General features: G+C 37.5%; 3 protein-coding genes across 3 annotated transcripts; 1 reads left to right on the top strand and 2 right to left on the bottom strand.

Annotated features, from left to right (window-relative positions):
• Positions 1–20,687: 20,687 nt before the first annotated feature.
• LOC140164968 (putative coiled-coil-helix-coiled-coil-helix domain-containing protein CHCHD2P9, mitochondrial) lies at positions 20,688–31,182 on the bottom strand. Its single transcript, XM_072188376.1, has 4 exons — positions 31,023–31,182; positions 24,871–25,039; positions 23,862–24,096; positions 20,688–22,878 (listed from the first exon to the last, which is right to left on the bottom strand). The coding sequence occupies exons 1-4, from the start codon at positions 31,067–31,069 to the stop codon at positions 22,868–22,870; spliced, it is 462 nt and encodes a 153-aa protein (XP_072044477.1). The 5' UTR covers positions 31,070–31,182; the 3' UTR covers positions 20,688–22,867.
• Positions 31,183–43,867: 12,685 nt separating this feature from the next.
• LOC140163747 (uncharacterized) lies at positions 43,868–45,007 on the bottom strand. The gene has a single exon (XM_072187063.1). The coding sequence runs from the start codon at positions 45,005–45,007 to the stop codon at positions 43,868–43,870; it is 1,140 nt and encodes a 379-aa protein (XP_072043164.1).
• A 10,069-nt stretch (positions 45,008–55,076) lies between these two features.
• LOC140163748 (uncharacterized) lies at positions 55,077–79,824 on the top strand. The gene is made up of 13 exons (XM_072187065.1): positions 55,077–55,120; positions 55,316–55,575; positions 55,970–56,130; positions 57,155–57,317; positions 65,002–65,115; positions 70,224–70,337; positions 70,847–71,170; positions 71,763–71,882; positions 72,888–73,202; positions 75,092–75,211; positions 78,355–78,468; positions 79,169–79,273; positions 79,402–79,824. Exons 1-13 carry the CDS (start codon positions 55,077–55,079, stop codon positions 79,413–79,415), a joined length of 1,968 nt encoding a protein of 655 aa, XP_072043166.1. The 3' UTR covers positions 79,416–79,824.
• The last annotated feature ends 64,355 nt before the right edge of the window (positions 79,825–144,179 follow it).

Here is a 144,179-nt window from a genome sequence, read left to right on the forward strand (position 1 = left end):
TGACAACGACAGATGATGATGATGATGATGATGAAAAAGATGGTGTCAACGATGGCGGTGGTGGTGGTCGTGTTTGTGGATGATAATGGTGATCATCATGACGACAATGATGATGATGACGACGACGCCGAGGATAAAGATGACGACGACGGAAAATGATGATGGTGATGATGATGATGATGATGATGATGATGATGATGATAATAATAATAATGCCGATGATAATGAAAATGATAATGGCATCAACGATGGTGATGATGGTGAGGGTGATAATGACGATGATGATGATGATGATGATAACGACGACAGACAATGATGATGATGATGACGATGATGATGATGAAAATGACGATGATGATGGTGAGGATGATAATGGTGATGATAACGATGATGGTGGCGACGACGACAACGATGATGATGATGATGATGATCGATGATGATGATGATGATGATGAGAGATGATAATGTTGGCAAATGATGTTAATGCTGATGGTGAAAATGATAATAATGACGACCACGATGATAACGACGATGACGACAATGATGGTGATGAAGATTTATAATGGTGATGTCAGTGCTGACAATGATAATGATGATGACGATGATGATGATGATGATGATGATGATGATGATGATGATGATGATGATGATGATGATGATGATGATGATGATGATGTTATAATTGATAATGACGGACAGGAGTAAAGAATGTACAGTAGATTTGACCCATTGCATTATATTTCACAATACAGTATATCCAGTATGCGGTAAGGACGAATTTCAATGTCAAAATGGTCAGTGTATCGCCAACAATAAAAGGTGTGATCTCAAAGCAGATTGCTTGGATGCTTCGGATGAGAACTATTGCAGTAAGTAATAGCCCTATGCGAGGTTTCTTGAAATTTGCTCATACTAAAATTTAAAAATACTAAGAATTTGATGCCAATTAAAACAGTGACAAACGAACATGAATATTATACTTACTATCAATTTGGTCAAGGAAATCCATGCTAACACACGTACGTACAGGTATACAGATATTTTTTGTTTTTATCTTGTTTAGGTGAGTCGTCAGTTGGATTTCAATGTTACGATGGTACCTGGCTTCCCTCACATATGTACTGTGATGGTCAAAGAGATTGCACCGGGAAGAATTGGGAGGATGAACCTATTTCTTGTTGTAAGGACCATAAAGCAGGCGTAGACTCCTGAGGCGAGCGAGAGCAATCACTCTCCTGAAAACACTCTCTTATATTAATACTCAGGAGAATGAAAGAATAGTTTATCCAAATCAAGAGAGTTTCACTAATCCAATTTTTTTTAACCAAATGATGTTCAGTTTCAATCACTTCCTTAACGGCTCTCCTAAATATTCTCAGGAGAGCTGCTTATTACAAAAATCAAAGCCTGATTAATACACATCAGGGGATTACATTTCCATAAATCGTACATCTTTCAAGACAGATGTCTGGTGGTAGATTTACAAGTTGGTATAGGGCCAATCCTAAGGAGTGTAAAGGGTAATTTGTTTTATACGTTTTATTTCTATTCTTCTTAGCATATGGAAAGTGCACTGACAATAATGGGCTAATAGAATGTAAAAATCTCGCTTGTGTGGATGAGCGATATCGCTGTTTATATGAAGTCGACCAGTATGGTGTGTTACAAGGCTGTCGGGATGCAACCCATCTACAAAATTGTGGTAATAACATCATTATATTCCTCTCTCATTCCCAAAGTCTGAGAGTACAAAAAAAACATAATTTAACCCATTGCAAATCATTTGCCTTTGGTATGAAAATATTACACAAATGTTTCACGCCCTTTGAACACGTTTCCTACAAGCAGGTCCCTGTGTTTTAATCTATTACCTCCAATCCTAGTCCTGCTTCCTCTCTCCGTCTGTTGCTTCTTCCTCCTCAAAATTAATGTACCAGCACATCTTCACACACCCCACCTATCCCCACCCACAGACACACCCCTCGTCCCACTGCATAAACACCCCACATTTTTTACAGTTAACCCTACACTTACTTCATACTTGTTGAAAACTGTAAGAAATGTGTTTAATATTCGTACAGAAAATGTGGAATGTAACAATGGAACAATAAAATGTCCAGGAACTTATTGTATCCAACTTCAGCATCGATGCAATGGTCAAATGGAATGTCCTAATGGGGAAGATGAGGACGGATGTGGTAAATATATTGGTTCCTTGTTTTCCTCTTAGTAAACCAAATTGGTTCGGCATATCGTTAAAGTAGTAATTTCTAAAAAGTATATTATGATGTACACCTTTTGTACTTTGTAGGAAAAAAAGGATTTTCAGAAAAGTATCAGAATAAACCAGTGCATTGCCCAATATGTAATGGAAATGTATGATGTGATAATTATAACGCGTTATAATGTTCTCATTAAAGATGTTGCATTGAAAGAGTAGATAAACTAGTATATTTTGCCATAAAAGCTAGCGACTGACTCAATTACAGTTCTGTGCTAAGAATATAAACTCAACCCAGAAAGTATCGAAACGATTATTTTTTGGTGGTGGCGCTATTCTCATGGCTGCACGCATAAAATAATGGCTCCGATATTTCTCTCGATTTTCATCAATTTTATGAACTTGTTTTTACATTTTGTATATATCACTGTGATTGTGAGTACTTTCTGACTTTGCTGATATTTGTTGAATTACAATTCATCGCTCGAGTAACCTGTATTTTAACTTTTTCGGTTTTGGATTTCGTATGACTGTTTGCTATACGCATTGTACTGTATAACATTCGCTGTATAACTTGTGTGTATTTCACTATGTGTCGCATTACGTACTCGCGGGACAATTTGATTCGGATTGGAAAAGGTGTGACAAACACTATTCATCGCCCTTTCACGCCTGATAAATGGCAAGAGCTCAAGGACATTTGTATTGCTAAAGAAACAAAGCGAGGATACCGTGGAGGGAGATTACGTAATAAACTCTCTATTCCAGTACACTTAACTCGGCCTTCATCTCAATACAAATCTATGACTAGAGGTGTATCTCAATTAAACCTCACTACAATACCCATTGAACATAACCAGCAACCTAGTGTAATCAAAGTTGAGGTTTCACGCCCAAATAGTCATGTATCAAAACATAAGCAGCCAGTAATAGCGCCCAAACTTCAAATCGGTGTTTGGAATGCACGCTCTATGAACGAGAAAATGACATCCATATGCGATCTGATCATGGACAAAGATCTGGACATCCTTGTCATCACCGAATCTTGGTTATGGGGAAATGGTTATGATGATACTATCATTGCCGATTTAAATTCGACATTACCGGACTATCAACACTGCCATGTACCTCGCCCATCACGCGGAGGAGGTGTTTGTGTGATTTACCGAAGTGCTTTGAAGGTGACATTGAATGATGCGATACAGTTCAACAGTTTTGAGCATATGGACCTTTCGGTGACCTACAATTCATCTGTGTTGAGGCTGTTTGCCATATACAGGCCTCCGCCTTCCACCGAGAATAAACTAACATCTGGAATGTTCTTACGCGACTTCTCGTCTTTATTGGAGGAAACAATGACAATATGTAGTCATTTCATTATGACTGGGGACTTCAATGTCCATGTTGATGACCATACCGATAGGGAAGCGATATCTTTTTTAGACATTCTGGATTCTGCTAATCTCCATCAGCATATCCAAGGACCTACTCATAAGGGCGGTCACACCTTAGATCTCCTAATCACTCGCAAGGTTGACCCTGTGTGTGCTACTAAGCTGCTCCCAGGTCAACCCTCGGATCATGTTGCATTATTTGCAGTGCTTGACTTTCCTCGTCCTTCAACCTCAAGAAAGAGCGTGACTTATCGCAAACTACGCGACATTAACATTGATCAGTTTAAAGACGACATTCGATCATCTCCGCTTGCTTTGGCTACTGCTTCTAATACATCTGCATTGGCTGAGCAGTTTAACCTGGTGCTCCGTGAACTTCTCGATAATCATGCTCCTGAAAAGACCAAAAACGTTACACTGAGACCAAACGCACCATGGTACTCGGAAGAAGTTCGTGAAGCAAAACGGGTTAAGCGACGTCTGGAACGCAAAATGATCAAGTCCAATCTCGAAATTGACAAGCAACGTTATGAGGAACAATGCAACACATATAAAGATCTCATTGAACAATCCAAATGTCGGCATTACCAGACTGAAATTTCGGAGAGTGATGACAAAGATCTCTTCCGTAGTGTAAATAAGCTCTGTTCTCCCAACTCTGCACAAACTTTGCCTGAGCACACCTGTGCCAAAACCCTGGCTAACAACTTTGGTGTCTTTTTCCATGACAAGGTGAAGTCAATAAGTGACACCCTCAATGCAACCGTTCCACCTAAGACCAGTGTGGACATTCCAGAGAGCTGCAGCAGCCATTTTACAGAGTTTTCTCAGGTATCGGAAGAGACTGTCCTGAAGATAATAAACGAATCTGCGTCAACAACATGTGACTTGGATCCGGTACCGACATTTCTACTGAAAGACTGCATTGACGTATTACTGCCATACATTACGCAGATCATAAATGGTTCTTTGAAATCGGGCGTTGTGCCATCAATTTACAAAACGGCACACGTAAAACCGCGCATCAAGAAACAGAACCTTCCCATAAATGATCTCAACAACTACAGACCAGTGGCAAATTTAATGTTCACCTTTAAAGTTCTAGAGAAAGTGGTTGCATCCCAGCTGAAAATCTACCTGCAAGAAAATGAACTTTTCTCGACAGCACAATCGGCGTACCGTCAATATCACTCCACAGAAACCGCGCTGCTTCGCGTGATGAATGATATGCTACTAGCTGTTGATGCTGGCAACGAAGCGGTGTTAGTGTTGCTAGACTACTCAGCGGCATTTGATACCATCAACCATTCTATATTCTTCGAACGTTTGCAGAGCAGATACGGATTAGAAGGAACAGTGCTGAACTGGTTCATGTCATACTTACAAGACCGCGTTCAAGCTGTTGTAGTGGACAAAGTTCTCTCTGACACATTTCCCCTTCCTTGTGGTACTCCTCAAGGATCGGTTAAGGGTCCTCTGGATTTCATCTTGTATACTGGACCATTAAGTGATGTTATAAGTGCGCATAGTGGTATCCAACATGTTATCTACGCCGATGATACACAGGTGTATATGGTCCTCAAATCATCTGAACATCCTGAGGCTGTCAATAAACTTGAAATGTGTGTCGCCGATGTAAGAGCTTGGGCTATCACCAACAAGCTTATGTTGAACGATGCGAAGACTGAAATTGTGCATTTTCATTCTCAACACAGAAAAGCTTCTTCTCTTCCTCCAGTATGTATTGGTGATGCCAAAATCAAAGCATCTGATTCTGCCAAATATCTTGGAGTTGTGTTAGACAGTACATTACTTCTGAAGCAACACGTCCGTAACATCTGCCGTGCTGCTTCCTTCGGTATTCACAAAATTGGAAAGATACGTAAATATATTGATCGACCTGCCACTGAGCGTTTAATCCATGCATTCGTTACGTCAAGACTGGACTGTAACAATAGTTTGTTGCATGGTCTTCCAGCTGCTCAGATTGCATCATTACAACGTGTGCAGAACGCGGCAGCAAGACTTGTGACTTTGACTAGACGTCGAGAGCACATAACACCAATACTTCGCCAGCTTCATTGGCTTCCGATCCAGGATCGCATTTGCTTCAAGATCCTACTCACCGCGTACAAAGTTCGCCATGGTATTGCACCCAAGTACATTTGTGATCTATTATCGGACTATACTCCGGCAGTAAATCTTCGTAGTTCGTCGCAGCTCCTTTTCAGGCCCGGGCCTCGCACCAAGACCAAGTACGGTGATCGGGCCTTCGCCGTCGCAGCACCCCGATTGTGGAACAACATCCCAAAGACAATCCGGGGTGCTTCATCGGTTGGCAGTTTTAAATCTAAATTGAAAACATTTTTGTTCAAATAATTTGTCGCCATAACATTATTTGCCATGTGTCTGAAATATGTTCTGTTTAAGGTTACATTACTGTTATAATTGTGTGCATAAACTGTTGTTTTTAAAGAATATATATTTTGTTCAATTAATTTTCGCCATAACATGTCGTGCGTCTGAAATATTATGTTTTGCGTAAGATTACATTACCAATGATCACTAGTAATATATTTGTGTGCATAAATTGATGTTTTAAAGGGTATTTTTAAATAAAATTTCTGTGCTGGTCATAGTGTTTTATAAATTGTTTTTAATATGTATTCATATATCTTGATATTTGTAAAATTTATTTTGTTATTTTAATGTACAGCGCTTTGAAACTGCGTTTATAGCGCTTTACAAATGTATTTTATTATTAATATTATTATTATAGATGGTCAGATATATCGGGAACTGAAATATATAGCAAAAACTTATTCAATGTACACTAGGCACAAAAAGAAAGTCGTCAGTTATATTCATCCTTGCTGTTCAATAACTTGATAAATTTTGTTAATTGGACATTTGACACCCTGTTCGTGAAAAACGAACAAGAAATGACCAAGATATGCGCCTCCAAAGCCTCAAACCCCAAAATCAAAAGTTGCATTTTCAATGATTTTCAATGGGAACGCATCGTTGTATTGCACACAAGCACCACGGGCCAATCAATAAAGCACACAGTGTAACAGGCATAATTGAATCTTTGAAACTTTTCATTTTGGGATTTGAGAGTTTGGAGGCGCATATCTTGGTCAATTCTTGCTCAATGTTCACGAACAGGGTGTCATTAACAAAATGTATATTTCAGAATAATCCAAAATTATCAAGTTATTGAACAGCAAGGATGAATATAACTTACGAATTTCTTTTTGTGCCTGGTGTATATAAAAGCGCAGCTTTCTCCTGCGCATTTTGATACCTCTTTTGTTGCTCTACGATATCATTTGGTCGAGTTATGGGCGCTTGAGTGGCTTCAAGTCGGATTTTCAAAGTTGCACTTAGCTTCTATTCATGTAAGCATCCCTATACAAGTTTAAAGATCAGTGATTTCTTAATGGTGGGCACACCCACCAAGTATTGAGATGTCAGCAGAAAGAGTTCATGAGATAAGTAAACATTTAGTGGATAACTGTTCCTAAGAAAGGACTGATTGTGTTTTTAAATGTGTTTTTTTTAACTGTCAGTAAAATGTCAGTGACATCGGCTTTTGGTCTTTGGGGGTCGGTCATTTTTAATTGACTTAATTGGTCACTAACTGGATAAAAAAGTACCTTGGTCATTTAAAATGTTAATTAATGTTTATGCTTTGTTTCATATTTACCATATCTATGACAGACACGTACAATTGTCCCGGACGATACCGTTGTCATGGTTTCCAATTCTGTTTAAATCAAAATCAAGTTTGCGATGGTATCAAGCAATGTCCACATGGAGATGACGAACAATTCTGTGGTATGTAGTCTCCTATCATCTCATTATCTGTAGCACACTTGACCCGCCATTTTCAGTGTAGGCAATAGGTATACAAACGATAATGTGCTGATGGAAAGCGTCGTTTTCTTTCTAAAAATTAATTTCTGACTTAAACCTTGGGTCTTGGACCTTCAATTGATTTTGATGAAAATAATAAGAATTTTGCGCTATGTTTCTACCACCATAATTATGATGAACAAAATATAATAGCAAACTCTTAATATGACGAAAACGCGGTTAAAACACAAACTATAAACCTTAAGAATAAGATAAATGTGACAAACGTGTACATACAAAAGTTGTGCTTGTGCCATGAGCTTACGTGTGGATAGAGCAGCAACATTTTACCCTGAATTTTGTTATATTTTCGACCAAGCATTACCTTATTTCAATACAGATTTATATTGCCCAGAAGGTTGTTCTTGCACTGGATTGTCATACATGTGTGACTCTGTCGTTTGGGCACCGGAAACTACCTCTCTTATTCCATTACCTATAAGAGAACTGTAAGTATCGGTCAACCATTTGCAAAGCAAAATGGATTCTAATCCTATTAGATCAAGTATGCCCGATGCCGTAAGGAACTAACAGTGTTATCAATATACTTACCTATGATAACCCAGGACCTGAAAAACTACATTGTTATAAAACTTGCAAATTATGATAAGCCACGGTTTGAAAAACTTACGCTGCTACCAACTTTATTTGATTATGATAAAGTAGTGCGTGGAACACTTACACTACTATCGAAATATCTTAATTATGATAACGGCGGGCGTGGAAATCTTGCATTCCTATCAAAATTGTTTGATTATGATATTCCAGGGCGTGGAAAACTTACGCTGCTACCAACTTTGTTTAATTATGATGAAGTAGTGCGTGAAACACTTACACTACTATCAAAATATCTCAAAATATCTTAATTATGATAGGAATTATGAGGAAAATCTTGCATTCCTATCAAAATTGCTTAATTATGATATTCCAGGGCGTGGAAAACTTACGCTACTACCAACTTTGTTTTATTATAATGAAGTAGTGCGTGGAACACTTACACTACTAACGAAATGTCTCAAAATATCCTAATTATGATAACGACGGGTTATTGCTTAATTATGATATTCCAGGGCGTGGAAAACGTACGCTGCTACCAACTTTGTTTCATTATGATAATCCAGGGCGTGGAAAACTTATCAAAATTGTTTAATAATTATGATAATCCAGGGCGTGGAAAACTTAAATTGCTATCAAACTTGCTTAATTATGATAAAGCAGGACGTGGAAATAACCATACGCTGCTACCAAAATTATCGGGAGAGCCTTTGTTCTTTAAACTGTCGAAAATATACGTTCATGGACGTATACATTTATTTTTATTTCTTTGTGTTTCAATAACAGCTCTGTAACCAATTCTAAATCAATGATGTCAACTACCGACCAATATACCGCGATAAACACACTCTTCATCGATTTGGATATGTTTACGTTACTATTCTTTTTGTAAGTAAATGTGCCATGTAAAAATCATTTCTAATCTGAAACTGTATTCCCCAAAATAGCTTTGCAAAAAACGGCATATTTTTCGGGATTACATCCATACCATATGGACCATATGTTTTACTAAATATCTGTAAATATTCGAGTGTTTCAGGGAATATGGCTATACTTTTCCTCAAATTAGTTCAAACAAATTGTCTCTTATGTCTCACATTTCTTCACAGAAATTTATCAGGAAATGTCTTAACTGACATCAGTGGATTGTTTCGTCAAAATGTGAACCTTCAAACATTGTAAGTTACGCCCGTGAAAAACAGCTCTAGTCTTTTGTAAAATTTATGTCTCTTAAAAAAATACTCGATTGCCATGAAATAAATATGCATCGTGTCAATAACTGGTTCAACCAATGGACTGAAGTTTTTATACATCTATTGTGTCCGATTTGAGCGCTGACATATTGGAAAATATTGCCAATCAATATTCATGAAGTCGTGTGATCGAGACCAAGAGTTTTACAATTAGGCGACTTTATTATTCGATGTTTGTATTCACTTATATTGGGCGTATCGAGCTGTATCCTCAGGTCATAGCGTGTTTATTCATTTTATTAAAATTAGCCGCACAAACCACTTTGGGCTCTGCCTTGGAATTACAAAGAAGATTTGTGTGTGTGCGACAAACACACCCCCACTGGTTTTTCCCTTCAATCGGGGATACACACATTTTACACAGGTTGCGTAACCATGAAAATGGGGACACCCAGTTGGCACATAATAGAGCCCGATCTTCCCCAGTTGACTAGGAAATTGTCAAACATTCCTGACTTTTTACAGGGCAAATGGAGACATCGCCCCCTATTGCCCTGTAGAGTGTCTTAACACGCTCTATATCCCCTGTTACCCTGTATAGAGTCCTTTAAAAATCGGGGATATCCCCGGTTGGCGGTATATCCCCAATTACATGTAAAAAAATTGGAATATATCCCCGATTGAATGCAAAAACCAACGCACCCTTGGGCTGTGTAGTAACAATGGAACCACTTTCTCAAGTGATGTGCTTACACATTACTTTGTTGTGTTCAGTTATTGAAACTCGCCTGCAGTGGAAATTATCTCGGTCCCAGCCGCGCCGGTTTGTGTTCCTACGTCACTAAACAAACCGTCTGGCGACAACCGTGAAATGGTGACCGCTGATTGGTTAATGATTTTCCAAATAAAACTGTTTTCAATTGGCTATAGGGCGTGACTTGTGTAAGTGACACTAAACATCATAGGCCTCCCACTATTTGAAGATACTCGTACGCTAGCTTACAGTTACTGAGGCGCCACTCGTCTGGTATCGCCTTTTATGTCAGCGACTCGCAGCGCGTACTCACGTACGTTGTGTGGATTTATGTAACCGCATAGCTGTCCATCAAACGCTGCATGCGCTGAAGCCCAGCGCTGATCGACAGCCAATTCTCATTCAGAACATTTTCTTATGACGATGATTGGCCAATGAGAAAAGACGTACTATGAGGTTGTCGCCAGACGGTTTGTTTAGTGACGAAGGAGCACAAATCGCTGGGACCGAGACTACAGTGGAAATCGTTTATATGCTGTTGTGATGAGTCAATACCAATTGACTGGCGGAATCCTTTTGTTCGAAACAATGGTATCACTTCTAGCCTGTCGCCCGGGCGTGAACTTTTTTTCCGTAGTTAACATTTAAATAGGGGGCAATTTTGCGGGCCGCGAATGCGATACATCTTCTCCATGTTTGTAAAACCTCTTTGGATGCAATGAACTAGGTGAAGTCAAAGGAGTGTGCCTGGTATTGCTATTGCCAGTTCTAAAAGATTTGCATTAATCGCGACCACATTAAATATTGAGCACTAATTTAACTCGTGTACTAACTATTCCTTTGAATTTAATTACTATTTGCAGATGTCTTTCAAATAACTATATTCAAAACGTTCAGAATGGTACCTTTGACAGCCTACGTTTACTGCAAAGTTTGTAAGTTATTGAATGTTTACTTAATTAGATATGTGTAAAATTTGATGAATATGAAAAGCCAAGTCTTTTTCTCGTGAGGATAAGGACACGTATTTAATGCATGTACCAATAATGCGATTTGATGCTTCTTACAACTCTAAAAAAACCCTTTAAAATGCGTGTATTCATTCTCAACATCATTAAAGACAATGTAAATGGTTTTCGTTTTTACAGAGATCTGTCTCAGAATCCAATTCACCAAATAGATGCTGGAATATTTTCTTATCTAATTTCTCTGACGTTTTTGTAAGTTGTATTGATTTGATTTTTTTTAAACGCAGTGATTTATAGCGCTTACGAACAGGCACAACGCCTACATGTTGGTCCACAAGTTTCAGCAAACTTTACGTATTGTTGCTGACCACTACGACCCCATGTCATTCCATAAACCATTTAACAACAATATTAGGAATTGCCGCTAATAAGCGCACACCCTAGACATTCCACAAATTGGCCTTCGCAGCCAGGATCAGCTCCCCGAGTTTCCCTTCTGAAAATGTATACTTTTATATACTTCTCATTAGAGATACAATAAAAAAAACAAATATCTAAGTTACTGACTCGAGGAAGGTATACAGACAATAGTATCATAATTCGTTACTTTTACAAAAAGTGCCAAAAGAATACTAAAAACAAATTGGTCCTGTGTATACATGGTATATAGGGAGCCATATATACTTTTAAGTATTTTCAATACTTTTATGATTTAAAAAATATTTGCATCTGCAAATTCTCCATTAGCTAGATACCACCAGTTAGGCTTAAAGAATATCATTGTTAAATTCAATAAAACCTTAGAGTAATATCTACTGCCTGTTAATTACTCCGTAAGACAATCCGCACGGCATTTGTTTGTATCCATTTTTGTCTTATTTGTAGGGACATTCACGATACAGAAATCGTTGGTGCACAAGGAAAAGTATTACGGGATCTAGTTCAACTACAAACATTGTAAGTGACATCGACAATATACCAAAAAGGTTGAATTTGTTTAACCCGAATTTCATTGTTTGTAAAGTAGATAGCTCCCCCTCCCCCACCCCACCCCCATTGTGGGGGAGAAAAAAAAACATCGCCTTCAGCAGATGGTATATGTAGCTAAAATCCGTAACTGCTGTAACCTATAGTTAAATATATCAAGAACCTCTATCGATTCGCCTGTTGATGTTAAGCCGTGGGCACATTACCCTGCGTGTCCAAAATGAACAGTTTACCAGTTTGTCATACAATAGGGCAATGTATGACATATGAGATACTGAATACTAAATTATACGGCCTAGCGCACACACGAATTACTGTTTTGGGCGCACTAAAGTTTAACTATGGCAAATTTAACTTGACACGTTTCTTTTTCGAAATTCCTAATAATCAATATTTCATCTTATCTAGATTTTAAGTTACAGGCAATTTAAGGGTGTCCACACTTTCTAATTATGCAAGCAGCAAATCTTTTGACAATTCTAAACCGTCGTCTTTCAATGAAATTATAATACTATGTCGGTATGCCTCATTTTCACAGACAATGGTTTCCGCTTTGAGATAATGCCACAAAACTTGTTGATGTAAATAAAAAAGTACATGCATTACAGTAAAACAGTAAAGTTTGAGGTGTCAATTACATAAGAATGTTTGAAATATTATACTTATGAATATGAATAGGAAAGCTCGTCCATTGATTGATTTCAAACCTATCTCCATTGCATCTATAGGACAGAGTTGGGCGTAAGACCATCCTCTTTATAGCAGCTCACGCTCGGTTAGTTCCGACCTTGGGCGCAAAGGCTGCATAGTCAGCAACATTGTGCTGAGTGTGGCTGAGTGTGAATGACCATTAACTACTTTCTCTAAACCACTGAACTGGAAAACTGTGCATTGTGTCCCATAGAATAAGTTCTTATGTCAAGTGTTGACAGTTGGTAATTTATAAACAGGTCAGGTGTCATGTTGGAAGCATTATTGCCATATTATATCATTTAATGAGTTATTGGCCCTGGAAGCATTATTGCCATATTATATAATTGAATGAGTTATTGCCCCTTTGTTATCAGCTACAACATTATTGGTAAAATAATATTGATTTCTTTAACCTTATGTCTGTGGCGTTATAAGACATTATGGAAGGAAGGAAGGAAGGTTTTATTTCAAACTCTAATGGTGACCCGCAGGTCAAATTGCTAGAATTGTACATTATACACACCTAAACAGACACAATGCAATTTGCAGGCAGCAGCTTAATCAGCGCCAATATTGCAACATTGAAACAACCAACTATACAAACATCCAATCCAACCAAACCCCACCCCCCAGTAGGCAATAAGGATAAAGTGCCTTGCCCAAGGACACAACACGTTGGCCCGAGCGGGGTTCGAACTCGCAACCTATGGATTATGAGTCGGGCGCCTTATCCAGTCACACGTTATGATAATATTCCCAAGTTTCCGATTTCTATTTTGGTTTCAGACACTCCGACAAGTACGTTTTCTGTTGCCTGGTAAATGACTTGGAGACCGTTTCCCAGTGCCTCCCTGAACCAGATCAATTTTCGTCATGCCAAGACCTCATGCGTAGCCAAATCCTCCGCGTTTTCATGTGGATATTGGGTTTAAGCGCCTTTATCGGAAATGCTTTTGTAATTTTGTGGAGAATTGTGCCTGTCCATCGTGATTCGAGAGACCGTCGAAATTCTGTACAAGATCTTTTGGTGTTTAACCTAGCAATAGCGGATGGACTGATGGGTGTTTACATGTTGATAATTGCATCTGTAGATATGTATTATAGAAATGTTTACATTGCGTACGCGGAGGACTGGATGAGCAGTGTCCTCTGTCAGTTAGCCGGGTGTTTGGCGGTCATATCATCGGAGGCGTCCGTCTGCTTCCTAACCGTTATAAGTTTGGATAGGTTTCTGTGCATTGCATTTCCTTTCAGTGATAAGAAGCTACGACACAAGTCGACAATGTATATTGCCGTTTCGATTTGGATCTTTGTTGGCCTTGTCAGTTTTATGCCACTGTTTGTTAAGAGCTACTTCGGTAATCATTTCTATGGTCGATCTAGCGTCTGTCTTGCTCTGCCACTTACAAATGCTCGTCCTCCTGGTTGGTTTTACTCAATATTTTGGTTTCTTGGGTTTAATTTAATCTGTTTTCTTGGTATTTTAATTTGTTACATTGGTATCTTCACGGCGGTGAAATTAAGTGCAGACGGGACAGGGAGAAGGCAAACAGAACAAATCAAGATGGCGATGAAAATGTTGTTCTTAGTTGGCACTGATTTTATATGTTGGATGCCCGTTATAATTCTGGGTATTTTGTCCACTTGTAATATCATCGTCATTTCCCCAATCATTTACGTGTTGACAGCGGTGTTCATTCTCCCCATCAACTCGTCCTTAAACCCGTACCTGTACACCATATTAACCAGGGAAGTTAAGCGGAGAAGTATCCGAAGTGCTAGCAAGAGCAGGTTGAGCATGTTGAGCAAGACCAACTCTTCCAACTATGAGTCGGCGACAAACCACTTAACGATGAATGGTAAGTGCGTGTGTCGTTGGAGAAGTGAGATAATAAGTCTCTTTCAGCTTTCTTGTAAATTAAATCGGTTTGATTTCAAATTGAACTGCTAACATACATGGCATATGAAATAAGGCATGGCCCCAGATAAGCAACGTCATAGGACATCGTGTATATGCGTAAGGGGTTGTGCAATAATTATGAGCCCTCCCAATTTTACCCCCCGGGCTTATAATTATTGCACAGCCCTTAATCAATGACCAAGCGCTCCATAGAGAAACGGTGATTGGAGCTGGAGTCTGGAGACGCATGCACCCGTATTTGTCGCGAGTTTCAGTATAAGGGGTGAAGTTGACGCACTATGTGTAGGTCGTGCGCAGAGAGCAGTAAAGTCGTACGTGGTCTCCGCTGCTGTTTGGACAAGACATTAGGAAAACTGTAACTGCCTTTCCAGATTAGTATTGGGGTATGATTTGGTTGGTTTAGATTAGGATTAGGGCCAGGCTAATTAAGTTGAGGCGGTGAACACTATCTCCTGCAATTTGATAATGCTCCTCACTATTTCAGTTAACCGAATCAAAAGTACAATTTAAAGATAAAATGGATAAATACATTTTAGCCTCCCATTATTGTTTACAGAAACCAATTCCTTGATGAAGCTTGCAACCAGTCAAATCTCGAAAGTTCGTATCATTCCTGCAATTGATGAGGGTCTTTGTCAGCCATTCTTGATGTCGACACTTCTCACAGAAGGCAAGTCTCGGGTTATTTCAGCACAGATGAGACACATACAAACGGACATCAAGGCGGCTTTGGACTACCTGCATACATTGGGGTTGTCTCATGGAAAGGTCAATGCGGAACACATACTTATTGATGAGGTAAGCAAGAGTTTGTTCAGGGGCGTAGCAAGAGTTTGTTCTTGTTCAATCGCCGCGTGACTAAAAAATGAACCGGTTAGGTTTAGAACACACTGCTCAGCAGCTGATATTCAAGAAATATGGGAGTTCACCTGATCAACTTAATTGCTGTAGTTATATCACTCTAACTCAATGCGATTGTTGACAAACGTACTTAATTGGCAACAGCAACCACAACAGCTTTCCCACCATATTCATTAGGCTTCAGTGCCTGAAGGTCTCATTAATTTGGCATTTCAAGATATATGAGCACAAATATAGATAGGTGTGGCGCTTTTAACACATGCATGAACACCCCTGCGATTTACAACACTGTTGCAACATTTGGTAATAGAACTTTGTAGCCGATTTGAATTCCCAGTAATTTTAATACAAGATTCAATACAGATAGTGTTAGTGCGCTCTTAAAGGAGTATTTCGTGATCCTAGCATCCTCTTTTTATGACATTTTTCAGTACATATCCACGAGAAAAGCATATTCCCAAAATTTCAGTTGATTCCGATTTTGCGTTTGCGAGTTATGCATGATTCTGTGTATTACACTGCTCCATAGACAATACGTTGTAATTTCGTTCTGGTGCACCAGAACGAAATTCAAATTTCGCGATATCTTTGCTAAACGAATTAATCTGCAAGAAATATTTTGTACATAAACATTATGTAGCCAGAGTATTCCAGTGATATAAAAATCTCAACTTTTTTTGAGAAAAGTGGGGGATGAGGCTGTGGATCACGAAATGCCCTTTTAAGATTTATATTTTGGAACCAAAATCTCAATTTCACCAAAAAACAAAAACAAAAAAGCCGTCGATATATACTACAGCTCTTTACATTTTCTCAGCCTGTAAACTCTCCATTTAATTTTGTAGAGCGAAAATCACCTACGAGGATTCTTAATGCTAGACAGACACACACATGAGGACCAAGTAGATTTTTTGGAGAATGGACATGAAACTACTTCGCACATTGAGCTCATATCCAACGGACAGCAAGGAAACACAGAGAATGAACTGCCTAGACACAATAAGGTTGAATTAGATTTTGAAGACTTGGAGAATTTAGTTGATAGTACACAGTTATAAATGAATGGAATAAGTGTGACTTTTGATGGCATTATCGTTATATGTGTCTGTGAGCTAGCTGTGATAATAGTTTATATTAGAAGTGAAAAATCTTAAGCTACATGTGTCATGGTTAGTTCATGGTGCATCAAATTATGCTAAATTCAAATGAGGGCTAACCATTGAACTGCAAAGTGCATATTCACCAGGCACAAAAAGAAACTCGTCAGTTATAGTCATCTTTGCTGTTCAACAACCTGATAATTTTGGATTATTCTGAAATATACATTTTGTTAATTGGACTTTGCTTTATGATTTGACACCCTGTTCGTTAAAATCGAGCAAGAACTGACCACGATAAGCACCTCCAAACCCAAAAATCAAAAGTTGCAATTTAATTGTGCCTGTTACATTGCGTGCTTTATTGATGCCCATGGGTGCTTGTGTGCAATGCAACGATGCGTTCCTATTGAAAATAGTTGAAATAGCAACTTTTGATTTTGGGGTTTGACGGTTTGGAGGCGCATATCGTGGTCAATTCTTGTTTGATTTTAACGAACAGGGTGTCAAATGAGAAAGCAAAGTCCAGTTAAGGGATCTAAAATGAGCGTTTATTGCGTTTCGACAGTATTTTTTGTGGGACATGAGAGCACCTCAGACCTATCGAATTGCATTCTGAATACGAAGCATGTCTTTCTGATATCAAATAATTTTAATTTTTGAAAATCACAATATAATACAAATTTTATGACAAATTATAAATAACAGTCCTCGAAGTAAATTATATAAATCTAATGATATATTCTTAAAGTGTATGTAGCAGGAGTAAAAGCCGACGGTCAATTGAAAATTTTGACCTTTCATATTGAAGATATGGATTTTTTTCCCCAAAAGACCTTTTTTTTTTTATGGTGTTTTGGGGAAAAAATCCATATCTTCAATACGAAAGGTCAAAATTTTCAATTGATCGTCGGCTTTTCATCCCACCTACATACACTTTAAGTATAAATCATCAGATTTATAAAGTTTACTTCAAGTACTGTTAAATATCAAAAATATCAATTTTAATGATTTGCCATAAAATGTGTATTAAATTGCGAATTTCAAAAATCAAAATTATTTGATATCAGAATGACATTCTTCGTATTCAGAATGCAATTCGATATGTCTGATGTGCTCTAATGTCCCAAAATAAATACTGTCCAAACGTTCATACCCCTTCCCTTAAGAAAATGTAAATTTCAGAATAATCCAAAATTATCAGGTTGTTAAACAGCAAGGATGACTATAACTGACGAGTTTCTTTTTGTGCCTGGTGTATATTGTTGGTCCTAGGTATGTATGCACAAAACAAGTTAGACCTGGTCTAACTATGGAGATTAGACGTAGGGAGGTATTCCTTTAATCTTCTTCTTTTCCTCCTTTACATCTAATATTATACTGTATATATTTGCTCTTTAGAGGATGTACCACAAATTTCCTTCTCCATAGGACTTAATTCCATAGTTAGACCAGGTCTAACTTTAGACCCAGTCTAACTTGTGTTGTGCATATCATGATATGGCCTTCAATTGAATACCTGAGTGGAAGAAGGGCCCAACTCCATCAAAACAGTTTTTGAGAGATTAAGAGAAAACTTAAAATTTGGAAGTTTTATAGACAGAATGTTTTCATCTTCAGGGACCTTTAATACATGAACATACAATATTACATACATTTGAAATTACATTTGATGTTTCCATGGCAACGGTACAGGTCGTAATACGAGCTGGAGTTGGGCCCTTCTTCCACTAATATACTTCAAGTGCCAGTTCTGTAAGCAGTGGTGTTATAAAAAGGTACAGAAATTTGATAATTATCCATTAATTTCACAAGTAGAAGCATGTAATATGTTAGCAAGAAAGTTTATTGTAGTGAAAAGCAGATTTCATGGATGAATAAAATTCCGCTATTTGTGGAAGAAGGGCCCAACTCCGTAGAGTTGGGCCTTTCTTCCAATGATTAAACAATGATTAAGTGTATGTGGAAGATTATTTTGAGAGTGGACTTTGGCTCATCTTTCACGCACAAGGAAGAACAGTCTGCTGGCAATAAAATGCTGGGTCTAACTCATTTTTGTAAAAAATTGGGAGTTGGGCCCTTCTTCCACTCAGGTATTCAATTATCAATATGGTTTCAATTATCAGGAGGCAAATTCACAGACAGTTCATAGACAGTTTACTTATTGTGTGAAGAAAATATATTCAGAAACTACTCACTTCATCACAAGACTATAGAAAACAAAATGTTTGATTCAAGGGTTGAAGAATCTGTATTTAACCTACAGATTACTAGTATCTGGTTATAAAGGAGTTGTTGGAAACATTATCTGAACACCAGGACACATAAAATTACCTGACAAGTAATACAAAAGCAAGTGACTTTCATGTATATAATATATCTCATTTAATTTCCATACATACATAAACACGAGCATAAACACTCCTTGTGTGTATAATACTGATCAGATATTGTTCTACTGCATGTAGTGAATAAAAACAGGTGCAAATACTGCATAAAGGAATGGCTTCAAACCCCAACTGCTGGTAGACCACTAGCACCCTGGCATAACTGGTTTAACCATATTCTATTGTTCTAAACAATAGAAATCAGGCCCAATGGCTTGTTCTATCAGAGTGGAGGCGGTCGACCGTAGTTGGGTTTTGAAGCTATCCCTAACCACCATCATAAAAATTTCTGCAGATAATCAGCAGATTTAGAATGTGGGGGAAAGATGCAGAAGTTGAACCCAGATTGTTCTATATAAACTGCTCAAATAAAGAAAGTCCGCAGTCATGTAACCTGTCCAACACCAAAACCTGATCTTGTTATGACAATTTGATTGATACGGTCGTGTGCAGAATCTTGTTAGCTCCGATTTGATACTGAATTTGCTACCAAACACTCTAAATTCAGAGAGATTGATACCATATATGAAATTTTGTGCATTTTCAAAAGTTGCAAATTAAAACGGACTACGCGGACCTGTAGAGCTGGATAGCAGAACGCGACCATTGACATAGCCCGAAATAACCGCTTGGTCATATCGATCGCATCGTGCCCTAGTATTCATCAGTAAAGCACTGTAGCAATCCATGCATTTTAAATTAGCAATTGAATAAAGCGCGCACTTGGGATAGTCGACAGGGGCCCATCATGGGCAAGCAAGCTTGACCACATTGCCACGCTTAGCAATTTCAACCGCGTGCATATAGTTTTGATTTGCAACTTTTGAAAATGCACTAAATGTCATAAACTGGTATCAATCCTTGTCACCTTTGAGTTTTTGGTAGCAAATTTGGTATCAAATTTGAGCTAACAAGATTCTGCACACGACCGTATCAATCAAATTGTCATAACAAGATCAGGTTTTGGTGTAGGACAGGTTACATGACTGCGGACTTTCTTTATTTGAGCAGTTTACATGTAGGTACTGCAAAAACAACCCTGTGCCTTAGCCTTCTTTGTTTTAAAAATCACTTTGTACAGTTTTACCACATCCTCATCCGACAGCAAAAACCTTTGATGTTATCAATTAAAGGTGATGTGATAGCAATCCTAGGTTGGGAAATAAAGTCAAGATTACAAATTATAGTGTTATGGGCCCATATCTAATTATCGTGGTTAGGCCTAATCATGGTGCAACTTAAACCAGCTTGGCTCATGGTGAACCTGGCTCATGTGAATAAGAAGAATGTTGAGGTATCTATTCCCATGATGTCTATGATTGAAACCTAACATTCCTCTTACTCAAGTGAAACTGGTGGGTGTTGAGGTATCAACTTGTGAGACTTGTGTTGAGCCATCAACACACAATATCTATGAGGTGAAACCTAACATCCCTTTCAATCAAGTAAAATTGGTGGGTGTTGAGGTATCAACACACAGTCCATATGTGATTAAACCTAACATCCCTCTCACAGCTCAAAGTTCTCATCACAAAAATGTGACTTGAATAATTTGTATCAAATTTTCAGCACTTTACAATGAAGTCACATGACTTGCTCCTGTAAAGTCTGCACAAGAAGTAACGCAGCTGTTATAAATACGCCTATAGCTTCAGAACTAGTAATTATTTTCACAATATTTTAACATAAAAAATGGATAATTTATTTACGTGCATTTCGATACCCAATCTGTCCAGTTTTGTTCAATATTAACAATACAGCAGTGTTTTGAAACAAAAATGCGCGTAAATAAATTATCCTTCTCTATATGTTGAAATATTGTGAAAACAATTAGTTCTGAAGCTATGGCTATAGGCGTATTTATAACAGCTGCGTTACTTTTTGTGCAGACTTTAGACTGGGAATATACAGTTGTGTTCCTTGTCGTGCTTGAATACAACATTCTTTGGTATCATGAAAAGTTTCACAAAAATGGAAATATTTTGTGATTAACCCCAAAAGTTAGCTTTAGATTGCATTGAATTAGTACCTTCTGCACTGCACCTTCCATCAACCTTTTGTATGGATATGCCATCTTGCAACCAAAACAAGTTCTCTCCATACAAACACAAGCCCAACTCTGCATTTTTCTTGTGCTGATCGCTTGAGCATATTGAGGTTGTGTGAACCGGGAGCTGTTATATGAATTCTGACATCATGCACAGCGAGATATTGAGACTTTACCATGAACCATCGGTATAGTCAAACCCAAAGACGCTACCCGGTAACCTGAGGGCACACAGAGCCTGAGAACCTCCTTATTTTTTCCCCTGCTTATCTCGCATACACTTAACATTGCATGTAGTATACTTTTAAGAAGCATAATGTATTATGCAATGTGTATGAAAGTTGTAACAACATGCACACTGCAAGTAGAACATTTGAGATGACAATGCAAAGCGGCTACACATTTGCCAAGAGCTTGCAATGGGCTAGTCCAGTTGAAATCCATACACCCCCTACAATGTATGGAAGACATGACTTTTATCAATTTACAATTCAATTCAATTTTATTCATCTTCCACACAGGGAGTGTGAATTTCAAATGGGGCTACCTGAATGGGAGACTCCATTTGAAATCTACACCCCTGTGCGAGAGATTTTAAATGTCATGTCTTCAGGGGGGTGTATGGATTTTAACTAGACTAACCCAATTAAAAGACGTTGTGATCCTGTATACTATTTTTACTCTTGGTGAGTCAGGGACATCAACAGGTTGAGACAGCTGTTTCACATGTGTATATATAAAGCATTTTTAAACGTGCGTGTGTATGCCAGGGCCTTCAGCGCGCGCTTACGATTAGAAGCTGTGGTCAATGAAATGCACACTGACTTCACCTGACTCGTCAAGACTAAAAATACTAAAGAAACTGAGTCATTGAATTAAACAGTTAGTTCCAGTTTCAATGTAACCAACAACTATAGTGTAGTCAAGACCAGCTTACAACGTAGGCATGCAATTGAATAATATTTGACATGTGGGGGGAAAGTAAAGAGATCCTCTCCATATTTTAGACAATACAGAAACTGTATCGATATTATGCACACTGTTATTTGGATTGTTATATTTTGCCGTTCCAAGACTTATAAAGGTATAGAATGACAAAAAAAGTAAGTGAATACACTCTAAATACATTATTGCAATATTACTTAGTTTAGTTGAAATCTTTTCAAAATTAGAATCTTGTAATTCAGTGATGTTATAATTTGCTAAGGTACGAAATCAGAACTCGACCGGCCGTCAACTGCCGGTTCCGAACGGTTCCGTCCAGTTGTTATTGTTCTAAACAATGGAAACCGGACGGAACCGCCCGGAACCGGCAGTTGACCGCCGGTCAAGTTTTGATTTCATCCCTAATGTAATTTACGGTATGTAAAAATAATGTTAATTAAAGATGGCTTTAAAACCCAACTACCGGCGCCAAGGCAGCACCAACTCTGTTCTCTTTATTGCGAACAATATACACCAGGTCTAATTCTGCCAAGGCCCTGTCGGTTGGGTATTGAAGTCATTCCTTATATGAAATACAAAGTCAGGGTTTATTTCATTCAAATATCATTATTGAATTCTGACAACCACAAGAAAGTTTTTGCTTATGTACATATTTTCATTTGCAATAGTTAATTAAAAAATAATATCTTCATGAAACTATCACTCATAGGTGTAGCTTACTGTTGCACTGATCACTGCGACATAAAATAGCCATCACAATTTAAGGTATTGTTGTGATATATGAATAGGGTTATTATTGTAGATGTCCACACAAATTGTTCACGGCAATGATAGCACAGCAGTTTGGTGTGGTGATCTGGAAGCTACGGGTCTTGGATAAAACACACATGAAGAATGTAGACTGACGATAGGTCAATATCCCACTGTTATTGCATACCTGTCAAAATCACCGAAAAACAATTATTATTATCAATGGTCTTGTAAATTAAATTATTACTCTGTATATATTCACGCTATGTGTTTGTGTATCCTTTTATGTCTTTGTGAAATCTAAGAAAATATAAGTTCACAAAGTAATTAAAGCTGAAAACCTTTAGCAAGTAATGCTTGTATTACTCTGTTCACCAATAGCAGGATTATGGCTAGTATAGTACGGGGTGTATCAAAATGATTGGTACCCATCAATATTCATTGAGCATGGCCAAGACTGTCACATCAAAATGCAGATAACATCCACCTCATTTGTATATTGATGATATAAAAGGTCATACAACTATATGTTGTAGTCACTTCAAGAGGATCCACTGTTGAATGTGGCAGAAGCAGGCGTTTCATTAGACAACAAAGCTGATGGGTACCAATCATTTTGATACACCCTGTATATATTGTATTGTTTCAGTAATAAAACACACTTTCTGTCTCACCTTCCTTTTGTCTTAAGAACAATTTCAATAACTTATACAAACTTGACTGTACATAACTCTGCTCACCTTTAATGAGGAATCACCCATTTTAAAAGCTGCCAAATAGTGCATCCAGTATTTTAAGCTTAGTTATGCATTAAACACATGTTGGGTTCAAATTCTCTGTAGGTACATGTATGATATGCCTGATGCCATGTGTCAAGACCCATTTCAATCGCATATTTTTTTAAAACATTTTTTAAGTGTTTATTTTTAAGCTTTCACAAGAATCACTTCACTGATAGTGCCTTCAATAAAAAGATACAATTGCGTTCAAAGAAGCAGTGGCGTAGCGGCATAAGGGCATGTGCCCCCCCCCATTGATTTCAAAAGGAAAATTGCCAAAAAATGGCTGTGCCCCCCCCCCATCAGACCCGGTGCTCCCCCAATCATGGTCGGTGCCTTCAATATGATGACCCACACTACCCCACTACAAAGAAGCAAGCTCTATACATACCGTATGCTTGTTTGCACTGTTTGAGGGCCTCGTTGAAGTCTTGGCAGAAGGTTATATCGGACGAATCCTGAGCACACCTCATAAATTGTTGGAGTTCATATGCACATGCACCACCTTGCTGGGGTTGCTGCTGTGCGTATTGTGATTGCATGGGCTGTTGTTCCTGGTAAGCTGCTGGCTGGGCTTGTTCACTGCCTCCCCCACCACCGGTCATTGCGTGTCCTATCGTGTGACCCTGTGTACATTTGGGGAAAATTAAGGTGTATGTAAGTATAAGGGCAGGCACAAAAAAGGATACTAGATACTTCAATGTTACAATTCAAATTAACAGTTCTTCTTCTTCCTTATAAGTGCCTCCCTCATTAACCAGTCACTCTTTAATAAAGAAGTTTAGGGTTTCGATTTTAAATTAGGATTGAGGATTCAAGTTAAGTATACCGGGCTGCATACGGTTAAATTTGTATAATATAATTTGAATGTACATTTAATACCCTGGTATATAATCCTTTAGAATTGTTAAAACATCTGAAATGGGCTATTCCAGTTGAAATCCATACACCCCTATCATGGCCTTAATCGCCCACACAGGCATACTTGTGTGAATTGCAATGGGTAACAATTACATTATTTATAAGTGGGTGACTTGACTTCATTTGAAATCTGCACCCCCCTGTGGGGGATTCAGTACATGTCATACTGACAGATTTCAACTTCTGCATTTTTGCATTTTATGGTAAATGTACACTGATGAAAGGGTTGTGTAAAAACAGTCTATGGTTATGTTTTTTAACTAATTATTTAATGAAAATTTAATAAATTGCTTCTAAGATTTGTAAATATATAGCTTAACAAAATGTGCATTTATGTACCTAAAATTAAAGGTAACTCCATTTCGCTCAAAAATGTTATTTATGACATTCTTGCACTGGCCCGACAAATACAGCAAATGTAATAATATTAAATGTTGAAGATGATGTACATAATTTACTTTATAAATTGATCAACTCACCACAGCAGAGCCAATGGCAACCCCTCCTGCTGTAGCTGCCATCTGACCCAACAATCCTGGCCCTTGTCTTGGTGCACCCATGGCGGTTGGCTGCTGTTGGACGGGAACTGGTGCCCTCTGAACTGGGGCTGGAGCGGGTGCACGAGCAACCGTCCTTGGGGGTGCCGATCTGTATGATAAAACAGAAAATTATCAAATTTAATTATAAATATGTATACTGTATAGGCTGTGTACGGTACTGTAGAACTGTAACTTAATGCTTTCCAACAAAAACGTTCGAAGTTAAGGGAACATTATTTAGAGGCCTAATTAATAGGGTCAATCTAGACTGTGGAAATCAGTCAATGAAAGTATCTGTTGGCTTTTCTTTTAACTTATCGTCACTGGGCGGGAAAACCTTATGTACTTTTTGCCCTTGAACATGGATGAAGCAAACCGTTTAAAACCTACATTGTACAAGGCTTTAGCCATGTTCAAGGGCCAATTTCTACAGGCTGGGAAATAAGAAGTGCCGGGCCAGGGGCTACTTTGTAAATAAATAGCCCCTGGTTCACAGTGTTTTACAGGGAACCAAGGGCTATTTTAAATGAACCAGGGGTATTCAATGGATGGGAAAATTTGTTATGTACATTTTGATACCTCACTCAATCAGGCTGGGAAATAAGAAGCGCCGGACCAGGGGTTACTTTAAAAATTTGTAAAAAAAGATAGCCCCTGGTTCTCTGAGTTTTACAGGGAACCAGGGGCTATTTTCAATGAACCAGGGGCAAAATGGCCCCTGGCCCCAACTTATTTCCCAGCCGGAGTACATGTGAGATTTTTCCTGCCCAGTGACGTTATGGAAATTATCCCTGGATACAAAATGGTTGTGGTAAATTCATGTTGGTGGGTCGTGCTAAAAAGGTTGGGGTAAGCTATGTATGGACAATCAGTCACGTTAGCGAAAATATTTCTGGTATTTTTCAAGGTTGTAAAAAATTTAACTCGAGTACATGTAATAATTCAGGTCTGAAAGTGCTACTGCCTAGCCTCCTTCAAAATAAAAATAGAATTTTGCGGTTCTCAGATTGCACGGTTCTCGACTGAAAGTGATGGCCTCAATGCCTCCACCTTGACACACATCATTTTAAACAGAAAAATGTTTGTCATATACATCTTTACACTAAAGAGAGAAGAAAATGCATCTAATCGACTAGTATGAATAATTAGAGAGTAACATTACCGGTAGGGGGCCTACCGTACCTATAACAGATATCAAAAAATGCTCCTTTTTTGTCAATTTTGACCATATACACAAATTCTACTTTCCTGCATGTGCAATCTTATTGGTTCTCATCTGTGTGCACACGATATAACACAGTGCATCGATGCGATACACATAAATCAATATTTCAACCCCCCCCCCCAATAGTCTGGCTGCCAGTGCCAGATGATGTCCCTAGTTTTGTTTTTGATGGATATTAAGGCTGTGACCTATCGGGTAATGATAGGTATTCGGGTACCCAAGGTAAATTTTTTTTTTTTTTTAAGTTATTTATTTTTTCGGCTTTGTAGTGTCCCTGGACCTAGAGCTATATTTGCAGCAAACCTTTGACGAGCGCTACATGTACTGCCGTAATGTTGCGAATTCGGAGCTAACAACGTGCTCGTCAAAGGTTTACTGCATTTGGTTATAAATGCTAGGATCATTCATGGTTGACTTATTCAAAAAAAAAATTGTAGGTCTATGAATTTTTAGACCAAATATCTAGGTTATAATTTTTTAACACTCAAAGTAGGGGGGTTACATAATTATTAAGGGCTGATGACTCAAAATGTAATTTAACAATCAAAATGTTTGCACAATCTTACGTTTATATAATGCAAAATTTTTGCACTCCGCGCGCCTCCTTTGCACACACGATCAAATTTGAACGCACTCCGCGGCGTCTGCGCACTTTCTTCGACTTCGTTGAGTCGTTCTTCGACTTTGTTCCGGCAATGAATAATTTGTCTGGAGTAGGGGAAGGGGGGGTCATAAAAATTTTGGACCCATACAAATTTTCGACCAAAGATAGGGGGGGTCGTAAAAAAATTAACTCCGCCTCTCCGGTAGGCATGATCACATTCTCACATGTGAGGGCAGGCTCAGGCATGAGACTGCACTTTCCTAAAAAAAACTAAAAAAACTGAAAATGCGCGTGAAATTGGGCAAAAAGTACCAAAAACAGGCTGAAATTAAATAAAGTTGCGGAAATTTTGACTATAAAAAAAACTGAATTCAGTTTTTAAACTGAAAATTCTCATGCCTGCAGGCTTCATTAAGCATCTTGTGATCCAAGATCCTGCTTTAACTGTGTAATCCAATAGGGAAATGAAGAAAATTTGGATTTTGACCCTCAAAATTCCAACCTGCATAAATTTTAGTAAAAATGCATTTGTGGAATACTATTCACTATCAAGTAGTGAAAGCCACATTTCATGAAACATTAGCGCATTTTTGTAAAATGGCCCTTCATGCTCAAAAATTTAGCCATAAAATATATACACGCTCATGCATGTTAAAACATAGGAAGCCACTGATAGTGATAAGGCCACTAACAGTCAATTTTGAGTTTCCCGTCACATAATTTCTGAAAACAAGTGAGGTAACTTTTTCATAAATTCATTATTTTTCTGCCTTTCATTAGGCCCTTCGCACTTGATTATTAGTTTCCTGTTTAAGATTTTGAAAAAGGAACAAGGTGACTTTTAATTATTATTAATTATCTTTTATTTTCTTTATTTAGTGTGAACCATTACAAGCAACTATTGACTCGTTTTGACTAGAGCAGGCATTTAATTATTTCACAACAATATTTTATTTTATAAATAAGTGAAGGTGGAGTTGTACTCTTTGTTCATTCATCATTATTGTTGATATTATTAAAGTCAGAAAATGGAAAGTAGAAGCAGTTGAAAGTTATTTTAAAGGAGAAAATTAGAAATAAAAATAAAATAATTAATTATTTTGAGATTTTCAATTTTGGACGCGGGCGGTAAACAGGAAACTAATAATCAAGTGCGAAGGGCCTTATATGACCAACACGCATGTAAAATGAGTTATTTGCCGCTCACTCACTTGACGATGGATGTTTAGCCCAAATGAGATTCAAAAGTATATTAAAAAGAGTCTGCAAGGTTGACAGCAAACTGTATGTTTTGATTTTGATTTTTCCACAAAAAATAAATGGATATTCATCATTTTTTTTGCAAATATAACCAGTTTTTATTGGTATTTTTTGGAAAATCACAATAATGAATTCAAGTGAGCGGCAGAAAATGAAGTGAGGGCGGGTGACGGAACAATTTTTTTTTTGTATTTTCTTTTTTCAAATTGCAAATTATTTTAGTCACTGTTATTGGTTTTCCCTAGATAGCTGTGTACTCACTGCGTAGTCCCTAGCATCCTAGTGAGTAGATTTTCTTGCAATATTTGGCCTATTTACCTTCAAATTTGATCCTTACATGTACATGTACTTTGATTCCAGAACAATATCCAGCGTAGTAAAAAATAAATTTTTGGCGTTTCTGATCGTCACGATGAAGCAATTTTCATGACAAAAATGGTTGCTCAGTTACTTTGTCTCATTTGTTTTTGTCGTAGGCAGGTGGTACATGTAGGTTAGTCTCGGCCCACACTGTATGTGTCTATAGGAACGACGAGCGTTAGGACCGACGCAAATTGGCTGTGCAAAAGACTATCGTTGATGCTGACCAATGACGTATTTTCACGCCATCTTAATCAACCAGTCCTTCAACTGCTTACACACGGTCATCGGGTTGTGCTTGTTCCGCCTATTTTTTTTCTTTCGAGATCGGGGCCTTGGGATTTAGGCTATTTTCACGCGTGTCCTTGGAACCAAAACAACAGCGGGAATCGTATGTTAAATCGACATAGAAAAGATTTAGGTGGGGACAGCGAAAGTGAAGGTCAAACCTTTGTGCGCACGCGCAGTGAAATTTGTCATTTTTCATTTGTGATCATTTTTGTTGGACGTGGGGAGAGAGACGGCTTCTTAAATCATCTTAATTCGCCGAAATTCCAAATGATATTGCGTTTCAAGAATTTGGTATTTCTGATTCTTATATGTGACCCGTTACAGCGAAAGGTAGGCCTACCTTATGTCGGCTGCTACATGTGTCTGTTTTTCCATATTGTTGGCAGCAAATATCAAACAATAATGACAATCTGAAGTGGCGGTCATTTCAAATCATCTCCAAGTCAACGAGGTTCAAGAATGTCCTCCCATTGTTAGTGGGTGGCTAATACATACCTATACAAATGTAATACAATGCTTTTGTAACCCACCACTCGACTCATGCCATTTGAATAGGGATTAGCCATATAGCAAATAAAGACTGGACCTGTATAACAAACAGTTCTATAGACAGGTACAAGCTTATTATCCTCTACAACAATAGGATTAATGATTGGTTTAGAATGCATTTGGCACTAGCAAAATAAGACATTTGTAGCTCCCGACTTAAGGTACCTTTTGCTGTAACAGGTCACATATGAGTACAGTTAACAGTTTCATGCATCATCCACATTTCAAAGAAATTTGTTAAAATGCCAGAGCGGCGCAAAGTCTTAAGCGTGTAAATCACATTCACACACAAAATGGGAAAAACAAGTCTCAGTGGACATCAGGGGTAGCACTAGGTTTTAAATCCAGGGTTCTCAGAACCCTGAACCCCTGAAAGTGTTAAAATATGCGCTCAAATCCTAAAATGAGGGGTTCTCTAGTCAAGTATTGAATGCCCGTTTCAATATATCAGTATCAGATTTTGTGATTTTGGTTATGTGTAAATAGTTTATGGCCTGGCAAAACGCGATCTCCCTTTCACGCTTGTGATTCTCGCTATTAAGGCAATGTCATGTAAGGGACCGATCGTTATTTACGGCAGGGGGTAATGGGCGCTTTGGAAAAAATATCGACAAAAAATTTCGCGTTCCCCCCTCCTGGTTCAACGAAAAATTTTGTGTTCCCCCTCAGGCTCAAGACCCAAAAAAATTCGGATTCCCCCTCAAAAGCGCCCATTACCCCCTGTCGTAAATAACGATCACTCCCTAACCAACTATCTGGCTTTTAAAGAAAGTTCCCACGCAGTGTACTTGCTATAAAAGTGTTGCTTTATGCCATAAAAGTTGGCGAATTCCATAAAATGCAGTTCAACTTTGGCAAAGTGCAGAATTCAACAGCATTGCAAGTCACATGTGACGAGTGAAAAAGCCATGATTTACTCAAAAAAAAATGACATTTCATTGCTAATGAGTTCAAGTTTAGGCCAAATATCATGATATTTATTGAATTACTGGAGTATTTTGACTATAAAACATAATTCAAGGGCAAATTTTTGTCACCTTTTCCTTCTACGACCTCGTATTTCACCGCTGGCATATCTCTACACACCACCCTTGAAGCATTCCTTACCGATCCTAGAATTAGAAATTACCAACTCACGTACGTGTCGTCATTCAGTACTGCAATAGAACTCATCAGTGATTCTATACAATATCACAATCTGTGTTAAATTACGCTGGAGGTGTGTATTTTATTTTTATTTTTAAATTATGTTACAATGCTACGGCGACTTCACATCAACATTTATGTTATTGCATTTTATGTTACATAATTTCTGGACAGGTCGTAAATATTGGAGATCGAAGCTTTTATTTTTCTTTCACATGTTTTCATTTTTCTGCGCGCATGAAAACCCCCGAACTGGTATGCAAAAATGAATAGATGCGCTCAAACTTAAAAAAATGCGCGTGGCGCGCAAGAACGCAACTTAGCGCGACCCCTGGTGGACATAGGAACGGCGTCCTAGACCTAGAATGAGACTTCAGGCGATCGAGTCTAAATTATTTACAGATTCTGGTTATTTTTTGGGTCATTTCCAAAAACAAAACAAAAAACCAGGCCGACCAACGGACCCTACTTCCGCCCGTAGAACAGGATTTCTTTTTTTCGTCGCCTCCCCGACATGACCCCCCCCCCCCTCCCCCCGCCGAGGAAAATGACATCCCCTCCTAGTAAATCATGACGCATCACTTCAATCTTCATGACTTGTTGAATTGGATTGCGGTTTGCATCCATTATATCACCGACTTTCAGCATCTGCCTTACCTCACAGGAGACATAGACCTCCCTCTACTCCTTCCACCTCTTGGCATGTTGTTTTATAAATAAGATCACTTGAAAAATTGATTCAAACTAAAGCACTAATCCACGTTGTTACTCAATGCGATTGCGATTTCTCGAACGATCACCTGGGTCATCATGGTCAAAGTTCATCGCGCACGCGTGCAAAGCAAAAAATTGTGTAAAAGAAAGCCACAGGGCAGATTTACCCTAATAATGTGTGTACCAGTCGTTTTAAAAATGTTCCGGGGTGTCGCGATGGTCAAGGGTTACCATTCTCAACATTCTAGAAAAAATGGAGTACTATTTTTTGGTATAAGGCCGAATAAAAAAATAAACATGTATCACGTCCCCTCCCGCTTCCTTAGTTTTGAGGTTTCTTCAATTTTATTTTTATTTTTTGAAATTCAGTTTATCAAAAAATATGTTTAGGAAGTAGATTATGCTTTAACAAGAAACACTCTTCATAAGAAGCTATAAGAGCTCATAAGAGCTTGTGATAGTCCCGGTGATAGTTAGAGCGGAGGGGGCCTATCTTCCTCCTTTTTTTCAAAAACCCGGACGTGAAACATGTTTTTTATTTTACTTGGCCTAATATTAACATTGAGGAATTTTTGATAAACAAATCCAATGTTTTCTGCTAAATTTAGATTGATTAATGTTGATTTGTGATTGATTGATTAATGAAAGTCCCATTCAGTGATCCCAGCGAAACTTTGTGTAAAAAAAATTGTTTCTAAATTGCTTAAAAGTGAAGGATACCGTCAAATGGGGTAACTTTGGGCACTTTTCAGAGTTTTTAAATCACTGCTTCCAAACAAAACCAAATATATTTCTAATTATCTCTAAGTTATGACATTAGGGTTCCCTTCTAGACCTAGAAATTGAAAAAGATTTTTTAATAATTTTGCAAGGGTGCCCTAGGGGTTAAAAATAGCCTGACCAAAGCTACCCCGCATTTGGGGAAACTTTGGTCAGAGTATTACATTCCATGAAGAAAAAAAAATCAAAAAAATTGATCAAGTTGTTGTTTTTTTATGACATTTGACCCCTTGCAAAATTAATCAAGCACACATCCTTGCTCACAAATATCGATTTTTATTTATGCTCATTTTTGGTCAAAAAATTGTAAATTTCGAGGAAATTGGACATGAGCGACTATTTTTCTTCCAAATATATTAATTTTCTTAACAAATTGACACCAAATATGACTAAAAACAATATTGCTGTACGAAAATATGACCATTTAAAAAATATATTTGACCGACCAAAGTTACCCGCTGACCGAAGTGGCCATACCATGCATACGGCTGACTCGGGCTGAGACGAATATTCGTCTCAGTTTTACGGTAAGTCATTCAAATTGTCATTTGATATTTTTGAAATAAAAAATTTGGCAACAAACGAAGTTGCCCCCACCCCGGGATTGATGCCCATGGGCGAGTGCACTATGATGCAACTTTCAAGCTAGTGTGGTCTCAGGTATTGGAGACATAATAAAAAATGCGCTGGTAGTAATTCCAATTTTCTTTGCTTTGCCGTAGTTGTTCGGCTCAAAAATAAAAGGGATATATCTTACAGTAAAACTAATATTTTATGGCAAAAAATGCTAATCTATTTTGTATGAAAATGTTATAATAAGGCTAAATGCTCCTCGGTCAATATCACGATGTAAACAGTGCAGCGAAAAGTGCAAGTGACTCCTGAACCGGGCTATCTTTCGTTCGCATTCAGTCTCCAACTCCCGAAATTTCTTGAGGCAATCACTGCCGTAATCGTTATCGAGACGTCTGTGTATATTTAACCGTCGTGGTAACTCCATGAATGAAAGAAAAGTTTAACCAATTTCTCACGACTTACTTGTTTAGCTGTGGTGGCATGCGGCCGACATCCATCGACACTCGTTGCAATTGACACTCGTTGCAATTTTTTATGCGTATTTCTCCTGAAAAAAGAAAAATTGTGTTGGTCATGATGCAGTCATGTCTACAGTAGAATTCACGACGACCTTTGCAGGACTTAAACCTCATTAAAAGCTATTAAGGCATGGGAACATTAAAGTAGCGTTCTCCGAAAAGTTTTTCGATAAATTCATTAATTTCTCAAAAAGTAAAAATCTCAGTTTAATAAATAACGGTTAAAATGAAAGCCATTATGGGGGCCTAATTATCGTATCATTATAATAGGTCTGGCACCAATGCAAGCATTTGTTTCGGTGTCCCAAATTCATAGTAAAATATGCTGACGCTATTTTTTACAAATCGCCTAGAATTGCATATTTAGGTTTCAGCGATTGCTGAAAAAAGACGGGTATATTTCTGAAAAGCGTTTTCGCTTGGAATGTAGATGCCTATTGTGGAGCTTAATGTCCGTGATTTTAATTTATAAGCTCTTTCATTGACAATTTGCAACGTCTTTTGCACACCATGCGGGTCGCCTGCTTGAATCCCGATATTTTAAAAATTATGGTTTTTTTTAACCAAACAACCAGCAAAAAGAGTTCTCTAAACTGTCCTTTAACCGCAGATAACATTAGATCGACTGTGCTGTCGGTAGAATTTTAACGAGAACCAAAAGTGTTCGCCAAAGTCCGGTAAATATGGACTATCGCGGAATATGGCGTTTTAGTAAAAGTTGCATTTTTGCCAGTGCTTTTTCTGTTCTTGCTATGAAGAACATTATGAACTTACCTCAAACGTAGAACATAGTTGGCAAATATATTCCGGTTCGACTATGACTTATTCCAGATCATCGATCTTTGCTATTGGCAAACTTATGAACATATTTGTATTTTGTAAAATGGCGAAAAAATTGCAAAATTGGGTAACTCCACCAGCCATACTTTAACATCTAGTTAAAACGTGTCATAGGTTAGGTTGTCCTTTCCGATTTTGACAGAATGCCGTAACAAGCGTATTCAGATTCTTTCCTATATTGATTGATTTTAAACAATTGATTCGAACCAACGTCCTTGATCCTACTGTAAAGTGTTCAGAAGTTTTTGGATTTTGATCAATTGTACAACAGCTGTGCTCAGTCTGGCGTATAATAAGCGTCTCTTTGTTATTTACATTAGATAAATGAATGGGAAATAAAGAGAGTTTATTATCGTGAGTTCTATATATGTTTGTTGGTTTAGTTTATCACTATGCACAGCTCCAAGATATAGTATACAGTGGGTTTTATTTTTTAATTCATCCCATTATTTTGGCTTCAAATGGACATAAACCATTTTTTACAGTTATTACTGATATAATTTCTTCGCTTTTGGTAAACCGAAATAATAAACTATAAAACCATTAACTTATGGAATATATTTCCTATAAGGCGCGTGAAAGTCGATACCGAGTTTATCGTTCCCCGCCCGCGTAACTTTTTGGAGCGTCAAATTTTCAAAAATGCCAAAATAATTCATTATTTCCAAAGTATCAGTGTTTTCAAAAATTTTAGCAATAATATTGGAAACATATATTTTTGTTTGTAAAACATATATTCATAACTTGGAAACAAAACCAGGCTCTTTTCTAACTTTCCTAGTCCTTACCCATATAAAAACATGTTTATAAATCACATGTATGAGTTTGGCTTTAAATCAACACGCATTTTAGGTCAATAATGAAATCTGATGAAATAGTGAAAATGAAAAGTCACCTCACCAACCGGGAAAAAAGGGACGATAAACTCGGAATTGACTTTCATGGGCCTAATCTATACTGTCATGTTGGTGCAAAGTAAAGCATTTGAGATTGTTCATCAGGTGGTAAAAGTTGTTCCTGAGAGAATCTTAAGTCCCGTTGCCTTCAAATTTCAAGCCGTAACAGTATCAGAAATGTTGAATGATACCAGGCAGCTGTTAATTGCCTAACCCACCCCCCCCCCATAAACCCCGGGCCATAAACACAACGCATGCCCCTCACATCCACACACCTCACTCTGCTTTCACTTTGCAATGAACTCCCCATTAAGAACTCAGGAAATCATTTTGTATTCTTACATGTCAAAACTAAGCATAAGCATGCCATATCTTGCTATTCGGGGGGAGCACTTCAATTATATGAGATCTACTAATGAGGCCTACTAATTTCAAAAGACTATTCGGCAACATCATCAGGGATAAATATAATAAAGGTTGTAAATGAAACAATAAAAGCGTCTGAATCAGGATGACGATAAATCCAATGGGAAAAAAAAGTGTGTGTGTGGGAGGGGGAGGGTGGTGGATGACAAACCATGTGTTCTGGGTGATAGCGAAAGGGGGGGTCTTAATTTAAGGGTTATTCAGTGATCCCAGCGAAAGTATAAAATGGTAAAACAGATTTAAATTGTATATATAAAATACCTAAAAGTGAAGGATAAATCATTAAAATTGTCATTAGATATTTTAAAACGTTTTGGCGAGAACCGATGAAAAGCAGCAGTATTGATACAGTTGAAGCCCCGCCCCGTTCAAATGCATGTAGCTAATTTCTCTACTAAATAGAGAAATTACAGATTCATGTAAAAAATAACTTATTTTATCTTTAATACAGGGCTTAAGGTCCTTCAAATTAAAATCTTAGTTTACTGTTCAATATTTTCAAAAAGGCACGAGGTAACTTTCAATTATTAATTATTAATTACTTATTATTTTCTTTATTTTGAAATGAGTGGTTACAGCCCAATATGAACAGCACATTTTGGCACTGCGGATTTAACTATTTTGCAATTATGGTTGATATTATGCATTGATGATAATGTATAGTTAGGATGATCAAAGTTTAAAGAAACTAGCAAATAAATGTTATTAAAATGTCATTTAACAGAGAAAATGTCAAATAAAAAGAAAATAATTAAATATTTTGAATTTCTCAATTTTGGATGCGGGAGGGAAACAGTAAACTCAAAATCAATTTTGAAGGGCCTAATGTTTGCACATCGAAACTAACAAAGGTGCTGGGCAAGGTGCTAAAATCTAAATTTTGCTGATTCATGGATTTCTACATTCTCCGGATGAAATCACTGAACAGGTTTTTACAGCCCTACATATAGGCCTACTACGCATCAGTCACCTTCATCATATAGATCCTAGAAAATAACGCCACTGAGCTCCCCCCGGACAAGACAAATTTCAGTACCATTTAAATTGAGAGGTACTTGCCCACTGAAGCATGATTAATAGCTGCTAGTATTGCATAATATTATAAAGCGTTTTCTATCGAATAAAAATAGTCTGATCAGTACTAAAAGCGCAGAGTGATTTAAAAATATTACTATAGTCTGGTCAGTACTAAAAGCGCAGAGTGATTTTATTTATTGCATTTTTAATTAAAAGAACCACTTTTTAGGTAAGTTACACAGCTGAAGTTGTGATAGTATTGAGATACAACAATATCATGGTATAAACAAGAATATGATCCTTTGGTAAAAATTTCTATTGTCTCTACCCTTAAACCAAGATAACACTCATTGAAAACAGCTCAACTGATTAAATCAGATCTTCTCTGGTTAAATCCACACTACACATGTTTCTGTTTTACCTGTGCGGTATTGAAATGAGCTGGTATTATAGTTTCAGTTGGGTAACCGATTATAAAGCAAACGCAAAAATTTAGGACATGTTACAAAACTATATTTTCTAGAATTTCAGAGAACACTTTAAATATTGACCTGTTATTTTTCACACAGTGACGTTAACTAGGCAATATCCTATATTTCTAACATACACTATTTGTAGAGGTCACGCGTCAATGGTGAGAGCACTGTGTATTGTGTAAAGGAAAACGGACAGTAACTGCAGTATGTAAAGTTCGGGCTCGTACATGTTCTCCCCCCGTTCGAAGCGAAATTAATTTTCAAGGCATGCAGCGGGCTGATGACGTAAGTAAAGGAAGCGGACACTATACGCCGTAGAAGTGACGTCATAATCGGATTAACTACCATAGCAATAGATGAATACAATTTTTGAATAAACCGCCCTGCACTACAAGCAGATTGCACTAATCACCTGTGTATTTCAGCAAACATAGATTGAATACAATACCGCTCTTTTCAAAGATACTTATCTTACAGGTGCGAGTGATACGCCTTTCTTTGACATCTATGGTTCAATGCATCGGTACCGGGTGAACGTTGTAGTGCAGGGCGGTATAGTCAAAATTGTATTCATCTATTGCTATGGTAGTTAATCCGATTAACTACGTCACTTCTATGGCGTAGGGATGACCATCATAATTTCATGTTGCCCCTGTTGCTACAAAAGATTGTTTTCTGGAAAGAACTCATCAACAGAAGTATTTTGGTGGTTAAATGGTCAAAATCGGTCAAAAACTTTTCCAATTATGAATTTTCAAAGTTTCCCATTCTGACCGGTCATTGGAACGAAATAAATTGACAAAGTCTAAAAATAGCAATGTGAGCAAAATTGGTATAAGCATTATTTACCTTTTTATATTTCTTTATTTTAATATATATGCAAACATGAAACAAGCATATGTGAAAGTATCAAAGGGATTTCTTATGAAATGGCACTTTACTAGTCAATAGCATTAAGTATTTCTTCAAACCGAGGCACTGAAATCATGCTTTTAGAAAACATTTGCCAAAAATCATCCATAATGGCCTAAGTGGCACAAAATCAAAAGTCCAGGTGAACTTTTTTTCCACAACAATATACACTACACATAAGAAAAATACTAATGTACTACAAGGGATTTTCAACATAGGAATCCAAACAATCAAGTATCAACATGCACAGCTTTGTCCTGATATCACTTCTGGGGTTTTAACAAAATGTTTAACCTCTATTGTGATTGGCAGCAGCATATTATGTATCTCTTTGATAGCTGATAATGCCCAGCCATTCAGCAAGTGGCTAATAACTGACCTTGATAGGCTTGAATGAATACTGTCATCTGCTACAAAACCATCACACTCTAGGACCTGGTCACTCCATATGCTACAGGGAGCACAGTACTTTAACAATGGAGTGAAATACTCATTATTGATTAGGCGCGTATTTTAAAAGTACAGCTCCTGTGCGTGTATAGCAGCAGCAAGTCACTGTAGATGGTATAAATATTAGAAAATGTTTAGGGTTGAGATCAGGTGAAAAATACAACAAATGAGCACGAAACATCACATTTATGTTCAGAAAGGTGTCTATTTAACATGATTCGAAAGGTGTATGGAAATTCCAAAGGGAAGCTGGTGATTTAATTTTTAACTCGAGATCTACTTGTCCATTTTATAACCTTTTTACAGAGGGTATGATAGAGGTAATAACGACAACTCTGCCAAATTACAGCTCAGTAGGTCAATGTTTTCACCTGATCTTATTCATCTGAATATTTTGTGCCATTCTGAGCAGTGCTGCACTTGGCCACTGGCAATTAAGCGCACTGTGGCGATGGACCAATTTTGACTCACACTTACAGAAAAACCTAATAAGTTATGTTGCTGTAATTTGCAGGATAGTTACAAAACATAATTTGCATTATTTTGTAACATCTCCAATTGTTACAGAAAAATTATGAGAAATAAAAGAATGAGCTCAATTTAGAAATGTCTGTGCAAGCAGTGCACAGTTGAGCTCCCTGCATGTCTATGGGAGTGTTACAATCAAGTTGATGGTTCATTGGTAATCCCTACTATAGGGGAGAGTTCCCCTATCATGCATATGTTCACAATAACACAATGAGCCTAGAGCTCTTTTCATGTTCATTCATGCATAGATCATCTAGATCAAAGAGCTTTTAAATAGAAATAGAGTCGCAATAGATTATATAATCTTTTGTTCGTTTGATGCCGATTAGAAGTTGCGACAGGCTATTCATAAAAGTGGTACCATTGTTTCGGCATCATATTAACGCTCTACACAACAGGCGAGTATCAATAAGTGACCACACTACAGTCATGTGTAAGGGCAGTCATGTGTAAAGTGGTACCATTGTACTCACGTATCCCAAATGTGTGCTTGTGTGGGTCTGAAGTATAGAGGAATCCAAATTCACGCATTCCTACACCTGACTAGCAGCCTTTAGTCGGGTAGCCGTCAGCTACAATGCACTCAAAATGTGAAATGATTCGGCCTTGGCGGAAATTTTAAACTGCATTCCATCACCCGTTTTACACCTTCCGCGAAAACACAGGCAGACTAAAGAATAACACAATACAGTTCCCTTCGACAAAACACACAGCATGGTCTATTCGCTGTTGAAGTGACATAATAATCGGATCTATAGACGAATCCAACGAGCCAAGTCATGGTCAGGATTTGGTCGGACATATTTGGGTAGCCGCTAGCACCAACCTGGTGTTTTGAGCGTCCAATTGTGCAAATAAAAGCCGCCTAACACCTAGAGAAGATGCAAGGACGAGGAGGGTTAATAGAATAATATATAATAGAGATAATTCCGCAGGTAATGTAAAACGGGTGATGGAATGCAGTTTAAAATTTCCGCCAAGGCCGAATCACTTCACATTTTGAGTGCATTGTAGCCGACGGCTACCCAACTAAAGGCTGCTAGTCAGGTTACGGTTCGCTATCTCTAAGGTTCGCTATCTCTAAGGTTCGCTATCTCTAAGGTTCGTTATCACTAATTACGAAAGAGGTCCGCTATACCTAAGGTTCGATATCACTAATTTTGAAAAAGGTTCGGTATTTCTAAGGTTCGATATCACTAATTTTAAATAAGGTTCGCTATCTCTAATTTTAAATAAGGTCCGCTATCACTAATTTATTGAAGGTTCGCTATCTCTAAGGTTCGCTATCACTAATTTAAAATAAGGTCCGCTATCTCTAATTTTAACAATCCCGGTATCCCTAAGGTTCGCTATCTCTAATTTTAAATAAGGTCCGCTATCTCTAAGGTTCGCTATCTCTAAGGTTCGCTATCTCTAAGGTTCGCTATCACTAATTTCAAATAAGGTTCGTTATCTCTAATTTTAAATAAGGTTCGCTATCTCTAATTTCAAATAAGGTTCGCTATAGCGGTCCTTATTTAAAATTAGAGATAGCGGACCTTATTTGAAATTAGAGATAGCGGACTTTATTTAAAATTAGAGATAGTGGACCTTATTTAAGATTAGTGATAACGAACCTTAGGTATAGCGAACCTTAATCGAAATTAGTGATAGCGAACCTTAGAGATAGCGAACCTTAATTAATTAGGGATAGCGAACCTTAAACAAAATTAGTGATAGCGAACCTTAGGTATAGCGGACCTTTATTGGAATTAGTGATAACGAACCTTAGAGATAGCGAACCGTCAATAAATTAGTGATAGCGGACCTTATTCAAAATTAGTGATAGCGAACCTTATTTTAAATTAGTGATAGCGAACCTTATTTTAAATTAGTGATAGCGAACCTTATTTTAAATTAGTGATATCGAACCTTAGAACTAGCGAACCTTATTCTAAATTAGTGATATCGAACCTTAGAAGTAGCGGACCTTTTTTTAGGTATAGCGAACCTTTTTCTCTATTAGAGATAGCGGGATTCTGATCTCCATAGACTTTAAACGTTAGTGATAGCGAACCTTAGAGATAGCGAACCTTAGAGATAGCGGACCTTAGAGATAGCGGGATGTCACCGCTAGTCAGGTGTAGGAATGCGTGAATTTAGATTCGTCTATATAAGGAGGCTTTAGCTGTCGATGCAATCATCTTTACCACCCACCTGACGTTAGGCGTTTCATTTAAATAAATAGAATGCTCTCGCTGATCGATTACACATTAGAATGTATGAAGGCTGCCATGTCCAGTCCATATATCTATATTACACTATAATGGTGATCGCTATAGACGAATCCAAGGAGCCAAGTCATGGTCAGGATTTGGTCGGACATCTTTGGGTAGCCGCTAGCACCAACCTGGTGTTTTGAGCGTCCAATTGTGCAAATAAAAGCCGCCTAACACCTAGAGAAGATGCAAGGACGAGGAGGGTTAATAGAATAATATATATAATAGAGATAATTCCGCAGGTAATCCCATCGCATCTATTCATACATAGTACTTTTGTTCGCAAGTACATCAATGCATAGATACCGCGTGTAGTTAATCCGATTATTATGTATTAAGGTGTAAAACGGGTGATGGAATGCAGTTTAAAATATCCGCCAAGGCCGAATCATTTCACATTTTGAGTGCATTGTAGCCGACGGCTACCCAACTAAAGGCTGCTAGTCAGGTGTAGGAATGCGTGAATTTAGATTCGTCTATATAAGGAGGCTTTAGCTGTCGATGCAATCATCTTTACCACCCACCTGACGTTAGGCGTTTCATTTAAATAAATTGAATGTTCTCGCTGATCGATTACACATTAGAATGCATGAAGGCTGCCATGTCCAGTCCATATATCTATATTACACTATAATGGTGATCGCTATAGACGAATCCAAGGAGCCAAGTCATGGTCAGGATTTGGTCGGACATCTTTGGGTAGCCGCTAGCACCAACCTGGTGTTTTGAGCGTCCAATTGTGCAAATAAAAGCCGCCTAACACCTAGAGAAGATGCAAAGACGGGGAGGGTTAATAGAATAATATATATAATAGAGATAATTCCGCAGGTAATCCCATCGCATCTATTCATACATAGTACTTTTGTTCGCAAGTACATCAATGCATAGATACCGCGTGTAGTTAATCCGATTATTATGTATTAAGGTGTAAAACGGGTGATGGAATGCAGTTTAAAATTTCCGCCAAGGCCGAATCATTTCACATTTTGAGTGCATTGTAGCCGACGGCTACCCAACTAAAGGCTGCTAGTCAAGTGTAGGAATGCGTGAATTTAGATTCGTCTACACGTATACATGTAAGTATAGTCGAAATACTGCGTAGCACTGGATAAAATATAATGGTCGAAGTGGAGAGATTTTTAGGCGCAGTGCAAAATTGAATACAATTCAAGAGACACGACGTTTCGGGTGTAAAACCCTTTAACAAGTGTGATGATACCAGGCAAAGCAAAATGCACAAATCAAAAAAGAAACAAACCAGAAATTACATAATACAAGAAACAAAAATGGTGGGGTGAGTAGCTCAGGACAAAAAAGTATAAAAACAAAATTGTTCTGAACTACACACTTACAAACATGGTAAATAAGGTGATTGACCAAGCAAAGCAGAGAAAAAAACATCCATTGTGCATTGTCAGACCTTATTGATGACATAGGCAAAATGTGAGAAAAATAAAACAACACAATATAGACCAGGAGCCAAAGGCGAACAAAAAAACCCAAAAAGATGTTATAGTCCAAGAGCTAGGAAAAAAGTTAGACACTGAAAATGTCAAATTTGTTATTGAGTCCATTTGGTTGAACAGTACCCAGTTTGAAAATGAGTTGATCATCTAGATCAACGCTCTGCAGGCGATCTTGACTATTGCCTCTGGTGTGAATGGCACCCGTAACTCTGATGTCATTGATGGTACATGCGTTGGGTGGATTGAAGTGACGGGCCACCGGAAAACCGTCAAAATTGCACCTTATTGAACGCAAATGTTCAGTGAACCGGTCAGCCAACCTCCGTAAAGTCTCACCAACGTAAAGAATATTGCAGCGAGTGCAGATAATCACATAGACAACGTTCGTAGAGGTACAGGTGAATTGATCCTTGATATCGAAGTGCCCAGATGGACCATGAATACGAAGATTGGCCTCGTTGGATACGTAAGGGCAAGTATTGCAACGTTTACGAGCACAACTGTATGTTCCAGCTTTGGCATTGTTCTGGTCCAAAGCATGAGGATGGGATGCGCGAACAAGGTGGTTTGAGAGGTTCCGATCCTTCCTAAAAGCAGTTACAGGAGGGTCTGTGAAAACGTGCTGAGTGGATGGATCATGCTGCAGAGTCTTATAGTTCTTGAATATGATGTTCCGGATGGGGACGTTGTGAGGGTGATAGGTGAGCACAAGAGGAGTCCGATTGGATTTATCGCGGCTGAATGGTTGAAGAGCCTCATCACGTTGGACTTTATTGACGCGCGTTAGGGCAGACTTGGTGATATTATCTGGATAGCCGCGGTCATTGAAGAATCCAATCATTTCTCCGGCAACATCTTTGAAGTCTTCTTCTTGGCTACATGTGCGTTTAGCTCTGAGCAGTTGGCTGTAAGGAATGGATGTTTTACATGCTGGAGGATGGCTGGATTCAAAGCGGAGAAAGTTGTGGGAGTCAGTCGGTTTGTAATGGATGGTGGTGTTGATACTGTCCTCTTGAATAGAAAGTTGCAAGTCCAGGAAAGAGATACTGCTGCTGGATATTTCGTGGGTGTAGATGATGTTGTCGTGATAGCTATTGACATAATTAATTAATGACTCGAGGTCCTGGCGGTCACCGACAAAAATACCTAAAATGTCGTCAATATATCTCTTAAAGAGGATGGGGGTGGATCCCCTATAATGGTTAAGCATGCTCCTCTCGATGTAGCCCATGGTGAGGCATGCAACACCTGATCCAAGACGGGAGCCCATGGCTATACCTTTGCGTTGCCTGTAGAAGTCCCCGTTAAACTGAAAATCATTGGTGGTCAGGACCAATTCGCACAGGGTGAGCAGAGTGTCAGTAGACACGGATTGGTCGTTACGCTGGTTGAGGTAGAATGAGAGGGCTTCCATACAAAGCTGATGGGGGAGGCAGGTATAGAGGGACGAAATATCCATGGTGAAGAGATATTTATCGCCGGGTTGGTTGAACCTGAAGTCTTTCAGGATGCGGAGAGCGTGGGAAGAGTCTTGCACATACGTGGGGAGCTGTTGGACAAGAGGAGTGAGAACAGAGTCCAGGTAAGTAGCAATGTAGACTGTTGGACACGAGTGCGAAGATACAATTGGGCGACCAGGAGTGTTCTATTTGTGTATTTTGGGTAGCATATAAAAGTTAGCGATCTGCGGACATGGGTGGATGCGACTTTTGGCAGATGCGGGAAGTTTCTTCTGTTTGATGAGATCTTTGACTTTTCTACTAACGGCCTCTTGACTAGCAGGGTTAGGATCAGCATTGAGTTTGGTGTAAGTGCTAACATCAGATAGTTGCCTGTTAGCTTCCTCCGTGTACAAATTGCTGTCCCAAACGACTACTGCCCCGCCTTTGTCGGCACTTTTGATGATTATGTCGCGGTTGGCCTTGAGCTTTTTCAAAGCAGATAGTTCATTCTGGCTCATGTTGGGTTTGTAAGTAGCCTTAGACTTCAAGTATGGTTCTAGTTCATCGCGGCATCTATTAATAACTTTGTCAATGATCTTGTTTTCTCCAGGGGGAGGTGTCCAGGTGGAACGTTTGGGTTGTAGGTTTTCAAATGGATCAGGATCGCTGTTGTCATTAGGAGATTCATCTTGGAAGTGGTATTTAAGACGGAGTCTACGATAAAAAGCATCAACGTCCTGGCGAATGTCAAATTCCTTAGGTGAATAATCCAAAGGCACAAAGTTGAGACCTTTGCTTAAAACACTGCGTTCATCCTCTGTGAGGGCGAGATTAGGTGGTATGGTAACTACAAGTTTGTGGTGTGCAGCTGAAGCCTTTCGTTGGTTTACAAGACCGGTGGAATCCAAGCGTTTAAGCCTGTCGGTTTTGATCTGTGAAATAAACTGAAACAGTTGACTGTTGGCCATGTGGATGAGATGGCGAGCATGCTTGGTGTCCGATAGTTGTGAGGTTAACTCAGATCTAAGGTTTCTCATCTGTAGATCGAAGTGAGTTTTTCTGTCAGTCATAGTAGATAAGGCGGAACGCATGAGTTTACGTGAGCATTGGTTAAGAGCAAGGCTACTTCGGCGTAAATACGATGACTCATGAGTTATATTGGCGTTGAACTTTAAGCGGTGAAGACATGTGCTGATAAATTTTATATGGCTAGCAAAGCGTGTTTTGCCAAAGGTGGCCATGGCCAAGTTCAAGATGGTTTTTTGAACTGGTGGATTGTATTGGCTGGTTTGTTCTTTAAGTTCCCTGTACAAGGCAGAAACTGTTTGTTTCAATGACGGCATACTGGTATAAGGAACGGTGGTAAAGTTCGCAGTTGAAGATAGCAAAAGCTGTGTTATGTAAAGTCGAAATACTGCGTAGCACTGGATAAATATAAGATATTTGGCGCAATCTTTAGGGGCGCCCTCTATATTATAGAGGGCGTAATCTGCAGGTTGTGCCAGGTGAGCATCATCTCCGTCACATTTAGGCCAAAAAGGAAAAAGGACAAAAAATTGTTAAAACTCTTAATTATGAGTTTTATGGATAACTTGTAAGTTGCTTGATTCATGTTTGCTTTTTTCATTTAAAAAAATATGATTTTGTACTTTCGTCTTTTAGTTGGGACAATGAGAGGCAGGCTGTACGGAAAAAGTCATGTCTGTTGGTATTTTTTAATACAAACTTAAGTATACTAGTATTCATAATTTTGCGTGAAATAACTAAATAAATTTCTACTGACATAGTAAACACATACAATATCAATTACATTTCCAAATAGTAAATTCCATGTTGCCTGGGTCAAAGGTCAAAAAAAGGTCAACAACAATTGTGATGGAGATGACATTGCTGTGATGGAGATGATGGTGATGTGACGGAGATGATATTTCTACACATTCCTATAGAGAATCATCTCCGTCATAATTGCACCGCTAAATTTGATTTCAGTAATGATTTCACACTACTTGAAAATGAAATTCATACAGATTCACATATTTCAAATATCGACATTTTAATACGAAGTAATAATAAACCTCAATAACAAAAATAACATTGAAATTATAATGGGCAAGGCATTTGGCTGCATTAAAAAATATAAAAGCATAATTAGTTTAAGCACAATGATGGTTGTAATAAACAAATTGACAATGCAAATGGAGGTATTATAATATGGTAGTCTTCTCTAAAGTGTGTCCAAAAATAAGTCATTAAAACATTTTGCAAATATTTAAAAAAATAAATAGCTGGAACGAATATATTTTAATTGTGCTTTTGGTGGTAAAAATTTGAATCTCATCCGCTGTCTTCTTTTTGAGACTGATACAGGACTTCAAGTATATGGTTAAGTAGGGTTTTACAAATTTCATGTGTTCGTCGAAGGTACAAGTATGAGAAGGTTTAGAATTGGTAAGCATTTCCTGATCAACTAAACTGGACTTCGCTGTATCTCAAGATCCGGTGCTGTGATGGAGATGATGGTGATGTGACCAAAAGGGAAAAAAACTACTATTTCACCATCGTCACCAGATGTCAGCAGACCTTTTCCAATTTTTGGTACCATTGTTGTTCATATGTGACCCGGCAGCACAAATGAGCCGTAAATTCCCTAAATTGTATTCTGAGTTACGGTATAAAATGTGTACGAAGGTCGTATTCATCGGTAACTTAAGCTGCCGCGACATCTGACTCATTTTGATAGTCACAACACCAATCAATAATCTTATTATTGAAGTGGATAATAAGCTTCTACCTTAGATGGCTATAGAACTTTTAATAGCTCTGGTCTTTGTTTGATTTTGCTAAATCCTTTTCAAGTGGTGGGTTACCAGGCATTGTATTTTGTATAGGTATGCATAACCAACAATTAACAATGAGAGAACCTTCTTAAACCTCGTTGACTTGGGGATGATTTGAAATGACCGCCAATTATGACTGTTTGATATTTATTGCCAGCAATGTGGAAAAAGAGACGCATGTATAAATGAAAAAAGCTATAATTTTGTTGAAGGAGCAAAGTTTAACAAACCATAACCCCGCTTCTGGATATCAATTGAAGTCAAATGATATACCATTTTTAAGTTTATGATGTTTATTTTTTAAACACGAAATAAAACAAAATTGACCGGGGGCGGTCACGGTCACATATGACATCAGACCTTTGCGTGGGTACGTCTAGTTTTATCGACTCTTTTGTCAGTGATCCATAATACTATTTCACCATCGTCACCTGATGTCAGCACACCTTTTCCAATGTTTGATACCATTGTTGTTCATATGACGTGAGACTTTTGCGTGGGTACGTCTTGCTTTGTCGACTCGACAATCTTTTGTCAGTGATCCATAAAAAACAATAAATATGTGCAACAATAGAAAATCGAAAACATGCAGTAGCACGCAAACAAGACGAATTATATACATTGTTAAATCACTAGAAATAATCATTTTATTGTCCTATGAACTGGATTGTACATTTTGGTGCAAAATGTAACGAATCATCTCATTGGATGGCCACGACAATCGCTCTATGCTAGCAATTAAACTGTCTATCAGCTGCATTAAGTTAATACATGTATTTTACCATTTGACGAATTACTTTCGTACTGTTCAGCAACATAGTATTTATCATCAATTTGGATTTCGAAATTTCAAAGTAAGTGAAGTATTTCTTAACATATTCACTTTAAAATGCTTTGGAGATAATATTGCGATGATAATTAAACAGTAACATTATGTCAAAACCAGGATTACAAGAACAAGTCTGTACTGTAAGGGTTAGATTCAAATTTATAGACAAGACAAATACAGTTCTTTTTTTTGCATAGCCCTGTTTTTAAGAGCAGATTTCTTACCATCAATGACCCATCAGCCATGCAAAATGGATCACTGGTGTTTGGCAAAGTCTTAGGTACCATTCCATATCACACAATACATAATGTAGGACAACGGCTTCTTATGCCTGACCAATGAACCATCGAGCATCCTTTACGCAGTTCTTTTAGCGATATGATTCATAAGGTTACATTGGCTTTTGCATTACCGTGTGAAGAAATCAGCTTTACTTTGTTGCATCTGTTTGTGAACTGGTAAACTTGTGAACAATAGACTGATTATAGTGCATGTTTTTGCGCAAGATGACCAATAAGAAAGCCTATATACTTATTCTGCAACTGAAGACATCGGCATGCGCGCTTGGTTTGGTCACAGAGACATAGGAATTTGACAGTAGGCTACATGCGTAATCATGGTAATGTGATCTTCAGTGACGAGGCCCAGTTCCTCCTCTACAGACAAGGACAAGATGGCCGATTCAAGATCCGAAGACAGGTTGGTCAAGCCTTGCTTGAGGATTGTATCCTGCATTGAGTCCATTGGAATCACTGCATGGGGAGCTCTTCTCAAGTTCACAGTAGGTCAAAATCACACCTCTACATGTAAAAGGGACACATGAACCAGGACCGATACATTTTCTTAATACAGTTATGCTTCAATTTGCTAGAAGAGACTTCGGGAACAATTTCTTGATCCAAGATGACAACACCACGGCGCACAGAACACATACCGTATCGGCACTTTTGAAATCATTAATATTACCATAGTTTGGATGCATTTATGACTAGAGAAAATATACATATTGCTTACTTTTTCTAGTTTTCTCTTTGAAAACTAGCAAACTCGAACTTCCCAGTCGTAATTTTTGTGCAAATAATGAATTAAAATCACTACAAAGTAAAATGTCCGTACAATGTGTAAATGTACGACTTAAAAAATATTAAACCATAGTTTAATTACAGAGTGTCTGCATTCCATGTGTATTGGATTTTCATCAGTTTGTTGTAAAATAAGCAAATTTAACAGAACAAACGGCATTTGAGAGCTAAGACTACGCCCTTGACGTTGTTGTAAGCATCATGTCACAACGGTATTTTATAATTGCCAAAGAGGGCGCTTTTTACTTGCACAATTTTTGTTGAGACAGGCTGTATATGGTAGTCTTCCTAGTCGCCGGAACGTTTTTTAACATGTGGCTCTCATCACTTTAATGGTGTGCTTCTGAAACATTCTTTTTTGTGACCTTACAGTTTAACGATAATACTATAGGCCTAACAATGCTAAAATGCAATAAGTACTCACATATGGGTTTGATCTGAACTTAGATTATGCAATAACAGACATTGTTTTCCCATGATACATATCCATGATATAGAACAGGGTGTGAAAACAATCATGCGTTACCCTGATCAGAAATGGCTGCGGGGTCTTTAAAATTCATTATGTCTGCCCCATAATTTAAATGCAATTTAATTACTAATGAAGTTATAGCCTCTATCGCGAAACGAAGTTAGGACCTCTTGTACGTGTCATTCGATAAGATATGCCTTTCTTCTTTCATTTTTGATTAGGCGCTGATCATCGACTAATAAATGGATAGATGGAAAGAAGTGATTACTCTTCTTGCCTTGTCTTCGGCATGGATTTCAAGCTGCAGTGGAGGTGGTGGTAATTGTAAGTGAACAGAGCGGAGAGGGGAGGATATGATGACGACGACGCTGACGCTGACAATTATGTTATTGTTGCTGTTGTTGTTGTTGTTGTTGATGATGATGATGATGATGATGATGATGATGATGATGATGATGATGATGATGATGATGATGATGATGATGATGAAGATGATTGAAATCTATGACCTTACAATAGTAAAGCACCTGTTAATAAGAAAATATTCTATTTTTGTTCGTTTTCATGCAAAGTGCAGTTATTCTGCACAGCAAACATGACTCGACCTTTGCAATTAGGCCTACTCAAGCAAAATCAATCGATAAAGTCTAACCCATCCTTCACATTGAATGGTGGACTGTACTTATGCCCACATATGGCACTTGCCAGTCAATAATCACCCACTTGAAATCCCCTGGCTTGCTCCACTGACCAAAGTTATGGACAGATATGGGACTTGTTTTTGCTGTTAGGCCTCGTATCCATAGGCTGTTCCCTTGTGGCGTGTAATGTGCCCTTGTTCCGTGTTTACTTTTTTCCCATGTGACCTGCCACACAGACAACGAACCTTTGTTTTGCTTAGTGGCCGTATCCATAGGTTGTCTGTGTGGCAGGTCACATGGGAAAAAGTAAACACGGAACAAGGGCACACGCCACAAGGGAACAGCCTATGGATACGAGGCCTAACAGCAAAAACAAGTCCCATATCTGTCCATAACTGTTCCCTTGTGGCGTGTGCCCTTGTTCCGTGTTCACTTGTTCCCATGTGACCTGCCACACAGACAACGAACCTTTGTTTTGTATAGTGGCCGCTATAAGCAAAACAAAGGTTCGTTGTCTGTGTGGCAGGTCACATGGGAACAAGTGAACACGGAACAAGGGCACACGCCACAAGGGAACAGCCTATGGATACGGGGCTATTACATATAGAACATTTGCAGATGCCCTACCTACTCAGTTTTTAGCCTACATGTAATATACATTTCTTGATTGACATCAAGTACAAAAAATATCCGTCAAGTGGTTTCGCTTTAATACCCATCGGAAGAGAGCGGTCCACAAGTGAGTGATAGTCACTAAAAGTTCCATTCGATTTACACAGGGAACATACCATGCGTGCCTTTCCTTACTAAATCACCAAAGTGCGAATATTGCCAAACATCTAAATTAGCTAAAAATTTAGGACATGTGACAAAACTATATTTTCTACAATTTCAGAGAGTGCAAAACATATTGGCCGGTTATTTTTCACACAGTGACATTAACTAGGCAATGCCCGATACCTATAACATACACTGTTTTGTTTATAGAGGTCACGCGTCAATGGTGAGAGCACTATGTATTGTATATAGGAAAATGAACAGTAATACATGCAGTATGGTTTACATTTAGGGCCTGACAGGGGTGTATGCGGAAACCGGCCCGCATTGGAGCGACCACAAAGCCGTATATTCAATGGACGTGACGCTGCTCTCGGATCCTGGCCCTGGATCGGTCGGATGATTCCCAGACCTGACAGCTTGGAAGAATGCATCGTTGTCCTTATTCATCCAGAATGGGTGGTGACGCCTACGCGTTGTGTGCCAAATATCAAAACCAGGTAAAACGTTTTATGTGTGACATGATATCCTCCCCCGGATCCTCCCACAATTAGCGTAAAAGGTATTGTGTCACAACCTGGGGTACCTTTGTGTTACGTTGTAAAAAAATTAAATGGTTCAAATATTTTACCTACACATCTCATTTGAAGTGGTTCATCCTCCTGAGCATTTTAACACCTTTTTTACAATCATTCTGAGCAAGTATTGGTCTTTTAAATGAACTTCTGTATTTATTTACTTGGTTTAGATATCTGGGAGTCCATTTGGACATTTTTTTTTACTAGATTCAAATTTTTAATGGGGATTTTAAATCAAATTTACAATATGAATCCCTCCCCCTAATCCTCCTCCCCCTAATCCTCAGCCACCCTTGGCACATTTCATGTCAAGTGTCAAAAGAAAATAACAAAAAATATTTTAAAACAGGATGAAAACACGAGTAATTTAGAATAAATTAGCCTCAATTTAACACCTAATTAAATCTTCTAAGTGAAGGAATACTCAAGAGACAGTGTTTTGAAATCCAAGCTGCACATCAAAATGTAACAAAACCACCTTTTTGGGTACCCCAGTATATGACACGGGGTCAAAAGGGCAAACACAGTGCACTAGGGCTCTTTTGTAATGTTTGTAGACAGTCACGGAAAGACAACTGGAATTATAACATTTTAAGTTATTTTTGTGATTTTGAGAACAAAGTACAAAATACGGCTCATGCATGCATTTAAACATATTTATTAACCGATCTATGCACAAGAACAAATGAAGGGAATGATCCAAAATAATTAGTCTGATTAAATAACTGATGCATACTTGCGCCACATTTTGTACTTTGTTCTCAAAATTACAAAGAATTGCAAAAAAAGAGGCAAGTATCGTAATAGGATGATGGTATACAACGAAAACGATCTTTTTATTCGTAAAATTTCGAGTGAACATTTGCTAGAGATTTGATTATGACATAGTTTTACAGTAGCTTAAACCCTCTCCGAGGTAGCGGAATCGTCAAATGACGTCAATGAAAGTTTCGCTTTAACTTTTGCTTGAATACAGTATATCAGATTAAGGAATCGGAAATCAACGTTTGCACGGTATTTTTTGTTGCACATGCGAGCACATCAGACACATCGAATTGCATTTTGAATACGAGGAATAGCATTCTGATATCAAATAATTTGCACTTTTTGAAATTGGCGATATAATTCACATTTTACGGCAAATTACTAAATATTGATTTTTTTTCATATTAAGGAGACTTAAACTTTTGATGTCGTTTAGGGAAAAATGTTCATCTTTAAACTTTAAAGGTCAAAATTTTCAAATGATCGTCGGCTTTTCCTCCCAGCTACATATACTTTGAGTATATATCATTAGATGTATACGTTTTACTTCGAGGACTGATAAACAGGGGCATAGCAAGAGCCTCGGGGGCCCATGGACAAGGAGCAATACGGGGCCCTTTTAACATCTCCTTTATAAGCCTTACCCCTAAGGAACAACCCGAAAGTTCGATGAAGTCCTATAAACGAACGTTCGTTCGTTAGGAGGCTGAACCCCTCCCCTCCCGCTAAACGTAAATGTGAAATATCGAAAATTCCAGTATTTCAAGGAAAAATGAAAACCAAGTAGCCCAAAATTATATGGTTTACTTAGCAATAAATTGGCAAAAATAATGGCCATTTGCGACTCACTTTTCTATAGATATTTAATCTTTAAGGTGGTACTACACCCCTGATCAATTTTGTGACTAATTTTGCATTTTTCTCAAAAAATAACTACACACTGCTAACAAAAGTTATGTATATTAATAGGGGCAACTAATCCAACTACTTCACTTAAATTTTTTAGTGATTCAAGACGAGTGGTTCATTATGTTAAGAAATGAGTTAGATTGTAGCGGTACCTCTTTTCTTTTCATAAATAACGTATACCGTGTGTCTTGAGTCACTGAAATTCCAGTGCAGTAACTGGATTCCTTGCCCCTATATACATAACTTTTGATACCAGTGTACTATTATTTTTTGAGAAAAATGCAAAAATAGTCACACATTTATCAAGAGGTGTAGTACCACCTTAATATATGAATTTTAAGGCCGCTGTAAAATACTTTACATAAAGTAATTAATACACAGGAAACAAGAGACAAACATTATGAATCTTTGTTGCTGGTTTATATGACTAGGAATGGTGCTAACGTACTTATTCATCTGTGTGATGATGAGAGTGTCATCCTCATCCATCTATAAAGCAGGGGTAGGCCACCTTTTTAACACGCCGGGCTAGAAATAAACAATCTGCGTGTTTACACTGAGCACTCTGTATTTTTACTCGGTATTACCGGGTAACCCACAATCCGATTCAGGCAACAACCACCACGTTTCTACAGGCGCTTAAAATAAGGGTTGCGGTGTTGCGGTGTGTAGGCCTACCGGAAGTACTGAAAGTATTTTCCTGACCCCAAGCTGCTTTTAAGGTCACGATGTGATACATGAAATCAACATAAAAAGATGTTCAACACCCAGCAACCGTTAACCGGTGTGTTTCCACTGGCAGAAATAACGGGTGTCACACCACATCGTCTACCTCATGAGGTGGATCACGGTTGCCGGGTGTCCACACCGCATCACTCTGAACCGATCTGTTTCCACTGGGCACATTAACCGGTAACACTCTAAACTAAACCACATTACCCGCCAACCGTTCCCCAGTAGAAACACGCAGAATGAAAAACTGCATAGGCTGCACATTTTTATTTTCAAAGTGCACTATTAAAATCGTTTACAATAATACTAATTTTGTAAGCTATGTAAATTAATTCATATGTTTCCATGTTTCTAAAGTCTAATCCCTGTCCTAAAATGTATTGAATTATGGATATGAATTTTGAAACTTTAATGACTGCAAAAAAATTGAAGAGGAAGTCATTCCATATTTTTATCATCGTAACTAAATTCAATAGTCCTAAGTCTACCTCTAACATGTGTAATGAACTTTATTCTGAGCTATACAGAATTCACGGGTCATTTAATCATTATGAAAATTATTCATGTGTATTCTCATGAATCAAGTAGTCATGGAAACCTTTGAAAAAATAATGTATGCATAAATCCCAGTTATATTAATCATTCCATGTCAACGATTTACATGTTCTATAGAATATATTTTACATTGAAATAAGAAAAAACATCCCACGTACACTCGTACGTACCGTACATGTACAGGGCTCCTTTTACCATGGACCTATGCATTTTAATAATAGTAGTGTTAATATACGATTTCAGTCAAATTTTAATTTGATTATTATTTGCCAAAAAATTATGCAATATTTAAAAAAAAGTTTTCTGGTCATTTTAATCCAAACTAATGAGGTAACGAATGCGACAGAAACTCATTGCTATCTCATCCGCTTAACTGCGGTGTGCATTTGTTCTCAAACACAATGAATTTGGTTGAATCCAATTGGGACTGGCATGTGTAAACATTACAATTATGGCAAAAAAAATCAGTTTTTGAAAAAAAATGACCAAACTCGTTTCACACGGTTGTTTGATGTATATAGAATTGGCTTCATTATTAAGAAACTGCAAACTATAGGTGGCGCTATTTATCAAAAATCGTATTTCTTAATTTGCAAGGGGTAGGTAATCAATACTACCATTAAAACAGATGGAATGGGTGAAACAAGCAACAAAGAAATTTTATAAACATATTTCATCAAAAAATAAAAGGAATTTTTTGTAATAAAAGCTTGACAGAGTATTTTCCAGTAACTAAATAGCGCCACCAATCTTGTCATAAATAGATTCATTTTATATCCGAAAAAGCATTAAAAAATGCTGTGAAAGTGAATAATGTTGTAAATAAGGGGAAATTAAAGTTGAAAATGACTCAGAAGCATCTGTATACATTAGCATGATACCGCTTTTAGCTGTTTACGCCTAAAATTGGGCTGTACATGATGTTTTGTTTGAAAAACTAATAAATGATCACATCAAACAACCGTGTTCAAAACATCGTACATTATGGCTTTAAATACGGTAGCTTTTAACTACTTTTTACTAACGTATTCGGCCTTTTTGACATACACCCCCTAACAAAAGGACTTTCGTTTATGACTTCATCAAACTTTTGGGTTATTATTGGGTGCCACACCGCACCGTACTGCAAAATACTGCAGTGCGGTATCGCAATAAAGTCAAAGGACGTCACCGGCAATCACAATATTATGCCTTAATGTTTGAAAAATAATTATCAAGCACGAATCACATCTGACATGATTTTACTGCTGAATACTGCTGTTTTGTACATCAATTTATGGTAAGGCTGTTTTTTCGAGATTCTGTTTTATGCTCAACAACAGCAAAGGTGTTGCGGTTTTTATAGACGAATCAAACTTCACGCATTCCGACACCTCAAAGCTTAAAACAGCTTAAAACCATGCTATATGAAATATTGATGTTTTGAAGTACTTGGAGTAAAAACACAAACTCGATATCATTTTGGTTTAAACAGTTCAAGAAACATAAGAATAGTATTTGGCGATAATGAAGTTGACGGGACTTCCCAATACCGCCAAGAAGTGGGTGTCGGAAGAGACTATGAGCATCCAGAAGCTATACCTATTCAGCAATATGATTTAGCTGTACTTCAGCTCAACCAGCCCGTCATTATTACAGACTATGTACGCCCCATATGTCTATCAACGAATCAGAATGAATTGGAAGCATATGAAAACTGCTGGATTGCTGGCTGGGGATCTGTAAACCTTCTTAGTAAGTGCAGACTATGAAACTATCCTTGTATTAAGCGCATAGCACTGCTGGAAAAGGGTACGGTGTGTTACTAATACTCTAAGAATATGATGATGAAGCGAAAGAAGAAGATGATGAAAAAGATGATGCTGAAGGGAGCAGCGTGGCACACTGGTTAACTTGGGGTATTTGTCTTTGTTGCGAGAGGTCCCGGGTTCAATTCCCCGCAGGAAGAAGAAGATGAAGAAAAAGATGATGAAGATTAAGATGACGAAGATGATGATGAAGAAGATGAAGATGATGATGACGAAGATGAAGAAGAAGATTATGATGAAGATGACGAAGACAACGTAGAAGAGTATGTGTCTTTTTTTAAAATAAATTCTTACACATAATTTATGTTATTATCTTATAGATGAGTTTCCGCGATATTTACAAGATGCACCAGCAAGAATACTTTCGCAGGAACAATGCCAACAATATCTTGAAGAACAGCTCGGTGCTACATATCACGAAACAATACTTTGCACATCGAATAGGGTTAATGGGACCAATGGAGAACCACACGCTTGTTTCGTAAGTTTTGTTTGTCTTATTTTTCGTTTTTCTGCCAATTTGGTGGTGACATCAGTGCTTTTATGCGTACAAGAGTGCCGGAAACTAAAACAAAACATGTAACGCATTGTTGGTAACACATGAACACCGTATCGAACACTCTATGTGCATCAGCTGAAAACGCATATGATTCTACAATGAAATGTTTTAAATAACCCATTAAATAATGATATATTCCATGTTATCCTAAACCATAGGCATAACCTTATCCAAACTCGTTGTTACGGCCATATAAGTGGCGTAGCTATAGGGGTTGTGGCGCCCAGGGCTAAGGATACATAATGGCGCCCCTCTCCAATTCCTGAAACAAATTGGGCATATCACTCATATACTTGTTTTTATAATGAAGTTGTATATCGGCCTTAAATTGATTTTTCAAATGATTTTGTGCCGAAATGCAAGAAAATTTTGACTTTCATTGCTAGGAGGGGCGCAGAATCGATGCTGAATTGGTCAATTCGGCGCCCCCTAAGGGTGGCACCCCCTCTGATTTAAGACCTCACTTGTTGAAATTGGCTAAGAATTAAAGAAACAGTGATCTAAAACCCAAGGAAGTATCGAAATCAAAAGTTGCGGACTTTCATGCTGGCGCGGGCACGGCGCTAAAACGTGCTAATCTATTGAAGCAGTGCTAGTTCTCTTGTGCAAGAACGCTATGTGTACAATTAGGCATGTAATGGAGCAAAACTGCAACTTTTGAATATGAATCTTCCGTAGGTTTTGGATCATTGGGGCTTTATTTCTTGACCGATTTTAACGAATGGGGTCTTGGGCCCAAGCGTGTCTCCACACGGAGCGACCGTTTAAACAAACAACCAAACAACCCGAGCTAAAAGATGTTTATGACATATGCTTGCCTTTGTTTAAGATATTAAAAATAACGGGTAGGCCTACCTTAATTCATTGTTTTGCGGACTGCATAATTATCTTTAACATCCTAACATTCATCTTGACATACGTTTTTACAACTTGTTTGTTAATTCAGGGCGAGGTTGGTGCTCCTCTAATGTGCGCCGGCGAAAATGGAAACTGGGACTTGATTGGACTATGGCTGTCTTATGCTGGAACGTGCGGAGATCAGACTACGCAATATTCTAGGATGTCTCCATCGCATTACTTTATTGTCCACAATGTACACAGATTGCAAGGTACGGATGTGTTTACTTATTGGTCATTTCGGTGCTTCCCGCAAACCTTCGATAGAAAACGCGAAACTACTCCCTATTCCAGAAAAATACAGAACTAATTGTTTTGAATAAAAAATATTATCCTGTTTTGCCAAATGAAACATAGCTAAATCCTAATCCTTTAGTTAGTCCTAACTAGCAATGAAAGTCAAATTTTATTATTTAGCCAATTTTTGGAAATAAAGGCCAAAACATGCGTTTTTAGGGTGTTTTTCGTATGTAGTGACAATCAAGCCCAAAGACTTGTACTAAGACTAATTTCAGTTCATGCATTCTTAATTTTGGAAAAAAAACCATGTTTCATTCTTATAACCAACCATTTAATTAAAGTAACACAAACAAAAGTGAAAATTAGAGCAAACTTTCAGCATATACTCAAGATTTTGAATGCTTAGACTTCTTCCAATTATGATTTTTGTGACTTGATTGTCAGAAAACATGGCGAAAATGCATGTTTTTTGCTCTTTTTTCAAGAAATTAGTAAAACAGTGAACTTTGTCTTTTATCTCCAGTTAGGACTAAATGTATATGATTAGGATTGAGCTATGTTTCATTTGGCAGAACGTGATAATAGTTTTTCAATCCAAACAAGAATTTGTCTTTAAAAGACAAAGTTCACGGAACAGGTGTATAGTACTTTGAGCTACTTTGGTCTAACTTTCAATATTCATATACTAACCTACTCTGCACTGATTTGACAATAAATAAGTGATTTGAGGTATAAATGATACTTGCATCTTGACTCTGGAAAATAATTTTCAGAAAACCTCATTTTGCATTTAGGTTTTTAAGCTACCTGCAGGAAACAAATTTGGCTATTATACGAAGAAAATTACATGAAAGTGTCTACTGTATCAGCCCATCATGCATCAGATGCTATTTCCCATTGGATGTCCCATTCCTTTTTAAAAGGAGTTTTATTTGGAAGCAAATCGCCTAATGTGTTTCAGGAACACTGCATGTCAAATTATTTTGTTGAATAGTTTTCTATACAGATGCTACATGCCTTATCACTAAAGTAAACAAATTACATTACATTGTGGTCTTGCTAGATTTTGTCACCGATATTTGTCTCATATTCCAGCTTTATGAACACCAATTTAATTAGTTTGTAAAAGAAAATATACATTGGATATGTTTATACACATATTGCTTGGTTATTACAAGAGTCACTAGTGGCAAATGGTGGTCATAGCCCACAAACATAGCTGGGGCATGTTGGTGTTGTGGAGGTATCTGACCCCTACAAAATGTTCCAAAAATGCTCCCCTGGTCATGGGGTTTGTTTTCACGGAGTTTGAGTCCCGTACTCCTAACAGATGTCCAAAAAATTCAATTCTAAGATTTGACCTTTGACCTGACCTATGCATGATGTTCCATAATGTTCCCCTGGTCTTGAGGTTTGTTGTCACCATGTTTGAGCCCATGTACCTCTTACAGATATCCAGAAAATGAAATTCTACGATTTGACCCCAGATGACCTTTGACATGACCCTTGCACAGTGTTCCAAAATGTTCCCCAGGTCAGTAAGTTTGTTGTTGTGGAGTTTAAGCCCCTTACCCCTAACAGATGTCCAGAAAATGCATTTAGAAAATTTGACCTCTAGATGACCTTTGACCTGACCCCTGCAAAATGATACCCCACTGATGTTCTTCTTAATACCTTGAAGTGGGACAAACTTGACGATCGTCGCAATATCCACCTTAACATCATGGTCTATAAGAGCCTTAGCAACATCCTCCCACTGCCTTTATGTAACATCTTTTCCACAGTTAGTAATAGTCATGGCCACTCCACTAGGTCCGCATCCCAAGGTAATCTTGTCCCTCCAACAAACCGCAGTGCCTCTGCCAAAAGGAAATTCTCCTCCAGAGGTGTACAGTCCTTTAACCTTCTCCCCACCAGAGCAAAAAATCCTTTGCCAGCTACAGTTGGTTATTTTAAATATGCTTGTAAGTCCTAAGTAAATTACACCTTTTGATGTCCTATAGTGCAATATCACTGTTTTTATATATCATTGTTGTTTGTATGTAAATTCTATGCCTAGCTGGTCTAGTTTTTGAGTGTATTCCTAATTTGGTTAAATTGTGCAATCTGATATATGCTTTGTAATGTATTTTAAAATGTATTGTTTATTTTTTGATGTGTTACGTTTGACCCCTGGGCCAAACTGAAAAACAGTGTTTACACTGAGTTTTGTTACCCAGGCAAAAGAAGTTTTAATAAATAAATAATAAATAAATAAATAAATAAATAAAATGTTCCCTTGGTCATGAGATTTGTTGTCACTGAGTTTGAGCCCCATACCCCTTGCAGATATCCAGAAAATGAAGTTATAAAGATTTGACCCAGATAACCTTTGACCTGACCCCTGCAAAGTGTTCCAACATGTTCCCCTGATCATTAAGTTTGTTGTCACCAAGTTTGAGCCCCGTACCCCTTACAGATGTCCAGGAAATGCGTTTCTAAAATTTGACCTCTGCATGACCTTTGACCTGACCCCCGGAAAATGTTCCCCTAGTCATGAGATATATTGTATCGAGTTTGAGCCCCATACTCCTTACAGATGTCCAGATAATGCAATTGTAAGATTTTACCCCTTAATGACCTTTGACCCCAATTCTGTGTGCAAGGTATGGGCACTGGGTAAAGCCGATGCACATGTGTAAGTGACGTCATTGTGCTATGTAATATGTGGCAGAAGAAGCATTTTGAAGATATTTGGTTATATACCGAAAATGCCCCTTTAATGACCTTTGATCCCAATTCTGTTTGCACCATATGGGCACTGGATATAGGCGGTACATATGTGCAAGTTACGTAATTGTAGGGTGTAACATGTAGGAGGAGAAGCATTTCGAAGTTTGTTGCCAGAAGAAGAAGAAGAACTAGATCTGGTTACAGATCTGGACCTAGCCGGGCCGGAAATGCCAGTCTTAACTTAAAGTTTCACCTTTGACCGGCTAAGCGGCTATTATGGACATCTCACACCATTAATGGTGCATCACTGTAGCATGTAGGGGCTTTATCCGTCTTCAATAGGCTGAGATACAGCTACTTTTCCGTAATTTTAAACATTTTTTTGCAAATTTGTCGTTTTGACCTCCTTAATGACCTTTGACCCCAATATAAAAAAAATCCTATATACACCGAGAAAATGCATTGTTACAGTTTAAATTTAAAAAATCTACTATGCTTAGTTATGGAGATAAAAATTCTTGAAGTTATTTAGCTTAAAACCGGAAATGACGTCTAAATGACCTTTAACCAAAAAAAATAAAAATACCGTGCATACATCGGGTAACACTAATGCATTATATGAAGTTTATATCACTCTGGTCTGGTTACGTTTTGAGATTTAAAAAATGAAAATATTTGATGATTTTTGGTTTTGACCGGAAGTGACCCCTTAATGACCTTTGACCCCAAAACTGTAGACACCCCAAAGACCCTGGTTAGTAGCAATGCATGTGTGCTAATGACAACACTCTGCTATGTAATTTGTAAAAGCAGTGATTTTTTGAATATTTTTAGCTTTCAGACCGGAAATGACCCCTTAATGACCTTTGACCCAAATTCTGTGAATAACTTATAGGCACTGGATATAGCCGATGCATATGTGTAAGTGACATCATCGTACTATATAATTTGTGGCAGAAGAAGCATTTTGAAGATATTTCGTTTTATACCGGAAATGACCCCTTAATGACCTTTGACCCCAAATTTGTGAACATCCTATAGACACTGGATATAGCCGATGCATATGTGCAAGTGACGTCATTGTAGGATGTAACATGTAGGAGAAGAAGCATTTTGAATTTGTTGCCAGAAGAAGAAAGAACTAGACTTAGCTGTGGTCTAAGACCACGAACACAGCCGTGTTGTGACGCCTTAATGACCTTTGACCCCAAAATATATGAAAACGCCCATAGACATTGGCTAATGTCAACGCATGTGTGCACGTGGCATCACTTTGCCATGTTACTTGTGGCAGAAGGGGCATTTTTACCGGAAGTGACCCCTTAATGACATTTGACCCCAACTAAAAAAATACCACATATGAATTGGGTAACCACAATTCATGTGTGAACATACCGTCACTGTCCTATGTTTTTCTTAGCAAATGCAAAATATTGAAGGTTTTTCGTTTTATACCGGAAGTGACCCCTTATTGACCTTTGACCCCAAATCTGTGTACACCCCATAGACACTGGGTAATAACAATGCATGTGTGCAAGTGGCGTCACTGTCCTACAAAATCTGTGGAAGAAGATGCATTTTAAAGGTATTTCGTTTTATACCGGAAGTGACCCTTTAATGAGATTTGACCCCAAATAAAAAATACCACATATACATTGGGTGACTGCAGATCATGTGTGAACATACCGTTACTGTCCCATGTTTTACTTAGCTAATAACAATTTTTGAAGGTATTTCGTTTTATACCGGAAGTGACCCCTTAATGACCATTGACCCCAAATCTGTGTACACCCCATGGACACTGGGTAATAACAATGCATGTGTGCAAGTGGCGTCTCTGTCCCACATAATTTGTGAAAGAAGATGCATTTTAAAGGTATTTCGTTTTATACCGAAAGTGACCCCTTAATGAGCTTTGACCCCAAATAAAAAAATACCACACATACATTGAGTGACTGCAGATCATATGTGAACATACCGTTACTGTGCTATGTTTTACTTAGCTAATAAAAATTTTTGAAGGTTTTTCGTTTTATACCGGAAGTGACCCCTTAATGACCTTTGACCACAAATCTGTGTACACCACATAGACACTGGGTAATAACAATGCATGTGTGCAAGTGGGGTCGCTGTCCTACGTAAGTTGTAGGAGAAGATGCATTTTTAGTTGAAATCACGTTTGTGACCCCTGCGTGACCTTTGACCCCGCGAGTTTCGTATGACATGTAGGGGCATGGTCAATGATCATTGTGACCAAGTTAGGTCAAAATCGATGTAAGCATGTGAGTGCTAGAGCAAATGTAATGGTTGACAGAAGAAGAAAGAACCTGTAAGAAAAAAGACACAGCCGTGACTAACGTCACAGCTGTGTAAAGATCCGATAGCATCACAAGACCTAGCCGGTGTCCCGGCTAGGTAAAGAAAGAAAGAAGAATCGGAGAGCATTACATTACTTAGCTGGGGGTGTAAACCCCCCAGCTAGGTAAATAAACATTCAATTAACTATAGAGAATGGACTTAATTTTGTGCAGTGTAGTTATTTTCTGAAGTAACATCATGCAGTTATTGTTAACTACATGTATGCACACAACACAGGGGCACTCACATAGGTAATTGATCCGTACTACATGTAGTAGCGCTGTGCTGTGGGTATACGAGATGAACTAGTTAGCGTCATATATCAAAAAGTATAAAAGCTCTGATTTTAGTACTTGCTCTATGTTTCAATTACTCATTCTTTTCAAAATATCTGAATTTTTAATCCGGTACAAGCTTTAATAACGGGGGAGCATGCATTTGTATGAGAAAGGAAATCTACCATCTTATCCAAACTCCCGTAAATCCAATGCACATTTTGCTTCACCGGGCCGCCCTGACTTGGTCGCGTTTGGAAGAGGAGTGCCACCAAACCGTAATAGGTACAAATTTAGTACTTTCTGTCAATCAAGTATGGTTTATTTTCAACATGGCAATCTTTAAATTATTAGCATAGTCCTTATAATAACGGTGGAGCGCCTTGATGAGTAAATGATAGCAAACCAGTGAAAAATCCCCAAAACTCAGTCAGTGGAGCTCCACCCGTATGTCAATAGCGTCATTATCGATTGGATTAGTCGACCGTAGCGGACAATTCGATCGTTCATTGGATTAATATTATCACGTGGCAATCGATTACTATAATGGTTTAGTACTGCATATTTCGGTTTAATCTTCACTAAGCGGGTTTGTGGCTGAAAAAGTCACGGTGAATTTGCCGTGGACAAAACTGCACTATGAATCGCCTATGAATAGGTTTCTATACAGATATGCCTAATCACTAAGTAAATAATTTATAGCTAATTATACTGACCAATCAGTTATGTGTATTATCAGCATGTGAAGACTGTAAGCCAATTGCAAACATGTTTAATAAAAAGGCTAAAAAATTCCTACACTGAGCAGTCTCACTCAGGATTAAATGTGCTAAATAGTAATTAACATGGGTAGCAGGATTAGATAAAGGCACACAAACGAGGGTATGAGATATTAGGAATTATTTCCTAGCCTCTTAACCACAGGGTTGGTGGGTTACAATAGCTATTCGAGACACATGGTATGTAAGGGATAAACTGTGCATATGAGATGTGGGTGCAAGTGGTATTAGCGTGAACAAAAAAAATAGCGCTGCATTTTTCTGGAATAGGGAGTACGTCATAAACGCCAGTGTGGATTATAGTTATACTAATGCCGTTGTGTGTGCTTAGGCAATAGAAACAAATTAGTTCGATCATTCGATCGACCATCGATGCTTGGTCGGTCCTTACAATTTGTGAAATCAATTAATTGACTATTATTATAAATTGTGATATCATATGAATATTTGCCAGCATTTATACTGACCGATATGAATTTAGCATTTATTCTGATTAATTAGTTGATAGTTCATTAATACCCAGCATCGAAGCAGCATCGACGGTCGATCGAAAGATCGAACTAATTTGTTTCTGGTGCCTTAGAGTGTTCACGGTATAGCGTCAAAAGTACGCACTGGCTTTGATGACATAGTTTTTTATTTATTTTGCAAAATATATCGGATAGGGATCAATAGGTGACGTGATCAAGAGAGATGAGTCATTTGTAGTCAAAGAATGTTTGCAAAGAAGTATTGAAGTAAAGAAGTATTATTCTATTGCCAGACATGCCATCTGCAGCATTGAATGTGCTTATCTTTAATTTGTATGATTTGTAAGTGCAATTTTACATAGTTCTCACCATATTGTAGCTTGTTGTTATAGGCGAGGATTTGGGAGTTTTCGATTTCCACGTCACGATGGATGGTTCTGCGACGGTAAAACACCAACCGTTGTCGTCGTCGACTTTGTAATGCGTCTTCGTCCAAATTCTACAACACGCGAAGAGTCTGACAACCGTAGTGGCGATAAGGTGTTTTGGTATTTTACCGTAGCAGAACCATCTGTCGTGGAAATTGAACATCCCTAATATCCAAAAACATTACACCAGGCGGACGACACTTGACTCATTTTGTGCCATGATAAATCCGCACCAACTGGACGAAACTGGGCGGAACCGGTGGGCAACCCCCGGGGCAACCGGCATTTGAGTTTTGAAGGCGTCCTTAATATCTTTGTTATTCTCAATTTCTTTCCCTGTTTCTTTCGTTAGTTGTGTCTTTACTTGAAAAATACACACATGAATTTATTAGTGAGCCCATGCTGCAATTATATTTATTTACATTACATATAACATTAAAGAGAACAACTAGTTACAATGTTACTCATAAGATGTCTGGCATGTCTACCTACAATCCCATATCTACGTTTAGGTCTTCCATTTACCTTTTTGTCACCACTTAACTTTACCCTTATAGCTTTGTTTATGTCATTTTTTTTCTGTTTCTTGTTTCTGGAACTTACTGGTAATGGCCACACTTAATTATATACGCAGACTGTAATGGGGCCGACTTCAGATGTAGCGACAACTTCACGTGTGCGTTGGAAGAAGAGTTATGTGATGGGGAACCGCTTTGTGCGGACGGAGAGGACGAAATGAATTGTACCGGTAAATATGCACAGGATGTCAAAAAGTGAATACATAAATAAATAAACTCAAATGTCTACTCTCTCAGTTCTATATAAGGTCATGATTTTATTTATGTTAATACTCACAAACGCTGGGCTTACCTTTCCTTTTATGGTAGACAATAATTGAAAATTCATTAAAAGAGGTTAGTATTTTTTTACATGAACATTTTTATCATTTTAATATGTGAAGGCAACTTGTTATGCTGGCTTGCAAACTTTTTGTATGGAAAACGGCATTTTCTATTTTTTCTAAATAACTTAATGTTATTATTATAGTACCAAATGTAGTTTTGTTTGTGATTTGGGGCATTATTCCTGTTAACGGGTTGGGCAATTTTAAATCGATTTGCGAAAAGTTTTTTGATACGTTCATTAATTTCTCAAAAAGTAAAAATCGCAGATTAACAAATAACGGTTCAAATGAAAGCCATTATTGGGGGCTAATTGCTGTATCACTATGAAAGGCCTGGCACCAATATAAACATTTGTTTCGGTGACCCAAGTCCATGGTCATTTCTGCTCAAGCACTTTTTTACAGATGGCCTGGAATTTCATATTTCGGTTTCAGCGATTGCCCGAAAAAGGTGATATGTTTTTGAAACGCGTTTCCGCTTGGAATGTAGATAGTTATTGTTGCTATTACTCTTCGCGATTTTAATTTATGCACTCTTTAGCCGACAATTTTCAATGCATTTTACACACTAGAAATGTCGCTTGTATAAATTCCGATATTTTTAACAGTATCGTTTTTGTTAACCAAAATACCATCCACATTAGTTCCCAAGACTTTGATGAAACCATACCAAATCGGACTGCAGGCGATGAACAGATTTTAAACTAGAATCAAAAGAACCAGCGTAGGCCCTCTCAAAATGTACTTTTTTAATATATCGCGTTGTGATAAAAAGGACTGCTTTTCCTTGTTTTTTAAAAGTTTTACTTCCCCCAAACTTCTCACGTAGTGTTGTCTCAATGTCCGTTGCTGGTTGGTATTATTCCGATTAAGCGATTTTCGTGATTTAGGCCTACTTAGACTACATTTGACCAAATATTTGCCCACACAATGTTCCAATATATTCCAAAACTGGCGCTGCATTCGGTGTCACATTAACGACAAGGTGTGTGTAATTTCTGACACTATATTCACGTTTTTTCTACTAGCTATTCAACCTATAACAATAGGTTGAATGACCTATGGCTGGTTTGCGATGTTCAATACCATTTTCACCCTGATGTGGCAGTGACGTCACGTCAGCACTGTACGAATTTTATTAGGCGCAGCCTCACTCGCTAGAGTTCGATCAAAGCGCTGGTGTATAGATGCGCGAGCGAAACAGCTGTTTCAACGCGTTGACGTCACTGCCACATCGGGGTGAAAAATGGTATAGGTAATAGATGACTATGAAACCTCAAACTCGCCCCTCGATAAAGGTTGGCAATTGAAGCAGGCGTCAGTTTAGCGAACTTTGCCTGTTTAATGCGATGCGAGTGCAAGCGCCGCCCGAACCGTGGAAGGTTTCCGCATACCGAATATTATTAGTTATCCCCTGTTTGTTCATGCAATACGAAAAATATCACTGGTTGTGAGGTCGTATCACACGAGGCCGCAGTGGCAGTGACGTCACGTCAGTACTGTACGAATTTTATTAGGCGCAGCCTCACTCGCTAGAGTTCGATCAAAGCGCTGGTGTATAGATGCGCGAGCGAAACAGCTGTTTCAACGCGTTGACGTCACTGCCACATCGGGGTGAAAATGGTATAGGTAATAGATGACTATGAAACCTCAAACTCGCCCCTCGATAAAGGTTGGCAATTGAAGCAGGCGTCAGTTTAGCGAACTTTGCCTGTTTAATGCGATGCGAGTGCAAGCGCCGCCCGAACCGTGGAAGGTTTCCGCATACCGAATATTATTAGTTATCCCCTGTTTGTTCATGCAATACGAAAAATATCACTGAGGTCGTCGTGTGATACGACCTCAAACCAGTGATATTTTTCGTATTGCATGAACAGACAGGGGGTAACGAATTTATCATTCAGTAGACATGAATTTAACACAAAATCAATAAATAAATAAATAAGTAAATAAATAAATAAATAAATAATACCACAATCATAAAATGATCAAGTTAGGGCCTATAGGCCTACTCCAAACTCTTCCATGCATGCTTTACAGGTTTCTGTCATATAACTACTGCCAGGCCATGTAATACAGCGCGCCATTGCCAACGCGTGACGCACACTTAGCACGCGACGCGGAGTAGCGCGTAATTGCCGTCTCTACCGCATACGCGAATAGCACAGTGTACAATACAACGCGAGTAATCAGACCCGCTAATTGCCGGTACTGGTAAAGAGCTGAATAATACGGATCTATATTGTACGGTAATTTATGAACACTGAACAATACGAAATTATATTATTTGGCTATTAACCAATGAAATGTCGTTATTCATGTCTACTGAATGATAAAGGTTTATATCATGGCCTCTAGGCCCTATGGTTTATTTTTCGAAAAGAAAGCATAATCAATTGAGAAGGGAATGGATATTGTCATAATATTAATAATATCAAAGTTAATACTTGTCGTCCATAACAAGAAGGAATGCATCACGATTGTATAATATCCAGCTTTGGTATTTTATTTGATTACACTAAACATGAAGATATATCTTTACTAGCTTCATGCACTGAACATTTGCAGACCCGGCCTTCTACATGTAGTGAGCACCACATTAGATTTTGTTTACAAGAAATATTTATAAAACAAATAAATATCATTAAATCCATATTAGATTTATATAGCGCACCAGAGGATTCAAAGCGCTGTAATTTCGCTGCCACTGGTGAATTATCAGAATCAGATATCATCAACTTAGCCGATTGTAGCCGAATCCGGCGCAAACATATCCCCACTCAGATTGTAACATCCACTAATTATCTCAGCAGTTCCTCAAAGTCCATTGGATGAAGAAAGTTTTTGATAACTTATCGCCGACTTTGAAGGCAGGAGGAAACCGGAGATCCCGGATTATGATACCATTGCAAATTTAACCAAAGCATACAAATACAATATTATAAGTACAGTATGATAACAGCAAGCACACCAACATGGAAAAATGTGAGTTATGTGACCGCGAACTATACTGGCAAATATAACGTGCAATAACCAGGAGAGGATAATACCAGCCCTTGCTCTCAGCATTCAGCAAGATAAACCGTACACCAGCATTAATGAAAATGTGAGCGTTATGAATTAATAAGTGTCGCCTCCTAGAAATATCTTACATCACCAGCTTTGATGATAAAATATTATCTAGAACCACACATCTGTTTTTCAAGGCCTCCCTTTCATCTATTGACCTCAAAGAAAGGATTAGAATTAGTTTTTCAAGGCCTCTCTTTCATCTATTGACCACAAACAAAGGATTAGAATTATTGAATAGAGTCCATGACCTGATGCAACGCATTATTAATGAGTCGCTATTAGGGACGGTCATACTGTTATGGTTGAGCGAGCAACGTATGATCACTACACAGGTCAATGACCTTATTATGGCCTGGCGGGTTTTTTAAAAGCACGGTCCCTGAACACAACATGATCCGTGGGCATTGTGACCGGGCAAGGAACAACAGAGACAAATTGCCTGGCAATTGACGTCTCATGTCAACCCAGTCTATAGTGTGATCAGAACATTATAGTCTGGTGATCATTATAGACGAATCCAAGTAGCCAAGTCATGGTCAGGATTTGGTCGGACATCTTTGGGTAGCCGCTAGCACCAACGTGGTGCTTTGAGCGTCCAATTGTGCAAATAAAAACCGCCTAACACCTAGAGAAGATGCAAGGACGAGGAGGGTTAATAGAATAATAGCTAATAATATAAATAATGGAGATAATTCCGCAGGTAATCCCGTCGCATCTATTCATACATATAGTCCTTTTGTTCGCAAGTACATCAATGCATAGATACCGCGTGTAGTGAATCCGATTATTATGTCACTTCAACAGCGAATAGACCATGCTGTGTGTTTTGTCGAAGGGAACTGTATTGTGTTATTCTTTTGTCTGCCTGTGTTTTCGCGGAAGGTGTAAAACGGGTGATGGAATGCAGTTTAAAATTTCCGCCAAGGCCGAATCATTTCACATTTTGAGTGCATTGTAGCCGACGGCTACCCAACTAAAGGCTGCTAGTCAGGTGTAGGAATGCGTGTATTTGGATTCGTCTATAGTATTATCAGTACGAATAATCCAGACCGATTTTTAATGTATTTTCAAAAATTAAAAGAACCGCTTTTTAGCGGGAATTTTCGTAAGTTACACAGCTAAAGTTATGAAAGGGTTGAAAGGCTACAATATTATGGCATAAACAAGAATATGTTCGATTGGTCTTTATTCCTATAGACGAATGCAACGAGCCAAGTCATGGTCAGGATTTGGTCGGCCATCTTTGGGTAGCCGCTAGCACCAACCTGGTGTTTTGAGCGCCCCATTGTGCAAATAAAAACCGCCTAACACCTAGAGAAGATGCAAGGACGAGGAGGGTTAATAGAATAATATATACGATAGAGATAATTCCGCAGGTAATCCCGTCGCATCTATTCATGCATAGTCCTTTTGTTCGCAAGTACATCCATTTGTAGCGTTTGATATGGTGTAGTTAATCCGATTATTATGTCACTTCAACAGCGAATAGACCATGTAGAAGCTGTGTGTTTTGCCGAAGGGAACTATAGGGCCTATTGTGTTGTAAACTTTAATCATTCTTTTGTCTACCTGTGTTTTCGCGGAAGGTGTAAAACGGGTGATGGAATGCAGTTTAAAATTTCCGCCAAGGCCGAATCATTTCACATTTTGGGTACATTGTAGCCGACGGCTACCCAACTAAAGGCTGCTAGTCAGGTGTAGGAATGCGTGGATTTGGATTCGTCTATAGCCTGTACCCTTAAGATGATGAATTGAGGATATATTATTCTATACCTCGATTTAAGGAAGATGTTTACGTTAGGTTTGTTTACTTGTTTGTTGTACATGTATTTATTTACAACTTCGTATTGCCATTGTTTTTGATCTTATCATTAATACAGGGCCAGTGTGTAATGAAGGCAGATGTCTAAACGGAGGAACATGTAGGGAGAATCTACAAGGAGAATATATATGCAGATGTACGGAGGGATGGACAGGACGAAATTGTGAACGAGGTATGCTGCCATCTTGATGTGGATTACCTTTTACCTTTACCCTCACGATACCTCCTCTATACTGATTGGTAATCCCGAGTAATGACCCTAAACCATAATAGATTACTCTTTAAGCCTAGCCTAAAATATTATTTGCCCTAAATCCTCATCCTAATGACCCAGGCTTAAATCCTAAGCCTGATAATTGCTTTAATTATAACTCAAACCTAAAGCACAAGTTGTAACATTTATAAAATTACGCTAAAGCTTCTGTAGCAAAGGGCAATTTCGTCTACAACTTTAAACACGCAATGTTGAGTAAATTATTCAGTGTAAACCGAAGCTCTTAATTATTATGCGAGTATAAATTAAATGCTTTTCGCGTCACTAATTACAGAATCTGGTGAACTTCATATTAACAGGAAATAATTTATTGTACTTGCAAGGGTCCTGTATACCGGGCCTGTGTATACCATCTTTTAGAGGAAACTTATTAACAATACCGTTCTTTTGTTCTTCTCATTTCACAGCTACATGTGGCCAGACAAGATTTAGGATCAGACCAGGCGAAACGATGGATTTTCAGTCTCCATTATATCCAGAATTATATCCGACCACAATCGAATGTGAATACATTGTAACCGTTCCAGACGGCTATAAAATCCTGGTGGAACCCAACTTCTTCCAAATGGACTTTACTGACAGTTTATACATTGACAACCTTACATTTACGGGTCGAAATATTGTAGACAACTACACAACATCAGGGACGACCTTGATGATTCGTTTTGTATCTGATGAAATGTTTCCGGAAATGGGGTTCGCGATTCAGCTTAGCGCCATTGATGTCACAGGTCAGTATCGGTCGAAATTGTGTATTGGTCTGGCCGGCCGCATATTGTTTAACCGTCTAGGCGTAAAAGTTTGTTTCTAATGAATTTATATACCCCCCCCCCCACACACACACACACACAGTACGATAACTATTATGGCCCTGTGTTAGCATTGGGCCATTTGAAAATACAGAGTGTCAAAGTTCAAACAGAGGTCAACATCCAAAATCACTGTGACATATCCTTAGGGGTGGTGCAATAATTATGTGTACCCCCGGGGTGGTGAATTATAGGGGGAGGGGCAAGATTTTTTAACAGACCATTTTGAGAATTCACCATCCCGGGGGTACACATAATTATTGCACTACATGTACCCCTTATATCACATCAGGGATAATAGTACTCCACAATATATAAGAAAAGTGCTAAGATGTTCACTCAAATGATCTCAAATTGCTCATAGTTACATTGTACTTCAAATAAAGAACAGATTGCCATATCCAAGATGTTGCGGACACACACGTATGCTATAAACTGAACACGTTATTATATCAAGTTAGCTAAACCACAAATCCTGGGAAGACATATTATTGATTTTTCTATGTTGCATCAGATTTGAATGAGTGTGATTGGGCGCCATGTGAAAACGATGGCAACTGTACTGACCAAGAGGATGGTTATATATGCGAATGTGTTGATGAACGACTTGATGTGCGAAAGTGTGTAACAGCAGGTAAGCTTATTACACTTGTTCGCGTATATACATACCAGATATTGAAAACATTGTTGCTGTCACTGGTTGTTTTTTCTGCTACTACTTCGTCGTTTTCCATCTCTCAATGGTAACTAGACTTCTCCGTAGTCCACTTGCCCATTTTGCATACTCTGGCTATTACATTTAAGCATAAAACTATTTATATTGATTTGTGTGCAACTGATAGATTTTCACATCTGTATCTGATCTTTTCAGTCACCGCACTCCCTCTGTTTGCTAAGCTTCCCAAGTGGACTACTGACTTTGCTTGCGGTTAAGATTTTTAACACGGGACTCTATGGAGAGTTAGGCCAATTTCTGGCCTAACTAAAATTTGCCATGATGTAATGCATCTTTAAATGGATCTGCCTTGTGATTGGTCGCCCATATCTCGCTATGGTTTAAATCTTCCGAGCCCGCGCCATTACCATTAACTACACCGCACACAACTATCTGTGGTATTTGCAGCGCTTTTGTGTTTACGCGAAAGTTAATCTCTCATCAAACATCTAGCGCGTCTTGTACTATACCATGTTTAGTACTTGTGGTTCATGGACTGATAAACAAGTATGCTTGACAGTGTGTTTTTAGAGAGCAAAGTCCCGGGGTAAAGTTCTGCTTAAAATTCAAAGTCCATAGTCGGATTTTCGGGGTTCGTTATCAATAAACTGGTAGATTCCAAAATCAGAATTGTTCAGTATTAAAGTGAGCCATTATAATTATGCAAGATAATGTTGCATTCAAGTACTTTTATTGTCACTAATCACCTGATATTTTTAACTCTTTATGACCATTTTACTATTGAATACTTTAATTTTAATAACATATTTTTAATACAATTCGACTATGGCATAGTCTAAATGGTAACACGCACTTCGTCAATTTTGATAACTACGTGCATCAATGGTTAAGATTGCAGGAATATGCACGAATACAAACAATTAAAGCATGCATCAGATACATCTTTTGTTCCTTTGTTTTCAGATGACTTTTGTGGGCCACAAAACATCGATCTGGAAGAAGGTTCTTTCTACAATCTGACCTCATTCCACTATTTCATTCCAAATACGTACAATATCCCGTATAGTTGTAAATACAGTGTATCGGTTCCAGACGACCACAAAGTTCGTGTCCAGTTCCTTGAAGTTGCGCTTTTCTTCCCCTCTGAGACGCTTCTCTGCGACAATAATGTCTACAGTGGGCAAGAGTATATTTCGGAAGACAATAACCTAGAGATCATGTTCCATATACAGGGTTTCGGGAAATTCATTCTGGCCTTGTCAGATTATGTGGAGCCTGGTAAGTCCCGAGTTGAGTGCCTAAGGGCCGGTTTCTCGAAAATTGGCTGGTGGTCAGGCTTCCTAAGCCACCAGGCTTATTAAGCCCAATTAGTCCTTTATACCAGTGTTTACAATTTCACATCATACACCACCTATGGAAAGATATATAAAATGGATGGATCCACATCTGTATGGCTAGCGTACTGGCTTAGAAAGCCTCACCACTAGCCAAGCTTCGAGAAATCCGACCTAAATGGTTCTCTTACAGCGTATTATGGTATACCATATCGAGTGCTCAGTGCCAAAAGTGAGTAAGTGCAATAGCTGCCCTGTGAACATTTTGCTATTTACACCCAGCATATTGTACTCATCTCCACATAGCATTTGTACATGGCAACTTTTGCACATACCCACTTCTGGCACTGAGCAGTCAATACAGGATTTCGCTTACATCTGTAAAACAAGTTGAAAGGACTTTAAACCTCTCCTTACAATCAGAGGCGGATTTAAGGAAAAAGGCCCAGACACAAAAGATAAGGGACGTAGGGCCTACACCTCAGATAAACCAGTCCCAACCCCAAATAAGGCGCCTTTACCCTAAATAAGGAACATAAACCTGAGATAAGAGAAGTAAACCCCAGACGGCGCCTTATCTGGGGTTTAGACTGCCATATCTGAGTTTACGTCTCTTATCTGGGGTTAAGGCGCCTTATCTTGGGTTTAGATGCCTTATCTGAGGTTTATGACCCTTATCTGGGGTTAACAATCCTTATCTAGAGTTTTAACTCTAGATAAGAGGCACCTTATGTGGGGTTTAGATGCCTTTTCTGGGGTTTATGTTCCTTATTTAGGGTTAAGGCGCCTTATTTGGGGGTTAGACTGCTTTATCTGGGGTCTACGTCGCTTATCTGGGGTTATGGCGCATTATCTGGGGTTTATATGCCTTATCTGGGTTTAGACTGCGATATGCTATCATTTAAGGCATCTTAGCCACAGGTAAGGAACGTAAACCCAGGATAAGGCCGTCTAAACCACAGATAAGGCAGTTTAAACCCCATATAAGAGACATGAACCCTAGATAAGGCGGAAATGACACACTTATGCTTCTGCTCTCATTCAAAAATCACATTTACGCTCTACCAAATGGGGGCCATCTTGGATTTCTGGGCAAAAATTATTTTGTAACGTCAAATTAATGTCAGATTCGGGTTTCTTGAGGTCGACTTACCGGAAAAAGTGTCTTTGTACACGATTTTAGGTAATCTGGTTCAAAACTTATTTTTTTCAAGATGGCGCCGGCAGCCACCATCTTTGATTTCTGGGTAAATATGAGTTCGTAATGTCAAAGTAATGTCAAATTTGAAATCCTTGTGGTCGACTTATCCAAAAAGTGTCTTTGTACACGAGTTTAGGTCCTCTTGTTCAAAACTAAATTTTTCAAGATGGTGCCGGCCACCATCTTGGATTTCTTGGTGAAAATGATGCCGTAATGTCAAACTAAGGTCAGAATCGGAATCTTTGTACTCGACATATCCGAAAAAGTGTCTTTCTGCATGATTATCTGTTATCTGGTTCAAAACTTAAATTTTGAAAATGGTAGCGGCGGCCATTTTGGATTTTGGCCTCTAGCGAAAAATGCCGGGATTTTTGCGAGGGACATGGTGGCTATTTTTTTTTCTAAATGGTCCATAGAAGTCGAATCAATCGTCAAACCTTACTAGCCAGAGAGTGGTCACCAAATTGAACTTTATCACCTAACTAAAAGTATTTTAAAATTGAAAATTCAATCAATGAAAAGAGCACCAATAAATCGTGATCGTTTGAAAATTTGGAGTCGGCGGTGAAATCCATCGTCGATCTTTTTAATTTAAATGTAAATGTGATGTAATTTTCTGTTACTTCGTATAGATGCTGATGAATGTTCCAGCCAGCCATGTCTTAATGGCGGGGGGTGTGTTGACAAGATCAATGGGTTTACCTGCAAGTGTAGACGTGGTTTCACTGGGAAGACGTGTAATATCAGAGCAGGTGGGTGCTGATAAACTGACAATGGCATAGCGTAAGTGGGGTGGATGGGGTTGGTTGGGGTATACCGACCATGACAAACGAGTTATCTCAGCGGTCTGGCCTTACTTTGTAACACCGTGGTCGACTTGTCACGGGTTCGAGTCCATTTGCCCATGCTGTACCCAGACGACTTTACGTGCAGTTAGTTTCCAGTCCATGCATGCTCCTCGCAGATTTGCCCGCTTCTACTTTTAATTTTTTATCCCCTGAGTATATCAATCTGCCTTGTCTGCCGTTTTGAATATGATAAATTAAGGTGTTGAAGAATAGCGCACATGCCTTGAAGGGCTGCAGTGGATGGTACAATACATTTTCTATTCCGATTCTGTTGGTTCATTTGCTTTGTTTATTGACACATTATTTTGCATGGTATTAGAATGTTCTGAAATATCTGCAATTGGGAAAATGAAACATGTTTCTGTTTATTTAATAATTGCGTTATAAATATTGTTTTCCAATTCAATCCTCTCTGTTTGATCAAAGAGGTATCTGTATTTTGCTTAAGATGAAACACAAGTCAATTTTTGCATGTCCGGTCCAGCCTGTATGGTTGGCTTGTTGTACACATTTTTCCAATAATTCTTGTATTGTGTTATTAATAATATTTATTGAAAGATAAATAATTTAGTACGCTTACTGTCATTGGTTATCTCTATTTATATTATGTCTAAATTGCTATGAAAGTGCTATGAAATCTATTATTATTTATCTCAATTATATTTTTCTTTATGAATATAAAATTGTTGAATGGTTATAATAATATTAGCATTAGCACTAAAGCATATCTTAAAACTCCCAAACTGTTAAGCCTCACACGTAACCCTAACGCATATTCTGCTTTTGCGGCTAAGGGGGAAGGAAGAAGGAAAGAAGAAGAAAACATTTTCCTTGCTTTTCAATCCGGTTTGGAACCACCGATCCCTGTGGGATAGCAAATTAGCAAGGCACTGATGGTAACCTGACCGGTCAACGTTTTTGTTTGTGTATACCAGTATATGGTCGAATCCAACCAAAAGTGTCCACGGGCCAAAAAAAAAAGTCCAAAATAAAAATGGCTCCACAATTGTTTCCTTTTGCCCATTGATTGATGGCATGTTGGCCTTCCAGAATATTCCATGAACAGACCAATGGAGATAAATGGGTATTTCTCTGAAAAGGTGTACTATTGGAAGATAGGCAAATATGAATTTGAAAATGATTATAAAAATGTTTCCTTTACATATCTGTAAGGATGTAAGTCTCTAGTGCATGAAAACAATATTTGGCGCAATCTTTAGGGCGCCTTCTATATTATAGAGGGCGTAATCTGCAGGTTGTGCCAGGTGAGCATCATCTCCGTCACATTTAGGCCAAAAAGGAAAAAAGGACAACAAAATTGTTAAAACTCTTAATTATGAGTTTTATGGATAACTTGTAAGTTGCTTGATTCATGTTTGCTTTTTTCATTTAAAAAAATATGATTTTGTACTTTCGTCATTTAGTTGGGACAATGAGAGGCAGGCTGTACGGAAAATGTCATGTCTGTTAGTATTTTTTTATACAAACTTAAGTATATTCATAATTGTGCTTGAAATAACTAAATAAATTTCTATTGACATAGTAAACACATACAATATCAATTACATTTCCAAATAGTAAATTCCATGTTGTCTGGGTCAAAGGTCAAATAAAGGTCAACAACAATTGTGATGGAGATGACAATGCTGTGATGGAGATGATAGTGATGTGACGGAGATGATATTTCTACACAAATTCCTATAGAGAATCATCTCCGTCACAGACATTTGATTTCAGTAATGTTTTCACACTACTTGAAAATGAAATTCATACAGATGAGAAGGTTTAGAATTGGTAAGCATTTTCTGATAAACTAAACTGGACTTCGCTGTATCTCAAGATCCGGTGATGTGATGGAGATGATGGTGATGTGACGGAGATGATATTTCTACACGAATTCCTATAGAGAATCATCTCCGCCACGGCAAATTGTGACGCCAACTGATGTAGCGGAGATGATGGTTCAGACATTGCTTACGATTAATAGCAGGGTTAAGCTTACCCACGTGTTACATATCACCACAACAGCTTGTGGGACATATTCAACCATCATTATTTTCCGGAAAATTCAACAATAAGACTTATATCAAATTGATCAGAAACGTTTGGAGATGATGTTGAATAAAGGTACGCGCGTGTATACTTGACGATACCCTCAAAATTGGCAGGAAAAGAGTGCCAATGTGCACCTATTCCGGGTTGATGTTTTCGTCGTCTGTAAAAGGCAGCGTACAGGGTCAAATTATTGACCTCTGATATTTAGTCTTCACCTCCAGCCGTTTTGATGCCAATGTGACGGCAATGATGCAAAACCAAGGGACAGCAATTTTTTGACTCAAATTTTTGAATTATTCCATAAAATTGACTTTAGAAGTGGTTTTAAGCATTTAAACCTTCTTAGACATGATATTTACCCCAGTCAGTGGTAATTTTCACTTCCCACACTTGCTCACAAAAATACTACAAAATCACTAAAATTCGGTGCGTGACATCGGGACATGGGGTTTTCTTTGGGGTGGTCAGATATTGAAGAATTTTTTGACTTCTTGTAATTAATTTTTCCCCACTTGGATGTTCTTAACTATTTTTATACATACAAAAGTCCATGACTAAGCCAAAAAAGAAAAGAAAAATCCGCTTTTAAAACTTTTATGAGCGCCGAAAGTCGCGGGACTTAAAAGTTCCCCTTTTCAGAGAATCACCCAAATATCAAACAAGTGAAAAGTAATATCTGGTGACAAAATACATAACTTTTAATAAAGTAATATTATTTTATTCTGGGGGCATATAACAATACCTAATTGAATGGTTCATTCTTGAACATACATAATTGAATTCATGCATTAGATTGAGATTACGAATAACCATCGCGAATCGTGTAACGCTCGCTTTCGCGGGGTATTTCAGTTTGTAAATGAATAGCGTCTACGGCAATTCCCATTTTCACGGATTTGCCGAACTGACCACCGACAAATGTAATGATGAATTAAACAATAATATATTGGATCAGATTCATTTTACTCTATTTTTTTTAAATCGAATTTCAGGGTCACGTCTTTGTCCATCACGATATTTTACCTGCAACAATGGACGGTGTATCAAGGCGAGTAGGGTCTGTGATGGACGAAACCACTGCGGCGATGACAGCGATGAATTGAACTGTAAGCATCCATTCTTAAATTTTTTTAAGTACATTTCTGTAAATTGTGTTAAATCCTTTAATTTTCCAATTACTTTTTTACAAGCTCTGTGTCATTATATTTGTGTCTTTAGAATTCGAATTGAAAATAAAATGTTCGTCGATCATCAGAAAAATATAGTTCAGTAAAGATGTAGTTAAATACAGTAGCGTAGCCAGCAGGGGGAAAAAAAATGAAAGAAAAAGTGCCCCTCTGACAAAAAATGAAAGAGAAAATCAGGAGGGCAAAGGAAAAGAAAAGGGCAAGGAGCCCTTTTCTAGCAAAATTCAGGGCCAAAATAGTGTAAAATACACATACACATGCACATTGTAGCAATAAAGCCCTTTTTAGCCGGATAATGGGCGAAAATAGTGTAAAATACCTTTTTTTTTTGCGCTACGCGCGCACATCATCCCAATAAGGCCCTTTTCGGGAAGCTCGAAGACATACAGTCTCTATGTATTGTATGATGCAACTGCAATTTTGTTCGTCTGTGCCCCAAAAATTTTATTTTGCCCCCCCTGACCAAGAAAGCTGGCTACGCCCCTGGTTAAATAACATGTGTGTTCTCATTGTTTTCACAAAACAGAGTGGTCAAGTAAATGGTAATAACGGTATTAAAGTTCTAAAACAATGAACGAACAGTCATAATAATTACAATAAATTTCATTTGATAATTTAGGCGAGTGTGAGTTCTACTGCTACAACGGTCGATGTATTCCAGAACGCTATGTCTGTGATGACATCAATAACTGTGGCGATTGGACAGACGAAAATACTCCTCAATGTGAGTAGTAAGACACAATTTTCAGCACAATTATAATGATACCGTATACCATAAAACCACGTCTACAAGCATATATAATGTTTTTTTCATGAAAGTCTAATTAATTATAATGTGTTTTTTTTACATAGGTGACTCGCCATAGACATCAATATCATTATGTCCGGTATATATAACAAACTGGTGAAATGAAATTCAGGCAACACGCCCTGCAGATTGATGTAGCGTCACAACCAATACAGTTTTTTGTCTGTCAACATTTGTAATTTTAGCATATATATATATATACGGTATTAAAATAACAATTGAAAGTTGGAATTAAAGGGTATAAGGTGAAGGAAAAAACATGTATGTTAAAAATATACTTGTAAAATAATGATAGTTAAAAGTTGGAATTAAAGGGTATAAGGTGAAGAAAAAAAAGTTTTACAGGTCGGCCAACCGCCCGGGCTGTCGGGATTTATTTTCTTTCTCTTTTTTTTTACTGGAAGTGGGTAAATGGTCCAACAAAATATGAATATTATTAGTATAAACATATTTTGAAAATTGTTTGATTAAAAAAAATAATTTTAGCCAAAGACTGTTATTTTTAATTCATACAGCTAAAAACAATTTAGTTCAGTCGGGCCCGTATGACGTGTTTTTTTTCTTCGCGTAACCATAGGCGTAGATGGATAAATCCCCCCAATATTTTGCCATACAATCATCCCCCAATGTTGCCGCCTGTATGTGGGTTTCTGACCAAATTAACCTTATATTTGACCATTTTATCCCCTAAAGTGCACATTTTTGCGCACCATTGCACCATTTTCATCAATTTAGCTTCAATATGGCAAAAGTTTTCGCGCGCCTCGCACGCATTTGTACCATTGACTCGACTATTATGTCGCCAAAAGGTGCTTGATTCACTATATTTCAAGAATTTTTTCAAACCCCATCCCCCATGTCAAAAAGAAATCTACGCCACTGCGCGTAACGGGATAATTTTATTATAGAATCTTTACTTATAGATATAGATATAATATAGATAGGCCAATCAAATTTAAAAATCACCGTCCACTAATTGTAACAAAATCATTTTGCATGCGTCCATCTCCCAAAAGCTCACACAAAAACATATCAAAAGTCTAAATCTATGTTATGGCTTTGCTGTTTTAGGTTTAGACATGCTGGGTCATTGTAATGAAATGGGCTAATCCAGAAAATAGGTGCACACCCGGTAAATTTTCAATAAAAGAAATGTCGGGATTTCCAGGTTTGCTTTTGGAAAACGACTGGAATTCCAGTTGCCAATGTTACTGGAAAAAAGCTTATAAAAGCAATAAAAAAATCAAGGAATTGACCGAAATGATCCCCTTAAAGTTAGGATTTTTGATTTTGAATTATTTTTTGCTAGATCTTTTCGTATTTAGATAGATCAGAACTCCTCTATGCGTTCATTTTCTGGAATAGCCCCATGCACTTTAAACGTTGTATAACAGAGGTTGTAAGAAGGCAATTTGAAAATAAAGGATTTGAGTATTCTATACTGCGTCAAAAACGTTTCCGAACACTTGAAAAAAGTCTTAATTTTAAAACTAAACCATATTTTGAGTAATTTTTTAATAGATGCACTAGCTAATGCTGCATATTAATATGACACCCCATTGAATCCAATGTGACCTCAAGAAGTAAGGTGACAAGTATTTGATTATACTAAGGTCCAGTTTTTAAAGTGACAAACTGGCCTATACAGTATACACGCATGATCATTGGGAGCTGATTGGGAGCATGCGAGGACGATGTACAGCTATTATGAACAAAAAGGTAGCCACCAAGATATTGATGGGATCAAAAGAAATAAAACAAAAGGAACTAAAGAAAACTGAAACAAAAGAACTGAGAAATAAAATAAAAGTTGTGAAATGAACAGAGAAGAAAAAAATATGTCTCTTTGTTGTGCTTGTTGGAATCTTTTCGCCTTGTATGGGCCAGTTTGTCACTTTTGAAACTGGACCTTCATCTATTCAAATGCTTGTAACTTTACTTCTTGAGGCCACATTCAATGGGGTGTCATAATGTGCAGGATAAATCATTACTGGTCGAACACGATAAGATTTCGGTTAATAATACATAGAAACTTTTCTGATAGCAGTCTGATAGGTCTTTGAACCTGTCTGTAGCCCTCACCAGTTAGCTTTTGATTCAACAAGCTACTTTTTTCTGGGGGGCGTTGTACAACCTTCAAGTAATTATTTTGTGTAAGCTAACCCTAAGCCTATTCATAACCCTAATCCTAACCCTAATCCTAACCCTAAACTAACCCTAACCAATCAATAACAGTAGCTGTTTCAAGTCTATAAGTTCAGACCCTGGCCCTATTGGGTAGCCCTGTTAACGTGCCTAAGACTGAAATCCTATCGTATTCGACCAGTAATGTAGGCCCTAAACTCAATTTTCCCGCGAAAATTTGTGGTCAATTTTTTCAGCCCCCCCTCCTAATAGGAGGGTCCAAACATTTAAGGGCTCCCATTTTGCATCAGCCCCCCCCCCCAAACAAGTGTTTGTGAACGGTCTCTAAGCTAAAAACATAAATATCTCAAATATCAGGGCAGCCAGCATCCCACGCGACGGGACTATATAGTTAAAGGTGGGGGTGGGAGCTACGCTCAACCTCAAACAATCATCCAATCATATGTGTCAATCCCACCACATTTTCGAAGTGTTGGGGGTTCTAAATCCGGGGCCACAATATTAAAATATTATTTATTATTAATTATTATTATTTATTTATCATTGTTATTATTATTTTTTTTTATTGTTATTATTATTAATTATTATTTGTCATTTATTATTCATTTTTATATTTACATGGTATTCTACTACAGTGGTTGTATTCGTCGAAACAAGCGAAACACTACATCCTTATAGTGGGTAAATACGTCACCTGCTTAATTATAGCTAATTATCTTTTCTTAGCGCATGATTACCGTAAATTATGTAAAAGACACTTTTGAACTCTAAAAAGACACTTTTTAGAGATAACAGTTTATGAAGGTTTCGAATCAATGCACTAAAGTCTTCATCCCAGAATCCTATCACACCTAAACAATGGTGGGAACACTTTCTGACTCTCATGAATAGAAATGTTTCTCATAATGCCCGACACTATTTTGAAGATTATATAATTAATTTTTGTGTCAAACTTTAATGAAAATGATGTAAATAATATTGATTCTATATAACTAATGATGTAAATAAAATTCGTCGTGCTGGTAAATCTTATTTGTATGTATGTTTTATTGATTTTTTTGCCGCCTTTGATATGATACCATCTTACGAAATGCTCTTTTATATAAATTAAGCTAAACGGGTATTGGCGGCAACTTTTTTCAAATACTTCGGCGCTCCACTGTCACGTCTATGACCAAATGCAAAGATCAATTTGATGCTCAGATATGAAACAGTGTAAGCTACAGTGAACTTCAGAACGATTTGCCCAATCCTTCAGTGCCTCGGGATTTGATTCATAAACTCAATCGTTCACTCTATGAACATTAGTGTGATACCAAGGACTCTAAGCTACTTCGCTAATCTCCTGCTCTACCATCCAAGGAGAAGAATACGCGCAATCGGAAGTTAGTGGTCACTATTCCATCAGATCTGCCTTTATCGGAAGATGAACGTGAAGTCCTTAGTAAAGGTTTGAAATTTGTTCCTTTGGAAAACTCAGTCAATGAATTTGACAATCGTAAAGTTCTGGAAGAGTTTTATAGACGTTAGCGGTTAAGATGCATGGCATTTCAAAGATAACGAGTTCATTCAACCATCTGATCAGGATCCTTTCCTTAATCTTGAACAGAAGCAATCACTCTGGACTTCACCAACAGGTAAGAATAGAACATTAGACAAGTTCATCAATGTATGTAGGAAAGATATTGAACTGCATCGGCATAGCAAGACTAGGCCTACTCAGAAACGTGATATTTCCTCTACGGAACGCACAACTCTCGAATCTCTGAAATCTAATCAGGATTACATTATCAAATCTGCTGATAAGGGCAGGGCAGTGGTGGTGTGGAGGAAAGACTTGTATATCAATGAAGCCAACAGGCAACTATCCGACACTCAAACTTGCTTGAAACTGGCCGATGATCCCACTGAAGATAACCAAAAACTTATCTCAAATACCATCAAGACTCTCATGTGTACACCTGTGGTACCACTGTGATTCCTGTGCGGTTTTCTAACCAACAAAATCGTACAAAATGGAGACCCCCAGTACAAAGAAAACGCCCTCTCCAACAAAATAGCGACCCACAGTAGGCCTACAAAGAAAACGCCATCTCTAACAAGATTTAAAATCCCCTCTTTTCGTTGGGAGCACCGCACTCTCTATTCCCCCTCTATTCTCATTATTGAAACTTAAAATGCCCTCTATTTATATCATATATTCCTATTGAAACTTCTTGATTAAAACGCCCTCTTACTTATAATTCAAAATTTCTTCTTTTCATAGCAGCACCACAGTCTGTACCCAACAGAATCGCACAAAATGGCGACCTCCAGTACAATGAAAACGCCCTAAATAGTCTGTGCGATTTTGAACAAATCGCAAACCGCACAAGATGGCGGCGCCCACTGCAAACAAAACGCCCTCCTATTCTTATTACTGAAACTTGTTAATTAAAATGCCCTCTCCATTATTAAATGACTATCCCTTCTTTTTTGGCAGCACCACAGTTATAAAATAATTGTCTGTGCGGTTTGAAGACTCGCAAACCGCACAAGATGGCGGCGCCCACTGCAAACAAAACGCCCTCCTATTCTTATTACTGAAACTCGTTAATTAAAATACCCTCTCTATTTTTAAACGAAAATCCCTTCTTTTCTTAGCAGCACCACAGTTATCAAATTTTTGTCTGTGCGGTTTTGAAGAAATCGCAAACCGCACAAGATGGCGGCGCCCACTGCAAACAAAACGCCCTCCTATTCTTATTACTGAAACTTGTTAATTAAAACGCCCTCTCTATTATTAAATGAATATCCCTTCTTTTTTGGCAGCACCACAGTTATAAAATTGTCTGTGCGGTTTGAAGAAATCGCAAACCGCACAAAATGGCGGCGCCCACTGCAAACAAAACGCCCTCCTATTCTTATTACTGAAACTTGTTAATTAAAACACCCTCTTAAACGAAAATCTCTTCTTTTCTTAGCAGCACCACACTTATCAAACTTTTGTCTGTGCGGTTTTGAAGAAATCGCAAACCGCACAAGATGGCGGCGCCCACTGCAAACAAAACGCCCTCCTATTCTTATTACTGAAACTTGTTAATTAAAACACCCTCTTAAACGAAAATCTCTTCTTGTCTTAGCAGCACCACAGTTATCAAACTTTTGTCTGTGCGGTTTTGAAGAAATCGCAAACCGCACAAGATGGCGGCGCCCAGTGCAAACAAAACGCTCTCTCTATTCTTATTCTTAAACTTCTCAATTAAAAGGCCTTCTCTATTTATAATTGAAAATCCTTTCTTTTCATTGGCAGCACCACAGCTAATTGAAAATCCCTTCTTTTCATTGGCAGCACCACAGCAATAAGATTTGACCAACTTTGAAATTTCACCCCCTACATAAGCGGCCATTTTGGATTAATGCAAATTAGGCACTGTTCCACTACTTGGACTTTTGGGGACTTTTGATATTTTCTTTAATATACTTTTATGAAATGAATGGTGATTAAATAGTTTCTGTTGCAATTAGTGGTGGGTTAAGCCCCGATTTTCCTTAATTTGATTATCCTACAGGTAACAGACTGCAACTATAGGCCTACATAAAATAAAATATAATATTGTGATATTCTTTGTATTATATTGTTTTACAAGTGATCCAAATAAATACACATCTTTTACTTTTAACAACCATTGCACAAAAAATGTAAATAGTTAAGGGCTGGGGTATGAACGTTTGGACAGTATTTATTGTGGGACATTAGAGCACATCAGACATATCGAATTGCATTCTGAATACGAAGAATGTCATTCTGATATCAAATAATTTAGATTTTTGAAATTCGCAATTTAATACACATTTTATGGCAAATCATTAAAAATTGATATTTTTGATATTTAACAGTACTTGAAGTAAACTTTATAAATCTGATGATTTATACTTAAAGTGTATGTAGGTGGGATGAAAAGCCGACGATCAATTGAAAATTTTGACCTTTCGTATTGAAGATATGGATTTTTTCCCAAAACACCAAAAAAAAATTAGGTCTTTTGGGAAAAAATTCCATATTTTCAATATGAAAGGTCAAAATTTTCAATTGACCGTCGGCTTTTCCTCCCTGCTACATACACTTTAAGAATATGTCATTAGATTTATATAATTTACTTCGAGGACTTCAAAAATTGAAAATATCAAATTTTATAATTTGTCATAACATTTGTATTATATTGTGATTTTCAAAAAATGAAACTTATTTGATATCAGAAAGACATGCTTCGTATTCATAAATGCAATTCGATAGGTCTGAGGTGCTCTCATGTCCCACAAAAAATACTGTCGAAACGCAATAACCAGCAAACACAAAACGTTTTCGACATCATTCGCAAAAGGTTATAAAAGGTTGTCAGAAAACGTTTAAATGTCGGGTTATATAAAGGGTATATTAAGGGTATAAAACGTTTTCATAACATTAAAAATCATTTTTTGATAATCTACTGCTCAGCAAACAAAAAATGTTTTACAGAAAACGTTTAAATGTCGGGTTATATAAATGGTATAACAACGTTTTAATAACATTCCAAAAACATTTTTGAAAACTTGATACAAAACATTCTAAACAGAATGTTATTTTGGGGTTGAAAAAATATTTTGCGAAAAACGTTTGCCCGAAATATTTGCAATAACGTTTTGAAAACGTTTTCATGACCTTTATATAACCCGACATTTAAATGTTATTAAAACGTTTTGAAAAAAAAACATTTTAAGAACATTTCTGTGCTTGCTTGGTGCAAATATGTTAACATTATGTTATAAAGTGTTGACAAAATATTTGGCAAAAATGTTTGCAAAAATAGTTTACAATAACATTTTGAAAACATTTAAAAATATTGTTGTAGTGTGTTTTCATACAAAACGTTTTAAAACGTTTTCATGACCTTTATATAACCCGACATTTTAATGTTATTAAAACGTTTATATGTAAACCAAAAGCCAAAATATAACTTATTAAAAACGTTTTTAAAACGTTTTTGTGTTTGCTGGGAAACGCTCATTTTAGATCCCTTAACAAACCAGCCGATAAATCTGCATCCCTGTGACCTGTTGGTTCTGATTATTTTGAAGTATGAGTGACTTTTTCAAGTAGGCGGTACTATCATTTACTATGGCACAAATTATCAATTGTGTGTGATTATTGTGACCATTTAGTGCTGAAGTCACAGGTAATAAGCATTTTCTTGTTGCTGTACACATGCAACCTGTTACCCATGTTATTTGTATACAAAATATACATTTATTTTCTATTCATTTAATGCATTGAAGCCTATACAGGTTCATGGTTTTTGGTTTTATGATAGGCCTATAATAAAACTGCACGTAGCTAGTATTCAGTTTCGCTTTGTGGATCTGTGGAAGCTGACATATCTATAGAAGAAATAAAGGATTATGGAACTGGTACATGCAGTAGGCCTACATTTATTTTCGAACTTTGGAGTTATTATTGAAGAGGTATGTACTTGAAAATTTTCCAATATTATTCTAGTAGATATTTTTTTTATTAATTAAAGGCCCATTCAGTGATTTGGTCAATCAGACGATCGTAAGAATCATCAATATTTTGGTACCTATGTCATTGTCATAGATGTGCTAACATAGCCTGCTAGTGGTTCAGCCGAAAGCCGTGTATATATTAAATACGGCATTTTACATGAATCTGTAATTTATATACTGTCAGTATATAAATTAGCTACATGTATTTGAATGGGGCTTCAGCTTAATCAATACTGCTGTTTTCTTCGTTTTTTGACAAATTGCAATTTATAAACTGAAAAGAAAAAAAGCAAGGTACACCAACTTGACGCGGGGAAACAAGTTAAATACAAACTAGACGGTACGCAGAGGGGGACAAAAAACAACAAATGTAGGCATAGAAGTAAAAAGTTCGATAGCCAATTCTAAGGCCCACAGAATTAAGTGTTAAACCTACAAAAACAACAGGGATCAATGGGAATACAAAAGTGCACTGGAACAAGTGATGAAAATCACTGTGCACATAAGCAGACACGCTAAACCAAACAACCAATGTAGGCACAAAAACAGGCAAAGTTCGATGGCCAAAAATTGCAAATTCCAGAACCCACAGAAGAGTCAGGAAAACATTACAAAAGTGTACAAGTGATGAAAATCACTATGCACATAAGCAGACAACAACAATAAAACTTACCGACGTTTCGAGCAGATAAACTGCTCTTCTTCAGGGACAGACACAAAAATATATAATCAAACAGCAAAAACTACATGCTGTAGTTTAAAAACAAATTCAAGTCCAAAATTGAAGGCAAGTTCAAATAGAACTCAGTAGCAAACTAGACAACAAGCTCAGAGCAAAATAAGCTGTGTCTTTACTCAATGAAAGCGAGTTCACTACTCACTAAATAAACAATTTTAACCTTTTTACACTAATTTCGCTGGGATCACTGAATGGGACTTGAATGAGTAATATATATAGCGGATGTCTTAGTTTCAGCTTTATTACATAGCTTGTTTTCCTGAAAATATATATGTTTAATTTTTTTTTTGTAGGAGTGTGATGCTTCAGTTCATATTAAGTTGAATGCTTCATATAAACTTGGCAATAATGTAGATGCGATGTTGTTGAATCAGTGTATTATAAACTGGTATGCATATTTGGATCTAAAATATATGGGAGCCCAATTTTTATTTATTCATTTATTTATTTATTTATTTATTTATTTATTTATTTATTTATTTATTTATTTATTTATTTATTTATTTATTTATTCATTTATTTATTTATTTATAGTCAGTCACATGTGTGAAATCAGACAGATGCAAGTTTTTGGATTTTAGAATTCAGTTGTAAATTTATGTAAATGTTTTAACGCCTTAAAAGGTGGTACTACACCCCTTGATAAATTTGTGACTATTTTTGCATTTTCTCAAAAAATAATAACACACTAGGTAACAAAAGTTATGTATATTATAGGGGCAAGGAATCCAGTTACTACACTGGAATTTCAGTGACTCAAGACAAGCGGTACGTTATTTATGATAAGAAAAGAGGTACCGCTAGAATGTATCTAATTTCTTAACATATATAATGAGCCACTTGTCTTGAATCACTGACATTTCAGTGAAGTAATTGATTCCTTGCCTCTATAATATACATAAGTTTGTTACCAGTGTGTAGTTATTTTTTTAGAAAAATGGAAAATTACACCAAATTTATCAGGGGGTGTAGTACCACCTTAAAGGACCCACATATCCTTACTAAATGTAGTAAAGCATTAATATCCTTGAATTACAATCATGACACCAACATTGGCAATATACATTCATGTCTCGCTGTGTTTAATAATTGATGGTTTGATGCTAGATGTTGGCTCACATGTGTGACATTTGGTTGTGTTTATGTGAATGTCATACATGTGACCAAACTTTTAGGTATTTTTTCCAAGTTTATTTAATATATGCCATATAACTAACGAAATGTGTTTTTATGGAAAAACAATGGTATCATGTCATCAATCGCTTCACACAAACTTTCATTAAAACATTAAAACAGAAATAAATGGATGGTGACATAGATCCATTTTCTTAGTGGTAGGGGTAAAATATGGGTTCATTTTTGTTTGCTCTTACAAGAATATTTGAGCTGATGTTGAGCTAAAATATTGTGTTCATGGTTTATTTTGTGATTTACTTTTATATGGCAAGTACAATTCAGGTCGAAATTACATGTTTGGATGCTTTCTCTACCAAAAATCAATTTTTATCCTAGTTCTCATATTATGACATCATAGAAGCAAGGTAGGGAGAATGTTGGTACTTATTTTGGTGTCAGTGGATAGAGGAGACCCATAGCTATACATTGATTTGTTTTAGTGGAGTCATACCAACATATTTTTCAGGGAATTAGAAAAACATATTTATACATACCAAGTTAAAACTGCAAGTGTTAAAATGGCTCAAAAAGCTTACTTTTAGACAAAAAAATAATTTTGTTAATTTATGTAAATGAGGGTGCTCGGCGGTATATTTTGTTCTTAAAACTTTGAACTGTACTTGTCACAAAAACATTTGAAAATAAATGTTACCTTGAATTTGATTTTTTTTTCAAAATAGTTTCATTTTCTGAAGAATGACCCAAAAGATGGCGGATTTTATGATTTTTTTATCACCAAAAAGGCAAAACACTGAACAAAAACAACACAAAACAATGACTATGACAGGAACAGGAACACACAAACAACAAACAACTCCAGCACACAAAAACGAACACAAAAGGACAAATTTCCCATGTTATTTTCATCAGGTGCAGATTGAGAAAAATAAAATAAAACCAACAAAATGCAATTAAAAACAGATATGGCAAAGTGACCTCAATCTTCATCAAAGTCAAACGCAATTTTCTTAAAATGTTTACCCAATTTACCTTTACCTTCAGCAATCTTATATTCTGCATTAAGTTTTATTCTCTCGAAGTTCATGAAAGCTTGGACACTGTTTCTGTTGAAATTTACATCTATGAATATAAAACTGAAGGGTACACGACGTATTGTTGGTCGAAGCTTTATTTAAATCAATATATTATTGAAAAATAACACTTCGATGTTTTGCAAAAGTTCATTCTACAAATCATATACTTTAAAAACGTGCTTGATTTATGGTTGTTAATAAGTTATGTACGTTTTACAAAAGTGTTTTTGTTTCAGCCCTCTTTACAACATAACTCAAGAACCACAGGAGCTTCAAAAGTAAATATTCTACACGCTCGCTATGAAATGATCAATGCAATTTTTGCCAAAGCTCACTACCATTCGCAAGATGCTATGAACTACCAAATCTCAACAGTTTAAAATAGTTGCTAACCTTAAAATATAAGAGAAGAAAGTTAATGACATATACATGTATGTGCTCAGAGTCAAAGATATTAATGAAACATTGTTTGGTAGTTTAGAGAGTGTAATATTATCAACACCTTTACTATTAATAAATTGGGTCAGACTGTTCCACAAACATTTGATTTTATCACAATCTCAAAATAAATTCACCGATGATTCCTCAGTATTATTACAAAAACCACAAGGTGGTGCATCAATTCTACCAATTTCATGAAGGACAATTGTTTGTGTAAATTGCTTTGTGTTCAAAACACCTCGGAATAAAAAGCCCCTGCAAGAAATAATATTATTATGAACTTCATTCCAATCTGTATCCTGATCCATATTTAAAGTTTCAATCAGGGCCGTTGCCATGGAGGTGAACACCCACCCCCCCCCCCACCTCGGCGATCCCTAAATAAAGTAAAAATTGAAAGAAAGAGGGAGAGAGCGAGAAGGGGGAAAGGGAGGGAAGAGAGAGAGGGAGAGAGAGGGGGAGGGAGAGAGAGAGAGAGAGGGGGGAGGGAGCTCAGGTGGAACGGGATGAGAGTATGAGATTATCTCTCACATCATGTGAGAGAGAGGGGTGTAAAAACTAGTACAATCAACCATTGGTGATATAGATCACCATATTGCATCTACATAGATCTCGGCCAGGTGCGTTAAGGTGATGTGGTCAATGATGCGAGGGTCATTTAATAAGTTCTACCGCCTCTCTTATTAACTTTGGTTCTGCGATGGTAGCTTCTTCAAACTTATCATGTCATATACACTGGAATGTCACCAACAAAAAGATAGCAAATGTAGATGTCCATTCCTGATTTTTGTAGGTGACCTGTGAAGTAAAATAACAACTATGCCAGCATCCGGTTTGTAAGAGCATAAGAATCTGATGGAAACCATCTGTATAAAATGACTTTCAAGTTCTGTCCCAGGGCGGAAAGTTAAAAATAAAGACCCCCAACCACTTTTTGTCACTTGCTATTTGCAAATCAGTTTCCTTGGTGTTCAATTACCTAGTGTCATTTTCATAGCAGGTTTAAAATGCTTCCAGATAGCCATATTTTTCTTAAACACAAACAATTTCTGTACAAATTTGTCTTTTGGACATTTTTAAAGAAAACATGAAATTTGATTACAGTTCTTATCTACCCTTATCGTTTCTTTTTAAAAAGCAACATATTTTGTTGGAGTGAAGCAGCGTTTTTGTCACTTTGCAGAATTTGTGACATTTTGCTGAGCTTCAATTTAAGTCATCTGAAGTGACCAAATCCACCAAATTGTATTTTATGTCCCCTTCATATTGATCTGCTTATATCTTCCTTGTATGTACAGATTTTCTCCATTTCCACAGCACTGAATCCAGATTTAATTAGTTTCAATATCTTTTTTCATCTGTTGTATAGGCGAATACTTTTTTAATACTCCCAAAAACCATCACCTTGTAGGATCCAGTATATGCTTAGCTAACTAATGCTAACTAATTTTTGAGCTTGGGAAAATGCCTCAACATCAATCATGCATACTACCCTCCATTCATTCAAAATGTAGTTTCGTTTTACCTGGTTGTTTCCACCAGTCAAAAAAATAAATAAATACCTTTGGAATTGGGATACATAACTGAAAGTAAATAAGCTGTGGTAATAAAAGACTCTTAATCAGTGCAACTTTACCAACTATAGATGGATTCCGTGAATGGCAATAATTCAGAATTTGCTGAATTTGAATATGTTTGGGGAAAAATATGCTCATACAATGCATTCATATTTAATGAAAAAACGAACACCTAGTGATATGAAAGAACTATTTTTCCAAACAAGACCTTTATCACTAAATGACTTTGATTCATTCTCTTTCAACCCTCCAATGTGAATTGCCTCAGACTTTGACATTTATTTTTGCCCCCAGAGAGTTTGCCAAAATGTTCAAGAGTATCAAAAGGAATTCAAATCTTTGTGAAAATTTAAGTTGTCTCATCAGCCAAAAGACCTAAATTTTTTTTCTTCATCCCCAACTAATGCCATGAATTTTGTCATACTTATCACTTCAATCGCGCACAAAAACAATAAAGGCAAAATCGGACAATTTGAAATACCATGTTCCAAAAAAATTTTAACAGATAAAAACCCATTGTTTAAAATGAAGCTTTTTCTGTTGCAAGAAAATGTTTTCACCCATTGTATAAAATTAATTCCAACATCAAATGCCTCCAAAACCTGAAATAAATAATCATGGTCCACACTATCGAATGCTTTTCCAATATCTAATAAGACAATAAAAAGCGCATTGATTTAAAAAAAAAAAAAAAAGAAGTGCGCTATGCATGCACAGGCACAACGCCTAAACGTCGATCCACAAGCTTCAAAATACTTTACAGGTTGTCGTTGACCACTACGGCCTCATATCATTCCATAATGATAACTCATTAAAGAACAATACAGGGACTTGCAGCTACGAACGGCACACCCTAGACAATCCACAATTGACCTTTGCCTTTGAGTTTCATAAGGATACAACGAGACAATTAGCAGCAAGATCATTGTCCAGGGGAACTCATTTTTTTACATTTGAGCATACTAACCACCTCTTGCACCATAGTCGAACGCCTTAGCGAATGAGGAACCTGGAATATCATTTGAATCACAATAATCAATATCAATAATTGTTCTGATATTATGACTTTCATAAAGTCAGTCTGATCTTCATGGATAATTTCATGCAAAAATACTTTGAATCGATTTGCCATGATTTTATTAGCAGTATAATTTTATAATAAGTGTTAAAGAGATCAATGGGCCTATAATTTCTAATAAAATGGGAATCTTTATCTTTTTGGGGTAATAAACATCGAGAAATCTTTTTTATCTCGATGTAATAAAGTTACTACACCAGTACGCGGAAAAATAGATAATATAAAACCTTGCTCAATTGGAAACAATTCATCAGCATATCATAAATGTCAGGGGAAAGCAATGTAGAATTCAACAGGCATCCCATCATATCCAGGAGTTTTATTCAATTTGATAGTCTTCACAGATTGAAAAATTTCAGCTTTAGTAATAATATTTAGTCTATTCAATTTTGTTTTACTGTCACCAGAAAGTTGAGGAATATTCAAATGATCCAAAAATGATCTTGCATTAGCTTATTATTTAGAACAGATTTTGAGGTATATAGGGGTTGATAAAACAATGAAGTTGATTTATAATGTCTTTTTGATCTGAAATAGGGGATCCATTGTCATTTTTTTAAATATTTTTCTTTTCATAGTACATTTACAAGGTTTTTTTAATGAGAAACGACATGCTTTGTATTTTTATATTAGGGCCCCTGGGGCCCGTGACCCGTTTATCTCTGGGGCCAAAATGGGCAAAGGATTAATCTACGGGGTAGGGTCCATAAGTATACCACATATGGGTCCTGGGCCCTTTTTAGCTTTAGCGCTAGCCTTGACAGAATGATGTGTTTGATGACAGAGGAAGAGAAGAAGAAGAAACTACAGGATAAGCAGAAGAAACTACAGGATAACAATATAGCCTGCCCGTCCATGCTTCGCATGTGGGTAGAAATAGAGAATGCTGTGACAATTGTGATCCGCGGTTATCCTTGTTATCATTAATATTAGTTTACCAACCCAAAGTGTTACAATTAAACAAGATAATAAATAAACACAAATCCCGACTGGCACACAACCTTACTTGAAAAAAATGTGAGCAGTGGAGGTATACAATATACACAAACAAATTACGGAAGCACACAAGTACAGGAGGTTATTTTTGATGCTTAATTGTTTCATAAGCATAATTTAGTAAAACAAGTAAAGTAGGTAATGGGGCTACGCCTCCTGCACTACTAGTAGAACAAATAATCACAGTGGGGAACGATTGCTCCCTGCAAGAGAAAACTGAATATAATTAATAATGCAAGAAAAAAAATTATAGAGAATGCAGTGATAATTGTGATCCGCGGTTATCCTTGTTACCATTAATATTATTAATATCGTTATTAAAGAAAGAACAGTTTACCAACCCAAAGTGTTACAATTAATCAAGACAACAAATAAACACAATTCCCGACCGGCACACAATCCAGGGAATAAAAGCAAGGGAATATACCATCATGGGATTCAAACCCACAACCTTCCAATCTATCTAATCTCACACTGATAAACGATGGTTAAAACTGGGTCTAATGTGAGCAGTCAAGGTATACAATACACACAAACAAAATTTAGGACATAGAGAATGAGCACAATTATTATGTAGTAGATAAAGGGTGAGAAACAGACCATTACCATAGATAATCGGTGTCTTGTTGAGGTATGGTGAGCATGTTACTAACATGCGAACCATACCTCAACAAGACACCGATTATCTATGGTAATGGTCTGTTTTGAACCGTTTATCTTACATATACGGTGAGCCAAAATAAACGAATTTGTTGTTATGGTTTATTCATTTTCCAAAAGACAAACTGGAAAAGCTGATATGATTATCTTTTTTAGTTTAGGGTTTTTCCAAAATAAAAACACACCGGGACAGTGTAATATTCTTCTCATGTGTCCTGCGTTCGAGTCTATGAGTTTTATCTTGTTACAATTGCAAGTGATTTAATCAAATCAATACAGCATTGATTTCAATCTATTTAACGCGTTAACGGGATATTCTATTCAATTCACTCGATAGACTTATTAATTCTTTATACATATTCGTAATATTAATAATGAATATGTAAATAGTTCAAAGGTCAAGTGGGTGTGTTTTACCTAGATATGACAGTAACTCATTTAACACCATAGAATATATATTTACCTTTAATATACTTATACAACAAATGTCCTGAACCAAATCAACGCATGTTCCTGGTTACCCTCCTCGACCTATTTTGGTTGGGGTTAGGCCGCGGATTGTTGTAGTTCTGGTTTTTCTACATCTAGTCTTGTGGCCTGTAATGTACTGCATTTTAGGTGCAAAATATCCTTGGTTGAACTTAATTTGTAAGACCTCATGGCTCTGTTTTGTTACCTACTTTGTCGGAATCTGCGTTAGTTGGGAAAGGGGGGACAAAGGTAGATTGATATCCCAGTCCTAATTATACAGGCTTTAAGAGACATAATACAAACTAAAATATGTAAAAGTCAAAATTGGAGCCCTCTCTAGTTTGATCACTTCATAATGTACTTTGATGCATTTTAAGTTTATTGAAATGTCCAAAAAATCAAATAATGTGGCCAGTGTTTCTAAATATGAACATGTACTTCCCTTGTTCACAATTTATTGACCTGACCCAGATTATCTTGACCTGTCCAGATTATCTTGACCTGTCCAGATTATCTTGACCTGTCCACATTATCTTGACCTGTCCACATTACTTGATATAATCGACAGTTGACCAGACTTTGAACAAAAGAAATACAATAGATAATGGAACAAAAGAAGAGGGCTAGACGTATATTACTAGCGATTACCCGTACCACGGTTGTTTGATGTATATAGAATTGGCTTCATTATTAAGAAAATGCAAACTATAGATGGCGCTATTTATCAGAAATCATATTTCTTAATTTGCAAGGGGTAGGTAATCAATACTGCCATTTAAACAGGTGGAATAGGTGAAACAAGCAACAATGAAATTTTGTAAACATATTTCATCAAAAAATAAAACGAATTATTTTTATTAAAAGCCTGAAAGAGTAATTTCCAGTATCTAAATAGCGCCACCAATCTTGTCATAAATAGAGACATTTTATATCCGAAAAAGCTTTAAAAATGCTGTGAAAGTGAATAATGTCGTAAATAATGGGAAATTAAAGTTGAAAAGGACTCAAAAGCATCTGTATACATTATTATTGACCACTGTAAGCTGTTTAAGCCTAAAAATTGGGTTGTACATGATGTTTTGTTTAAAAAACTAATAAATGATCACATCAAACAACCGTGCCGTCTTGCGCGGTCAGAGTCTTTCGTGGTTTGTAAATTTTGTTTTAATTATTTTTTAATTAATGTGAGGATTTCTTTTAGAATACCCTACCACTGTAGATTTTCAATGGGGGTCTTTTATGAACGACCCATACACATACACTGTGAATGTAAAAAAGGTAGGGTATTCTAAAAGATAGCCTAATGTGGGATTAATGTGATTAATGGTATGAGAGGAGATTATCATTTAGAAATATAATATTTAGTATCCTTTCCATATAAATCAATGGCTTGAAATTGCAATTAGATCGTGATCGAAATAAGTCTTCTTGCCACCATATCATATCCACTGTGAGAAGTCTTGCCCCTGTTTGATGCTGGCCGCCCTGATATTTAAGATATTTATGCATTTACAGTACTTTTTAGCCCATTTTGGATAAATTTGTTGTACCTTTCTGGCATTTTTTACCATTTTCGTCCAAGTTTGTCCTCCACCTTGAAATGTACCTTGCGGCCCCCTGCAAGAGTCCTGGCTACATCACTGAGCAGATGAACACAATTTTATTCAATTCCCTCTTGGCCCCTGTGGTATGCTAGTTGACCTGATATTTAAAATTTATATGCACATACTTGTTGTACTTTTTATTTGTTAGCCCATTTTGGATAAATTTGTTGTACTTTTTACTCTTTAGTCCATATGTGACCCCCCCCCCCCCATGAAATTTGCCTTGCCCCCCCCTCTCTCTCTCTCTCTCTCTCTCTCTCTCTCTGAAAAAGTCCTGGCTACACCACTGTGCAGATGAAACAATTCTATTCACATTTCCTTACACTCTGTTTCATATAAAGTTATGATCTTACAATGCTGATAACATAGCATGACCACAAAGAGCAGAGTAGGCATATTCATGATAAATACAATTCAGTGGTTTGAGAGGCAAATAGGCAATTCCACCATATTATAATTAGCACAATTAAACTATATACCCTCCTCACTTTGCTACACCAACAGCCCCTTACATGTATGAGATGTTCATGATGGCAATCTTGACCTACAAAAAGGACATTATGTGATGTTGACAATCTTCCAAAAAGGAAATTTCTTCCTTTTGAGTTCATCCTTTTGAGTAAATGTTTACTTTATTGATGTGTGACTAATTAGGTGTTCATACAGTCCTATATACTATGTGATTGTACAATAGGTAATTCAATGACCATCCAGACTACAGGCATAGTATCTTCACAAAAATGCCAGGACAGAAGGCCAATTTCAGGCTATTTTGGGCTATGTCAACATTAGTGTATTGTGTTGGCGTGAAAAGTTTTAGCATGCAAGTGCGCTGCTAGTGCCTTTGAAACTAATTAACATAATTTGACACCCTTAACGTAAACAAAAACAAAATTGGACATTTTATTGGGGTGCGGACAACTTTACTCTACGCAACGCAAAAATCCGTTTTCCGAAATAATGTAAAACGTACAAGTTTTTAGACTTACCAACTCGAAAAACTCAGTAATTTATTATAGATTATTATTATTGTTATTATTATTATTATTATTATTATTATTATTATTATTATTATTATTATTATTATTATTATTATTATTATATTCAGACAGACGATGGCAAATTTAGACCTTATGCAAAAGGTTCTTCAAGCATCCACACTTATTTTACCTGGTAAATTGAAGCCAGGAAACATATTGAGCAGTCTGCAACAGAAAGGTGTACTAGATATAAGCACTGTTCAGAAAATAGAAGCCAATACAGCAGATGCAGATCAAGTTAGAGCATTGCTGGATATACTGCGCCTCAAATCTGAATCCAAATATGCTTTATTTATGGAGACTTTGGAGCAAGAAGATAAACAACTACATCAGAAGGTGAAGGACAAAGAGAAAGAGTACAATTACAGTTAAGTGTATAGTTTAGTTCATGTTTTTTAATATAATAAATGCAAGGAACATAATTTTCTTGGGTTTAGTGTGTAATTTAAGGGAGATTTTGTGATGGTGTATTCATGCTGTGGATGTATGTTCCATTTTTGTTCTAAAGGTCTTTCTTCTCAATATTTGGAGATCCGTATGGGTTTATTGATGTAGCTCAGTTGGTACTATACATGGCCAGAAGTCCTCAACCTGAATAGATTTTCAGTACAAAATATGCTAAATAAGTAGCTGATATGCTGATATGCATAATTTATGCATATGGTTAGGATTTTCTTTTTGCACAATATCCGGGGATCTGTATGGGGTGCTGTGGCATAACTTGGTAGGAGGTAGAAGGGCAAGAAGTTTTCAACCTGATTAGATTTTTAGTGCAAAATATGCTATCGCTAATTAAGTAGCTGATTTGCATTATTTATTATAGTATTTTTTCCTTCCTGTAGTAATTCTCCTTCAAAATACTGCACTGGGCGATGAATTAAAACCTTTAATAAAAACTGTAATAGTTTCAGCACAGTGATGGGGCAATAATCTACCATGTATCTGCATGTTTACCATTTTATTGATCTAATTGGCTTTTTTTTTAATTACTTCTGCAGAACCACCAGCCGTACCTAGGTAAGCCAATCAAATATAATTATTATTATGTATATATTCTTTTTACTATTATAAACATCTCAAAAAAGTAACGAACCCCCTTATATAATGGCCACTATTCAAAAATGGGCTATTGTATTACAAGTCTGTAAAATGCGTTGGAAGCACAATTTATTTCTGCGCAATTTGACACCTCATTTGATACGATAGCCAAGAAAACAGTCAAACACCGGTCAATTTAATGTAGTGAGGTCCAAATTTGAAAGTTGCACTTACAACAATACGAAAACACTCAGATATCATTACACCGATTTCCTTCCATTATACTGAATACAAAATCAATACAATTTACTGTAACTATCAAATCTTGGATTACATTGATTTAAATGTACGCTGTGACGTCAATATTTAGTCAATTGCTACAAATGAGGTGTCAAAATGTGCAGAAATAAATTCTGCTTCTACCGCATATTACAGAGTTGTAATACAATCGCTTTTTTTTAATAAATAAATTATTTAAGGGGGTTAGTTACTTTTTTGAGATGTTTATTTCCTTTTTAACAGTATAAAATGTGCTATCAATTTTTCTAATAATTATATCAATATACATGCAGTAGCAATATGAATAATAATAACAATAACAATAATTCTAAGTTAACATGTACATAACAACATTAGAAAAATAAAATAAAATACAATAAAATAATAAATAAATAAATAAATAAACTACGGGCTAGATGAGTACCACAAAAAGATTTGAAGGTGATCCTTGTTAACTTATAAACATATTTATTTGTATAAACTTTTTTCCAATGGCAATCAAAAGGCTTAAATATTTTTAAAATGTAAAGGAAAAATTCTATTGTTGAAAGTCGGACAATTAATAATGCTTGTATTTATAATAGTGTCTCAATGACTGCATAGAATTGAAAGCTCGGTGACAATAAGTGCACATTCCTCAAGCACATAGATGAATTGAGTGACCGCCACTTGAAATAATTTCTGCTATTTATTTCTAGCTATAATGAAAAAGGAGTAACAGTATGGTGGCGTATCTACTATTGATATTCAATGTATGACTCCATCTCAAATCCTTGAATATATCCCCTTATTTTTGGTATTTGTAAAAACCTATTGTAAGACTTGCAGTTGAATATATGTGTTGAAAGAATAATTATAAGCTTCAGTCTGCGTATTGAACACCCAGCCTGCGTATTGAAAACAAAAACTCACAAAAATCAAATTGTCTATACTTGGTAACGTTAAGGAATGGGGTATGAACGTTTGGACAGTATTTATTGTGAGACATTAGAGCACATCAGACATATTGAATTGCATTCTGAATACGAAGAATGTTCTTCTGATATCAAATAATTTTGATTTTTTGAAATTCACAATGTAATACACATTTTATGGCAAATGATTAAAAATTGATATTTTTGATATTTAACAGTACTCGAAGTAAACTTTATAAATCTGATGATTGCAGATACGGTTTTTTTCCCAAAACACCCAAAAAAATTAGGTCTTTTTTGGGGAAAAACCATATCAGTCTTCAATATGAAAGGTCAAAATTTTCAATTGATCGTCGGCTTTTCCTCCCAACTACATACACTTTAAGAATATATCATTAGATTTATAAAATTTACTTCGAGGACTGTTATATATCAAAAATGTGAAAAATATCAAATTTTAATAATTTGTCATAAAATTTGTATTATATCGTGAATTTCAAAAGATAAAAATTATTTGATATCAGAGAGACATTCTTCGTATTCAGAATGCAATTTGATGTCTGATGTGCTCTCATGTCACACATAAAATACTGTCAAAACGCTCAAAATGCTCATTCCAGATCCCTTAAAGGTGCGTAATAAAAAAAACCATGCGCAAATCGTAAAAATGAGTCATTTCAGCTGATGAATGGCAGTACGTGGAGCATTCGTAGCGAAAAAGAAACGTATCTATATATCGTACAGGTGGTGTGCTTAGCCTGAGTCGCTCGGTCCCTATCTCGAAACTATTAAACACGGCAGAACAAAATCGCCATGCGTGGTTGATGAAGAAATAGTGGTTTCGCCCTACTATGATGGCAATTTCTGACACGAAGATATAGCGATGATAACCCTGTGCGTTATTAGTTTAATATATGGTAACTTCTTTTTGATGAAGGGTGTAGTTCTTATACACTGTAATTTTGTTAAATTTCACATGTTTGCATCCTTTATTTGTGAGCAATAGGCGCTCTCACTTTTAATGATCTTTTTTTTTTCTTTCTTTCTTTATTGATAATTTCAGCTCTGCTGAAGTTACAAAAGAGACTTTCGACCAAGCTGGATTATCTGATACTAGGTATGTATGACTATTGACTCCAATCAAATGATGAAATGTTGAGTTTCCAATATTTATTGAAGTACACATCATTGACAAAGTAGAATTGGATCCACTTGCTATGACCAGAACCTGCTAGTCATCCTATTCATATGAAATTGTGATTAATTGAATCATGTGAACCTGAAAAAAATTACTTTATGGCCAGATAGCTCAATCGATAGCACATGTAAGCAGCAGTCAAGTTAGCTCCATTGATAAGGCGTTCGACTATATGGTGCGAGAGATTGCAGGTTCGAACCCTGGCTACACTCTCGTAGCCGGAGACTCCCATACGACGACTAAACACTCCAAGTGGGACTCCAATATAAGGGCCCCGCAGGGCAAGAAAGCAAGAGTAACCTTAAGGATGACGAACTGATAACAAAAATTCTGTTAGATTTACGGACAGCTCGTCACCCATTTCATAGGCCTACTTTTACATTTTTTTTTACTCTTTACCCCATAATTTCCCTCATTCTTCATAGTTTAAGCTTGTTTGCTATTGCTTTTGGAGCAATATTGTTTCTTTATAAGACTGCGGCGCAACCTTGAACAATATTGTCTTAGCAATATTGTCTTTTGAGATAACGCCCCGTAGCCACCCACAGCCAGCCCCATACCTCATTTTGATTTTTAACATACCAATATTCTACTTTTTATATTCTATGGGGTCGCATATTACCTCAAATATTTCTTCACTACGTTGAAAATACGTAATTATGACCAACAGAGGGCGTTATTACTGTACTAAAGTACGTGGTATTTTGACAACGGTATACACCGTGATCATACGTATGCTAGCATACAGCATACTCTTCCAAGCACGGTCTTCACCGTGACAATACACGGGGCACCCAATACACTACGTATTGTCACAGTGTTTTCCATGTACATACGTGAGGATCACTTGATGGGTAGTGACTGCTACTGGCAACCGACGCTAGAAGTAGTTCCAACGTTGATCTTGGAGTTGCTAGTTGATTTTCCTCCAAGGGATTTTTTAGATCCCTGTTTCAGAAAGTCATCAAAAATGTGAGATAGCCTTCCGTTCCTAGACACGCTGATAGTGAAAAAAGACGACGACACTGTAAAGCTACTGGTCTTTCGTAAGCCAACACATACAAACCAATACCTGAATTATCAGTCTCATCACCCGTTACATCAAAAACTTGGTGTGATACGCACATTGTACAACAGGAAAGACAGCGTTGTGACTGAAGAGGAAGATTAAGTGGAAGAAGAAGAGAAAGTCAACTAAGCCCTTAGAACATGCGGGTACCCTGATTGGACCTTTAAAAAGGCCAAAGACCATTTACAGTGTGTCAAACCCAAGAAAGTAAACAAAAAGACTGATGACAAAACCAGAAGTAAAGGAATGGTTGTGCTTCCCTATGTTAAAGGTGTTACAGAAAGAATTTCTAGAGTCATGAAGAGTTACAACATTTCTACTGCGATGAAACCGCACAACACGCTCAGGAAACAGCTGGTACATCCTAAAGACAAACGCGATCGTAACAATACCACGGACGCAGTATATAAGAGCCCCTGCAATAACTGCGAATTGTCCTACATGGGCGAAACAGGTAGAAAGTTCGGCAAAAGACTTGAAGAGCACAGAAGTGAAGCAGAGAAAATGAGCAAAACGGTAACCACCAGAGCAGGCAGAAAGGAATCGCTATCAACTGCACACAAGTCGGCCATTACGGCAGGCGCTTAGTAAGCGGGAGGACAGGGTGGACGAAGTCCATGGGCCCCGGGGGTTTGGGGGCCCCGAGAAAAAGCGAAAATGAAATAAGGGGAATTGAGATAGGAAAAAACATGTAACTCTAATTAAGTGCAGTGTATTCTCATTATTATATTGACTACTTAGTTAACGAAACTAAACACAAAAGCGGTTAGGTTGTCCTAGTACCAGATCTTGATGGGCCCCCTGTAAGATTCGCCATAAGGCAATTAAGGTTCAATAAAATTCGTCAAAATGATACTCTTCAAATTTAACATTTCCACCTTTGTGATATTTACAGAAGCAAGGGGCCCTAGTTTGTCGGAAAATTTATGAAAATTATTCCATGCATGTACAAAATAATAATTAATGAAAAAACGATTTAATAAACATAAACATACTCTAATGATTAGAATGAAGCTATTTTGAAGGTTAAAAACTCTTTTGACCTCCCGGCATCTTGGCTGAAATCTAGGGGGCATCACCGAAGGCCCGATACATCGATAAGCTAGCGATCCATCACTAATCAAGGCGCAATGCAATTCGATGCACCAAGGCTCATTGCACTAGGGCGAACAAACGAAAGGGGGGATCTGACACTAACACCCTGGATAAAGGAGGCTATAGAAATAAGAAAGAGGTGGGGCACCACCATGAACAGAGATGAAGGACAGTATCAACTATCTCACATTTTTGATGACTTTCTGAAACGGATCTAAAAAATCCTTTGGAGGAAAATCAACTGGCAACTCCAAAATCAACGCTGGAACTACTTCTAGCGTCGGTTGTCAGTAGCAGTCACTACCCATCAAGTGTTGATAAAGACAACAGGTGTTGTTGAAACGTACACAAGTAAGTGAACATTCTGGATCAGATACAAAGAATTTTGTTAACTAGATATGTTGCAGCATTAAATGGCCACGAAGTTCAGTTCTAAACTTGAAATGACCTCTGATGACCTTCAAATGACTTTTTATGAAAAATGTAGGCATAAAGTTTAATAACAAAACCTATTTAATACAAGCATTTGACCTTTGTCTGACCTCCGATGACCTTGAAATGACCTCCATCATGTTTTACATCACACACATCTTATGCTTATTTTCATTCAAATTGAACAAACTTGGGAATTTTCCCCCTTTTGACCTTGAAATGACCGCATCTTTTGAATCATATCGAGATCACATATACTAATTTTCATTCAAATTAACATGGAGGAGACTGTTTTGGGGACAAAAGGGGTAAAATTCTATAAAAAAAAAACTAAAAAGAAAATTCGGGATCAATAAAAAGACCCATAAACGCAGCAACTAGAAAACAGGCATTTTTGACCTAAACGGAATTCGCGTGATTCACGTTCATTCTCTGAAAAAGGATCCTTAAAGGTCAGGTCTATAGCAAAAACAACATCATATCATTGGCAAGCTAATAATATGAGGACAATGAAAATGACTCCTTTTTTGAGAAAATAAGACGTTTAAAATTGATATTCCGCAAAAACCAACTGTGAGTTCCTTCGAACGAGACAGATTTGGCCTAGAAAACCGGTGACGTCATGAAATGAGATGTGCCCGCTGTGAGAAAAGGGACTATAAACGCTCTCAATGGACAGAACGTATACTGTTGCTGTTCACAGAAAAAAAATCCAAATTAAGTATTACAAATTTCATGGTTTTTAAACATATGGATAAAATCAGCCGCTTCTTTTTTATATATTAGACTATTGTGATATTACAATTCATATGTATATCAATATCATGAGAAATATTAGGCCTAAAAATAAATACATAATTTGAGCTTAGAATTTCATCTGAGACTAGCATATCATGATATAAACCGTGTTGTTCCTGTATATATATTGCAATGCTATAGTTTCAGTTGCATGAAATATTACAAAGCAAATGCATAGTAACAATTACTGTGTGGGCTTTGTTCCCGAAAGAGAATAATAGCGTGCATATTGTTATGCAGCATTGTTATGGTAAGTGATAGTACAACTCATTGTTGCTATTCCCTCATTTCAAATATATAGTTTTGGTTTCTCTTTTGTTCAGAAACCAAAAATCAAGGGATTAAAAAGTAGAGCTGATCTGATCTGCAATCATAACACTATTATGCTGGGAGGACACAGTATAGGGTATATAACCAGAAGTATACAATAGCCTATTGTGCTAACATAATTATTATCATGATTGATATCGGAAATCTATCCCGCGGACGACAGTTGATGCTCTCTGTCGAAGGTAGGTGGCATATTACACTCACGAGTTCTAGGCCTAGAAATCATATACATGCGCGTATACTGAAGGATGGGGTGGGGTGGGGAATTTGTTTGTTTGTATGAAACATAAACGATGCATGGAGATGATTTGATTATGAATTAGTTTATTATCCCCGGAAGCACAACCCATACCTCTTTAAGAGGGGGCTCCCTCCTATATAACCACCTCTTTTCTAAATTACCCCTTTCCCCTCCTCCTCCCCTACATTCGATATCTTCATCTCGAGCTCTCCTCCCCTTCTCTTTCACTTCCAATGCTCTCTCTCATATGTTTCTCTCTCTCCCGGCCCATATCCCCCTTGCCCTTCAACCCCCCCCCCCCACACACACACACACACACCCACACACCCCAATCTTCTCCCCTCTATCTTCTACTTTTTGCAGTAAAAATTGCTTCAGTAAAAGTCATTAGGTTATTAGAGGTCATATAATGGTCTTCCATCGATTCTGGTACATGGGATTAAGGACATGAATCGATTTTGTTTATAGCACCTATACAATTACAGTAGTGGCCCTTTTGTAATGTCGAATGCAAATATTTCGATGGTCTATATATTTTCACAGTGAAATCAGCTTAGGCTATTTCGTAGTCTCAAGCCAATGCTTTCAAACTAAATCAATGCTTTCAAATGTAGACTGTTTTGTTCGACTTCTCTGCTCGTGAATATTGCACTGCGAAATTTAAACATTTCTTTTGTATACTTAGATCAGGTAACTCGAAAATCCTGTAATTTTATTCGTCACACCACTTATAAGAAACTGAAACCAAAACCGAAACTACCTGTCACAAATGTTTAGTTTTAAACAAAAGGTAGAAACAAAGAGATCGATATCTTGTGATTCAAGTGGTTAGGCAGGACAATAGGAAACCACGTGACCAAAACCAAAACCAAAACTAAAACTATATATTTGAAATGAGGCAATGTCAAACTTGTCAAAGTGATTGTGTGATTGTATGATGAGAGCACGATAATGTCCGCTTCATTTACCTACGTCATCAGTCAAACGGGGGAGGACAAGTACGCTTCAAACGGGGGCAGAACACGTACGAGGCTGAACTTTACCCACACAATTTCCCTTTTTTCAGGAGAAATACGCACAAAAAAATGCAACAAGTATCAACTTGTAATGTAATAATTATTCTCTTCAAATAGAGATAAACTTGTTTTTGCTATAGACCTGCCCTTTAAAGTCGTATACAGACTCCGAGTATTGTACGTACAATATTGTATGTACAATATGTACGTTATTTACTCTATTGCCATTCTATTTCTAGTAATGTTTAAGTTCTAACGAATGTTTGATGACGAAAAATCGATAATATGTTACATACAATATCTAGCAGAAATATATTATCGATTTTACGTCATCAAACATTCGTTAGAACTTAAACATTACTGAAATAGAATGGCAATAGATAAATAACGTACATATTGTACATACAATATTGTACGTACAATAAAAAGTCTGTATACTGCTTAATTCGCGTTTTTCTGGTCACGCATGTGTACACTGTGATACTTGAGTGGCCCCGGGAAATAGGACCTGATAAAATGAGTCATGCAGTTTGCCACAACAATAAATGTTCATTTACCTCTTTGTTTTATGCATGTGTTTTACCATTGCTCCACCATCCAATACAGTGGCAAATTATTATTGTAGCATGTTTCTGCTGTAGCCAATGGGCTCACTCATGCTCTGACAAAATGTTGAAAACAAAGCCCCAAAGAAATATAGGATACTCATCATTTGGCACCAGCTATGCTATATGTTGCCATATATTATGTAATGTCTCTTAAAATGGTCTGCCAATAAGGCTTGCAACCCACATTTTGACCTAACATTATTGCTCCTCCCTTTTAGCTGCCAAAAGAATTAATACACACACATTTTACCATGTCTCCGCCCCCTAATGTGTGGTACATTGCTATATGATACATGTACATGCATGGCTGCATAATGCCTATAATGAATCCAAATATCAGTATCTAGAAATGAGCTAGGTTAATTGCCACTAAAACTAACTTTGAATACAAAACATACGGTCATGCGTCTTGTTACGTTTTTGCCAAATTCGACTCAAAATATGTTGAATTGTAAAAAATTCTAACATACAATTAATGTGCACCGGTAATTTACGCTTAAAGTTTCAGCCAAGAGTCCAAAGAAAAGGAAGATATACTGATTCGGACATTTACAAAATGGGCTAACACACAGTTGAAAAGTGTCGATGAGGAGATTGACACACAGAAGAGTGTCAGTGAGGAAATTAACAATTTGGAAGAAGACTTCTGGGATGAACCCAAACTGATTGCCTTGATTAAAGTTTTGTTGCAGAAAGGTAAATAAGATGATGATGGAATGCTTATTTATTGAGTTGAAAAAAAGTAAAATATAACGTGCCCTGTTACTTTCATCAGTCGTCTTAGGGTATCTTAATTTAATGCTCACGTGACCAGATTGGCGCTGACAGCTTGTAGACTGGAAATCTGGAAAAGTGACCTTTGGCACAGCGGGTGGTCTTCTTTGTGTATATCAATTGGAAACGCGGCATGCATGTCTAGATTTTCTAGCAAATTTGTCGTTTTTTGCAACATTGTAGTATTATTGCAAGAGTAAAAACTTCCCAAATTTTGTTTGAAAACATGCTAAAAAACAGAATCTCCCAATGTGTAATTAATTACCTTGTACAATTTTTAGTAATATCGATGATATTTTTCTGAAAAGTTCCCATTGTAGCACATCTACTGATCACTTGGTGGTCTTGGTATGGCGGCGCCCATGGGTCACGTGGGCATTAAATTAAGTGCCTTTAAAGGATTAATGTACGATTTCCTTCAAATTTTAAATTTGTCATTATATACTCAAAATGCTGAAATAATACTAGTAATAATGATCGGGAATGGTTTCTGTCCATTTTGAGCTGAAATAACGAGGTATAACGTGAAAGAAACACTGCTTGTTATTTTGGCCGTTTAACACGCAGTAGTTCTATGGGCCGACATAAAGTCATAATTTCTTGAATTATGACCTTATGTCGAACTTTGCTCTGTTTACCTACAAACACAACAAATTTGGCTGATTCCATTTAGGTGCAAGTTGTGACATGTAAACATTACAAATATGCCAAAAAATCAGGTTTGAAAAAATTAACCAAATTCATATTATAAGATCGTACATTATGACTTTAAGTACCCTAAGATGACTGTTCATTTCTCATTCAATAGGATACATTGAAAAATGTGACTATAAAACATTGTAGAAACATACAAAATAATATACGTAGTGGTAAATGTAAATAGAAAGCAAAATTTAACGTAGAAGTTTAATTTTGCTTTGCATGGTAGAAACAGGTGCAAAAGTGTCGGTGATATCCTATTGTGTATTACTCCTTTACTTGTACATGTAGTTTAAAATGTATCATTATGGCTATCATTTTAATTATTAATATTTATTATTATTATTTATATCAGGATTTTAAGTATGTGGTAAAATAAATCCATGTATCGCTTAGTGTCCTCGAAGTTCCCAAATGACAGGCATTTAAAAAAAATAGTGTATGCGCAGATGATATTTGTGCATACATTTATGCATCACACTCGCACTGGTCAAATTAGTCACATTTGATTTATTTTTACCAAGTCAGTATGATAAAAAGTAAACAATATTAATAATTTTGAATGGCTTATTTGTGTGTGATACAAAAATAAAATGAAATAATTCTATTTCGTGCAATATATTCTTTAATTAATTTTGAAATATTTTTAAAACCTTCATTAGTTTCTTTAAATCCCCAAAAATATTAAATCATGCTTCTTTGATGAGGGACATTATCTTGTCCAGTTTTGACAACTGGATAATTGTTACATAATCAATTTAAGACTAGTCTTTTAATAAAACATTCATTTTAAGCGGAAAACATAAGATTTTGAACACATCTGCAAAAATCATTCAAAAGGCATTCAAAAAAAAGTGCCACCCTGATTTTTCCGGATTTAGGACCGGTCTCTGATTGCAACACAATATTTTTTACAGTAGTATTATTATTGTTATTATAATATTATTAATATTTATTAATATTTGTTGTTGTTGTTGTTGTTGTTGTTTTGTTGTTGTTGTTGTTGTTGTTTTACTATAATCAAAATATCTAATTCTTGGTCATGTACCTACTGTACATTACATCAAGTGCACTTTTGATGGAATAACACAATCACAAATTACCCTTGATCTAGTGACGGCCGTATTCGAAAACCGTGATTGGTCAGTTTTCAAAATCCATAGGGTACGGTCATTGTGTTGTACGTTCGATGCAAATATATGGTCGAATCCAACGAAAAGTGTACACGGCATGTTCAGAGCCATAACTTAAAAGTATCAATCAATTGGCATTCGTTTTTGTATTGTGTTTATTCGCCTTGATCATACGCTTCGCGCCATATATAATAAGACCCCCTTCTGTGAAAAACTTAGACACAGAACAAAAAACATGCTATTTTTACCAATTTTTTCAAAATATTTCTTAAAGTATTTTTAAAAACATATAAATCAGTTATGAAAAGAAGTCATTGGATTGAATCTAAATTGATTTCCTGAAAGGTGTGTATTCAAAGATTGCCTGTTCAATTTTTCACATATTTGTACATAATTATGATTTTTTGTGATAATTTTTTGAGTGGTATTTTTTACATTACCTACGAATACAATTTTCATAGCACTAGATATATCTTTAAAAATGGAAATCACTAATAAATGCGCAATTGATACAAGCTTTGATATGTCCAATACTGAAATGCATTGCATTCGGACATCTTTATTATTGTGTTTAGCTGCCAGAAATTCTAAATGGCACAAAGGTAGGTTTGGTAAAAAATTTGCATTACCTCCGAATACATGTTAAAAGCTGTGCCATTTCCACAAACTGAAAGAATAGTAAACAATAGTTAAGCAATAGGTCCAGGGTAATACACTCTTTATTTCTACCAAGTTTCAATAGCCTGCGTTTAAATATATCTGAGATGTCAACAATTAAAGCAAGTATTCGTAGGTAAATTTCGGTAACCGAATGTTACCTACGAATACAATTTGACATCATGACAGTATTGTGAAACACCGCCATTCATGCCAATGCCCATATTGGTACATAACAAAGGCCTGTATGTTTGCTATCAAATCATATGTCAATGAAAGTTGCGAATTCACATACATGCCCACCATGCAAAACTGAATACGGCTTAATTGGTGAAAAATATGTACTGAAATAGACGACGGTCTTCTCATTTGAAAGAAAAATCAGATTCAAATAAGATTAGAAGGGGATAAATACTTGGATTTGTCAACTGTCATGTGTGCTTCATTTTAAATGTTTACCGACCTTCTGGTTTCTGAGTAATTTGTGTCCAAATTGATTTATTCGAAGGTAACTTTTGACGTTTTCGCTAAGGTTACCTACGAATACCATGGATAAAACGACTGTTCTCATTGTCTCATGATCTAGACAACACATTGATGGACCCTGGTATAAAGCAAATTGTAGTTGCCCTCAAACGAAAGGCCACAAGACGTAACTGACTCCAAGATGGACTTCACAAGTCTGCAACAACGGTTTTAAGCGATTTGTGTGCAATTAAGCAAATTAAAGTCACTTTAGTGCCTTTGTTTCTTACTTCAATCCTTTTTCAACCGCTGTGAACCGACATTATTAATACATGATAGGGTCTAAAGTATCAATAAACGCACATAAAAAAAATAATACATTCAAAGTGCTTTATAAAATGAAGTTTTGATTGCGATATCCACCAAAAGTCTAATTCTTACCTACAAATACTGAAATGTTACTTACGAATACAGCATAATACATGACATGTGTAATGAAGTGTCTCTACCAATGGAAATTAATTGTCAAAAACTTTAAGCGGTACCCCAGGAAACTATTATTACCCAAATACGGATTCATTCAACAATTATTTACTATGTAAAATTGCTGATTAACTACTTGTATATCAAAATGAAGTGGTCAAAATCTTGCTAAAAGCATCAAAATTTTTTGATCTAAGGTAATAGCATTTATTCATTTGGACGTACCATCTGAAAGAGATCTAAAACTACCATTTTATTAATTCATTACCATAATAGCCAAATTTAAAACTCTAAACTCCATATAGATATTGTTAAATCGCTCATGTTACCTACGAATACTCGGGTTTCTTCACCTTTTCATTGTATAAAGCGTTAAGTGTATGCGTATAATTCCTAATATTCTTGAAAACATATATCCTACTCGTTCTAATACAATGTGTAAATTGATTCATACTCATTTGATAAATAAAATACAGAAACTGACCTAAACTTCATTTTCCAAAATAAACTAGAATAAATTGACTAAGATCATATTGATCACGTTATAAAAATAAAACAAATATTTTCTGGTTGAGCTAGCATTTTCCTGACACCCTGTGGTCTACAATACACGAAACAAGCGTTAATGCGAATATTCCAGTTGTTTTACGTTGATTAGTATTGCGATAGTGAAATCATCCTAGTGGTATTCGTAGGTAACATTGGGTTTTGATATCACATTTACTATCACACGTCCTGGATTTATTTTTCAAGATTAGTAATGGCACTTTTGGTTCCTATAAGGCCAATATGTCATCAATCAATGGGCAAAAGGAAAAAATTGTGGAGACATTTTTATTTCGGACTTTTATTTTTGGCCCGTGGACACTTTTGGTTGGATTCGACCATATGTGCATACCGAGTGGGCTCAGATGATTTAGATATTCTGATTATAATACTCTTATTATTACTATTATCATTATTTCTACATCAAGGAAAAGACGATATGGATCCTGATAACCAAAAAGCAGTGATGCTAGCAGTAATGCAGCAGCTAATTCTGAGTTTTACAACATTTGGGAGTAAAGCGGATACTTCACAGAAGAAGGAAAGTGAAAAAAACCAGTTGCTTTCCTGGGTACGGGGGCAGATTGAGATTCCAGACATCGAAATCACAAATTTTACAAGTGATTGGACTGATGGAAAGGCTCTTCGGGCTTTGGTGAATAAATTTGCTCCAGGTAAGTAACCCAAAATTAAGGAGTGACCTCTTACTGTACAAGTTCTGGTGTATAAGGCACAGGTAATTAACACTAGTTAAAATTGGCCATTATTTTTGCTTGTCTACTTTGACTTTCATAATGTTTCGTACTATACTGCTTCACCTCAAGATTAGTTGTGATGTCAAAATACATCTATGTAAGTGAGAGTGTAAGTGTTCCAATTGTGCCGCCCTTAATGGTCATATATATTGCTCGGATAACATCATATCATTGGCAAGCTAATATTATGAGGACAATGAAAATTACTCTTTTTTTGAGAAAATAAGACGGTTAAAACTGATATTCCGCGAAAGCCAAGTTAAGCGATCTTAGTAGCAGACGTAGGTGGCGCTGTTAGCAGTTGATCATAAATATGCGGAAGGAAGTAGTTGCCACAATCCCTGTTGAGTGTATTAGCCTGCCCCCTCTTTCTTATCCATATTGATTCCTTTATGTGTCTTCTTTTCCTGTTGGATTCAATGTCTCTTATTTTGGCTTCATCCCAGCCTATCACATGATTGTCTTCGGCGACATGGTCTGTGAGAGCAGATTTCTTGGGGGCGCTTTCAACAGATGTTTTACGTTGGGCCCTAGTGTATGGTTTCTCCGACGCCAAATCAGATTCAGATTTATGTTCTTTCATGCGTATCCCGAAAAGTCTTGAAGTTTCGCCGATATATGATTTAGGGCACCCTAAGCAAGGAATTTCATTGTTGTTTTGGTGTCACGTTTATCCTTAGGGTGGACAAGATGGTTTCTCCACGTCTGGTGAGGTTTGAAATTCGCTTGATAGCCGTGTTTCTTGAAAATTCTCCTGGTCTTTTTCGAGAGACCCTGCTTATATGGGAGGCACACAAATCTCCGGCTTTTGGATTGAGATTGACTATTGACTTTTGGTGTGCTAGGTTTCTGAACTGTTTTGAAAGCCCACTCCTGGTAGCAACACCGCGCGAGAGCTTCTTTTATTTTAACTTCCTCTAGCTCTCTGTCTTTCTCCTCGGTGACCACTTTGTCTTTTCTATCCATGAGAGTCCGAATAACACTGAGTTTGTGTTGTAAAGGATGGTGGGATTGGAAATGCAGATATTGATCTGTATGTGTCTTTTTTCTATAAATGAGCAATTTGATTGAACCATCTGCTTTCTTGACAATGAGAGTATCGAGAAATGGGATTTGCTGATTTTCTTCCGTTTCATAGGTGAACTTGATATTTCCAGTTTTGTCTATTTGATTAAGGTGCTCAGTGAGGGGTTCTGCGGATCCTTTATTGATGATTTCCAACACATCGTCCACATAGTGTTTCCATAGCCTCGGTTTTATGTCTAAGGGGGCGGTGGCTAGCGCTTCTTGTTCGAGCCACGTACTCCATGTACAAGTTCGCTACTATTGGGTTGACCGGGGAACCCATCGCCGTGCCAAAACTTCCATGATGTTATCTATGGTTAGCTTGGTCCGTTCTTTCAAAGTTGATTCGTCCTCCAGTCGCTTCCTGATAATCTTTAATGAATCGCTGACCGGGGTGTTGGTAAATAGGGATACCACATCATGAGACATGAACTCCTCTCCTTCTTCAATAAGAATCTCCGCTAGACCCTCCGAAAGGTCTTTAGAATTGGTCACGTGGTTTTGGACTTGGCCGACCAACGGACCTAAAATACGAGCAAGTTCTTTTCATGTCTCGTACATGATAGAGCCACTATAATCTACAATGGGTCTCAACGGGGTACCAGGTTTATGTATTTTGGGTGTACAATACATACAAAGTGCTTTCTGCAATGGGATATAATTTCCAATACTCGCTAACCGTGATCTTTTCCTCCTTTTTCCATTTCTTTAACATACCAAGGAGCTTTTCCTTATTATTAGGATGTTGGATCAGATTTCAGTTTTTGATACGTTTTTTCATCATTTAGCATGTTGTTAACTTTGTTCGCTGGTAAAATCATGATATTTTCATCTTTCTTAAGATCTTGCAAGGCCCGTTTTTCATCTTTAGACACATTGGATTTAGTGATATTCGAAGATTTAATCGCACCAACCATTTCCGCACGTAACTGGGAAGCATCGCTCACGTTCAAACCAGCGCAAGCTTCCTCAGTGGCAACAATATAGTCATGTAATACCTCGCTGTTGTTTTCCGGCGCGACTGCTAACAGCGCCACCTACGTCTGTTACCAAGAAGCAACAGACGAGAAAGGTCAAAGCTGATCATTCAATTTGAGAAAGTGCTGTACGTCATTGAGGTATGTTAACATCACCTTTTATTGGATTTGTTTACGAACATTTTATATAATATCTAAAACTGTGTTAAGTCCACAAACTCATGTATCTGATTTCCCTGTGCGATATTGCAATGCTATACTGCCCCACAATGACAAAACGAGTTAACTGCAATTTCACAGTTTTGAATTAGAGACCAAAGTGTGAATTGCTCAAGCATTGTTCAATAATCAATAATAATCAATGAAGTGTTAAGTGTGTAAAACTCCATAGGCCTTTTCAGTTAAATTGTTTTGTCATGGTTTTATGAGGTAAATGATGCAGTTAACTCATTTCGACATGCTGATATCTAGCTCTTGGGATATTTTACAAAAAATATTTTTAGTGCAACATATGTAACGAGTTGCCCAGAGTTCAAAAACATAAAAAAATCAATTTCGCAAAAATGTCAGTTAACTTGTTTTGTCGTGGTGGGGCAGTATAGTTATTATAGTTTCAGTTGGATGAAATATTAACTAGACTTAGCTGTGGTCTAACCCACGAACACAGCCGTGTTATAACCCCTATATGACCTTTGACCCCAAAATATATGAAAACGCCCATAGACATTGGCTAATGTCAATGCATGGGTGCACGTGGCACCAGTTTGCTATGTTACTTGTGGCAGAAGGGGAATTTTGAAGGTTTTTCGTCTCAGACCGGAAGGGACCCCTTAATGACATTTGACCCCAAATAAAAAAATACCACATATGAATTGGGTAACCACAATTCATGTGTGAACATAACGTTACTGTCCTATGTTTTTCTTAGCAAATAAAAATGTTGAAGGTTTTCGTTTTATACCGGAAGTGACCCCTTAATGACCTTTGACCTCAAACAAAAAATACCATATATACATAAGGTAAACATAATTCATGTGTGCACATACCGTCAGTCTCCTATGTTTTTCTTAGCTTATAAAAATTTTTGAAGGAATTTGGTTTTAAACCGGAAGTGACCCCTTAATAACCTTTGACATCAAACAAAAAATACCATATATACATAAGGTAAACATAATTCATGTGTGCACATACCGTCACTCTCCTATGTTTTTCTTAGCTTATAAAATTTTTGAAGGAATTTGGTTTTATACCGGAAGTGACCCCTTAATGACCTTTGACCTCAAATCTGTGTATGATTCATAGCCACTGGGTAATAGCAATGCATGTGTGCAAGTTGCGTCACCGTCCTATGTAATTTGTGGGAGAAGTAGCATTTTGAAGGTATTTCGTTTTATACCGGAAGTGAACCCTTAATTACCTTTGACCTCAAACAAAAAAATACCACATATACATTAGGTTAGCATAATTCATATGTACACATACCGTCACTCTCCTATGTTTTTCTTAGCTAATAAATTTTTTAAAGGAATTTGTTTTTTACCGGAAGTGACCCTTTAATGACCTTTGACCTCAAATCCGTGTATGATTTATAGACACTGGGTAATAACAATGCATGTGTGCAAGTGGCGTTACTGTCCTACGAAATTTGTGGGAGAAGTAGCATTTTGAGTTGAAATCACGTTTTTGACACCTGTGACCCCTACGTGACCTTTGACCCCACGAAATTCATGTGACATATAGGGGCCTGGTCAGTGATGATAGTGACCAAGTTAGGTCAAAATCGATGAATGCATGTAAATGCTAGAGCAAATGTAATGGTCGGCAGAAGAAGAAAGAAGAAAGAAGAAGAACTAGACTTAGCTGTGGTCTAAGACCACGAACACAGCCGTGTTTTAACCCCTTAATGACCTTTGACCCCAAAATCTACGAAAACCCCACCGGCATTGCCTTATGTCAATGCATGTGTGCACATAGTATCACTCTGCCATGTTATTTGTGACAGAAGGACATTTTGAATGTTTTTGTCTTGGACCGGAAGTGATCCCTTAATGACCTTTGACCCCAAATAAAAAAAATACCACATATACCTTAGGTAAACATAATTCATGTGTGCACATACCGTCACTCTCCTACGTTTTTCTTAGCTAATAACATTTTTTGAAGTAATATTGTTTTATACCGGAAGTGACCCCTTAATGACCTTTGACCTCAAATCTGTGTATGATTCATAGACACTGTGTAATAGCAAAGCATGTGCCCAAGTTGCATCACCGTGCTACGTTATTTGTGGGAGAAGTAGCATTTTGAAGCTATTTCGTTTTAAACCGGAAGTGACCCCTTAATGACCTTTGACCTCAAATAAAAAAAATACCACATATACATTAGATTAATATAATTCATGTGTGCACATACCGTCACTCTCCTGTTTTTCTTAGCTAATAAAAATTTTTGAAGGAAATTGGTTTTATACCGGAAGTGACCCCTTAATGACCTTTGACCTCAAATCTGTGTATGATTTATAGACACTGGGTAATAACAATGCATGTGTGGAAGTGGCGTTACTGTCCTACGAAATTTGTGGGAGAAGTAGCATTTTGAGTTGAAATCACGTTTTTGACCCCTGTGACCCCTACGTGACCTTTGACCCCACAAAATTCATGTGACATGTAGGGGCCTGGTCAGTGATGATAGTGACCAAGTTAGATCAAAATCGATGAATGTATGTAAATGCTAGAGCAAATGTAATGGTCGGCAGAAGAAGAAGAAAGAACTAGACTTAGCTGTGGTCTAAGACCACGAACACAGCCGTGTTGTGACCCCTTAATGACCTTTGACCCCAAAATCTACGAAAACCACACAGGCATTGCCTTATGTCAATGCATGTGTGCACAAGGTATCACTCTGCCATGTTAGTTGTGACAGAAGGGACATTTTGAATGTTTTTTGTCTTGGACCGGAAGTGATCCCTTAATGACCTTTGACCCCAAATATCACATATACATTAGGTAAACATAATTCATGTGTGCATATACCGTCACTCTCCTATGTTTTTCTTAGCTAATAAATTTTTTTGAAGGAATTTGGTTTTATACCGGAAGTGACCCCTTAATGACCTTTGACCTCAAACAAAAAATACCACATATACATTAGATAAACATAATTCATGTGTGCACATACCGTCACTCTCCTATGTTTTTCTTAGCTAATAAAAATTTTGAAGGAATTTGGTTTTATACCGGAAGTGACCCCTTAATGACCTTTGACCTCAAATCTGTGTATGATTCATAGACACTTACTTTTTTTACTTACTTTTTTCAGCCATTATCAATCCACTGCAGGATGAAGGCCTCAGCATGATGTCTCCATGTGTCTCTGTTTTGTGCTTGTTGGTACCAGTTCACTTCTCCCCAGTAGTTTTGCAGCTCGTCCCTCCATCGCTTCCGTTGGCGTCCTCTATTTCGTTTCCTCCCATAAGGTGTCCAATGTGTGAGTGTTGAACTCCAACGATTGTCTTGTCTGCGGCTGATATGGCCAGCCCAGGTCCATTTTCTGCTTTTGATGGTTTCCAAGATGTCTTGAACTTGGGTCTGCACCCTGATCCATTTGTTTGTTTTCCTGTCCTTGTAGGTGATGTTTAATATACTTCTCTCCATGTTGTGCTGGGCTGCTGCTAGTTTTCTTTCCATTTTTGATGTTAAGGTCCATGATTCTGCCCCATATGAAATAGCTGGGAGGATGCATTGGTTGTATACCTTTCGTTTAAGGCATATTGGAAGATTGCCTTTCATGATGGTGCTGTATCTTCCAAAAGCTTGCCACCCGGCTTTAATTCTCCTTCGAATTTCAGAGTCTTGGTTTTTGTCTCGAAGAGAGAAGCGTTGTCCAAGATATACATATTCCTCGACCTGCTCAATTTCCACCCCTTTTACTTTCACTGTCTTTGGGACTGTTTCTAATCCTTTCATGACCTTTGTTTTCTTCATATTCATTTTTAATCCGGTTACCCTGCTTGCCTCATCCAACTCTTGCAGCATTGTCTCAAGTTCATTTAAGTTGCTTGATATTGTGACAATGTCATCTGCAAAGCGTAAATGACTCATGTGCTCTCCGTTTATGTTGATTCCTTTCTTGCTCCAGTCGAGTGTTTTGAAAATTCCTTCTAGGGTGGCTGTAAAAAGCTTCGGTGAGATAGTGTCCCCCTGACGCACGCCCTTCTTTATCATAATTCTGTCACTGTCTTTGTGCATTTTGACTGTGTTGTAGCAATCTGAGTAGATGTCTTTGAAGATCTTCAGGTATGCATTGTTGATTCCTTGTTCTTTGAGTGCATTCAGGACTGAACTGGTTTCAACAGAATCAAATGCCTTCTCGTAATCTATAAAAGCTACGCAGAGCGGAATGTTATACTCCTGGCATTTCTCCTTTAGTTGGTTGATGGTGTGGATGTGATCCATGGTTGAAAAGCCTTTCCTGAAGCCTGCCTGTTCCCTTGGTTGATTTGCGTCTAGGATGATTTCAAGTCGGTTTGTTAGTAACCTTGTGTACAGCTTGTACAAGTTTGAGAGGAGACTGATGGGTCTATAGTTCTTTAAGTCTCGCTTGTCCCCCTTTTTGTGCAAAATGATCATAGTGGCTTCTTTCCACTGATGTGGCACTCTCCCTTTTTGCATACATGTTGTATACAGCTTTGCTAGTTCTTTGGTTATGATGTCCCCTCCTTCTTTGATTGTGTCGATGAGCACATTGTCCGGTCCAGGAGACTTTCCTCTCTTCATTTGGTTTACAGCATGCTGTACCTCCCAATTTGTGACATTGGGTATTTCTTCTTGTGGTTCTCCTGGTTCATCTGTTTCTGTGTCACTGGCATATAGTTGTTCATAGAATTCTTCTATCCTTTTCAGAATTTCGTCTTGGTCTGTGATTTCTTGCCCATTGCTATCGAGGAGGCTTGTAATTTTCTGTTTCCCCTGCGCTAGTTTCTTATATGTTTTCTTCAGACTTTTGTTTTCCTCAATTGTGGATTTGATCATCTTGGTGTTGTAGCTCCGTATATCTTCCCGTAGCTTTTTTTTTTTTTTTTTGCAGGTTTCTGTATATTCAACCCGCTGTATGTTTGTTCCCTCTGCTTTCATCGATCTTCTCTTCTCCATGAGTGTTCTGGTCGAATCTGATATCTTTGTTTCTCGAGTCTTTGATTTCTTTCCTGCAATATCCATGGCCAGTTTTTGTGTTGTTTCCACTATCTGGTCATTCCATAATTCTAGAGTCCTCTCTTCTGGACATTCATCTGCCAAAAGTTGGAACTGGTTTTGCAGCTGCAGTTGGAATTCTATTCTCTTTTCCTGCAACTTCTCTAGGTTGATGCTGCTCTGCTTTGGTCTCAGTAATTTATGTCTCTCTAGTCTAGTGTTGATTTTTCACTTGCTCATTACCGTCCTGTGGTCACTACCTACGTTCACTTTGTTGACTGTCTTTACGTCTTGAATGATGTGTGGACTGTCTGTGAGTATGAAGTCAATTTCATTCTTTGTGCTTCCATCTGGGCTTCTCCAGGTCCATTTCCTACTTGCTGGCTTTTTGAAAAAGTGTTCATTATTTTCAGCTTGTTACTGATTGAGAATTCGATGAGTCGGTCACCCCTATCATTTCGTTCTCCACTCCCAAATTTACCAATTGTGCACTCTTCTCCATCCTCTCTTTTTCCAACTTTGGCATTAAAGTCACCCATTACTATTGTGAATTGAGCCTTGCTGTTCTTTAGTAGTTCAGTTATTTCCTCATAGAGTTTGTCCACCTCTTCATCATTGTGTGTTGAGGTTGGAGCGTAGACTTGAATAACTTTTATCTTGTATCTCTTGTTTATTTTTACTGTCAGCTGAGCTAGGCGTTCATTTATACCTTTGACCTCAGTTATATTTCCTGCGATGCTTTTGTGTATCAGGAAGCCGACCCCTGCTTCACTTTTGTCCTTGGTTCCAATGTGGTAGAAATGGTGGCCACTCTTTAACTCTGTGAAATCTTCTCCTCGTCTTCGGACTTCACCCAATCCGATGATGTCCCATTTTACCCCTTCTCGTTCTTCTTCCAACTCCACTAGTCTTTCTTCCTGCAACAGTGATCTCACATTATATGTTGCAATGGTCAAATTCCATTGGTGGCCTGTTCTTACCCAGGGATTCTTAGCACCCCTACTCCTTGCTTTGACGAACCGCCACCTTGGTCCGGAGCAAATGAGCTGCTGGGGACTGGGGGCCTTTGCCTTCTTGTGTCTGTCATGCTGGTTAGTTGGGCCTACCCTTCCACACTGGCCCAATGTGGGTTGGAAGGGGGACTTTATATCAGAGCTCCAACTCCTAGACTGATGGCTTTACTGGGCTACGAAACCAGTCTCTCCGCCTATTTACCCATAGGTGGAGCTATTTGACCCATAGCTGGGGCTTGGTTGATGGGCGCCAGGGCGTGTCCACACGCCGGTGGGCCTGCACGCCGCATCTCTGGGGCCCAATGCTGCATAACAATGCATGTGTGCAAGTGGCGTTACTGTCCTACGAAATTTGTGGGAGAAGTAGCATTTTGAGTTGAAATCACGTTTTTGACCCCTGTGACCCCTACGTGACCTTTGACCCCACGAAATTCATGTGACATGTAGGGGCCTGGTCAGTGATGATAGTGACCAAGTTAGGTCAAAATCGATGAATGCGTGTAAATGCTAGAGCAAATGTAATGGTCGGCAGAAGAAGAAAGAAGAAAGAAGAAGAAAGAAGAAGATCCTGTAAGAAAAAAGACACAGCCGTGACTAATGTCACGGCTGTGTAACTAGACTTAGCTGTGGTCTAAGACCACGAACACAGCCGTGTTGTGACCTCTTAATGACCTTTGACCCCAAAATCTACGCAAACCCCAGAGGCATTGCCTTATGTCAATGTATGTGTGCACATAGTATCACTCTGCCATGTTATTTGTGACAGAAGGACATTTTGAATGTTTTTGTCTTGGACCGGAAGTGATCATAATGACCTTTGACCCCAAATAAAAAATACCACATGTACATTAGGTAAACATAATACATATGTGCACATACCGTCACTCTCCTATGTTTTTCTTAGCTAATAAAAAATTTTGAAGGAAATTGGTTTTATACCGGAAGTGACCCCTTAATGACCTTTGACCTCAAATCTGTGTATGATTTATAGACACTGGGTAATAACAATGCATGTGTGGAAGTGGCGTTACTGTCCTACGAAATTTGTGGGAGAAGTAGCATTTTGAGTTGAAATCACGTTTTTGACCCCTGTGAACCCTACGTGACCTTTGACCCCACGAATTTCATGTGACATGTAGGGGCATGGTCAGTAATGATAGTGACCAAGTTAGGTCAAAATCGATGCATGCATGTAAATGCTAGAGCAAATGTAATGGTCGGCAGAAGAAGAAGAAGAAGAAAGAAGAAAGAAGATCCTGTAAGAAAAAAGACACAGCCGTGACTAATGTCACGGCTGTGTAACTAGACTTAGCTGTGGTCTAAGACCACGAACACAGCCGTGTTGTGACCTCTTAATGACCTTTGACCCCAAAATCTACGCAAACCCCAGAGGCATTGCCTTATGTCAATGTATGTGTGCACATAGTATCACTCTGCCATGTTATTTGTGACAGAAGGGACATTTTGAATGTTTTTTATCTTGGACCGGAAGTGATCCTTAATGACCTTTGACCCCAAATAAAAAATACCACATGTACATTAGGTAAACATAATACATATGTGCACATACCGTCACTCTCCTATGTTTTTCTTAGCTAATAAATTTTTTTGAAGGAATTTGGTTTTATGCCGGAAGTGACCCCTTAATGACCTTTGACCTCAAACAGAAAAATACCACATATACATTAGGTAAACATAATTAATGTGTGCACATACCGTCACTCTCCAATGTTTTTCTTAGCTAATAAAATTTTTTAAATGAATTTGGTTTTATACCGGAAGCGACTCCTTAATGACCTTTGACCTCAAATCTGTGTATGATTCATAGACACTGTGTAATAGCAATGCATGTGCGCAAGTTGCATCGCCGTCCTACGTAATTTGTGGGAGAAGTAGCATTTTGAAGCTATTTCGTTTTATACCGGAAGTGACCCCTTAATGACCTTTGACCTCAGACAAAAAAATACCACATATGCATAAGGTAAACATAATTCATGTGTGCACATGCCGTCACTCTCCTATGTTTTTCTTAGCTTATAATTTTTTTGAAGGAATTTGGTTTTATACCGGAAGTGACCCCTTAATGACCTTTGACCTCAAATCTGTGTATGATTCATAGCCACTGGGTAGTAGCAATGCATGTGTGCAAGTTGCGTCACCGTCCTATGTAATTTGTGGGAGAAGTAGCATTTTGAAGGTATTTCGTTTTATACCGGAAGTGAACCCTTAATGACCTTTGACCTCAAACAAAAAAATACCACATATACATTAGGTTAGCATAATTCATGTGTACACATACCGTCACTCTCCTATGTTTTTCTTAGCTAATAAAAATTTTTGAAGGAATTTGGCTTTATACCGGAAGTGACCCCTTAATGACCTTTGACCTCAAATCCGTGTATGATTTATAGACACTGGGTAATAACAATGCATGTGTGCAAGTGGCGTTACTGTCCTACGAAATTTGTGGGAGAAGTAGCATTTTGAGTTGAAATCACGTTTTTGCCCCCTGTGACCCCTACGTGACCTTTGACCCCACGAAATTCATGTGACATGTAGGGGCCTGGTCAGTGATGATAGTGACCAAGTTAGGTCAAAATCGATGAATGCATGTAAATGCTAGAGCAAATGTAATGGTCGGCAGAAGAAGAAGAAAGAAAGAAGAAAGAAGATCCTGTAAGAAAAAAGACACAGCCGTGACTAACGTCACGGCTGTGTAAAGAAAGAAGAAAGAAGATCCTGTAAGATCACGGCTGTCTAACGTCACGGCTGTGTAAGAAGATCCTGTAAGAAAAAAGACACAGCCGTGACTAACGTCACGGCTGTGTAAAAAGCAAACGCATAGTAACAATACTATAACAATACTCACCAAAGAATGTACAAATTCCAAAGTTGCAGATCACTCATTTTATGCCCTATGGATTTGTATACATGCGTTAATTCTCGAACAAGAAAACTGGTGCTGTGCATTCCATTGATTAGAATAATAAAAGGCAACTTTTGATTTTGTTCCTTCCTTGGGTTCTAGATCACCATTTCTTTTATTCTCAACCGATGAACAATCAGAGCTAAAGGGTATAGGTATTGTCTGCTGGTTTTAATTTTGACTTATTTGTCAATCAGGAGCTTGTTGTAAAATTTTGGATGATATTGATGCAAAACGACATATAGAAGAAGCAATGAAAATGGCAGAAGACTGGCTTCAAGTAACACAGGTTAGTATTCCTTTGCGGTAAATTATTGGAATTAGGCTGAAGACTGTAATGTATACTGTGTGGCTACACGTATATTGTTAGGATAAGTGCACACAGCTCATCGTCAATTAGGCCTAAAATTAAGAAATGTTTGATTGGCGTAACCCGACCGACCCTAAAAATAGGCCCGACCCTAGACTTTTTTGTCCAAAAAATGAATTTAAAAAATTTAAAAAAGATTTTTAAAAAAATCGCGATTTTCAGCTTAAAATGCGTGTAATTTTTTTTTAATCGCCCACCGACATACCCTAATTGTTTTTTCATGTTACACCAATCAAACAATATTTAGGCCTTATTCCATGGTTCCAGAATTGAAGTTGGGGTTGGTCCTTGGATGGGTTCAATGATAAGAGTGTAAACTCTATTTTACGTTTTCACTTTCCAAAAATCGAACAAGCTAATAATTATCCTGTTCGATTTGTAAATAGTCAGGACGACCAATAGCAGAAATGAATCACAATCTGGGCAAATACGGTATCGCGCAATCCAAATACCATAGGCGTAGATCCCCGGGGGATGTGGTGGATAAATTCCCCCCAATATTTTCATAGGGGGATGGTCCATACAATCATCCCCCCCAATGTTTATGCATGTATGTGGGTTTCTGACCAAAGTAACCTGTTATTTGGCCATTTTAACCTAAAAAAAGTGCAAATTTTTGCGTGCTGCACGCGAATTTTATTCCACTTTAATATCAAACCACATTTAACCAGTTAAGTTTCAATATGGCAAACAAATTTTTAAGCGCTTTGCCGCATTTGTACCATAAACCTATCTTATCTCCAAAAGGTCAAGTAAAAAATTCACAGGTTATTAAGAGGTCGTTGTCTCTCTGCGGCAGAATAGCATTTATTGTTTGTCTATTATATCTACTAAAAAACGTTTCAAAACGTAAAAAGGGGCCAAAGTTTAAAAAATCTTTCCTGTGTGGCTTTTACCCTTTTTAAAACTTGGTCTCATTATAAAGTAAAGTCATGAAAAACGGGTCCTAATTTTTACATGCAACAATTTGCACTTATAGTTTTAAGACTGCTCGAAAGCGGTGCAATATGATGTAGGTTATGTATTATCAAAAACATTTCAAGGTTTATGTTTTATTATATTGCGTGTTCATAAAGAGTATTATCTGTTCCAAGCCCGGTGACACCTCATTACAGAATTGGACCTGTCGATAGGTTGTAAGAGAGGATAGCCTTTTGCTTGATAAAATCAATATAACTTGTCAGGCACGAAGGAGGCCGTTATAAAAAAAAGTTTTTTGCTACTACGACACTTGGTTTTAACAATTTAAAATCGTCACATCTCACTCCAGTCAACATCCTACCTCTGGCAATATGCATGAGGTGTCACAAGATTTGGAATACAGTGTGGGCCAAAAACAACTTTACCCAATTTCAGAGGGTGGTTGCTCGAATTGTAGAAGAGCTATTCATAATATTGTTACATATTCTATATATATTTCTAAAAGTATTTGATGAAGAAATGAAAGCAAAAAAAGCTAAATTAACAAAATGGTGCTAGTTTTACGTCCGCGGGTCAAAAATCACTTTGTCCACACGTAATTCAATGGTATGTGTCCGATTGCAAAGAGTACGGCATACATATACGTTAGGCATACGTGTAATTGGTAAACACGTTCGGCTTGTCTTTGAAAAGCGATGATTGTTTTACATGCATGAAAGAAATACAATTGATTTTAACCCCCATTTACTTGTCATGTACTCGACCTTCACTCCTGTCATTGACCAACAGTTAGCATAAAAATTACACACTTACAAAGGTTTTATCTGGCGCAGTTTTTGAATTTTAAATAGGCCTTCGTGCATTTTGTGAGTGCGTGGCTTATTACTAAATAGGTTTGCAAGGTGTTAAGGCAATTCACAACATAAGAGATGACTTTTATGGCAGAGGTTTACTTAATTAAGAACAGAAAGCTTTTTGGTAGTGCAGCGTCAATTTCGGGTTCGTTTCCTGTCCTGAACGTAAGATCCCACCGAAACCTATACCATAACTCTACATACGAACAACTTTCACAACCTCGGAAGTGTGATGAATAGATGCAAAGCACGGAGCGGACGTCCAGGAACTGGTCGTTCAGCTGCAAATATTGCATTGGTCCAAAGGGAAAAAGAACTAACCCCAGAGTACGTTGTCGAACATACCACGAACGCAATAACTTCAAACTTTCTTGTAGATAACATTTGGTAATGACAAAACAAATCAGGTCTGAGGTTACATTTGCTTTGCGCATATTTGAAGAAAATTGTGTTTATCTTTGCAGCGTGAAAGCTGCATATCATGACGAAATATCATAGCTTGACATTTAAATTGTTCATGTTTGATTAATTTGATTGTGTTATATAAAATTGCTGAACAAATTTGTGCGTGTACAGAGTGGTTCTCATTCTTTATCGAACTCGCCACTGCAAGAGATGTAACACGACAGCTAGTAAGCCTTCGCGTGGACAAAGTTAATTTTGACTCTTTGATTTACAACTAGCGTCACGTTTTTAATTTAATAAATTTTTGGATAGTTTTTTCACCAAATACTTTAAAGAAGATGTTCTTTACGAATATGTGAAAACAATTTGCAGCAGACTTTTCAATTTTGAGATATGAACCTTTTAAATTGGGTAAAGTTGTTTTTGTTCCACACTGTAGATAATAGTAGAGTATTATAGGCTATATACTTAGCAAATCGACTGTCTCTCAACATGCTGCATGTAGGCCCTACATCTGTACATAAGGCGCAGAATTGCACATGACGATGAGGAATTTAACAAAGTGAGTATTTGCTACTTTTTCTTAAATCAAAATACATAATGTCTATACGGAAAAACTTCAATCACGCACGAACACTAATTCGTTTACTCTACGAAATAAACACTGACAACTAAGAAAACCAACAAGTAGCCTATAGAAGACTTCGTATGGGTCTTTAAAAACCGACCCAATGCTATGTTTCTTCACGGATCCATCAGTAATGATCCAAGGCTGATTATTGGGATGGGGAAGTGTGACTGCCCTAGCGGTAGACAGTGCTGCTTGAGCCTTGTAAAAACAGTATGTAGACTATCAGACCATAAATAAGCTCTTCAGTTGATTGGTGCCCTGGAATAGCATCATTTAATGGGCTACCAGACTGGCACTATTCTGGATGACACGAGCCAGAACCTTGTATGCACCAATGAAGGACCACATACCACCAACTTTGCTTGGAGGCGAGCAGCTGGAAAGTGTAACGATGCTATGGGGGCTAGCACAAAGGGTTCCATTTGACCCAGAATGACTGTCTTTTGGGGGCAAATGACTGTTTTGGAAGCAGAAAGACGTAACCCAGACCTTGACAAAGCTTGCAAAACTTGACGCCAATTCTCCACAAGTTCATCCACAGTATTACCACCACAGTACAAGTCATCAGCGAGTTTTGCTACGACACCTTTCTCTAAGAGGTCACCAAGGACACGACACATCAGTTCCTCAAGGGCTGTTTCAGAACCTGACATGCCCATGGCACATCGTGTATACACACGCACCCCACGGAAGGGAGTTGCAACACCGCAGCATTTCATTGACTCATGGGATAGGGGGATTTGATAGAAAGCACTAGTCAAGTCAGTGTCAATCAAGTACTTCCATTTGGCAATTGAACGCAATGTTGAGTCCACATTGGGCATTAGAGAGGGTTGTGGCTTGCTATATCTACCTACATTAGCAAATGCGGTAACCAGACGAAAGCCTCCTTAGGCTTCTTGACAAGAAAATACGTGTTAAGGTATTCGACACACACACCTACATCTTCAGGTCTAGCAAAGACGGCTGCTTTTTCAAGCTGATCAAATTTTGATTGCATCTCTTGGAGTCCATCCTGTGCATACAATGGGAAACGACCTTTGCGTTGGGGGGTTGGACCGGTCCCATATAAACCACAGATTTGAAAGGGCCGACAGCACCATTGTAACAAAAAAAACCTCATCGTACTCGTCAAGAAGACTGCGGAATGGAAGTTGCATGGATTGCTCACGAGTGCTAAGTATACCATCTGGGTCAAGGGCAACAGTTTCTGAGTGGTTAACGTACCTGTGAACTCGGTTTTGGGACATTGACTGATGCTGCTGCAGCTGTGTGTGGTGGCTTAAAAACCAGTGATAGTGAATAAACAGTGTGTATCTGGCCAATATGTTCATGCTTTCTGATGGCACACCAGTATTGTTGGGAATGCAAACCCTGCCTGCAATACTTGTGGTTACATCAGGCTTGGGCCAGGCTTGTTTGGGCGGGGTATCAACACGGGGCTCAATGGCAAAGGTAGCATCTGACTCGGCGATGTCTTCAGGGAGATTTACCTCAACGTATGCGCCTGGCCATAATGGTAGTGTTTTAAAAACTTCCACGAAGTATATGGGCACGACGAACAGTGTGCTGGGATTTGGGGCTCTTGTTGGCGCCATAAGTGATGATTGTACCGTCTTTCAAGATGATTTGGTTCTTAGCAGAGCGGATTGCGACATCATTGCATTTCATGTAGGGAATACCTGCAAGGATTTCTTCATCAAGGTCTCTAACAACTAGACCTTTAAAGACAAAGGAGTGTCTGTCACGAGTAAATGTGAGGGTTGTTTCGCCAACTACCTTAAGAGGGGATGATCCATCAGCTTGACGGGCAGACTGCGAGCTCTGATGAATGGGGCATCCTAATCGTTGGACAGTGTTCTCGCAAATGAGATTACCTGTGGATCCACTGTTAATTGTGATGCGAACAGCATGGCGCTTGTGGAATAAGGGGACTGATCAACATGAATTCGCAGCGTTGTCTGAACATCGGGCTGTGCAATAAGGTCAGACTGTTCAACAAAAGCGCATGCTAAATCTGAGTCGATGTCGCAATCATCAAGGATGTTGAGCTGACGAGCACGGGCCAGGTATTTTCTGTCCTTTTCAGGGAGGTACTAGCACTCGGTCATGCCGACCAGCTTGCTCACACAGAGGACAGGATTTACCAGATGATTTCATGGTTTTCAATTTAGGCATCGGTCTACGCTGACTACTAGTGCGCATGCTGCGAGCGGCATCGTTTGAGCTCAGCTCATCCAGGAGCGAATCTAGAGTTTGAGAAATTTCGGCTTTGATAGAAGCCAAGGTGCGGATCTTAGCTCCGTACCATACCGCTGCTTTACTAATCGGGGCAGATCAGGGTTTATAAGACGCAACCATGTTAACACTACGTTTTCTAATGCAGGCATGGGAACTGATGCCTCCTCCTTGACGCACTAGGTTGTATTTGGTGAATGCTACTAGACGCTGGTACAAGTCCTCTGGACATTTATTAGGGTAGGGTCAAGGCTGGTATTGTCGAACTCCAGGAAGTGACCACCTGTTATTTGGAAGCCAAAATGGAGACGGATAGCTTGCCATATCTCGTTCAGGCTTGTGCAGTTTTTCAGGATGGTATTTCGTGAGATAATTGGACAATAGTTCGCTATTTGTTCAAGTATCAGTTCCAATGCGGCATTTTCTTGACTGCTGTTTTCCTTTGGGCTTCCGGTATGTCCTCACCATCATCAGTGAGACCTCGAAGTGGTGAAATTTTTTCACTTTTTGCCCCATACCGCTCCTTCAACCAAGTAAGGAGAAAAGCTTGGATCTAATGACAGTGTATATAATACTGGAGGTTATATTTCCAGCTTTCAACTGAGTTTATTGTTTCGTTCTTTGTTAAAGGCCATTGCTTTGGCGCACGTGTTGTGGCCATTGTTGGTTGTTTTTTACGCTCGTGTATGTGAACCAGAATAAAAGCTAATATGCAGGTTTAAGCTTACTGTTTTAAGCTTACGGGTCGCTCACAGTCTTGTGAAAGATCATACATTTAGAGTTCAAGATGACCACCAACTTTTTCAGGAAGGTCAGCTGAGAGACTTCAGAGATGACTGGGATCGAATCCAAGCTGTCACCACGCCAATAAAAGGATTAAGGATTAATCTAATGTGATAATCACAACCAGGCACATGTAGCTTCCACGAGTGCAGCACACGAGAGGGCGCTGATCCAGGCTCAGTGCAACTTAAGGGCACACAACTATAAATCAACTGGCGCCGTTTCTTTAATTTTCAACCAATTTCAACAAATAAGGTCTTAAATTGGAGCTAAAGAGTACAGGCATTTGCTGCTTGTTTTAATTTGGACTCATTTGTTTTTATAGAGGGGTGAACACAACTGCTACCTTAATTCTTCTTTTGCTTACTGTATTAGTAATTGAAAGTGTCTGGAGATATTGTTTATTATGTTGGGGAGGGAATGTTGCAAAAGGGGATAGGGACAAAATTGATAGAATTGTGAATGAAGCTGGAAGGATTATAGGTGTATCAAGGCGGGACCTCGAAGCTGTTTATGCTGATCTGTTGAGTAAGAAGCTGACTGATGTGATGGATGACTCCACGATTGTTTCTCATGTCAGCTGATTCAGAGATCTGGTCGGATGCGCTTGTCATTTGCCTTGACAAACGGTATCTTTCCTCCTTCGTTCCACTAGCTATTAGACTTCATAACTCTAACTACACACGGGGCGCCGTTCTTAGTAACATGTAATTGACAGAGCTTCACCTTTTACACTATGTTTTTGGTATGATATGATATTAGTAATTAAGTGTTTTGTATGTATGAGCACTCATGAGTGTAATTTCCCTTGTGGATTTAATAAAGATTTACTTGACTTGACTTGACTTGTAACCGCGTACCGCGTTTACGTTTTGGTAAATGAATAAAAAACAATTGGATCGTATGTATCACGTTTATTCATGCGGTTATGAATAGTCAACAGTTGTTTAATTATACCGAAATGTTATGAATTAACCAGCTCGATCTTTACAGTGTTTCATTTGTTTGACATAATCAACAAGGGCAGAAAATCAGTTGTCATTAACAATTTATACAAATTGCTTTCATTGCTATATCTCAATAGGTCATTACAGCAAGTGATATGCAGAGTGGAAAAGCAGATGAAATATGTGTGATGGCATACCTGGCTCAATTTTGTTCATGCGCTGAAATTGAGGTATGTATGTACATGTACAGGGTGTCCCAGAAAAAAATTACCAGACGAATGAATTTGGACGTTAGTCGAGAACTAGACATCAGAATCCAAAAATCTAAACATCAGCGCGTAGCCCATCTTATTCTGCTTCCTATACGTTAATTTTACTAGAGTCGGTTGACTGATTGCGAAAAAAATGAACGATTACACAACGCATGCGTCAATTCACTTCATTCCAAGTTTGAAAGAAAGATCATTCAACATAGTCGGCACTATGGTGGTTAACTGACAATGGGCTTCATGTTTTGTTCTGTGAAATATTTTTTGTTCTTTTTAAACAATCTGCTTCTTGCAAAACATTTAGTTAGGTTTTGTTCAAATTTGAAAACCTGAACGATATTGAAAATGAAGCTTGCATGTAAGATGATGCTCGGTATTTGTAAATATTTTTTTTGTTAATGTTGATATAAATGTTGCATAAAGAATTCGTCGGCCGTATCACATACTGACGTATTCGACATTTCTAACATTTTTGAGAAAATTGGTATATTAGTTTGTTATGTTCTACTCTATATATTCACCAAAAACCATGCCTCAAAGTGGCTTAATTAGTAAGATATTAATTAATTTAATTTTGACGTATTTACAAAACCTTGAAATGTCTGTATCACATAACGACGTATTTGCCGATCACCTATACTGCGCAAGCCCAGTATGTCGTATCTGCAATTTGAAGGATTTGCCGTTTCACATACTGACGTATTTGCGCGACGTATTTGCGCGACTTTGTCATTACACGATAAAATCGCTGTTTTGTCCTTTTCACATACTGACGTATTTGCGCAACTGTTTCACATACTGACGTATTTGCGCGACGTATTTGTCATTTGAACAGCGAAATTGTCAGTAGTCCTTTTCACATAGTGACGTATTTTATTTAATATTGTTTTTTTGCAGAATAAATTATGCTCTGATAGAAATAAGTGAATTATATTGAAAATATAGTATATTCGCGTTACTGCTAACCTGGTTTTAATCGACAATAATGTTTTAATCAAGATTATGAAGCAAATGAAAATCTCCCTAAATTTTCAACTTCGATTTTCTTGAAATGCGTATTTTGCAAATACGTCAGTATGTGATGCGGCCGACGAATTATTGCATAAAATAATTCCAGCTGGCTTTACAAAATCTCACATACATTAAACATGTAAAAGTTTTTGGAATATTTCGTAGAAATTGTAATGCAAAGTTTAAATATTTTAAAACTTCAACATTCATGTTGCATGGTATCAAAAATCACACATAAACTGTATGCACTTGATCATTGTCATTCTTGGCTTAAATGTTCTTTGGAAAGTTAAAATATAACATAATTTGCACAACCTAAAGAATTAAAGTTGGAAAGCTTCCAAGCATGTGTCCCTAACGGACCAACCTGGGTAAACAAACAAATTGCAGAAATCAAAGTTTTCTCGGACAAACTGTTATTCATCTTCAGTGAAGCATGAATATCATAACACCGTCGGATTATAAAATAGATAATGTGGACTAAATTTAATAAGGAAGCGGTGAGCGAGTATGAAAAAAGAGCCTGTGATCAAACTTGGAATGAACTGTATTGATGCGCGCATTATTAAATCGTTAATTTCTTCAGAACCAAATCAAATAAATTTTTCGTACGTGATGCACAATAAAATAAGCTATGCGATACATTTTAAATTTTTTGATTTTGATGTCTACTTCTTGATTTACGCTCAATTTTATTCACTCGGTATTTTTTTCTGGGACACCCTGTATGTGATCTTCTATATTAAAGTCAACTCTTGTAATATGTTTGTGAAGATTTCACAGGTCAATGATCTTTTGCCGCCATTTAGAAGATCATATTTGTCCTGACGATTCATCCATGATCCAGATGTGCAATGGTTTTTGGGCTGTCGTGACTACATGACTTGGTTTGGGGTTATTAGGGCGTATATGTGCGCCTGGCTACAGATCACATAGCTCTGTAGCCATGACGCCTATGTTCAAGGGTATTAGGTTTGGTAGGCAGCATTTTTGCAGCATTTGTGTGCAAGCATGGTGTAAGGAAAAACCACCCCAACCCCTCCCCCCCCTTACGACCACCCTACCCCCAGGTTCACACCTCATAGAAAATGAAGATAAAGTCATGTTTACATTAGCAATAATAAATTATAATTAAAGGGAATAAAATTGTTGAAAACACTCCATTTAAAGGGGGTTAACCATGTTGGTTTTGAATACGGATTGTCTTTAAAATTACATAATAATATCAAATATCGTCCCCTTTATGCTGCTTTGTGGACAAAACGAGAGCATTCGCACAACCAGACTCCACTAGTACACGTTCCGATACTAAGTTGTGACATTAGTTTTCATATCATATAAGCCTACCACTCACCACAACCAGTTTTTTTCATGTTCGTCTTTATCGTTAATTCATGATAGATTTTTGTGTATAAATTATGGCAGTAGCCATTCGAAAGCAAAACCATGGAAAAACAGACCTGACGACAATGCTGCAAATGCACGTATTGAAAAATTTTTAACTCTTTTTCGTACCGTTTCAGAAAAAAAAGGAAACAAAATATATTTTCCTTTGCAAAATGTACATTTCAAATGAATGTAAAAAAGTTTGGGTTAAAAAATGGAGAGGAAAAAGAAACTTTCCACTACCGGGAATTGAACCGGATTCCTCTCGCACAAGATCATAACGGGCTAACCAATTGCGCCACGCAGGCAGCTTCGTACATCTTGGAATTTTTAGACTTTTATACTACCGTCGTAAAGCTGGAGTCTTGTTGCCTGTTCGCCGCAAACAGACGTTATACAAAGTCAGAAGGACTTGTGGTGTATCAAATTCATATTCGAGGCGAGCATTTGAGCACGCTCTGGGTCGGAATCTGTATAAATTTGGGAATGTTAAATGAAGATCCATTTATGACCGTAGGCCTAAATTGCGATGAGCGTTGAGTTCCAAAAACAGAGAGCATTGATGTCAAAACAGTGGAACATTTACCTCTTATTCCCAAAACGACGGATGGCGAAAATCCGATCTTTTTTCCACGGGGGATGCGTAGCTCAAATATATGTCCGTGGTTCCCCCGTTGCAAAAAAAATATCTTAAAACAATGGTATGACGTCACCACTTCTTCAATTTTTCCAAAAATTTGCCCTCAAAGTCATAATAAGAGTCCAATACACGAATCAACTGCAGAAATTCATACTTAAATAATCAATCTTCATGTATATCCGGTTATTTGAGATAATGACCGCCCGTTATCTTGCTATCTCATGACAATTTTCTTGATATCTAATGACAATTTTCGGGGAATTTTCTTTACAATGCCATATATCATCAGAATTACCCGACTTTGTTCCTTGCTCGCTACGCGTATTGGCCGTTGGCGGCGGGGTGTTAGCGTCCAGGATAGGATGTGAAAATTTGCCGGGAAAATTTACCAATCTTTTAAAATAGTAAATCCAGAAGAATAGATTATCATCAAGATTTCATAGTCAACACTTGTAATACTTTTGTTTACATATGGCCATATGCAAGCTACACATTGGTAATATCATGACTGAATAGTATTTGATATGTTATTTCCATAACCTGAACAGCTTTTCTAATCACCTTTTCTGACCACTAATTTTCTGACCATCTTTTTGATCATCTTTTTTGACATTATTTTGTTGTTTTCTTATCTTTACAATTTGCACAATAATGTTGTACCATTGTGGATGTTAAGCAATGTGAAATTGAAATAGTTTTTTTTTCACAGGGCAATATCTAAATTCTCAGTTTAGGGAGTTATAATGGTATTGTGTAAAATGCTGATGCTTGGGCAATTATCATTTCAGGTGCTGGCTCAATAATCAATAAAGTAAACCCAATTATCAATTCACAAGTTCAAAGGTCTGTATTCATGGTACTTGAACCACTTAAATAATCACTGCCCTGAAATTAAGGGTGCATCATGAATTTGAATATTTTTTTATTTATTTATTTATTTTTTTTTTTTTTTTTTATTTGAACATACGTATACACTTTTGCAACAGTGGCACATGCCAATCCGGCGCACAGTGGGCCAGGGCGGAATCAAAGTGTGCCAAAATTCAAATTTGGTGATTGTGGAATTTCCAATTTTTTCAGTTGTTTGAGAAAGAAAACATTGTGAAGAATAATATTTTGCTCATAATTTATGTTTTGATGGATCTCATAAGTGTCGTTCAGTCATGAATTTGACCCAAGAGTGTCAAATTTTCTCTTAAAATGGTAAAACTGTGAATTTTTAAAACAACTATGTAACATAATTGTAAATTTAAACTTATGATCTCAACACAAAATTAAGACGTACCTCAAATTTTCGGTCACAACTTTGACCTTCATCTGGAGACTGGTAACCCAAGTTTGGGATCAGTGACCTTTTGGACACTTGACCCCAAAACCCGGTCGTACACTCTGGGTAACTTGTATCGGCCCCCGTCGCGGTTGAGAGATGGTTGGTTGACTCTGATGTAAATTGACTCCTTCACACCCCTTTCAAAGTATCTAGCGTCCCGGTCGAGGATTTTGACCTCATCCAAATCAACTTGGTGACCGGGGAGGAAGCAAAAATCATTCTTCTTCACAAGAAGGAGACAAAGCAGACATCAAGAATTACAGACCCATTAGTCTTCTCTCACATCTGTACAAAATTTTCACAAAAATTCTTCAAAATAGACTAAAGAAAGAACTGGATGAACATCAACCACGAGAGCAGGCAGGTTTTAGAGAAGGTTTCTCAACCATGGACCACCTACTTGCAATAAACCAACTCATAGAAAAGTCAAATGAATACCAACTTGAATTATGTATTGGATTCATTGATTACGAGAAAGCATTTGATTCCGTAGAACATCAGGATCTCTTCCAAGCACTGAGAGAAATAGGAATAAATGAAGGGTATGTTTGTATTCTGGAGGATATATACACAGATGCAACATCTCGAATCCATCTGGATACTGACGTTTCTAAAATTGTTAAAATATCCAGAGGAGTTAGACAAGGAGATACGTTGTCACCAAATATATTCACTGCAGCTATGGAGGCTATCTTTAAAAAACTACCTTTGGATGAAAGGGGAATCAATGTTGATGGAGAAAAATTAACAGACCTTCGATTTGCAGATGACGTTGCCCTTACTACCTCAACAGTGGAGGATATGGAAATACAACTTAATGACTTAAACAAAGAAAGCAAGATGGTGGGATTGAAAATGCACAAAGGAAAAACAAAATATTAGACAAATATGGCAACAGATAAAAAGATCGTTATTGAAGATCAGGAAATTGAAAGAGTTGAGGAGTATAAATATCTGGGCCAAACATTGAAGTTAAAGGATTGTTGGAAGGAAGAAATATTGAGAAGGATAAAAGCAGGATGAACTTGCTTTGAGACAAGACATAAAGAAATCTTATGCAACAAAAATATACACATGTCACTCAGAAGGAAAGTATATAATCAATGTGTCCTTCCAACAATGACGTATGGCTCTGAAACATGGTCATTAACTAAATACTTAGAAACTAAACTACAATCCGCTCAAAGAGCAATGGAACGGCAAATGTTAAACATCTCACTGCGAGACAAAGTAAGGTGCTCGACCATCAGACAGCTGACCGGTGTTGCAGACATTTTGAGAAAAATCAAACAATCAAAATGGAGATGGGCTGGACATGTTGCCAGAAGAAATGATAACAGATGGACAAAGAGATTGTTAGAATGGCAACCAAGAATGGGGAAAAGAAGAAGAGGTAGACAGAAGAGGAGGTGGAGAGATGATTTAAAATCAAAAAATTGGTACAACATGGGCGAGAGTAGCATTAGATAGAAAGGTATGGAGTGATCATGAGGAGGGCTACATCCAACAGTGGATTGACATAGCCTAGATAGATAGATAGATAGATAGATTCCATGGTCCATCCAATGTACCCTTGTCTGCTCACTTTTCAGCCAAATTTGATAGATCAGTGCAATGCGTACGGGTATGCCCATAGCGCCCTCATATTGGTTATACCCCCGGGAATTTTGCGGTTTTCATTACAAGTCTGCCCTGGGCGTGAGAAACAACAAGGTCTCAATGTTTTAACACATCATTGATCAAGATAAAGCCAAATCATGGCATCATTATCAAGAAGATGTAATTTTGATGCTGTTTATGCAGCAGGTTCACTTTTAGATATAAATTCATCATACCATGTATAGTGGAAATTGAGACCAATCCAAGATCACCATAAAGAGCTGTGGCTTTTAGAATGTGACGCGTCATTTGAAGCTGCAGATTTTCAATCTTACCAATATCAGCCTGACTACTAGGAATCCACATTACGCTAGCATAGTTAATTGATGGAAGGGCTATTGTTCTCCATAAAATATCACCATAATAGACATGATTAAATTTATCAAAACTATTGATTACAGACTTAATGTACATGTATGCGATATATATTACCGTTTTTAATTACTTCCTGAATGTGATTGTGATCCAAGATGTTACGAGATATAATATAGTCTGGTGCCTAAGCCAAAAACCTGAAAGTAGCATCCGCAAAATGTTTTATTGTGTTTGAGACTTACCGATTCGGAATCTGGCCTTTATCAAGTGTGAGCTGCGATCCGCGTACCTGAAAACAACCAAAGAAAATATTGTTGCGTGAAAATTAAGTCTCAAGAGATGGTAGTCCACCCAAAGCATTTCATCGTGTCGTCTGACGATTAACGCCTTCTAAGTTCTAGGCATGAAACTCAGAGTAACGACTACCTATTCTGGAAGGTCTGTTCTTTGAATATTTATACACGCTCCCTTTTTGGGATTGAGCACTTTATTCAAAATATAGTCTAATAATGAATAAAAAGTTGTTATTACGCTCCTGTTTTTGCAGTTGAGCACTTTCTGACTAACTCCGATAGACAGACTGACTCTGAATAGACTTTGGCTGTGTTGACACCATGGAATGTTTATTCACTCACATTCTCAAGAGATGGTAGTCCACCCAAAGCATTTCATCGTGTCGTCTGACGATTGCCTTCTAGGCATGAAACTCAGAGTAACGACTACCTATTCTGGAAGGTCTGTTCTTTGAATTTTTCATACGTTCTCCCTTTTGGGATTGAGCACTTTATTCAAAAGATAGTCTAACCAGGGCGATGTGACTTCATAAGGGCAATGTCGGGGATTATAGGACACAATCGATGGGGAGAGATGAGGTCCGACCAGGTCCGACCGAGTCTCCTACACAGGTTACGCTCCCAGTGGAGGGGCGGAACCAAACTGGCTGATGTGGAGACTAAGCCAGTTTGCGTCGGTCTGATACTCGTCTTTGACCATGCGCAGATCTGGCTGGTCAGGAAGATATTTAATATCCCGAATTTATAATATGCCTACCAGTTCCATCTATAGACGAATCCAAATACACGCATTCCTACACCTGACTAGCAGCCTTTAGTTGGGTAGCCGTCGGCTACAATGCACTCAAAATGTGAAATGATTCGGCCTTGGCGGAAATTTTAAACTGCATTCCATCACCCGTTTTACACCTTCCGCGAAAACACAGGTAGACAAAAGAATAACACAACACAGTTCCTTCGACAAAACACACAGCATGGTCTATTCGTTGTTGAAGTGACATACTAATCGGATTAACTATACGCGGTATCTATGCATTGATGTACTTGCGAACAAAAGGACTATGTATATGAATAGATGCGACGGGATTATCTCCATTATATATATTATTAGCTATTATTCTATTATCCCTCCTCGTCCTTGCATCTTCTCTAGGTGTTAGGCGGCTTTTATTTGCACAATTGGACGCTCAAAACACCAGGTTGGTGCTAGCGGCTACCCAAAGATGTCCGACCAAATCCTGACCATGACTTGGCTACTTGGATTCGTCTATAACCGAATTGCTAGAGAATATTTGTTACCATGTTTAATAAATTCGTATTAATCGTATAATAAAATGTGGCCAAATGTATATTTGTGTACATAGTGTTTGGATCCACTCTTCTACGGACTTGGCTACTAAGCATGTCGGGAAGGGATATGGCGGTATGCTGACCTGGGTCAATATGTTCTGAGCAGATGAGGTCCGACCAATTGCCTACGACCTTGTGTGCGATCATGTGTAACAGGCAATTCCCGATAATAATAGAGATTCCCTGGTCTAACCAAGGGGGTGACACTAAATTCACGGTTGTTCTATCAAGCACGCAAACGAATGACAAATCCCGTTGGTTTGCTATCTAGTAAATGAGTCCAGTTATCGATCCATTATGAACCCATTGAATAATTCATATTCGACCCCATGATCAAGTTGGCGAATACTGACGCCGTTAGTTTTACGAACTTTGTCTGTTCAATGAGAGTATAGCGCGCCCCCAATACATCTGGGCACAAAATACTCGAAAACGATCCGATTTAATGAAATGGCGGACAGGCATTTCCCATCAGGCATCGTGATATGTTTTTCAAAGAAAGTCTACTAAATTAATTTGGAAATGACTGTTTGCAATTGTAGTGTCGAAATAAGGACTTGCTGTCAATAATGCGAAGAAAATGCGTGACAGGTGTAGGATATGAAATACATGTAGAATTTGAAGTATAGAAAATATTTGACATCACATCTGACCTTCCATTTTGGCGCCATTTTGAATGTGTGTTTCTATTCGTTTCCTTGCGTGATAATAATTATCAATCTGCAATTATCAGACATATTGGTACTTGGCTTCCGGAGTGAATAAGTATTTTTAAATGTATGTAAAGAATTTCACATCATAGTGCCATTTCAGCTATGCATACACAACACCAAAATGAACCAACTTCTGATTGGTCAGAGTCTGCGTATTCCGGAAATCGAATAAATCAATGTCCTTGAACATTTTAAGATCCATTGTTGCTTTGACATAGCTGGATGACACTGTGTACACTCAATTATATATCATTGTGAATTAACATGTCTTTTAAATGCAGACGAACCGTGTTTGCTTCTAATTTATTCGCTAAAAGTCCATATTATTGGGATAGGATTCTATGATGCAGCCGGGTGTGGCCACGCGTTGCCACCAACTGGCTTTAGCTGTAGTTTCAGTCGCTGGAGCTCCGCACTTCAGACGATAAAAGGCATGTAAATCTCAAAGTGTATACACTTGATACATTTAATATTTGGCCTTTCTTTTATAACGAAACGGTATACGAAATATACCGGCTTATAGTTAATAAAGAAAGGTGATTATACGTATTCACTTATCAATTTGGCATGGATGCAGGCCCCGTCTGCATAACATTTGCACAAATTTGAATAACAATACGCTATTTACATATCAATGCGCCTCATGCTAATGAGTTGAGCCCTCTCCGGGAATTGCTCTATGGTCTAACTATGAATAAAAAGTTGTTATTATGCTCCTGTTTTTGCAGTTGAGCACTTTCTGACTATCTCCGATACACAGACCAAGGATTATTAAATCAGGATGTGACACTCCGTAATTTGCATGTGTCAAATTCATATGTTAATAGCATATTGTTATTAAAATGATGGTCTGACCTGGCCAGAGGGCGTTAATATAATAGACGTTTGATCAAGGGACAGAGTAGTTTCCGTTTGTATCGGCTACCGAACGAAACATAATTATTATGCACATTCTGACCAGACTAGCTTTGCCAGTCAGGGTAGGCCATGACGCGTAGGCCTATGTGCCGAACGTACATTTTAAAGTATTTGCATAACTCTTTTGCATGAAACTGTAAATGTCATCTAAAACAAACAAACAAACAAACAAACAAAAACAATTTTATTTGAAGTTTTAATTTTTTAAAATTACCCTAATTTACTACGGTAAATTAAGATGGCGGTAAATTACCATGTAAATTAACAGGTAATTTACCGACTTACAACACTGACATGAATACAAGTTTTAGTATTATTTAATAATATTATTTCCTCTATCGTTTGATGTACAATGGTACAAGTTGAGGGGGGGGGCAAAATAGTTTTCTACTTATATGAGGGTGGGTCATAACAGTTTTAGGTCCATTAACTTGTGAGACCGGGGGGTCAACAACGTTTTGGGTTCACGAAGAGGGGATAGGGGGGTTAAAAATTTGTAACACGAAAAAACATATTGTCTCCCCCCAAAGTATTTCTGAACACTCCCTAAACTTAGTTGATTTTTCAGGAAATGTTATGTTTCAGTGAGTTTTGCTTTTATTCCGTGTTAAATTATGGCAAACGGAAACAATCAAAATATGATGTAGCTAGGAAACAAATGCTATAATCGCTCCTGGGTGTCACCCATGCATACTTTTTAATGTAGGCCTACCGGTAGGGGCCTAAACGCTGGCGAAGTTACGTAACAATTGGATTAACTATCATAGCAATAGGTGAAAACAATTTTTGAATATACCGCGCTGCACTGATACGTTCACGCGGTACCTCTGCATTGAACCATATCATGCTGATCACTTGCACCTGTAAGATTAGTATCTTTGAAAAGACCAGTATTGTACTCAATCTGTGATTGCAGACATACACAGGTGATGAGTGTAACCTGCTTGTAGTGCAGCGCGATATGTTCAAAATTGTTTTCACCTATTGCTATGGTAATTAATCCGATTAATTACGTAACTTCGCCAGCGTATTGCCAATCACAAAGTTTGAAATTGTAATTGTTTAATGTAGGCTACTCCCTAACAGAATACGTTTATACGCACGCTGGCGAAGTGACGTACTTAAGGTTACACGAAGAAACGTATAAAAAACGTATAAAAGACGTATAAAGTTGTTCTCTAAAACAGAGTTTTCTCAGTAATCAAATGTCGCAGCGAGTGAAATGTTGGTGCATTGGATGTAGCCTAACATTTTTGTGTGTGTTATATACAAATATTTAGAATAAATTTGAAAATCCTTCGTTTAAAGCATTTTTACGCACCATGTTCACAAGATCAAAAACACGTTCCATGACGGTTTTTTTTTCAAATGTGCGCCCCGTATAAATCCACGCCGAGTGATTGTTTTCTTCTTTTTCGTATTGTACTACAAATCGATCAAAGAAATAATGTTGCCATGGGGAAGAACCAAATACAGTACCGATTAAATTTTAAAAGCCCGTTTTTGGGGAAAATTTTGGAAAATTTGCTTGAGAAAAAGCTGGTTTGTGAAATTATCGATATCTTGATTACGGGACGTTAATTTAGACATCTGAATACCTACATTATTTCTCAACATTCTGCCAATTGCTATTCAGTTTGATTTTCACTCCAAATTGAAGCTAGTTTTGCAAAAAACGAGGTTTTTCTCCATCGGGTTTGTCCAAAATTTCAGCGGCGACATGCATGTTTATTCTAAGAGCCATTATGCGGACGCAATTGTAATCACGTCATTGCGTCAAATTATAATTATATATCTCTTTCGCCAATCAATTGCGTAAGGTGATGTGTGGCCGAGCGGATAGAGCGTTGGACTTTGAATCTATTATGATTAATTTTTGTGGGTTCGAGTCCCCGTGTGGCTGAAATTTCTTTTTTTCCCTCTTTTCTCATTTTTACTTCTGTTCTTCCCTCTTTTCTTTCTCCTTTTCTTTTTTCATTTCTTTTGTCTTTCTTTCTTTCTCTTTTTCTTTCTTTCTCTTTTTCTTTCTTTTTTCTTTCTTTCTTTCTTTCTTTCTTTCTTTCTTTCTTTCTTTCTTTCTTTTTTTATTCACTATTTCTTCTTCTTCTTCTTCTTCTTCCATGGTTGTGCAGTCCTCATATGGATGAGTATGAAACGCACTGCGAGGGTGGTCATGCGTGGTACAAGCATGACATAAACAAAACAAATTGTGCGCAAAATAAACAGGTGCGAGTAAAAACTGGTAGCAAGATGATTACTGTTAGCAGGCCCTCAACGCAGTCTTGAAGGCGTTGAGGGAACAGGATGCAGCTGGGTCTGTTGACAGGCTGTTCCAGTCACGGATGGTGCGTGGAAAGTATGAGTTTAAGTAAGCTGTCGAACTACACCGCGGATATTGAAAGCATATCAACACATTTTCTAGACGGTGGCGTATCTTCATGAGGCGGGCATAGGGGCCAGAGGAAGTGCCCCCAATCGATTTTAAAAATTTATAAAATCCTCATGAAAATTGCCGAAAACGGCTTGTGCTGAGCCAAGTTTCATGTCTTGACCGTGGATCGATATTCTATTATAATTATTAAAGTAGGCTTATACTTCCAGGTACGCTTGTTCATTTTCTGCATGGCTGTTTCTGTTATGAACTTACGCCCCTCTGAAATCAAGCGCATGAAAAACCTTTCGGCTAACCTTAAATCGGATTAACTACCATAACAATAGATGAATACAATTTTGACTATATCGCCCGCCCGCACTAGCGTTCATGCGGTAGGACCCAACGCACTGAAGAGTCTATTGTTCTATTGTGTCCGATTTGAGCGCTGACATATTGGAAAATGTTGCCAATCAATATTAATGAAGTCGTGCGATCGACACCTACAACTGTTCAATTGGGCGACTTTATTGTTAGGTGCTTTTATTCATACATTGGGCGTATCGAGCTGTATCGGTTGGTCTGCAATTATATTTAATATAGTATTATAGGCCTACAAGTATGATTTGCTTTGCTTTATTGATTGATTCAGAAATAGTATGGCTATATGCTTCTCGAGTTATCAGCAAATATATCACATTTGAGGTCCAGGGTAGACTCCTATATACGCGATGCTCATGTAAAATACTATGGTAGGCCTATACATAATAAAACACGATGTGGACCGCGGCTAATGTCTTTTAAAATACTACAGTAGGAGTGATATCATAATTACTTCAAATCCTTATAATTATGTAGACCTATTGGCAAACAATGTAGACAACTTACTTGTGTAGATTCTTATATCCGTCACACAGAGCGCACACTTTGCCTATGCTGCTGAACTGTCCGTAGCGAAATGGTAGAGCAAAGCGTGTTCACTGAGTATAATCAAATGAGCGCCCAAAACAATTTGGGCGCTGCAATAGGTTTGTATTGTAGGTGAACCTCTGTTTTGTGTGCATGCGACAACTCACGCACACCCTTGGGATGGACTAGTACAAAAAGTACCTCTCGTTCGTATAGGCGCTTTTACGTGACTTTCGTTTGATCACTTATTGACAGTAGCCTGCCTATTATAGCGTTAATACGCTGGTCAGGTCAGTTACCGATTTAATGGCGGAAGCCCTTTGTC

The sequence above is a fragment of the Amphiura filiformis genome, chromosome 11 (genome assembly GCF_039555335.1).
Source record: "Amphiura filiformis chromosome 11, Afil_fr2py, whole genome shotgun sequence".
Lineage (NCBI taxonomy): Eukaryota > Metazoa > Echinodermata > Ophiuroidea > Amphilepidida > Amphiuridae > Amphiura > Amphiura filiformis.

Excerpts from the sequence above, each read along its gene's own strand:
- LOC140164968 (XM_072188376.1), bottom strand. The coding sequence starts at position 31,069 with ATGCCAAGAGGTGGAAGGAGTAGAGGGAGGTCTATGTCTCCTGTGAG. Across the intron at positions 25,040-31,022 it reads AGGTCTATGTCTCCTGTGAG|ATCGGCACCCCCAAGGACGG; the intron begins GTAAGGCAGATG and ends TTTATCATACAG. Across the intron at positions 24,097-24,870 it reads TTGCCATTGGCTCTGCTGTG|GGTCACACGATAGGACACGC; the intron begins GTGAGTTGATCA and ends AAATGTACACAG.
- LOC140163747 (XM_072187063.1), bottom strand. The coding sequence starts at position 45,007 with ATGCCGTCATTGAAACAAACAGTTTCTGCCTTGTACAGGGAACTTAAA.
- LOC140163748 (XM_072187065.1), top strand. The coding sequence starts at position 55,077 with ATGATTTTACTGCTGAATACTGCTGTTTTGTACATCAATTTATG. Across the intron at positions 55,121-55,315 it reads GTTTTGTACATCAATTTATG|TTCAAGAAACATAAGAATAG; the intron begins GTAAGGCTGTTT and ends TGGTTTAAACAG. Across the intron at positions 55,576-55,969 it reads GGGATCTGTAAACCTTCTTA|ATGAGTTTCCGCGATATTTA; the intron begins GTAAGTGCAGAC and ends ATTATCTTATAG.